General features: G+C 39.4%; 1 protein-coding gene across 3 annotated transcripts; it reads right to left on the reverse strand.

Moving 5' to 3' along the window:
* Positions 1–1,391: 1,391 nt before the first annotated feature.
* PPP2R2A (protein phosphatase 2 regulatory subunit Balpha) lies at positions 1,392–84,865 on the reverse strand. 3 transcript variants are annotated; one of them, XM_027598422.1, is made up of 11 exons: positions 84,551–84,865; positions 82,623–82,697; positions 49,418–49,556; positions 34,280–34,377; positions 18,261–18,426; positions 11,981–12,093; positions 11,113–11,290; positions 9,434–9,598; positions 8,330–8,499; positions 5,472–5,563; positions 1,392–2,390 (listed from the first exon to the last, which is right to left on the reverse strand). In XM_027598422.1, exons 3-11 carry the CDS (start codon positions 49,431–49,433, stop codon positions 2,111–2,113), a joined length of 1,278 nt encoding a protein of 425 aa, XP_027454223.1. In that variant the 5' UTR covers positions 49,434–49,556; positions 82,623–82,697; positions 84,551–84,865; the 3' UTR covers positions 1,392–2,110. The 3 variants fall into 3 exon arrangements, with proteins under 3 accessions (XP_027454223.1, XP_027454220.1, XP_027454224.1); XM_027598419.1 differs by lacking the exon at positions 49,418–49,556 and having other exon boundaries at positions 84,551–84,841; XM_027598423.1 differs by lacking the exons at positions 82,623–82,697; positions 84,551–84,865 and adding an exon at positions 56,552–56,569.
* Positions 84,866–144,179: the final 59,314 nt, after the last annotated feature.

Genomic DNA, 144,179 nt, shown 5'->3' on the forward strand with positions numbered 1-144,179 from the left:
TTTCTCTTTAACATAAAAAACTAACCCTTAGTGTCATGGGTGAGAATCATTACAGCTACTGCTGAATCAAAAGAATTTCCAAGAGCTGTTTGGCAGTATTATCTCAAGACCTACACCCAAACTTTAGGGAAACAATCTTCCAAAAAGATCTGGAACACTGCCTGATCAGAGACGAGTATCAGTGTTTGATACTGTGGCAGGAGGATATCCAAGTCAAGTGTGAAGAATAAATAACACAAATTAAGAATGCACCCAAGACCCCCAAAATAAGTTAGTAAAAGTGCCATTACTTTAAGAATTATCAGACATATGTGTTTAAATACAAATTCAAATTTGTTAAGTCCAAAAGATACAGTAATTTTATTACATAAAATTTCTCCTGTGTGCTAAAAACTTACAAGAACATAATATTTGTATACGTGTAGAGGGAATTACGGTTCAATTGTCTAATCATTTTTCATTGATGAGAATAGAACAGTAGGTAGTGGACATAGAAGAAGCACTCAAGAGTCCTCGAAACTTCAAGGTTGTCTATTACTGCTCAGCCAAAACACACTAACCATTCTCTAATAATATAAATGCCTACTCGATTTATATTTTTAAAAATAAAGTCCATTTGTTTCTCCATTAAAGCTTCTGCAAGACTGACAAAGGTACATTCTACCTATTAAAAATAGGAGTACTCTTCATCTTTGGATAGGGAAATGTAATCATATACAGATTACTAAAATTTTTATTTGAGGCAGCTATTGGGAGTCCACGAAGCACTTTTTGAACACTGTACCTTTAAAGTTTGTCTTTAATATTAATACTTTGGAAAACCAAAAATAGAGGAAAAACATCTATGGCAAAGTACATTTCATTCAGATTTGAAAGCAGTAAAATACAAAAAAAATAGTGCAGGGTCAATTTTCTCTCTGTAAATCACTTGAGGATAGTTTTATGTTTTATAACTGAATGACAAAAAAAGTTTTAACCTGTTAAAAAAGTTTAAGTATTTGACTTTTAGTAAGGCAAAAATGAAATTAAGCACTGTAAAAAGACTTTAAAAATGAAATTCTACAAATTTGGTTCCCATTTACAACAATTTCATTAACAGATGAGTTAAGTGTAGATACAATGTATCCAATACTCTTATAACCACAGTAAAAAAAAAAGAAAATCTCTAGCAATTTATAGATTGTGAAATCCTTAGTAATACCAGCATATATTCAAAACACGTTCATACAGAACCAAGACCTCTCCTTCTCCATGTAAAAGAACACTTGTTAAAGATAATTAACAAAAACACCAATTAAACAATGGAAACTCATTTCATTTCACTGCGCCCAAAAGTATGACACAAAATATTAGCTTGAAGAGGTAGATTAAAAAGAAAAAAGAAAACCAGATTCTCCATTCTTTGTCACTTTTATTCAGTAGTAGTATTTTTTTCCTTATTTTCGGTGCCAGACACGGCAAGGAGTGATTACAGCCAACTGTTATTAAAACATTTGTTCGCAACATATACCCCCTTTACCACTGACCCCAAACTGACTCATTTTGTGTGCTTTCGTTCGTTCTTTTTTTATATACCACCACCAAGACTGGGTGGAGGGGGCAAGGGTAAAAGAGATGAAGGGGAAGAGTCCAGGAGGCCAGAAGAGGAGGAATGCTACAAGCCACAGTAAGAATGAGCTGTATTTAATTTAAAAAAGGGGGAGGGGTGTACCCCACAAATGATACAGTAATGAGGATACACAATTAAATCCCATAAGCATGACTGAAGGCTTTCACTGTGTTTGACGTCATCACAATGGAAGGCATAAAAAGTGGAGTAAATCAATGTTGATACAGTCCAATCTAGTCCATTAGGCAAGATGGTGCAAGAAGTCATTTAAATTAAAAGTGCCCTACCCTTACCTACATGGCTAGCAGACATGGAGAACACCACAGTGATGAATCCACAGAGATTTCTCCATGTAGCTATAAAAAATGTGTTGTCGAATGGCACATTGTCAAACACTGGAAAGGGGCGCCACAATGGACCTCTCTCTTTTTTAGGTACGAATGCTAGATTCAACTATCTCAACTAAGCAGGAAGTGGGCTCTTCTGCTGGGAATGCCAACCCTAATTCACTTTGTCTTGAAATATATACAGATTGTTTGTAGTAGCTACAGCAATGATATTTTCCTTGGGGTGCCAGGCTGTATGAAGGATTTTCTTGTTGAAGTCTAGGCTGTCAACACTTATTTCATCTTTCTTTCGCTTGCCACTTGCACAGACTTTGCGTGGCTTCAGAACCGTGCGAGGTTTGTTGTTTTCCCGTGACGCTTCTAGGGTTATGTCTCGCTTTGTGTTCCTGTCAAACATTCTGAAGAAATTATTGTAAGATCCGGTCATGACAACACTGCAAAAGTAAACAGAGGACGCAGTCAAATAAGTGAACAAAAGTTAATTTCCAGCAAAACGATTCAGTGATGAAACCTAGCCTATTACCGCATGGGAAATAGCTACTTCAAGCTGATCTGGATTTAGGGAGAGGCTTGCTGACACCAACCCAGGGACCAATTATTCAAATAAACTAGTCTAGTCTGGTACTAGTTAGTGGTAGTTAACTTGGATTTCTAGTAACGAGGAGATTTCTAGTCTCCTTTTCATGACTACCAAAACTATCACCAAAGTTGAAAGTATTCTCAAGAATAGCTTCTTAGTAGTAGTACTAAAATAACCTCTGCTGATTATTATTTTTGCAACTACAGGCTTTGTGATTAACCAAATCTGTAGGTAGCTTCTTGAAATACCAACAAACTGTGGGATCACAGGTTCTAAGACCCTTCAAAATTCACGGTAAATAGCTGTTCAGAAGAAACCAATGCTTTACTTTGTGATTTAAATTATAAACTATAGAATTTGTTCCTAGGATGTTGTCTGGCTGGGATGCTATCTCATGAATGCCTATAAGAAATCTCCTTCTGGGACGCCTGGGTGGCTCAGTCGGTTAAGCGCAGTCGGTTAAGCGCCTGCCTTCGGCTCAGGTCATGATCCCAGGCTCCTGGGATCAAGCCCCACATCAGGCTCTCTGCTCAGCAGGGAGCCTGCTTCTCCCACTGCCTGCAGCTTCCCCTGCTTGTGTGTACTTTCTCTCTCTCTCCTCCTCTGACAAATAAATAAAATTTAAAAAAAAATCTCCTTCTGAGAATATTAAGAAAGTAGGATATAAATTTTTTCTTAACAGGAAATCATTCTACCTGTAACATTAAATACATTTTAAGCACTTTTTGGGGGTACAAATATTTTTAATAGTATCTGTTTAAAGGGTTGCCATTTTTAACCCTACCCAGGGTAGCTCTGTCAGTTCAACTTTCCATCCATCACTGCTCAACATTTGCTAAGTTTTAAGTACCCAATAAGCAAAACCTCACAAGTTTGAAACTGTTAATTTAGAAAGGGTCTGGTGCTACTATTACTTACCATGTTCTTCCCACGTGGTTTAAATAATTATTTTAAGTAAGATTATAGAATATCAAGGAACTGTTTAAAGTAATACTTGAAAATGAGTATTTACAAGTATCAAAGATATAGGTCATATATGAAATACAAATGATTACCATCTATTCAGTAATGTCAATTCCTCCAAAGGACACTTGACAACATTTTAATCAAACTCAAATTGGTGCATGTGCCTGAGGGTAATAAAACTGTATTTCTTTTAAAATGGTTTATGTAATTTGGATTGGCTCCCCGTATTATTTGAATTTTTGAGGTTTTAATAATTAAGACACCTAGGTCTATGGCTATTTGTAAGTTTTAAAAGGTTTTGGTAGGTCAGCATTTCTGTGGTGTACCTGCCCAAAATGTATAACCTGAATCAAATCGTGAGGAAACATTAGATAACACTCAAATTAAGAAACCTCCTATGAAATCATTGGCCTGTTTTTCAAAAATGCCAGTCGCAGAAGACAAGGAAAGCATGAACTACCTTTCCAGATTAGAGGAGAACAAGAGAGGACAACCTAATGTTACATATACTTTGGGACTGGATATCCGATTGGATTTTCTTCTTTGCTAGCAAGGACATGGCTGAGAGGGCTGGTGAAATTTTAACGGGCTCCAACGGGAACTGTTCTGCTTTAGATGACTGCCCTGTCATGTCTTTTAGGAAATGCTCATTAAAAAGTTTAAGGGCAATGGGGCACCATGTTTGGAGTTTACTCCCAATTTGTTAACAAATAAAGTATGTGTGTCTATTTGTGTCTTTATAAAGAGACAGATATAAAGGAAGAGACTGACACAGCAAACAGTAACAGGAGAACCTGAGTAAGGGCTTATTTAGACTGTCACTCTTACAAATTTTCCAAGTTTGAAATTATTTTAAAAGAAGTTTTCAAACGGTAAGGGAAATTTAAGAATTTCTTTTTGATAATGGAACATAACTTAAAACTGCCAACAATATGTTTCAACAATGTGAGGAAGAGCTGGTGTAGCAGTGCATCAGATCCTAGTGTATCAGTATCTTCTGTCTGCGAATTTCTCCTTTCTCTTCTTCCCTTTCCTTCTTCCTTCTTGATGCCTCAGTGTTAAGCAGTGGCATTCAAAAGCAAAGCTTGCTTGTTCTGAGTCTAGGCTTACTGTGACCAGCCTATTACTGGGTATCATGTTAGATTCAGAAAAAAGTTAATATTAAAAATCACACCAAAGATAAATGATCCGAGTTCTAGCATCCTCTATTAACACAGAACACCATGATACTTGAATGTTATTAAGCTTCACTGATTGAACTGTTAAATAAAAAGTACCTCTAATGACCGTGAAGGCAAGTTTAAGTAATTCCAACATTGTTTTCTTCTATTTTCTGTTCTATTGGAACACAATAAATGGTAAATAAATATTGATAAGGAAAAACTGAAAGATTAAGACTTACTTGTCCTTGGAAATAACGGTACACATTTTCACCATATAGTAAAAACGAATCATATACCATGGCAAAATTGTGGATTATAAAACCCTAATTACTCATGGTAATATGGTTAAGGTTAAATTACATATGGTAATTACCACTTCTATAAGATATTAATGTGGTATCTGGAAAAACTGGTGTTTGACATTCCAAATGAAATATCCACTGCCTAAATATTTCTCAAAAGTTTCATAGATGAACCACCGAACTGAAATTTCACCATTTTAATTGTTGGCATGTCAAAAATGTCATTGATCTGGTTCAAAAAAGGGAAATATTTAAAGATATTTAAACCATAACTTAAGATATCTAGATTTTTTTGGTGTATTTTCACAGTTACTAGTGAAACAATGTTTAATTTTTATCTGCTATTACTACTACAAGATTATTTAATTTATTTCAAGCGAACGGGGGCAGGGAATGAAGTGAGGATTTGTAACTTATGTCAATCATACTAGAAGTGAAATAGCACATTTCTTTCCTCTAATAAAAGGCACATTTGAATGAGAAGTTCAAATTAAAATCAATTACCTGTCAGATCCATTCCAACAACATTCAAATTTGTCAAATATGCAGTCATTTTCATACAGTGAACAAAGTTTACTTCTGAGGTATTCATGAACCTGGGTTTTAAATATAAATATATTATTATAATATACTTATTTACACCTAAGGATCTGCTAATTGATATTAGGAAAATATTTAAACAGTTCTTTTTTCAAAAAGGAATATACAGACACAATACTCTGTAATCTTATTAAAACTCAACTCTCTTAGCAACAAACAATAAAGGCATTTTATCCTTTTCACAAACAAATGAGGTCCCTTCTATGAACACACATTTTCCTACGAAGAAAAATACCCTTTGGGGCATGACACATGAGCTCTTTATAAGCTGGACTAAAATATTTAGACTAAAATACATTTGAAAACGGTAAAAATAGAGAATAATTAAAGACTATCATAGCAATAGTTGAATATGTTAACACTTGGTTTTTTCAGTCCATTAATTGCTGATAAAAAATACTCAATATTATGTTCTACTACCTTTTTAAATACCATTCTCTGAGCATAAATAATGGAAGCCTACATTATCATTTAAGTGCCTATGCTATGCACAGCATGGCTGTGCCCTGATTTGGAATTTTAACTTACCCTTGAGCAGCGAGGATCAGGGGTGCTAATCCCCCTGCAGATGCGCATATAGGGGCCCCTGGGTGGCAGAGTCAGTTAAACCATCCCACTCTTGGTTTTGGCTAAGTTTGTGATTTCAGGGTCACGAGATCAAGCCCCATTGTCAAGCTCCATGCTCAGAATGGAGTCTGCTTCAGATTCTCTCCCCCTTTCCCTCTGCCCCTCCAGCTCATGTTCTTGCCCTTTCTCTCTCAAATAAATATATCTCAAAAAAATAATCCACATATAACTTTTGACTCCCCAAAACTTAACTACTAATAGTCTACTGTTGTCTGGGGAAGCCTGACCGATAACATAAAGTTATCGTGTATTTTGTGTATGTAATATGTATTATATACTGTAGTCTATAATAAAGTAGGCTAGAGGAAAGAAAATGTTACTCAGAAAATCACAAGGAAAATACATTTACAGTACTCTATTCTTTTTATAGAACAAAATATCCATGTATAAAGTGGACCCACACTGTTCAAACTATGCTGTTCAAAAATCAATTGTATATAATCAACGTACGCATCACTGAAAAAATTGTATCACTTGATATTCCTCACAGAGTATCAAAATCTAATGAAAATGTCCCTGTTTTTTGAAGTAGAATTCACTAGTATTTCACAAGGGGATAAACCAAAAAATAAATAAATCTGGTATTTAAAAGGTATTCTAAGAAATAATGCATTTCAATATTAACACCGTTAAATTGCAAAGCAGGAAAGGTCCAAAACTTTCGTTGTGACGGGGGGGCGGGGGTTGTCTTGATCTACTAACCGTTGTTACTTAAAGAGAGCCTTAAAAAAGAATTAATGATAGAAAAGAGTAGGTACCTTCTAAATGCTTAGAATTCTCTATTCTTTATGAAACAACCTAAAGTCATTTTAAGTATCCATTTTAACTTTTAAGTATAATGGAATGATTCAGGCCACATCTATGTAACATTAACTACAAATTTGTTAACGCTGAGGAACTGTAACTCAGGTAGGGTCAGGATAGGAGGCAAAAAATTAATAAGATCAAAATACCCTTTAGTCACACACAGCTCAGCAAGATGTTTATATTAAATTCAACAGTTGAATCTGCATATATTGAATATAAAATGTGACTCTACTCTGAATCACTAATCTAATTCAGCATAAGCAGAAAAACTGCAAGTTAAGTAAATGATTAACAATTTGGCCAAGTTTTAGAATGCACATACAAGGGATTCTCACCAAACGATTTTAAGAGTATGAAGTTAGGATTCAAATCAATTATTCTCAATGGCAACCAGGGGTGGTGGTGGTGGTGACAAACACCAGGAGACAGATCACAATCTTGAAGTTACACAAATGTAATTTGAAAACAAAGCAGTGTATATCTCTTTACTTTTGTTTCAACACAGCATTTATTTTAAATTTTCAAATACCATTAAGGAAGAGTCTTAAGTAGTTTATGTTTGTCAAAGAGGATTAAAAGGTTTGAGAAACATCATTCTAATTTTATGGAATACACACAACATAAGGAAGGTACCATTTATAAATTCTGTATTCTTAAAAACAGTGTTTAAGTGTTTTCTACACTGTAGTCTAGGGCTTACCCCAGGTTTCTGCTTGCCCCCGACCATGTCCCCAGCTGTGCATGTCTTTATTCTCTTCTCCAGAAGAAAGGGATAGGGGATCAATGGTAGTGGCTGGCTGACAAAAAGAGAACCCAGAACTAACCTACAATAGACAGCCAAACACCTAAAGCCGTCCACTGGGCTTTCAAGCCCTTCTCCTTTAGCCTAAGACAACGGTTATCAGCCAAAAGGCAAAATGCCAGTCTATGGGCACGCCAAAGTTAAGCTCTAGTTCAACTACTCCTGCGCATACTCCAACCAGGACATCACTAGGACGGGCCATTCTTCCCAATCCTCTTCCCTACCTAGACCTTATTACAGTACTCTTCCCTCCTCACTTTAAATATAGACAGCGGTGCAGAAAAAAGTTGTCAATAATGAACCAAACTGGTAGCAAAATCACACTTTAACTGAATAGACAACACAACCTATAAAAGTACATACAAAATTAACATATGGAAAAGCAACATACTCATGGATCTCTGAAGGAAAAAGCCTAAGGGTCAACCATGCTGTATTGGGATTAACACATAGTACAAAATCCTTCTCTATAAAGACTTAGAAGTAAATAGGGTATATGCTAATTGAAAGAAAAAACTGCAAATACCTGGTATGTTTCCACAGGCCTGTTTTCCATATTTAAGTCCCAAATTTTGACTGACAAATAGTCTCTAGTCATCATATATCGACCACTATGGCTGAATTTTACATCAGAAATAGAGGAGATGATTTCAGAAAAAAAAGACCTGTTACTGGGATCTTCAGGTTCTTCAAACACTAAAAACAAGCAAAAAAAAAAAAAAAAAAAAGGGCAATTTGTGTAATATTCTGGCTTGGACAAAGCACTTGCTGAGACAACCATTCACAAACCTCCTAAGAGTAAGCTACAGATGACAGGCTAGTAGTGCAGAACCGAAAAAACATCTGACTATAAGAACATAACCTCCCCTGAAAGTTTCTTAAGGGGAATGACTTAACATTGACATTGAAGATACAAAAGTATATACTCCCAGGGTCCTAGAGCTGATTTAGCAGAACCAGGAACAGCCAGGACTTCGGACTTCAAAGTGCACCAGGTCTGTAGGTTCTGCAGATATGTCCATGACTTCGCCTGTACTGTCACCGCAAGGGAACACACCCTCCAAATTTATACCAGATTTTATTTTTTTTAGTGGCCAGATAAAACTGTTTTGGTAACAGGCATGTACCAATTTTCATGAGTTTTAAAAACACTCAACAACATGCAACCCCTTAATTTTTTAACCCAGTGCTTTTGAACTTTTTTTTAAACCAAGGAAATCTCTTCGCAGAAAAGTATTCCTAGAAAGCAACAAAGAGAGAGCAGGAGGAAAGGAGAAAAGGGAGGGAAGGAGGGTAGAAAAAAAAAAAAAACAAAAACAAAAACAACCACTCTACTTGAAAAAAAGAGCTGGAGAGCCCAGCCCCAAGTTCCCCCAAAATAACATTCCATTTAAAAATATATCCACTGGGACATCGACAGACATGCTCCCAAGAGAGCCTTTTACGTTCTTCCAGTAGAATAACCTACAATGCCTCATGTGGAGTCAGACAGCTTACCGGAGGGTACAGGAGGCCCTGGGCACACAGATTTTCAGACTTGTAAACCTATGCAAATGTAGTCACCACGTCTGATGCTGGTTTTCAGAAAAACAGAAAATGTTATCATTTGAAAAAAAGACCATACACTTACGTTTAGAATGCCTATCACAGAGGGCAGAGGCCCGCATGTCACATAACCGAATAGTTCCTTTACTGCTGCTGTATACAAACGTGTTGCAGCTGTTTGGATGGAATTCTGCTGCCGTAATCACCTCTGTTAGCTCTTCCATATTGGCAGGTTTGATATCCACAATATCTGGATAGCATTTTATTAAGGAATTTCCACTTAGAAAAGAGGGCAAATATAATTTTATATTTCTCAAATATAAAATTCATTCATAAACTTAAGCACAAGTATTAATTCCGAATTGCATTCTACTCCTTATAGGAGTACAAATTCCAGAGGGATCAAAACTGCTAATGATTGGAAAAAAAATCTTAGAAGAAACCATGTTAGACTGTAGATGGGCCTCTTTTTCTGAGTATGATACAAATCCCAGAATATTATTAGTGTACATTCTAAACAAAACAAAGGTAAAAAACTTCAAGGGGGCAAAAAGGGGAACCTATTTGCACCACAAAGCTGATTCACTTAATATAAAAAAAGGTGCCTTAAAAACAAACCAGTAAGAATATATATAAATCCAATGAAAAAACTAGAAAAGAACAAAAAGAAATATAAATGGTTGATAAATAGGACTTTTCACTAACTAGACTGGTAATGGTGGAGGGAAACAGGCTCTTTTATATGCTACGGGTAGAATATGAATTACGGTAGTGTTAATTTTTCTTTCTTTTTTTTTTTTAAAGATTTTATTTATTCATTTGCGAGAGAGACCGAGAGAGAACAAGCAGGGGGAGAGGCAGAGGGAGAGGGAGAAGCAGACTCCCTGCGGAGCAAGGAGCCCGATGCGGGACTCGATCCCAGGACCCTGGGATCATGACCTGAGCCGAAGGCAGACGCTTTACCATCTGAGCCACCCAGGCGCCCGGTAGTGTTAATTTTTCAAATGATGTCTATTTAAAAATACATACAACATTAACACTAGCAGCAATAACTGCAAACATTTATCAAAACCTTTAAAAAAAGATACTTAAAACAAATATATTTATAAACAATCTAGGATGTTTATACATACACGTTTTTATATATATACACACACACACACACACACACACATATACTATATATATATGGTATATTGTGTTTGTCATGTATGTGTATCACACACTTGCACATGTACAGAAAAATCTCAGAAGGATAATATAGACAATGAAAGTGTATCTGGAGAATATTTCTACTGACTTTATACCACCATGCACCATGACTTGTATGAATTTCTTTTGCCAACCTTACTATTTTTATAATTACATTTTTAATAAATACTACTCCACAAATTTGTTTTATAAAAAACTCAACCATTAAAAAATCTGTTTATAGGTACATACTGTACCTACACACTCATGGTATAGGTTGTACTTAATATACATAGTAGTAGTATAGCAAAGTATTTAGTACTAGGTACTAAACTTACTATAATAGTACTTAAAATTCCAAGAATCCTATTTTTAAATCAATACATTATGCTCTTTACCAAAGAACTTCCCCCACTGTTTAATCACTTAAACACAAAGAAAAAGTGGTATAAAGTAAGAAGATACTTTCAAAGAGAAGAAATAAAAATACACGAAGGAGAGATGGAAAATAAATCTGTATGGGCACAACATGCCTTCTTCACCAAACACCAAAAAAAGAAACCAAATGGATACTAAAACTCCTGTCTGTAATCTCCAGATGCCAAAGATTAATCCGTAAATCGTCTGCAGATAAATATGTTTCATAATCACTATTAATAGAAATTGAGTTGATGTGATATGTATGAGCATTGGCAAATATTCTTCGTGGACTGGCCTCAACCATTAGGTCCATGGGCCTAAAGACTGGCACCTGTCAATAAGACACAGGAAAAACGGTCATTACAAAATGCTCACTATTTACAACGGCACTTAAGGTTCAGTTCTTTATCTTAGTTTTTGAGGGAACACTATAATATTACACAGATTTAGCTTTATAAAGCAACTGATGTTGATCCTTAAAGTGTTTAAATGAGAAGAAAAATAAATTATTTGATTAATTTACCTTCTTTTATAAGATAGCAATACTATTAGAATTTGTTTTGCTTTCTAGTTCCAATCTTTTGCTGGAGACTCGCAAAGCTAAATGTTTCTGGTTTGAACTGGCTAAGAAGGAAATTAGCCCAGAGCATCTAATTCTTGGTATTTCTTAGCTGCAACTAGAATATCTGGTCCACTTCCACCTACTTTTTTTTTTATCTCCAAAGAAAATTAATCTTGATACTTATAAGAGCTGACATTCAAACCATGAGGGCAAAAGAGAGTGCGGCATTGTATAAAACAGTCTTGCGTTGGGTCCTGGGTCAGCCCCTGGCACAGAGAGAGAGACCTCTATGTGGGACATGGTTATTTAAAATGGGAGTTTTTAATGTCCTATCTGGTTATAAAATTGTTGGGAGGGGGCAGATTGTAGCTAATCCTAGTCAAAAGTTCTGCTCAGGATCTAGACTATCTAATATGAATACAGAACACTATCATAATTACGATCATTTTAAGTACTTACTCGTAATGTAGTGACTGTAGTAGGATCTCTATACCTTCCATCTTCCTCTTTCAAGTTATACCCTTCTGGTCTTTTGTCCCTTTCACTGATTTTCCATAATTTTATTGTTTTATCTGGAGAGAAAAATGAAAAGAGTCCTCAAAAAAAGAATAATACTAATAGAAGTTTAAGGCATATTCAAGCTATTTCGTATTTCACCTACAAGGGTCCCAAGAATAAAATCTCTTATGTGACTTAATAAAAAACAAATTTCCCATTACCTGAAGAATAAAAACACATATACATAGAAATCACAAATGTATACATTAATGGCACTCAAAGTACCATTTTTTAAAAAGATTTTAATTTATCTGACAGAGAGCGAGCGAGCGCAAGCAGGCAGAAGGAGAGGCAGAGAAACTGACATGGGGCTTGATCCCAGGACCCTGGGCAAAAGGGTCCCGAAGACAGATGAGCCACGTAGTCCTTTCTAGACAGGGGGAAAGGTAGGGGTGTGTGTGTGTGTGTGTGTGTGTGTGTGTGTGTGTGTGTGTGTGTGTGTGTGTGTGTGTGTGTGTGTGTGTGTGTGTGTGTGTGTGTGTGTGTGTGTGTGTGTGTGTGTGTGTGTGTGTGTGTGTGTGTGTGTGTGTGTGTGTGTGTGTGTGTGTGTGTGTGTGTGTGTACCTTTGTAAATACAAACACATACTTAATATTTTTAAAAAGAACAGTTATTAATATAACCTATTATTTAGAATAAAAATGATAAAGGATTATCTATCTCCCTTGCTCCCATACTTCCTAGCAGATCCTACCAAAGACTCCACAAATTCCTTCAAAGACTGGATGCCTCTGTTTAAATCTGTCTTTCCCTGTTGTATTAGGGATTCAAGTCAAGTTGGTCAGGGTCTGGACCAATTAAAAGCTATGTCCCCAAGTTCTTTAAGACAAAATTCCTAGGTTATCAAGAATATATTAAATAGTATTTTTAAAATGTTTTTAATAGAATTTTTAAATAAACGCTTATTTTGGAGTAAATTAATGTCAACATCTTATGCAACTGTGGAATATTTGTTAAAACTAAGAAATTAACATTGTACATTACTACTAACTAAACTCCAGACTTTACTGAGAATCCACCAGGTTTTCTACTAACATCCCTTTCTGTTCCAGGATCCAAACAACACTGTATTTAGTTGTCAAGTTTCCCTAGTCTTCTGACTTTAACAATTTCTCAGATTTTTCTTAGTTTTCGTCATCCTGACAGTTCTGAGAAGCAGCAGTGAGGTATTGTAGAATGTCTCGACTGGGTATGTCTGTTGTTTTCTCATGATCAGACTGGGATCACTGGGTTTTAGGAAGAATACTAGGTGAAGTGAAGGTATACATGGTATCAACATGACTTTTCCACTGGTGATGAGAGCTCTGTTCACTTGGTTAAGGCAGTTCTGCCAGGTTTCTCCATTGCAGTTTTTAATTTCCCCCTTGCCATACCCTAGTCTTTGAATCTCTAAAGTCCAGTCTACACTTAAAGGAAAAATTAAGTTACGGTCCCTATAAAGGAGAAGCATCCATCCATATATTTGAAATTCTGTAAGAAGCATCTCCACTCCCTGCTTATTTGTTTACTTAAATCATTAGAGACTCATGCATGTTTATTTAATACTTTTGTTATAATCTTCAAATTGCATTCATACAAAACTATCGCATTCTTAATGGTCCTTTCATAAGCCAATGGGTACGATTTTAAAAAGCAGTGCACAGAGGCACTTTCTAAAATGCTGTCAGCCTTTCTAGGGACTCCTCTAGCTCTGCCACCTCTCTCTGCCTGGTGGTGAAGGGGGTGCTGGCCAACCCTGTGGATACCCTTTGCAAGGATGAAGTGTAAGCAGAAAAAAATTGCTAACTTTACTAACTTGTAATCTATTACTTTATCTAAACCCTAGTTAATCTTGTTTAGAGTTATCTTACAGTTAAATCATGTTTTCTATGTGCTATGTCTAGGTAAAAAAGATTCATATATTTTAGGATATTCTACTTGTCCCCAAATGTAATGAGTCAAGCCTAACTCTTAATTTTGGGAGTAATTATCATCTAAAAATAAGGATGAAAAGCTTCCCCTACCCCAATCCCCATAACTGTCTTTATGGCCTGTCCAAATTCATCATCCTTACTGAAGATCCAGATAAAGAAATCACAATGTACTTATCAAAATTTTCAAATAAGATGTAATTAATTTATGGTTCCTAATAGTGTTTTAGGAAGAAAATTATTTTTTTATATCATGAAAAACTGGGTAAACAGATTTTTAAAACATATTACACTTTAAAACACACTAAGTGATAAAATTTGTCACTTAAGAGGTTAAAAAAATTTGGGCGCCTCGGTGGCTCAGTTGGTTAAGCATCTGCCTTTGGCTCAGGTCATGATCCCAGGGTCCTGGGACTGAGTCCCACATCAGGCTCCTTGCTCAGCGGGGAGCCTGCTTCTCCCTCTGCCCCTGCCCCCTGCCTGTGTGCTAAAAATTAATAAGATCTTTAAAAAAAAAAAAGAGGTTTAAAAAAATTTAACACATAAACACAGGATAGAAAAGTACTATACAATTTCTGTGCAATGCTTGGGAACAAGGCAGGTCAGAAATAAAATATTTTAATAAGAATAACAAACTTTTTAAAAAAATCAAAATTCTGGGCGCCTGGATGGCTCAGCTGGTTAAGCAACTGCCTTCGGCTCAGGTCATGATCCTGGAGTCCCGGGATCAAGTCCCACATCAGGCTCCCTGCTCAGCTGGGGGTCTGCTTCTCCCTCTGACCCTCTTCCTTCTCATGCTCTCTCTCAAATAAATAAAATCTTATAAAAAAAGAATCAAAATTCTTAAGCTCTGTAGTAGTGACTTTTTTAGCTGTAGATTTTAGCCTATTGGAGGTATGTGACAATAATCAAACTCCATAGAACTGCATGCAAAATTATGTAAATATACATATTTTCCTATGTATGGGGATTATTAGATTCTTCAAAGAAATGTGTCATTTCTAAAAGGTTAAGAACCACTGCTCTATGGTGTTTCCCTACACTGTCAATACTAACAAGTAAAGTGTGCCTGGATGGCTCAGTCGGTTAAGCATCTGCCTGTGAATCAGGTCATGATGCCAGGGTCCTGGGATCAGGCCCCGAGTCAGGCTCCCTGCTTGGCAGGGAGTCTGCTTCTCCCTCTCCTTCAGCCCCACCCCCCTGCTCATGCACGTTCGCTCGCTCTCTCAAATAAATAAAACCTTAAAAAAAAATACTAACAAGTAAAGAGGGTTTCAGAAGTCCAAAAGTCCCAGTGTTCCTTTCACCATAAAAAGAAGACTGGGACGGGGAAGAGCTTGCTACACCAAGTTTCCTTTGCGGGAATGCAGCTTTATTATTAAAGATTCTTATAAACAAGCTGTTAAAACACAAGGCATTTACTAGTGAACTTTGTACTACTCATATATTCAAGACCCACAGTCAACAAGGTTGGAGGTGGACATTTCTGCAATGTGGAAGAGTTGAGGAGAACTCAAAGAGGGCAAAAGGAGATGAACGAGAAAGAACAGTAACCAGAAGAAACATTAAATGAACTAAAGCTGTACGATGGGCACTATGAAGTTATTTAAGTAAAACCAATTTGGGAAACACTGGACAGTTTATGACGACCATGGAAAGCCGATACAAAGACAGAAGTAAGATTACTTTTGGTCAATCAAAGGTGGTATGTTTAGTCCTATTCACCATCAATCTCCTACAGGATTTGAGTGGAAAGGCCTGTTACATGTAGGGGAGAAGGTATTATTGTGCTCAATCTCACAGAGACAACTATACCAAATAATATAAAATTATTACTTAGTTTTAAAAGATGTTTACATTCTCCCATGATTATTTTCTCTCTTTTTAAACAATAAAGCTTTCCAGATATAGCTTCAGTTTTAGTCCTTCTGTCCTTTTCCCATTCCACCACATCCAGGCACAGCAGTCTGTAAAATTCCCATACGTGTTTTATCCTTCCGAAATGGGCTCTATTTTTTAGCACAAAAAAGTACCACAGCCCCAAATAATTGTATTTTATTTAGTATTCATTAACGGTAACAACAACAAAAGACAGAAGCCCTTTAAAATAATTTGTATTATTAATCAAGCACTTAATATTTACATGGTAAACCTACTTGGGTGACACGGTTGTTTCCGTCTACAGAAAAATACTACATAGAGTCACATACCCGAGACCCAACCACTGGAATTCCCAGTGGTCTCTCCCTCCACTAAGCCTTTGTAGAATTTACTATCTAGAAAGGCTCATCTGGTTAAACACTGCCTTCCTTGCTTATTTCAAACCACAGAGCGCATATGTAAACCTGCATGGAAGACACATGTGGGTATCAATGGAGAAGTGAAACGTAATTAAGATTTAATCCATAAATGAACTGAAACGGGATTTGTTTCCGAACAATACAGAGGAGGGGAAGCGGAAGTACCTAAAAAAACAACTGGCTATGAACTGAGAACTGCTGAAGCTGGGTGATAAGTACGTAGGGCTCCCTTATCCTAGTTCTGCCTTTATTTTAAACATTTCCCTTTATAAAAAGAAAAGTAACATCCCATATGAAGTGAACTGCCAAAATTATTAAGAACAAATATCCCAATACATGAATTATGTATGTCCCAACACACTTACTTGGGGCATTTATTTCCAAAAGTAGAAACCATATAAACGATAGAATTATGTTATGATTTGATGTGAAAGAGCAGTATATGAAGGGCTATTTGAAATAGCTCAGTTTACCATATAAATTAAAACTGAACCAAGATTAGAACCCAACATATGACATGAATAATCACAGTTCCTCCATCTATGATGCTCTAAGTCATAAGCTTTAAATCATTTATTTTTCTTTTAATAAGGAGAAGAGAGGTGAATGCAGTTGATGTGAGAAGAGGGGGGTAGAGGGTTTTGGTGGGCTGGTTGGGGAGAGCTTTGACAATCAGAAAAATGGGCACCTAAGAGGAAGCAAACATGTATGGTGTCAGCTAGTGACACTCTTTTATGAATGCACTTCTAAGAATGTGATAGAGTGGGTGATGAGGCCTAAATGGGATGAAAGGGGCACTTGGCATTTTCCACCATGTCACCCCAGGAGTCTCCTGAGTTTACAATCAACAAATGGTAAAGAATGGTAGGGTCTAGGTACTAAAATCTGATTTCATTAATAGTGCCTTATACCAGCCTCAAGAAAGTTTTAAATTTTTTTTACAGACTATGGCTAACCAGAACCTGGAAGTCCCCCTCAATCACTCTAATGGTTCTCTTCAGACCCAAGCCCGAGGATAAACCAAGCCACAACAACCCATATGAAAAAAAATTTAGAAGAACAAAAAAGAGGGTGCGTGCATGGCTCAGGTCATGATCCCAGGGTCTGGAACTGAGTCCCACATGAGGCTCCCTGCTCCATAGGGAGCCTGCTTCTTCCTCTGTCTCTCATGAATAAATGAATAAAATCTTAAAAAAAAAAAAAAAGAGAAAGAACGAACAAAAAGAAATGTCCTTAAACTTGTCATAAAGCACTTTAAATTCTGGTAGTCATTACACAATTCTCTTATTTGGTAAATTCTCCTGAGCAGACAAAACAGTGTAAGAAGAATCTTCTCCCACCCAAGAGGCTTGTTAGGAAGAAGGCAGAATGTCGACTCCAGTTTGTGTCCTTATTGAACAAAGGATCAAGTAGGAAGAGTGCTCCCCTAGAAAGTATCCTGGAATGGAGACCATCCTTTGATGGAGTATTTTGTATTTACAGTTTGAGATATTCTTTGGAGAGTTCAGGCACACTTTAACATTTATGAGAACTTACTACGCATACTAGGAGTTAATCACATTTACTACCCATAACAATATTATTACATAGGTATTACAACATCTCCAGTTTGCCGATGAGGAAAATTTGACTCAGTGTTATAAACTGCTCAAGACTACTAAGCCAAGAAGTGGGACAAGCAGTACCTGATCTAAATCCAATGGTAAGGTCCTTTTTTGGTTCACTACAGACTGTGTATGTACCAAAAGAAAATTGACACCTGAGGACCTTTTTTTGTGGAATTTAAAAACTAAAGGAGAATAAAAAGGGAACCCACAAAAAAAAAATTTACACATTCTCTATGGGGAAGACTTATTTCCAAGTGTCTATTTGTAGAAATCTCTGAACACCTATTCCTCTTTGTAAAGGGGTAAGTATCCTACAGGATATATGTAGATAGTGGGCATATAAAAGGAAAAGAATTTAACACTTACCATTGGTAGACAATAAAAACTGAGCAGCATTTTTCTGGGGTAACCACCTAATTTTGTTGATCTTTTCTTCTATTTCTAAACTTTTCAAGTAGTCAAACTCTGGTTCATGGCTCTGAAAGGTGCTGTAAACATTATATTCTCCTCTGCTATGAGACTGGATTTTGTTCTAAAATGGAAACAAAAATATTTGGACCATTGTTGAGAAATATTTCAAAAAACATGCAATCAATTCCAACAGACCTTGCAAAATTCTGGTTAATTACCTGCATCTTAAATATAATTATATTGTTTTTTATATTTAAGGCCTTCAAGGAATAAATAAAACAGCTCCCCCCAAGGAAGGGAAAATCTAAATAAAGCCCAATAACAATTAAGCCCAATTCAACAGGAAAAGTGACATTAAAATATGGATCAATTTGATTACTAATTTACCATTATATAATGGTAGAGGACTACTGGTAAAAAAAAAAAAATCTAAGCACCCTTAATGAGGGAGCTCATCTAAAAAGGCAAGATTAAATAAAATTAAGGGGCGCCTGGGTGGCTCAGTTGGTTAAGCGACTGCCTTCGGCTCAGGTCATGATCCTGGAGTCCCGGGATCGAGTCCCATATCGGGCTCCCTGCTCAGCGGGGAGTCTGCTTCTCCCTCTGACCCTCTTCCCTCTTGTGCTGTCTCTCATTCTCTCTCTCTCAAATAAATAAATAAAATCTTAAAAAAAAAAAAAAAAAAAAGTCTTTTAAAAAAAAAAAAATAAATAAATAAATAAATAAATAAAATTAAAAATAAAAAGGGAAGATTAAATAAGACAAGCTTGTCAGAAGCAGCTGGCCGCGGCACACTTTCTTTCTCTGCCCACTTTAGGGTCAATCTTCAATCAGTTATTTAATATGATGTACTGGGGTGCCTGGGTGGCTTAGTCGTTAAGCGTCTGCCTTTGGCTCAGGTCATGATCCCAGAGTTCTGGGACTGAACCCTGCACTGGGCTCCCTGCTCAGCGGGAAGCCTGCTTCTTCCTCTCCCACTCCCCCTGCTTATGTTCCCTCTCTCGCTGTCAAATAAATAAATAAAATATTAAAAAAATAATAATATATGTATTGTCCTCCTCCTCCTTTCTCATGCCTGTCTCTAGATCATTTCACTGCTGAAAAACTCTGACTTAAGAGCTCTCACCACCGTTATGGCATCCTCTGACCACAACTTCCCACCCCAAGACCACTGTTACAGAGCTCTGTTACTCTTTAAAGTCCACATTCAGCATTACCCAGCAAACCTCATCCCACAAACCCATCAACAATTGCCTCCCCTCAAGTTAGCCTTCTTATGAGCCTAGCAAAAACTGTTGATTTCTTTCAGTTAGTATCAGTGTGAGTAAATATAGTTTAAACTACTGGAACGAGACTACTTGTGAACTTCTTCAGTTAACAGTGATACCTTCGCAAAAGTGTGAATTACAACCATGAAAGAATTTCATCTTTTAAACCTATTATCACATAATTAAAAATCTTTCCATCAAAAACATTAAAAGTCTAGTTCAAAGAAGAACCTATGGGAAAATAGTTTATAAAGGAAAGATATTACTGATAGTCAACTATTCTAAAGTAACAGTGAATTTATCAAATGACATGTTTAAGATTACCTGATTTTAAGAATGGCTCATTAGTAATCGTTCTCCATATAGAAAGAAAACCTTATTGAATCATCAGCTTAAAAGCATGTTTTGGGTTGTTTTTTTCCAGTAGCTTGACTATCTGGATTGTCATTCATGATTCAGTTACATTTGAACCCTCTGAGAGCAATAGCAATTATTATTGAGTGAGTTTGCCAATATTAAGAATGCAGGGCATACCACAAAACATAATCCACACTGGGGATTAGAACCCTGGTCTCATTACCATACTTTCACACCAAATCAAATAGCCCTATCTTTAAATATGTATATGCTAATATTGCTTTAGAAAAAATTACATAAACCTTCTATGGAAAATTACTGTTTTAAAAGGTCTGTCATGCAGATGTTGTTGAGGATGCAGAGAAAGGGGAACCCGCCTACACTGTTGGCAGGAATGCAAGCTGGTGCAGCCACTCTGGAAAACAGTATGAGGTTCCTTAAAAAGTTGAAAATAGAGCTACCCTACGACCCAGCAATTGCACTACTGGGTATTTACCCAAAGATACAAATGTAGTGATTCGAAAAGGCACTTGCACCCCAATGTTTATAGCAGCAATGTCCACAACAGCCAAACTATGGAAGATGTTCATCGACAGATGAATGGATAAAGATGTGGGGTGTGTGTGTGCACGCATGCGCACGCACACACAGTGGAATATTATGCAGCAATCAAAAATTGAAGGTCTTGCCATTTGCAACGACATGGACGGAACTAGAGGGTATTCTGCTAAGCGACATAAGTTGATCAGAGAAAGACAACTATCTTATGATCTCACTGATACGTGGAATTTGAGAAACAAGGCAAAGGATCATAGCAGAAGAGAGGAAAAAATGAAACAAGACAAAACTGGAGAGGGAGACAAACCACAAGAGACTCTTAATCATAGGAAACAAACTGAGGATTGCTGGAGTGGTGGGGGGTGGGAGGGATGGGTGATGGACATTGGGGAGGGTATGTGCTATGGTGAGCACTATGAATTGTGTAAGACTGATGAATCACAGACCTGTACCCCTGAAACAAATAATACATTATATGTTAATAAATACTTTCTTAACTAATCTATTTATATAATGTACATACATTTAAATAAAATATTTATATATTTAAAAATAAAATAAATTTAGAAGTGCTTTATCCTCAACACATGTAATAGTGCCTGGCATGTAACAGGCATTCAATAAAAATTTTCTAAGTGACCAAAAAGAATAAAGGGTGGTGCTGGTATGGTAAAGGAGGTTGGAATTAACCTGATTAAAATTAGAGTATGGTGCAGAAATCAGAAGAAATGGGTTAGAGGTACACATAGTAAGACAAAAGGATCTTGAAAACAAACTCTTAGTTAAAAAAAGTAGGAAACAGAATGAGATGTGAGATACAGTATTTTTCCTGTACGCTGAAAACACAGTACACAAAAATGAAATTACACATTTCAACAAATTTCATAAATATATAAAGGATACTATATCATGACAAAGTAATGAAGCAAAGTAATGAAGACAGTGTGATAATGACATAGTATTGACAAATAAACCAATGGAATACAATAAAAGGCCCAGAAATAGCCCTGAATTACAACAAAGTAGCACTGCTGAACCAGGATGGTCTTATCATTGAATGGTTTTGGTCAATTTGCTATTATATGTAAGAAAATGAACTTTGACCCCTATTACCTCAAACCACGATTCCAGGTGAATCAAAAATACAAATGTGAATGTTCAATAATCAGGTTCTAGGACAACACTGCCCTAGACAGCTTTCTGTAATGGTGGGAATAGTCTGTATCTGTGCTGTCCAATATGATAGCCACTAACCACATGTCGTTACTGAGCACCTGAAATGTGGCTACTGTGACTAAGGAAATGAACTTGAAATTTTATTTAATTTTAATTAATCAAAATTTAAATAGTCGCATGGAGCAAGTGACTACCAATACTGGACAAGCACAAGTCTAAAAGATCTGGCATATATGTCTTCCTGGACCTTGGTGTACAGAAGTATATCTGATACAAGGCAGAAAAAGCAGTAAGCTCAAGGAAATCATTGATAAACTGTATTGTTATTCAATACAATAGTTATTCTATTAATAACCTCCGTTTGTCAAAATCCACCATTGAGGAAAGGGAAAAGGTAAAACACAGAGTGAAAAATTCTTCCAACAAATACACCTGACAAAGGACTCATATTTAAAAAGTGTAAAGAAAATCACAAATCAGGAAGAAAAACGACAGACAAACCAGCAGGAAACATATGCACTTCACAAAAGATAATATCCAAATGGCCGGTAAACACATAAAAAGATGCTAAACCTCAGTGTTAAAAAAGTATAAATTAAAATTACAATACAATACACTCAAAACCTCCAGAATATTTGAAATTATAAAAAGACTGACAGTAACAAAGCATTGGCAAAGATACGGAACAGCCAGAATTTTCATATATTGTTCATGAGAATAAAATTGGCAGAACCACTTTTTACTCTTCTGTCTACCCCATGCCATAATAATTTTACGCATGACTATGTGTAGCAAAAAATACAATCAAGAATATTCATAGCTGCAATAGCCACAAACCGAAACAACCAAAATGTATACATCTACAACATAATGGACAAATTGTGGTATAGTAATACAAAAGAACATTATATAGCAATGTATGTGAGCAAATTACTTCTATACAAATGTAATACTGAGCAAAAAGGTCAGATACAACACTTACTGTCTGATTCTATTTATTCAAAGTTCTAAAACTATAGATCAAATTAAGTGTTAGCAGACAGGCTTATCAATAGGCTTATAAGGGGAGGAAGGAGAAATTAGTGACTTGGAAATGAGAAGGGTTATGTGGAAGGGTAGGAAGTTCTATTTCTTTTTTTTATTTAAAGATTTATGTATTTCTTTTAGAGAGAGAGCGTGCACGTGTGAGTGGATGGAGGCGCAGAGGGAGAGAGAATCTCCAGCAGACTCCCCATGGAGCGCGGAGCCCCACTTGGGTCTCAATCTCATGACCCATGAGACCAAGACCTGAGCCAAAATGACAAGGTGGACACTTAATCAACTGAACCACCCAGGCAGCCCATCTATTTCTTGACCTAGATGTCTTCTGTGTGATAATCTACTAATGCTTTGTGTGCTTTTTTGAGTATATTTCAATAAAGTGTAAAAAAAAAATATATATATAGCACATAAAAGGTGCAGCCACTTTGAAAACAGTATTGGGGGGGGTTCCTTGAAATAAAACTATCCTGTGATCCAGCAATTCTACTCTGGGTATATATTTCAAAGAACTGAAAACAGGATCTCAAAGAGATTATTCACAGTAGCCATGTGGTGGAAGCAAACTAAATGTCCACTGACGGATAAATGAATAAAGAAAATATGACATACAAACACACATGAATATTATTCAGCTTTAAAAAAGGAACTTCTATCATATGCTACAACTTGGAGGAAGCATGAGGAAATAATGCTAAACCAAACAATCTAGTCAGAAAAAGACAAATACTTCATGATTCCACTTATATGAGGTATTTAAGTAGCCAACTTCATAGAAAGAGCAAATGAGAATGGTGGTTGCCAGGGCCTGGGAGGAGGAAGGGGGCAGGAAGTTGTTCAGTGGTTATAGAGTTTCAGTTATTCAAAGCTGGGGGAGGTGGTTTCTAGCGATCTGTATGGTTGGCGATACTGTATCATAAACTTGGAAACTCTTGAGAAGTTCCATGTTATATGATATTTTGCTATAGTTAAATAACAATACAGCACACAAAAACAAAATACATGTTACAAGAATACACTGAAATGATCATTCACGTAGGGAGAGGTGAACGGGAGCAGGTGATGTGCAATGTACGTGCGCCTGCATACCAGTGTGCACAGGTTCGTTTCCTTGAAGAGGGGATCTTGCTATGTTATGTCATGCACTCAAGTAGGCCCCTGAGGTTTAAGCAAACCAAAACAAAATAGAAAACAATAATAAAATCCAATGGTGTTAGAACCAACTAACCATTTGACAAGAGGATTGGAACTTCATTTCTTATACAAAAGTAAATTCCAGAAGGAACAAATAAATGCTTAAAAGTAAAAGCAGCAAAATAACAGTACAATGGTGAATTTCTATGTATTTTGACAGTGAAAAAGAACTTTTTAGTATTAAAAACAAGAGCAAAGAGCAGAGAAAGGCTGATATCTAACTTAAGAAGTAAAATATTTAAATGTTAAAGAAAGTATACCAGTAAGAAAATTGTATCTTAAGATAGCAGGTTACGGTCTTTCATATACATCCTTAAAAATCACTAGGAAAATGCATCCATTTGACCTGGAGCAGTTCCTGTATGCTGCTAAGGTTTCCATTACAGATGAAAGAAAAAAGTTTCCTTGTCCTTTCTAATTGTGGCAGCCATGATTGAACGGGGGAATACGGGGTCGGGGCGGTGGGGGAATCACGAGGAAAAAAATATTAATACCTTTCCTTGAAAGATGGCAAAGGTCAAAAGTTGGCAATTTATATAAAAAATGGTGAGTAAATATGTATAACTGCTCATTATCATTAGTAATCAAAATCAAGGAATAAGGTTTTGTCCTTAAACTGATGAATAAAAAAAAGTTTTAATGTTCCTCAAAATATGGACAAAGTCATACACTACTGGCAGAAGTATAAATGTATACAGCTTTTCTGCAGGATAATCTGTCAATACTTATTGAAAGCCTTAAAAAATATAAATACTCAACAATTCCACTTCAAAGTATAACCTAATGAAAAACAATGTATGCAAAGATGTATCAATAACTTAATAAACAACCTCAATGTCCATCAAGTGAAATATGAAATACTATAGAGCCAATTACATTCAACGGCAGATCAATGTTTCTCAACCATATTAATTTATGCACAATGCTTCCTGCTACCCATCCTCTGCAGTTCCCACAAGCTACATGCTTATTGAACTGTTGTCACTTAAGTTAGAAAAACAGACTGGATGTGTTCTTCCAACTATACAGGCACTCCTTTCCATTTAATAGTTGGAACAGTCTCATCACTTCCCTGAGAATGAGATTAACCTGAGTAAACATCAACAGATATAAAAACTAAAAGTTATAGAATGACATGTTCAACACGATTCTTTCCCATTCTGCAAAACAGTAACAAAAACACCGAGAACACACAGAGACAGATTGGTCCTTACTCATGAGATGGGATGATTTGGATTTTTATCTTTTTCTTTGTGAAAATAATACAGTTTTCATATTTTCCGTGATAAACATATTAAGAGTAATGAAGAACTAAAAACAATCTTGGAAAAAAAGTCACCTGCTATTCCATTAACAGCTAATTCTAAATATAAGTAACTGCACTTGTGCTTTTACTAACTTCCTTCTTTTTAAATGAAACCCTGAAAATGTAGATTTCCTTTGCTCCTCGAATACTTAAGTTTTAGAAAAAATTAAATGTATTTTAATCATCTCATATAAATGAGAATGGATATTTTTTAAGCTTCCAAACAAAACACTACTAAAACTTAGTTACTGTTTAGTAATGCTCCTTTAATCTTGTATTTGTAACAGGCAATCATCTGTTTTCTATTTCAAAGTATTTTAAAGTTTGAGAGACTTGTGAAAAGGACCATTCAGGGAAGTGAGAGAAATGGTACAAAATCACTTCATATCTGATAACAAACCACTATCAATGTAAACAAGGGGAACTCTCCAAAATAAAGCGAAACACAACACAATCAATGATGTAAAAAGAAAACAAAGAAATGTCAAACATTTTCTGATCACAATGACAGTGATGGAATACTTGAGATTTTGCAGGAACTTACTAAATTACATTCAGTAAGTTGTGTGTGCCCCCTCACTTAGTGCCTACCATATACTATACTAAGAAACATGCACTTTAGACAACTTATTAGACTGTTAAGGAGTTGGTTTCTCTAGGATACAAGATTCAGTAGACGGACCCCACTTGGTGTTATATTTACAAAAAAAAAAAGGAAGAAAAAAATTCTTTCTACTCATTTTGTCTGTTTTTACCTCACAGTCATTAAATACAATAATCCTCAGACCTCGATTTCTTCATGTGTTAAACAGAATTTGAGAATTAAATGAGTGGGTAATGCTTAAGTATTAGTTTTTCTTCCAGATAGGGACCAAGTCCGAGCAATCCACATTCTGCCTTTTAGAGACTACATGATACAGCTAAACATACAATGGCCTGGAATTCAAGGCGCCTAAAGTCAAGTTTCTCAAACTGGGAAACCTGCAACACACTTTATTTTGACCAAGTTATTTATTTTGAAAAGAGCATAAAGAGATACTTGAGAAAGAAACAACTTCAATAAATTTCAAAACCTGTCTATACAAGTCAATTACAATATGGGAAAAATGAGGGGCGCCTGGGTGGTTCAGTCAGTTAGGCATCTGCCTTCTGCTCAGGTTATGATCCCAGGGTCCTGGGATCGAGTCCAGCATTGCACTCCCTGCTCAGCAGAGAGCCTGCTTCTCCCTCTTCCTCTGCTGCTCCCCCTGCTTGTGCTCACTCTCTCTGTCGAATAAATAAAATCTTAAAAAAAAAATGTTCTGTTTGATAAAGATGCATTTAAAACAATCACTGTAGAAAGATTTTCAATAACTATGTTGGAATAACCTGCCTGTCAATTTGGGAGTGGGCAGGGAAAGTGGAGGAGGGGAAGATCTCTAAATCATATTAATTAGGGTAATAAAACTTCAACCAGATAATGAAATGAGAACAAATGAAATATGAGTAAATGTCTAAGTAATTTAGAGGCAGGACACCAACAACAAAAACAAACAAAAAAGTAAACAAAACTTAAAGGCAGCCAATCTACAAAACTGCAAAACACGGCCTCATGAAAAAGCTTATTCTCCTCACAACACATGGCCTATACGAATCAGTTTAACAAATTACACCATCAGAAAAACAGGGCATAGAGCAAACAATTTTAAGAATTGCAAGTATTAAGAGGTTAGGTAAAACTAAAACCCAGTAAAAAAATACCTTTTTAACTACCAATTTGTTAATTTTATTTCTTATCTCTATTGAGAAATTTTCGAAGTATAAATTGGTAAAATTTACTAGAAGAGATTTAGTAAATGTAAGACTAAAAATGTTCACAACCTTAGCTCTAGCTACTTAACTTCTATAAGGTTCTAAAGAAGTTTTAAGTACTTCAAAGATTCCACTACAAGAATGTTTTTATAGTGTCATTTATGACAGAAAATGAACAGAAAGCAAGAACTAAACACACTAGGTAGTATCTAACAATAGACTACATTAAATAAATTTCAGTACATGTCTGTAATGGAGTATCATATAATCATTAAAGATGATTTTAGAATCTTTTATGTGAGGAAAAAAAAAAAACATACCACCCTACATGTATTATAACCTCATTTTAGAAAGATAAAACTTTAGTAACACACCAAAAATGTTGTTTTTGTTTGGTGGTTATAGGTACTTTCTTTGCCCCTTGACCACATTTCCTAAACTATCTATGATGAGTATGATGACATTTTTTTAAGATTTTATTTATTTGAGAGAGCGAGAGCGAGCGAGAGAACACGAACAGCAGGGAGAGGGAGAAGCAGGCTCTCCACTGAGCAGGGAGCCCAACTTAGGGCTTGAATCCAGAATCCCAGGATCATAACACAAGCCAAAGGCAAACGTCCAACTGACTGAGCCACCCAGGCATCTCCACGACTTTTTAATTAGAGGGAAAAAATTACTTGTGAGAAAAATGCAATTAAGAATACATATTGTATGAGGCTGAGGAGAAGATGGCAGAGGGAAGAAAAAGTAAATTTTAAAATTACTGGGTATTATTAGTTTCATAGATCTCGATCTGTTTTTTGTTGTTGGGATTTTGGGAGGACAATATAAGAAATATGGTTAATTCAAATTTCTGGGCAATGGGTAAAGTGAAAAAGTAATTTTACTTTAATATGTCAAAACATCCTTTCAAGATCTAATCTAGTGTAGAAAAATAACACTTAAAGGAATTCTACTTTGTCTAACAGTTGTTTAGTGACATTCATATACGCTCAGCAATCAGCAAAGGTACTTTAAATGATAATCCACTTTTGAAAAATATAATATTATAAATGAGACAGAACCTCAAGTTAGTAGGTAGTTGATAAATGTGTGACAGCTGGTTGGAAAGAAATGTGGACAACAGACAGCTGAACAAGAGAGGTGGCTGGATGAATTCATGAACAAACAGAAATGAGGACTACAACTCCAGGTATTTAAACTCTCAATCCAAACTCTAAATTTTTCCCTCCTTAAGCCTACCACAGAGAAGACATCATTCATTAATGGCTACTATTAAAAAGTCAAGATCCACTACTTTCCTCAATACTATAAAGTGATGAAACTGATTTTCCTGTGTGATTTATACCACTTAGGCTCATTACTTAGAGAAGTCAGATTTTCTTCATCTGTTAAAAACAATATTCAACGTTGTGGGTATTCTTCCCATTTATACAGAATTAGCTTTTACCCACCTTTGCTAGATGTGTGATCTTAGAAAAATTAATTTTCTTCTCTAATCTCAATTTATAAATTGGTAATAAACTGAGAGACAGACAGGAAGTGTGCATACATCTTTACTATTTTGCTGTGAAGATTAAGTAAGATTTAGTGACCTTGGCAGAGGGCCTGGCACAAAAACTACTGTTGCTATACCCAAGTCAGAATGGGAAAAGCCATGGGCAGGGAAATAGGACATGCTGATTCTAGAATAAGGGTTCACCTTATTAACTGTATGGCTTTGGATGAGTAAACCTATCACCTGGGCCCCTCTCTTTATGGGTAAAAGGAGACTACATTACCAGAGATTGTTAAGTTGAGGCCCACATACTACCTATCCATGGACAGAACCCAGGGATTCCGTGAACTTAGATGTGGTGGAAGTTTACATATTTTCCCCACTAATGTCCAGCTGAAATTCAGCATTTCTTTCAATTATGGATAGAGGAGATAAACCATATTAGCAGTACCTGTGACTTTGTCACTTATATAGAGATGACATGTTTTAAAATCATACCCCAGCTGCTGTCCACAAAAAAACACGTATTACTCAGTGAGTGTTTTAACTCTGAAAAACATTTTTCTATATAGTTTCCTTCTAATCCTATGTATTTATACATTTAAAACATTCTGAGAAGTCCAAAGAATTGATCAGGCTGCTGAAGAAATCCATGACACCAAAGGTTGAGAACCCTTGAAAAACTCTATAAATTTTTGCACTTAATTTCTACGAATGCATCATAAACTAAGATTTCAATACAGGCAAAACAAATTCACAGTTAACTTTGGCAGAAGGTAGTAGTAGAAAGGACAGAGAAGGCTTCTAAAGTGCCTGTAATATCTCATTTCTTGATCCAAGGAAGAGTTACACAAGTGTGTTTATTTTGTGAAAATTCATAGAACTGTACACACTTGTGATTCTGTGCATTTTTCTCTATGTATCATATGATCTTGGGAAAACTGTTTAAATGTATTTTTAGATAATATAAACTTGAAGCTGTGTTTTGGAGGTTTTATCATTGTCCTGGTAGTGGAATGGAGACAATTTCAATTTTGCATTTTCTATCAGGTGAAGTCCCCAAAGGACTTAAAAAAAAAAAAGTAAAAGTGGAATCTCAGGCCTCCAGACATTCTGATTTAGTGGTTCTGAGACACAGTCTAGGAATCTGCATTGAATACATGTTCCCAGGTAATTCCAACATTTTGCACTCTGAAAAACACAAACTCAGATCAAAGAGTGAATGAAAAATGAAGACAGTGAAAGCCTGGTAGCTTAGAAAAGAAATCTCATTTTATAGATACGTTGATTTAGAAGTTACCACAGTGGTATTTTCTTGAACTCGTGTATTCTTTTTATAATATTCCTGACAGATGGGCATCCAGCTCTTATGCATTTATTTCCACGTACAAAAGAAACTAATCATTTCTTCTCACGCGAATCTCTAAATATCAAGACTCTACATCATCTCTTCTCCTGGCTATTACAGCCTCAGTCCCTTTGACCATTCCACACTGACACTGCTAGATTTGCTGTTCTGATTGGTGCTCACTAAATACCATATTAAGTGAATGCTGCCACATCACCCTAGAACAGTGAGTGGGTTCTATTCCTTCGTTTAAACATCAAACTAAACTCCTTTGTATAGATACTGAATTCCGTAAAACAACATCTTGTTGATTTTGAGCCCCATTCTAGTCTTTCCAAATAATTTAAAAAGAAAATCCAATATTAAACCCATACCCATCTTTTATGATAAGCACGCATTTCTAAGGTTTCTTCTGTATCCCGTTAAGGAGTTTTAGGAATACCACATAAGAACAAAAAGAGAGAGGGGACGCTGAGTAGCTCAGCTGTTAAGTGTCTGCCTCCGGCTCAGGTCATGATCCCGGGGTCCTGGGATCGAGCCCCACACTGGGCTCCCTGCTCAATGCAAAGCCTGCTTCTCCCTCTCCCACTACCCCTGCCTGTGTTCCCTCTCTCGCTGTCTCTCTCTCTGTCAAATAAATAAATAAAATCTTTGGGGGAAAAAAAAAAAGAACAAAGAGAGAGAAAGGGGAGAAAATTACTAGCACTCCTAGAAAACAAAAAACAAAGGCTGTATAATAATCTAGGAAGAACTGAAAAAAAAAAGTCTCCCTTTTCACCTTTCTCCTTTAATTGTCCCTTTAAAAAATCACCCCCACACACTTAAACTTACCATGTACATCAGAAAGCCTCAGAGAAAACTGAAGGTCTGAGCAGTCCAAAGTCAACAGGAACTGAGCTATTTCAACAACTGCTAACCACCTAATTTGAGCATCCATAAAACAAAGCTCCCCTAAAAAATATAGAACACCAACCACACCTAACAGTGGCTTGGAATCTCCCAAGAAAAACTTTATTAATATTTTCATTATCAAAAAATTATATCTCACCATCTACTTTGTTGCGAAAAGCTATTACATATAAGCTGTGACCTACTTCAAGACATGCTATAAACACTGGATTGGATATCAAAACACGATAGGTGGGATGCCTCATGGAAATCATCTTACCCTTGTGCCTCTATTTTCCTACATGACCTTATTCTATCAGGAGATTCTATCAAACAGAAAACTGTAAGAACATGTTAGTTATGTTACAGGATCACCAGGCTGAAATACATTTGAATTGAATGAAGACCCTACCCTCTAAATGAATACCCAGTTTCCTTGGGGAAAAGAGGGACAGGCAGCAAGAGGTACCCATGAGGATGACACGCAGGGGTCCTGACACATCTGAGGTGTAACAGAAGTGAGACAGAAAGGGGAGTTAAAAGGTGTCAGTATGATTTGCCAATTAAGTGAAGTTCTCACCCAAGACAGGTGAGAAGATAAAGCCACAATAATGCAAATGCCACTGTATTTTGCAAACAGAGCTAGCGTCATCATCAGAGACTAAGAAATGCTCCACAGAGAGGCACCAGTGTGCCCTGAAATGTATGCATAATAGCTGTGATTGTTAGAAGGTGGACTGAAATTTAGAAATAAAGTTCTAATTCCAGAGCTCTGCTATTAAACTAAGCAATGTAACTTGATACAACTTTTCCTGTGATTATATCTAAAAACTAGAAAGGACCACCTTTAAGTTATCTTCCACTTTTCAAACTATAACACTGTTTTACAGATACAATAGGTGTGAATTCATAAAAATCTAATCTAAATATATTAGGTACTGATACAAAGATGCCTCTAGATGTAAGCAGCACATACATTATCAGTGACGTAAGCTGTCCTAAAGACAGCTCTATACTAGAATCTCCAGTATAAGATATGGCTTAAAAATGTGGAAAATAAATTAGGTAATAGGTACCAAATTAATATTAACAAGATCAAGTTTCAGAGGAGGAAATCAATCATTACATCATCATTATTTAATCTATCACTTAAAAATACTGATACTCGGGGCGCCTGGGTGGCTCAGTTGGTTAAACGACTGCCTTCGGCTCAGGTCATGATCCTGGAGTCCCGGGATCGAGTCCCGCGTCGGGCTCCCTGCTCGGCGGGGAGTCTGCTTCTCCCTCTGACCCTCTTCCCTCTCGTGCTATCTCTCATTCTCTCTCTTAAATAAATAAAATCTTTAAAAAAAAAATACTGATACTCACACTAAGTAATTCTCAGAGGACACACTACTAATCTCAAGTTCCAGATAATGAATTGGTCTTTAACTTTTTTTTTAATTTTATTTCTATTATGTTATGTTAATCACCATACATTACATCATTAGTTTTTGATGTAGTGTTCCACGATTCATTGTTTGCGTATAACACCCAGTGCTCCATTCAATACGTGCCCTCTTTAATACCCATCACCAGGCTAACCCATCCCCCAACCCCCCCTCCCCTCTAGAACCCTCGGTTTGTTTCTCAGAGTCCACAGTCTCTCATGGTTCATCTCCCCCTCCGATTTACCCCCCTTCATTTGGGAAAAATGGTCTTGAATTCTCAAATGCAGTTAAGAATGATAGATAACAGTGGCCCTTCTCAAAAAGTCATTTTGCTAACTCCTCCTTATAAGGGCATATATTTTAAATATCAGTACTTTAGAATCTTTGATAGCATTTCACAAAAGAAATACTGCTTCAAATTTTTGGCCTTGTTTTCCAATACAAGTAAAATGTTCAAGCAGTTTCAGTAACTCTGTGTTAGACCTTTTATTCCAATTTAAGGTATTACTGACAGCCTTCAACTATTACTGAGTACATTTATCAAAACCCTACTACATTTATTGAAAGCTCCAAACACCTTTCTTTAAAACAAAAGCAAAGTGTAGACAAGTTATTAACTTCTAGGAAAAAAAAACACTCAAGGGCAGAAAATGCTTATGGGAAAGCCAGCTCAAATTCTGAGTAACAAAATTAACATTCATATTTTGGTTATTTAACATGAAAGGCATTGAAGAATACAGAAAAGATGACATGTCATAAGTTTTGGGTTCTAGTTGTTAGTCCTGCCACTAACCAAGTGATCTCTTAATATCTTGACTTTCTCATTTGTAAAGAAAGGGAAACTGTAATGATCTGTAAGGTTCCATTTCAACTCTTAAGTATTTCAAGATTCCTATGGTCAAGATTTTAGTTGCTTAAAAACAGGAAAAGAAAATTGATTTTGCCCCCCCTTCCCACAAGAACAGTCTCTGACAAGAAAAGCTTGAGTCTTTTCATATTGTCTTCCAACCAAAAAAATAATAAATAAAAGGAGACATATTTAGTGTTTGTGCATCTTCTAATCAGACACTATTAATCATTTTTTTTTTAAAATTAAATTACCTACCTCACTGGGGTGTTGTGAGGATTAATTCATTAGTGTTTGTAAAGCACTTTGAGATCCTCAGGTCAAAGGCGCTATAGAAGTGCAAAGTAGTAGTATTATTACTAGATTCTTTGCTTATTTAAGGAACTTCACAATCCTTTAAAACCTAACTCTGTTATGATTTAGACATCCATTTGTAAACCCTTGCAATTTATGCACATTAACTCTTTTTGGGGATATAGACAGGGACAGGATGTTTCAAAACGAATGATTTTAAAAAAGGTTTCAACTTTGATCTACAAATGGAGAGAAAGAGCAAGGGAAAATCTAGTGTGACAAATTTTGTTTAGCATAAAATTTTAGTGAGAAATCTTGTCAATTAGATTTAGAAGTGTGCCTAAGCTATACCCAAAACAAAACTCACTTTAATCTCAAGAGTCTGCAATGAGAAATTCCTTTCTTCAAAGAGAAAAGGAAACAATTGTCAAATCAACTCATTTTAAAAGGGGTACTGAGCTTGTAAATTATATTACATGGGTATATATGCAATTGTCATTTAAAACCGTTTAATTTAAACCACAGTAACAGTATTAGTATGAACTGATGTCAAAATAAGTGAGCAGCTTTTTCTTTAAACTAGCCTCCCACCCCCAATTACACAAAGCAAACTAGGCACTGAGAAGAGAACAAAAGCAATTTTGCTTTATGGAGTTTTTTAAGAGGAAAAAAAAGGGGGGGGCCAATGCTTCAAAACCAGTTAAAATCTTGGATTAATTCCACCACTTCCCACTCCTTTCTCTAACCAAATCTTCTAACAAAGCGCTGTGTTTTTAAATCAAAACCACACACACACACACACACACACAAAGCTAAGAGAGGCAGAGCTATCTATCCATTGGATATTTTGCTTGAATAAACAGGTACTTCTTTAAAAGAAAAAAAAAAAGCCAACATCCTCTGATGAAATACTTCAAGTGCAACAGAAGTTCTAGCCCCAAAAGCAACCTGAAATTTAGATATTAAACTTTAAACACCTACCTCCTGCTCCTGTTGAAAGATGACGACTCTACCACCTTTATCTCCTGTTGCTAGTAATTCTCCAGAATGATTAAATTCTACTGTAGAAATTATATCTGCTGTATAATTGAAACAAAAACAAAGAAAAGATGATGTTAGTTCTTCTTTCCCAACTTACCAGTTTCAGAACTTAGCATGTTTTTCCTAACACGTTGGAAGCCTACAGATCAACCTGTCAATCTAAGATTCTTTCATGCATGTTTTGGTTCTCCAAAAAAAATCCTCTCCACAATCAATCAATGAGACTATTTTAATAAGAACACAAGTAATAAATACTTAAATACTAGTGGTTTACTGGTATTTCACTAAAATGATGAATGTAATCCAATTTATGAAACATTTTGATAGCATCGTTTAACGATAATTATGCTAATTTTCTTTCTCATATACTTCTGATAAGCTTCTTTATGCAAACCCAAAGGCAGCCTAGAAAATTAAAGCAGATATAACTGAAATGGGGGGAAATTTTAAATGTAAAAATGATTTCAGATGTAATTTTAACAGTAAAATTATTAATTCAAATAATGGCCTCTTAAACAAAAGTCTGCAAACAGACACACACATAGCAGAAATGCTTTGTGCTATGCACCTTCCATATGCACAGCTCTTCTTGTGGCTCCCAAACACCACAAAGACTACTAGAATTGGTCATGTTACACCCAAAGTCAGTGCTAATTTCACAGTAAGATCAAATAAGTTACAGGGTTTTTCACTTGCTTTTTGACACCAGAGCCATTTTTCTAAAGAAAAAAAATCTAAGTTACAGAATTAGGCATTAAGATAAAGCAACTACACTATAAAAATTACCCCTGTTAACTAACAAGTTCTTCACTATATATATAAAGTAGTATGCCGAATTAGGAAAGACTCTGTCATATGCACTTGAAATAAGTAAACTTTTCCTACAAGAGAAGGGTCATTTTCTGGTATTAGCTCACTGTAAGAATTTAAGCATGTTGACTTGATATAATAAACAACACTGTATACCTTAAATCTTTAAATTACTGATGAATGTATCATTTTATAGTTTTTTTTTCAAGACCAGTTTGATTTTGGAAAGCTTTCTTCGCTTTTTCCATTGTCTAGGTTGTCTAGGTCCAAGACACTTGACCTTTTTGGAACACTCTGAGAATCTACTCAAAGTTACACATGCTGTGCCAGAAAACTGCGTTATGTTTTAAGTGTGTACAAAAATTTGCATACACCTTCAGATGGTATGGACAGCACCCTACTTCCAGGTTAAAAACCCAGAAGCCCCCCCATGGTCAGTGGTATCAGGAGGAAAGAGTTAAGTTTAGTGTTTGCATATGTAACATAAAGGTGTAAAATTGAATATATAAACATAATACTGAAAAGCCATTCTATTTTTTATTAAGTTTTTTATTTTACTTCCAGTATAGTTAACATACAGTGTTATATTAGTTTCAGGTGTACAATATAATGATTCAACAATTCTATATATTCAGCGCTCATCATGGTCAGTGTACTCTTAATCCCCTTCACCTGTCTGACCCATCCCCACCAACTTACCCTAACATGCTTTATTTTTTAATTTTATTGTTATGTTAGTCACCATACATTACATCATTAGTTTTTGATGTAGTGTTCCACGATTCATTGTTTGCGTATAACACCCAGTGCTCCATTCAGTACGTGCCCTCTTTAATACCCATCACTGGGTTAGCCCATCCCCCCACCGCCCTTCCCTCTAAAACCCTCAGTTTGTTTCTCAGAGTCCATAGTCTGTCACAGTTCATCTCCCCCTCCGATTCCCCCCCAATACTATCTTTTTTTTTTTTTAACATATATTGTTTCAGAGGTACAGGTCTGTTACACAATTCACAGCGCTCACCAAAACACATACCCTCCCCAGTGTCGATCACCCAGCCACCCCAACCCTCCCACCCCCCACCACTCCAACAACCCTGTTTCCTGAGATTAAGAACTCCTCGTATCAGTGAGATCATGTTACTTGTCTTTCTCTGATTGACTTATTTTGCTTAGCATAATACCCTCTAGGTCCATCCACCTCGTTGCAAATGGCAAGATTTCATGTTTTTTTTTGATGGCTGCGTAATATTCCATTGTGTGTGTGTGTGTGTGTGTGTGTGTGTACACAATGGAATTGGTGTACACACACACACACACACACCACATCTTCTTTATCCATCCATCTATTGATGGACATCTTGACTCTTTCCATAGTTTGGCTATTGTGGACACTGCTGCTATAAATACTGGGATGCATGTGCCCCTTCAGATCACTACATTTGTATCTTTGGGGTAAATACCCAGTAGTGCAATTTGCCATGCTTTATTTTAAACAAATACCCTCAGTAAAAATTGTATTTTTCTTTTTCAACAAGAAAGTTTTTTACTTGAAGCATACTTCAGAATACATGGTTCTAAAAATATATATATATAAAACATTCCATCCAAGAAAAACAGAATACACATTTTCTTCAAGTACACACAGAAGAATCCCCCAATTAAATCACATAAAAAGAGACCTAACAAATATTACAAATTTAAGAAGACTGAAATCATACCAAGTATATTTTCCAATCACAATGGTACAAAACTAAAGATCAACAATAAAACAATGTTGGAAAAGCTACACTGTAAATATTATTTAATATGTAAGTATTAAACAACACACTACTGCACAAGCAATGGGCCAAATAAGAAATCAAACATAAAAGCCATTCTACTGGGTGCTCTGTACTGTACTTACTTCTGTACTGAATATGTTAAAGGGTTAAAAACATACACAGTCCCTGCATTTAAAGTACATTAGAGTACAGTTTGAGACAGAAAATAAGTAGAAGCTAACAGTATCAGACAGAATATATGGACTCACTTATTTGAAGGTTAGGTTCTAAAATTGGGGAATAAGGTAAAAATCATACATAATAAAATTATCTTTAGATTCAAGCCCCTCAGACAAACATAAATTCTTTCTGCTATCAGTCCAACTCAGCCAATTTCCCCTACTGCAAGGCTGGTTTATGGTTTCTTTGGCTAATGCATCAAATGAACTACTTAATTTGAATATAAAGTCATGCTACACCAAAAATATCCATGAACTCTAGGACTCTTGACTTGGCAAAATGCTCACACCTAACACCAGATTCATCTTCCTGTTCATCCAATGACTAATAGGCAGGGTTGGCTCAGTATTTAAATTATCTCATCTTTTTCCCAGGTACAAACTGTTGCATTCACTTAAAGAAATCACAACTCCTTGTTAAGTAGATAAGCTGTCATGGCTATAACTTAAGAAGGGATAAGTCAATGATGATGGTATGAGTAGGCCTGACTAGCTTCCCTGCTGAGTAGTGAAAAGCAGGAGGGACAGGTATGCTCCAAGATGGGCTCGATTTCCAAAGGGGGAGAAGTCTTGATCTTCCTTAGGTGATCTGGACAGGAAAAAAATCTAGAGATGATTAAGTCAGAAAGGAGGTCATTATAGTAAAAGGGCTGAAGAGAGATGTGGGATGGGGATGGTGGTGATGGGGAGTCTACACCTATATAATTCTTAGAAGACAGAACAAGGATCAAGTAATAAAGCAGCCTTTATTACACTACCCTCCTCCCCTACCCAGGTACTAAAGACAGTACTGATTGACGAAGCAAGTTATTAATGCAGTCACTGAACATGTGATAGGGAGGGGAAGCAAAGAGACGCGTGTGGGTCTGTGTCTGTGCGCATGTAAGAGAGAGAAGGGGAAGAGGGAAGAGGAGGGAGAGAAGAAGAGAAAAAGACCAGTATTTTAGTGCAAGCTGCAACAAGAATAAGACATCTATTCTTACATATGTTAACTAACTAGAATTTAAATAAAAATTTGAAAAAAAAAAAGACATCTGTTCTCACAATGGTCACTCATCCCAGGAATGGTTATTTTACAACAACTAGAATTCCAGAGTAAAGTTTATAAATGCTTAATACTGAACCACCTTTGCAGCAAGGGTACAAAATTTTAACAGGTACACTGGAGAGGCTGAGGAATCCTAGAAACAACTAAGCAACTGGACTAAGTATCGAGAGAGGCTGAATGTTAGGGAAGGGCAAGAACAAGATACCATACACTACAGAAGTCAACCCACCTTAAATCCTTTTGGAAGGAAGAGAAATAATGGGCGAAAGGTATACAACTTTCTCAATTTACAGATATTCTTAAGATACTGTTGTTTTGTTATTACTCATCTTGCCAAAAGCCAACGAACAAAGAGAAAACTTTAGAAATAGTCAACAAAACCACTGCTTAGTTGAATAGTGTAAAGCAACTGTATTTGGTGGAGGGGTGGGTGGATAAGACTTGTGGCCTCCTTGCTGTGATTTTTATACTTCATGTATTTAATATAGCCATATTTCAGATAAGTAAATTATTTTCCTGGTTTATATGATGGAATTTAAATAGGCACTGTGTCAATGGCGTTCCTTCGTCCCCTCCCCCCAAAAGAAAAGAGCTACCATGATTTCTGGATGCTCAATCTTCTGCACAAGCGTAAGAACCATCAAACATACACAAGCACCTATTAAATTCCAAGTCTGTGGATGATGCTTTTTAAGTTTTTTTGACTTGTGAAATGCCAAGATCTCACAGGGTCTCACTGAGAATATGACATATGAAAGGGAGAAATAAAAGGAAGAAAATCAAATGCTGCTTACAGAATCACAAAACATCCAGGAATCACTTATGAAGAACACTATGAAACTGAGCTTTGAACTGCACGTGCCACAGCATACTGGCATGCCAGGAATGGGTTATGAGTTTGACTGGATACTGCAGAGCACCCAAATCTGTTACCCTCCTATCACGAACAATCTATTTACCTCAGTGTGCCATACTGAACATAACTGCTTTCTAGGGGCACCATGATCTGCAAAAGGTGAGGAAGAAGCATGGCGTGCTCCCATATCACACTATACCCCAGCAAGGTTGGCCAAATATAGGTATCAGTTTTTGGAAAATTGTAATAAATCCACTTCTAGAAAAAATGTATCCTTCTAATGTTTCATACCATTTTTAAAAAATAGAGGTGATGACTGTAGAAAATCCACAACAGTGCTGTTCAACAGAACTGTGTTAGAATGGAAGTGTCCTGTATCTGCACTGTTTAATACAGTCATCACAAGCCACACTTGGTTCCCACACTGAACAGACGAAGTCTAAAACATTACAGGGTGGACACTGACTTCTACTGCAAAGCCAAGAATGCTGGACCGAAGATAATTTTGAACCTTTGAACAATGAGCTATGGGTAAAATAAAACAACTATCTTACAACACATGGACTGCTGCCCCAAGGAGCAGCAGGATGAAAATATGTGTTTCATGAAAATTTAGATTCCTGGATACTAGTTTTAAAATGAACTATTAATGAAAACTCGAGAATGCTTTACTTTTGAGATTAAGGTAAGTATAACATACTTTTAAAAAGCAAAGACATTAACCTGTTATATGAGACATACTACTAAACTCAAGGGATGGCCCATCAACTGGGCCATATTCTCCCAAACCAATAGCAACAAACAACAAAAATCAAAGAACAAAAACTTCCTCTTTTAAAGAAAAAAATAAGGTATTTCCTACGGCCAATAAAAATGTTATTTCACAATGAAAAAACAGCCTGTGTTAATCTTATAAAAAGAACATTCTAATTTAGTTAATAAAAGGAAAGGACTCCCTTTCAACTGCCCTCCTGCCCACTAAGTCAACACAGAGCAATTTTAGGCAGAGACTGAATTCCAAGCAACATAAAGACAGCACTTAAAGGCACAATCAAGTTTTTAGTAAGAAAACTTAATGTTTTTGTTTTTGACCTTTATTGTTAAATCTTATATACTGTTAATAAAAACCAAGGATTTATAATGTATTATATAAAATGAAACTCATTTCTTCCAACATTTTCCTTTCCTTCTAAACCATCAGTAGCCAGGTTTCATTCGAAGGCAAAATAACTGCTTTCTTTTGGAGGCGGACTGGTAGTTTGGTGGTGGTAACCGTGACAATGGTTATTATTATTGGTCTGTTTTTATTTCACCAGACATAATGTTTCCTTCTTGTTACCTATCTTCCCTATTTCTTAAGTGGTATAATAAACAGGGTACAGAAATATAACATTCTCAGCATAAAGATCAGACAAGGGAAAATTTATGGTATATATACATAGTAGTAATGAACAATAACTGCCATATATTAGGTGAGCAAATAATTATTAGCTCTGACATGTGGGTGAAGGTGAGGATGAGGGTTAGGATTGGTCTTTTGCTTCTGGCCATGAGGGAAAACAAGACAATCTGGATGCATCCTCTTGCTGGGAAGGACTAGAAAATGGGAACAAAATACTTTTCAAAATACTGTTGAACCCTTTAGACAAGAGAATGGAATCGTGTATTTAACCCACTTTACTTTTGGACAGTGTAGTCAGACAGGAAGAATTCAAATACAGACCAGCACTCTCACTTAGTTGTGGAGACAGAAACGGGGGCGGGGGGGGGGGGTCAGAGAAAGCAGAATCAGCTGGAATTTGTGGCAGAGTATCAAAAGAAAGTTGGAGGGATTTACAGAGAGGACACTTAGGATCCTTAATTGAATACCCATCTGAGCATTCCATAAGGCCTAGGAAAGAACCACCAAAAAGCTTACGAGGGCTCAGAATTGTTAAGGATCCCTACCAGCTGAGGGGCGCCTGGGTGGCTCAGTCGTTAAGCATCTGCCTTCGGCTCAGGTCAGGATCCCAGGGTCCTGGGATGGAGCCCTGCTCTGCAGGAAGCCTACTTCTCCCTCTCCCACTCCTTCTGCTTGTGTTCCCTCTCTTGCTGTGTCTCAGTCAAATAAATAAATAAAATCTTTAAAAAAAAAAAAAAGGATCCCTACCAGCTGGAATAGAGAAACCTCATAATTGAGGCACCAGATAAAGTCTTCAGAAGAGCATCACCTTAGTAGTGACTAGATCAGAACTAAAGACTGAATTTGTCCTAACAAAGCTAAAAGTAAACTTTTCTAAAAGAATCAAATTTACTTCAAGTAACGATGTGCTAGAATAAAATCCAACACTCAACAATGTAAATTCACAATGTTTGGCAACCAATCCAAAATCACCAGAATGTAAAGAAGTAGGTTATGTGACTAATAACCAGAAGAAAAATAAACCAATGGAACCAGAAATGACAAAAATGATGGAATTAATAAGGTCCCAGCAGACAAGAACCTTGAAACAGCTGTTGTAAATATGCCCCAGAACATAGAATTATGAACATGTTGAGAAATATAAAAGACAAAGAAGGAACACCTAAAAATGAAAAATATACTGGATGACATTAACAGATGAGATACTGCAGTAGAAAAGATCAAGAACTTGAAGGGCTAGCAATAGGGGAGGGGAAAAAAAGGCAGGAGCAAAGCAGGAAAAAAGAACAAAGACCTGACTTGTAGGATACTAACGGGTATCTACCATATGGGTCACTGCAGTCCCAGAAAAAAAAGTGGGAAATATATATATATATATAAAAAGACCAGTATGTAAACTTTGAAAGTAGTATAGAAAGTAGTATAGAAAGTAGTATAGAAAGTATAGCATGATGACACTATATGTAGAATAGCCACAAGAGATCAGTTATAAATGCAGACTTATGCAGGTATATAATAGTGGTAACTCAAAAACCATCAATAGCCTGCACCGGTGATGTGACTTTGCAAAATCATGAAGAATCCTTTGTAAAATTCTAGTATTTCAGGGGTGCCTGGGTGGCGCAGTCAGTTGAGTGTACAACTCTTGGTTTTGGCTCAGGTCATGATCTCAGGGACCTGGGATTGAGCCCTGCGTAAGGCTCCATGCTTGGCACGGAGGCTGCTTGGGACTCTCTCTGCCCTTCCTCCCCGCTCACTCTTTCTAGAATAAATTTTTAAAAAATTCTAATATTTCAAAGCAGAATCTTCCCTTGATTTACACAGTAAACCTCAGTACGTACATTAAACCCATGCAAAAAAATACTTGATAAATAAAAGAGTTATATTTTAGGCTCAGAATAAGTTTTTTTCAGCATCATGAAAATTTGGCAGAATATTCTAAGTCATGCAGAGCAGGATGATTTTTTCTTGTTCAAGATTGTCCTGCAAACCACCAAACAGCTAACACACCTGGCCAATGCCTAGTAAATGCCAATAATGAATGCCTCCAATCATTGGTTAAATTAAGTAAAAAAGAATTCAATAGGACAAGAGTTTATAATGTGTATATTTCATAAAAAGTGTGGTAGAGATGTTAACAGTCATGAATCTTTACACCCAGAGATTTTTACTATATATAATTCAGGGTTATTAGAAATAGAGGAATTGACAAAAATTTTAACTACAGCGTAAGATTGACATATGCCTCTCCATGCCTGACAGATTTAAAAAAGGGGACAGGGAAGAAGGGGGGAGGAGGAGAAAGTATACACATTGAAAAGATATAATTGATACACACCTGCAGAGAGTTTTATACCATTATAAATAATTAGTATCTTCCAAAGAGCTATGCAACTTTTAAAAAACTCATCCACTGAGCCACAGACAGTCCCTTAAAGAATTCTAATTACAAATTTAAAGACCACATTCTCTAACCACAATAAAATTAGCTGAAGATTAAGAACCACTTGGTAATCTTACAATTCTAAGGCAAAAGATAAAAACCAGTACTGCAATAAAAATACTTAAAAAACATTTACAGAAAATTAAGTATATAAATATTTAAGACAGAATTGTTTTTGTAAAAAAACAATACAGTGATCACTTTAACCAACTTAAAAAAAACTGAAAGAATAAGAAAACATGAATCCCACCACTAAGAGATAACCACAGGTGACAGCTAAACAGTCTTTCAGCAAACTTGCACAAATTATAAAATATGTATACGATGTACTTATATACACTATGATTTCTGTAAAATCTGTAATGGAATTATAATAACTTTACTCTTTGTTTTAATCTCACAAACTGCTTTGTAAAAGAAGACAATCATCACTTTTGACCCCACTTCTGAGAGAACCACTATTATTATATTAGTATATATCCCTCCAAAGTTTGTCCATGTATACCTTACATTCTCAGTGCAAAAAAATAAAATCTATTTGTATTAAGAAAGAATGTCTACATTTTATCATTGAGTTTAAAAAAATTACAAAGCATATTTGATCCTACTTGTGCGGCATAAATAAAACAATCAGAGCATTATGGAATTAGTTTCCAGAGCTCAGACAGGGAGACCAGGTTAACACATCTATAGCCATTACCATAATGGTAACCTGAAAACTCTGACAAAAGATGCATCTCTAGAAGGTAAAATAAGTAATGAGATACCACTACATACCATCTGAATGACTCAAATTTAAAAGAGAAAAAAGATGACAATGCCTAGTGCTAATTATGAGCAAGAGGAACTCTAACATATAGCTGATGGGAATGGCACATCCACTCTGGGGGAAAAAAGTTTTGGCAGTTTCTTATAAAGTTAAAACACGACGTGACCTGATAATTGTAATACTAGATACCCAAGTGAAACAAAAACCAATGGTCACATAAAAATCTGGATGCAAATGTTCTTAGCAGCTTTATTTGTAATCATCAAAAACCAGACACAACCCAAAATTGGGGAATAAATAGAATACAATATAGCCACACAATGAAATACCACTCAGCAACAAAAAGGAACTACTGATAAAAGCAGTAACGTGGATTAAACTCAAAATGCACTGTGCTAAGCTAAAGAAACCAGATCAAAGGTTACATACTATATAATTCCATTTATCTGACATTCTGGAAAAGGCACGACTAGAAGGACAGAAAACAGATCAGTGTCTGCTTAGGAGTTGGGTAGAGGTTGACTACAAAGGGACGTGAAACTTTTTGGAATGATGGAACTGCTTTTCATCTTGGGAGTGATTATATGTCTGTATGGTTTTTTTTTTTTTTTTTTTTAAGATTTTTATTTATTTGAGAGAGCACGTGCACAAGGCAGAGGGGCAGAGGGAGTTAGACTCCGCATTGAGCCTGGAGCCCGACGTGGGGCTCAATCTTACCACCCTGAGATTTATGACCTGTGCTGAAACCAAGAGTCGGATTCTCAACCGACTGTGCCACCCAGGCACCCCATCTGTATTTTTTTTTTTAAAGCAAACCTGGAAGAACTGTATGCTAAAAAGGGTGATTTTCACTGTTTGCGAATTATATCATTAAGAAAACAATATGAACCTTTGCCCTAAATATACCATCTTCCTTTCTACATAGCACTGGCCAAATTCTCTAGAAAGGCTGATGTTTTACATACAGCTTCCACATTTATACTTACGCCCACTCTTATGCTTCCTTCTTTAGCTTGGGTGTGTTGTCTGCCTTGCTTGAAATATCACCTTTCCTATCCCCATTCCCTTAGCCCTTCTGTACATGGCCCACCAGGAAAAAAAAAATTTGTATTAGGTTTTGGAGGGGTAGAAATACACCAGAGGGATAACATATATAGACATAACAAAAGAAAAATGTGATTTTTACACAATAACTAAAGACAAGTGGACTAGGAAAAAATACTTGTATTTCCAAAAACAGCTAACACAACATAGTAAGACAATTCACAGAAGAGCAATACTGGTAAAATATAAGAAAATACCCACTCAAAATTCAACTAATTTTTAATTAAGACACCATTTTTTATCTATTAAACTAGAGGAAAAAATATAAATTGTTCTACTTACATTGTAGAGAGGAGTATATCTGGTTATTCTGGAAAACTATTTGATAATTTAAATCAACAGCCACAAAGCATTGATTCTCTTGGAATCAAGAGACTGGAATCAAAGTTCCAGAAGTCATCCTATCAAAATAATCCAAAAATTTTAAAAAATGTATAAAGATGCTCACTGATGCCTTCCAGTTATCTAAAGTGTTAGGGAATATAAGGGAAACATCTGATGTTCTTATTCTGCCAATATCCTTTCATATTTTGCTCTAATTTTTCTTGAAATCCTCTTCCCTTTCCACCCTTTTCCCTTGGCCCTTCATTAACCATTAGGCAAGAAGGCGGCGGCACCTGGAGATGTAGTCTCAGCTGTACTATTAAGATATAATTTGACCTTGAGTAAGTCAATTATGAACTTCAAAATTTGCAAAGAAACAATGACAGAGCATATATAACATGTATTCAGATACTTAACACATCTAGGGGAGGAAGAAAACAGAATAATGGCAGGAGAAAAATTATGTGCTTTTATCAGGCAACTTGGAATATGGAAAATTAAAGACCTGAAAGGACAACACATCTGCAAATGCTGCGTAACTCCACCCATGACCATGGATCTGAGTCCACTAGTCCAGACTGCACTCTGACAAAAATGGATCTCAGATTTCTTTCTTTGTAACCTGGAATTCATCAGCAACAGTGATTTAACACAAGTTACTTTCTGTAAGTTATATGCCAATCAATGGTGAAATCAGAACGGAACTGAGGCACTGAAGCATGATTCTGCTCTGCTCAACTCCCGCCACTGCTACAGCAGTAAACCATCGTACTAGAGATTCTATGTCACCGATCACTACTCACTCTCCTTTTATGAGATGGGGTCTTTCTCACTTTTAAAGTCACACACATAAAAGTCACAGGCTACTTAACCTCAAGTCATAATGCATGTAACACATAACAGAGAAGTTCCCCATTTTTCAAGACACCTGAGGATGATTTTTCAAACATCACTGAACAAAAGCTACACAGCACAAAAGTTAACTAAGCTGAACCTGTTTTCCATAATTAATTTTACCATAATTTTAGATTTACATTAAGAGTCACAAAGACAGTAATAGACAGTTCCCGTACACCTTCAACGCAGGTATTTCGTTATTTGTTAGCATCTTACATTTGCTATGGTTTATCCGTCACAACTGAAGAACCAACACTGGAATATTAACTAAACTCCACACTTCATTCAGCTTTCACTCATTTTTCTTCAGTGTCCTTTATCAGTTCCAGGATCCCATCCAGGATCCCACATTACATTTAGTCCTCTTGTCTCTAGCTTCCTCTGGTCTGTGACAATTTCTCAGACTTCTCTTGTTTTGGATGACCTTGACAGTTCTGAAGAGTACTGGCCAGGTACTTTACAGTATGTCCCTAAATTTGAGACTGTTTTTCTCATGGCCACACTTGCTATTATAGCTCACTGGCACGAAGATCACAGAGGTAAAATGTCATTCTTATCATGTCAGGCCAGGGTACATTTTAACAATATTACTTATTGATGTTTGCCAGGTTTCTCCACTATAAAGTCATCCCCTCCCCCCATGAGGTAGGAAGTCATTAAGTGCAGCCCACATTTAAGGATTGGGGGTGTTAAGCTCCACCCCTTTGAGGAGGAGTATCTACATAAATTACTTGAAATTCTTCTGTTGGGGACATGTGTCTCCCCTCCCCCACTTATTTATTCGGTTATTTATCTATATGAACTCTATTTATTTCATACTTTGGGTTATAATCTTACTATGTCATTTATTTTGTTGTGCAAATTATTCCAGATTTGGTCATTGAGAGCTCTTTCAGGTTGGCTCCTGCATCCCTCTGTGGGATGCTCCCATCCTTCTGGTTTTTTCTGAGCACTTCAGAAACTTTTAGAAAATGTGTAACTTTCATATATCCTTAATATTACCAAATTAAACATGACTTCTTTTTCATTCTATAGTTACATACTAACTATGTAGGAGTTCTGAAGAGAAGAATAAACCATACTGAGAACAAAAGGAGTAAATACTGTAAATGTCAGCAACGTAACTAAATTCTCATCCGTGGAGTATCCGACCAGGACTAAGATTTCTGTCCTGAAATAGATTTTTCATTTGATCAGCTGAGGTTCTAAAACTTAAATTGTATGTTAGCTTTCTTAGAAGTTTTAACATGCCTGCAATTTGGACTTCTGCATATTGATCTGTACTCATTGTTCTCTTTTCAGAAGCTGGGGAGGTGGGGGGTCAGAACACAGAGTGTATACTGATCACCTTTAGCTCTGCTGAAGTCAAAGGCCTGCTGTCAGAACGTTCTGATAGCACAGAAATTCATTCTCATTTTGATCTGGTTTGCTTCAACACTCAGAGCTCCCATTAAGAAGCATGCTATTTTGTTTGAACACAATCTATCTTCATGATCTTTTCCCCTTTATTAGTTCAACATACCCTAATACAGCAAACACTGAATTTAGGATTGACCCCACATAGCTAATTAGAGTATGATTAACCCAAATTTCTTCTCAAAGGTAACTAATTACTTCCCAAAGTAAGAAAATATTTTTCTGGATAATGCATCTATAAAACGCTAGTTTCTTGCTAGCTTCTTTCTTGTAGGCTAGCCTCAGGTTCAGTTATTTCCCATTATGATGCTCCTTTGTCACTGTTGACCTCTAGAGGGAGCTCAAAGTTTTTGTTACCTTTTCTCAAAGGTCAGTCTGCTCCTCCCAGAAATGTGGTATATTCAAGATTTAAGAACATTTTATTATGGCTTAAAAAGCAAGCTGAGTGTGTGCCATCCCTTTAGCAGTCTCTTGCTCCTGTTAAGTAAATAAGGTTTGACCCACTCACCGGCTCCTGGGGGAGTGGGCTCCAACCATTTCTTTCTGTTTCCCTTCCAGACTCTCCTCTCTTTCCCACTTGGCACTGTCTAGGGCATGTTACTATAGCCAGAGAGGCTGACTGGAGGATGGCTGTAAGAAGTGGGGGCAAATGCTTTCTTCTTGCTGACTCTTGTTACTTTCAGTGAAGCAGGCCAGCGTGTCTCTATCTTCCTCATGTCAGGGCATACACAGAATATAGTATTTGTATGGCACACTAGTATAAAAGATTAGGCTGTTCACGTCTGTTCAGTCAGAAACTCTAGTCAGCTAAGTAAGCCCTCTATCCAGCCCAGCAGGTATCCCCAGGAAAAAGGGATCATTATCTTAGCACACCTGTAAGAAACTTGTAGAGGAATGATGAGAAGTCAGACTGGACATTTCTTCACTTCACTTGCCTATATGAACCTGAGGAAGTAACTAAGGCTTTTAAAGACTCAGTTTCCTCATCTTTACCTATCTCACAGAGTTGCTTTGAGGGCTAACCAAGCAATAAATGTAAAGAAATGAGCATTGAATGTGGCACATAGTAGGCACATTGGTAAGCAGAAGATGTTAGCTGGGCTTTGCTGTACAAAGAAACAAGCATTTACCCTATCTGTTTCTAGGCTATTGAGACCAACCTGGCTTAGGTCAAGTTCTCCAAATGGTCCAACAAAGCTCCCTTGAGCCTGAGGCTATGAGGCTAACTCCCAAACTACTAACAAAGTGTTAAAGCGGCCCCGCTTTGCTGCTGCTTTGCACATACAGATACTTTTGACTTAAGATGGGGTTACAGCCCAATAAACCTATCGTAAATTGAAAATATCGTTAAGTTCAAATGCATTTAAATGCACCTAACCTACCAAACATCATAGCTCAGCCCCACCTACCTTAAATGTGCTCAGAACACTTACATTAGCCTACAGTTGGCAAAATTATCTAATACAAAGCCTGTTTGATAATGAAGTGTTGAATAGCTCATTTAAGTTATCGAATAACTATCCTGACAGTGAAAAATAAATGGTTGTATGGGTACAGATTCTTTTTTTTTTTTTTTTTTTTTACAGATTCATTGTTAAGTGTATTGGCTGTTTACCCTTGTGGTCACATGGCCAACTGGGAGTGAATATCATACTGTGTATCGCTAGCACAGGAAAAGATAAAAATTCAAAGTACAACGTCTACTGAATGCATACAGCTTTCGTACCACCATAAAGTTGAAAAATCTTAAGTCAAACCATCATTAAGTCAGCAACCGTCTGTACACTCACGAAGCCTCAGGCTGAAGCAGGACTGGTCGTGGGTAAGATTCTGTACTCCTAGGTCTCTGGACCAAAATATCACTTTGATTAAACCATGATTTCCAATAATAAAGTAACTGCTAAAAGGCTTTATAATAACCTTTTTCAACCTCTGACTCAGTGAACAGGAACATGTTATGTGATAGGCTCAACAAAGACCACTGGCTATTGATGCTCATACAGAACCTACATTGTAATGTTGCCATGAGAGTCAGGGTCCATAGGGTAATTTCCAGAGATGTGTTCTGGAACCAGTCTCCCTTCTTTTTAACTTGTTCCTGGATAATCTGATATCATGTTTGGATAAAATGGAATGGAACCATACCCTCCTGCAACAAAGAACAGAAAGATAAACAGTTGCTAATACATTTACTCTATAGGTGTGATCTTAACAAACAAGCCTTGGTGTATTAATGTTATATAATGTTAGAACGAAGAGCTCAAAATTGACCATTCCAAACCTAAAGTAACTGGCTCATAATTCATTCCACAAAGCAAATCACCTCATTAAGTTGCCTTATCAAAATATAATGCACATAGTTTCCATGGAGATTATACAAAGTAGTACTGCATAAAGCTTGTACATTTATGCATGCCTTAAGATATTTTTATAACCAGAATTGGCATCTGGTTATTAATATCTGCTTAAAATCTTTACAAACTAGGATTATTATGGCCATGCTTTAAGAACCAGAAAGCCCTCTGTTGTCCAACTGTCCGGGCAAAATCACAGCCAACTCTATTTTGTTTTGACAGGATTCCACTTGCTCACCTATGAACCGAACCGCTCACCTACAAATCCCGGTAGGAAAGAGCAGCCTGTCTACAGAAAGAAGTTAAGAGTTCATTAAGATATGTTACAGAAAGTTTTACAGACTTTACCCCAACAATAAAAGGGAGCCCACTGGGAAGTTTTAAATACCCCGAAGTGTTAAATACAAGTACTCCAATTAGATGTGCCTTTAGATTACTCAGGCTGAAGTGAAGAGAACTGGGAGAATGGCGAAAGTAGAGAGAAATCTAGAGACAAATTCTGGTAAGCAATGATAGTGATCTGAGCCAGTATCCTATAGTAACAATATTAGCATAAGTAGCAAACATTTAAAATGCACTTACGGTATGTTAGGTATTTAACCCTCACAACAAACCTATAAAATTGGTCTTATTAACTATTTTATTAACTAAACCACAGAGGCAAAAAGAGGGGACAGAAGTACAGAGATTTTAAAATACATCTATGAGGGGCGCCTGGGTGGCTCAGTCATTAAGCATCGCCTTCGGCTCAGGTCATGATGGGATGAGTCCCGCATCGGGCTCCCTGCTCAGCGGGAAACCTGCTTCTCCCTCTCCCACTCCCCTTGTGTTCCTGCTCTCGCTCTCTCTGTCAAATAAATAAAATCTTTAAAAAATAAATAAAAAAATAAAATACATCTATGAAGTATATAATGCAAGACTTGACCACTGATAAGGTGTGGAGAGCTAAAGATGAAAGCAAGAATAATAATGTCCAGTTTCTCATGGTGGTTGAATGTACTTAATACCATTAATAGATTGTTATTTGTCTTATAATAAGCATTAACAGCAACTAAATGGCAGACACAACTTTGCTTTAAAGAAAAAACTTAACCTCCATTGGCTAAATAATACAGAAGATTACGACATGAATGACAAGGTACCAAAATGCTCGACCAAAAGGAATACGTCACATTCTATGACAAAAAAGGAAATTTAGGTCAGAAAATTATTTTCACCCATCGTTTCCCTTTTATCCTTTTTCTCAGCTCTGGCAGGTTAGTTTGCTCAAGGTGATACTCCTGACCTTCTTTTCAACTGTTATTTACACTGCATTTCATTGTCTCCACCATACTTTTTAAATATTTGTAAGCATGCTTATCCACTGATTTGAAATTTTCACAATTCCGTTTTCAAACATGCAATTTCTTTCATGAATCTCATTAAAAGAGAATTAAACATTAAAGGTTTTCTCCACTTACTTGAACTAAACGTTTATTCCTCTAATTCTGGAAGCTGGTATTATTTTTTTTTAAATCTCATACACTTCTGTGGTTTTGCTCATTTTTAGGAAAGTCATCCCTTCAACAATATTTTAATGAGCATCTATTACATGCTAGATACTCTGGGTCATGCTAGCATTTCTAGCTGCTAGGGATACAGGAGTTAAATAAGACAGACAAAAAACTCCCTGCCTTCATGGAACATACATTCTAGTGTTGGGGGCATATTATAAACAAATATAAAACGTTTCAAGTAGTGTTAAGTACTATAAAAATAGGAAGACCAAAAAGAGAATATAAGTAATGGCGGTGGGGCATTATTTCAGGTAGTGAGAGAAAAGCCTCTCTGAGGATGTGACTTAAGCAGAGACAAAAATGAAGAGAGAATTAGTCATCCAAATTTGTAAAGGAAAATATTCCAAGCAGGCAGCCTAAGTAGAAATGAGTTTGCTAAATTTGATAACACTAATACAGAGTAAGGTGGTAGAGGAGATGGCTCATTTAGCAGAGAGGTCTGACCATATACAGCTTTGTAGGCCATGGTAGAAGGACTGTGGATTTGTTTGAAGAGTGGTAAGAAGCCATTGCAGGACTTCTACCTTGTTTTAAAGTGATTATCTGTTGTGTGAATACAGGCAAAACTGGAAATGGAAAAAAAGGAGACTAGTTCCTGAATTACTGCAGTAGCATAGGCAAAGATGATGATGGTCTGAACTCAGGGGCAGCCACAGAGAGATGGATAAACTCAGAATATGTTCTGAAAATAGCACTACCAGATTTAGGCTGGTGGATAGAGGTGTCAAAGGATATATCCAAGGTTTTAGAACCAAGCCCAATGGAGGAAAGGCAGTTCCATTTACTGAGGAAAAAGACACACCAGGAAGGAGCAGGTTTAGGGTAAGAAAGGAGCCAAGGGGCCCCTGGGTGGTGCAGTCGGCTGGGCAGACGTCTGACTCTTGGTTTCAGCTCAAGTCATCATGCTTTCAGGTCTTGCGATCAAGCCCCATATCAGGCTTTAGCTCATCAAGGAGTATGCTGGGGTTTCTCTCTCCTTCTCCCTCTGCCCCTCCCCACGCCTGCTCCTGTGCTCTCTCTAAATAAATAAATAAATCTTATTAAAAAAAAAAAAAAAGAGGAGCCAAGAATTTCATTTTCACATCTTTGGATATTGATTTCAACCACACATGTAAGTTGAAATGTCGTATAGGCAGCTAGATAGATTTGACAGTTTAGGGAAGGAAGAGGAGATATAAATTAAGGTTATCATTAGCTAACAGAAGGCATTTAACACTAAATGTGATTTCTTAGTGAGTGATTACAGAAAACAAGAGGTCTGGCCTGACGCCTGAGCCTTGAAGCTCTCCCACATTTAGCACTGAGGAGGAGGAGCCAGCTGGTAAAGGAGACTGCACAGGGAACTACCGGTAAGGTAGGAACAGTTTTTCTGGAAGCCAGGTGAAATGTTTCTAAAAGGAGACAGTGATGAACTGTGCCCCAAAAGTGCACAGAGATCAAACAAAATGAGGGCTGAGAAGTAAGCTTGGATTTGGTGGCACAAAGATATTCTGTGTGATTTCAACAAAAGTGGTTTCAGTGGATTAAGTGTCCTTAAAATACAACCTGTTTTCTGTGGCTTTATTTAACAACTGTCAGAGGGAGAAAGAGCTCTGGAGTTAAGCTGTTGTAGGTTGAAATCACTGCTCTGACAGCCTGAAATCTGGTATATGAAGGATATTCTCTTTAGATTTGCCATCAATGAAGATTTTCCCTTTTATAGATCTTAGGTGATTCTGAGAAACAGAGGGTTAAACAAACAGGACTCTGAAGCTGATGCATCATGCTTCTGAGTTGCTGACTTCCCAGTTGCCTGGATATACTGAGTAGGGTTTTTTCAAGAAAAGTACTTGAGTGACATACTTTCAGTCATCACAAGCCTGAAAACTGCCATACTGTTATCCAGCCTATGTGAAGGCTAGTTTCACCAATTTAAGATTCTTAGGTTATAATAGCTTTTTCCTCGGGGTTTTCTAAATGCCACTCCACTATCTTTTAGCATGGTGCTATCCCAACAAAACTTTCTACTGTAACAGAAATATTCTATTCTGCACCGTCCAACATGGCAGCCACTAGCCACACATAGTTATTCATTGAGCACTTAAACTGAGGAAATGAATTTACCATATTTTTAACTAACTTAAATTTAATAGCTACATTGTTAAAAATACAGTTCTAGCATACAGAAAACAAATGAAATGCCTATCTGATACACCTTCCTTTTCAGATAACCTGTTTCTTGTCTGGGTACTTGTACTAACTATTTCTATATCTTAAAATTTTAAAATCCACTGAGCTATTCCTAGGTATGGATCTCATTTATTTTGCTTGGTATGCACTTTAGTTATCCGTAGAAGAATAACATTAACAGACCCTACCACATATGGGAGTTGTAGAGAATTTCAAATGAGTTTCAAGGTGAACAATGCTTGGCACATAATAACTGTTCAATAAATGTTAGCTACGTATTCTCTGAGCCCTTGTGATCTGTTCTCTCTAGGTCAAGATAATTTTTACTGTTTCTCTGACTTTATCTTTTATATGTTTGCTCTGATCTCGCACTCTGAACCTTTATTATACAGTGGGTCTATTCTTTTTTGTTTCTTATACTTGGGCCTATAGTTTCCATCTCAGTTTTTCCTCTGAATTATGGGACTATTTCTAAAGCCCTCTGCTACCTCTCCAAAAAGCCAACAGTTAAGAATCACAAATTTCACTTAAGAACTCCTTCCTGTTCTCTGATTCTTTTTCTTCAAATGTTCATGAGTCTCTTTGAGAATACCAATTAGTTCTTTAAACCACACTTTCTCTCATTTCTTGCAATAAGTCTGTATCATAGCCTATCACTTGCTCATAATGGTCATCTTCTTTTAGACTACTGAATCTGTGTCTAGCTTTCTGTATATTCAATTTAAAGAGAAAGACCTATGTTTATATAACATCTGGGAATTGTGTTAGGTTCAATCAGAAAGCATTCACAACCAAGTTCAAAACTTGGGGGGGGGGGTATGTGTTCACATTGTTATTTCCTGTCTTAGTTCTCAATTGCTGCCTAACAAATTATCTCAAATTTAGCAGCTTAAAACAACAAACATGTATTTTTCTGTTTTTGTGGATAAGGAACCTGAGTGTGGCTTAGCTGGGGGCATCCAGCTCAGGGTCTTTCACAAGGCTGCAGTCCGTGTGTCAGCCAGGGTCTCTGTCATCTCAAAACTTAATGGTGGCAGGATCTGCTTGCAGTCCAAGCTCATACACATGACTGCTGGCAGGCATCAGGTCTTCACTGGCTGTTGGCCAGAAACACCAGGTCCTTGCCTCATGAGCTCCACAGAGAAATTCACAAAATGGGAGATTGTTTCTCTCAGAGCAAATGAGAGAGGACAGCCCACCATGAAAGCCAGCCAAAGCCTTTTTGTAACCTAACCTGAAAAGTTTTGCCGTTAACCCATTCACTTTTGTCACACTTGGAGAAGCAAGTCACCAGGTCCAGCCACACTCAAGGGGAGGGGAATCAGATACAAGACATGAATATCAGCAGGCAGGGATCACTGGGGGCTGTCTTAGAGGCTGCCTGCCACACTTCCTTGGTCACCAGAAGGACTCAACAATCTATAGTCGTCAAGTAGCGGCAGTGCAGACTGAAGGCAGCTTTCAGAGCAGGAACTTTCAACTTTGTGCTTCATGGTTAGTCTCTCTTCCTGCAACCATGGGTAGCTAGCTGCTCTTCACTGATCATATGCCCTTGGTAATAACCATTCTGAGTCATTTAGTTTCCAATCCTTGCTTCAAAGTACAAAATATCATACCAACCACCTACCCCATGGACAACCCTTAAATTCTAGCTCAAAATAGGTCTTTTTTTTTTTTTAAGATTTTATTTATTTACTTGACAGAGAGAGACACAGTGAGAGAGGGAACACAAGCAGGGGGAATGGGAGAGGGAGAAGCAGGCTTCCCGCCGAGCAGGGAGCCCGATGCGGGGCTCAATCCCAGGACCCTGGGATGGTGATCTGAGCCAAAGGCAGACGCTTAACGACTGAGCCACCCAGGAACCCCTCAAAATAGGTCTTTAGCCACACTCTTGGAGGGCTTCTCAACCACCAAGTTAACCAGAGAGAACTTCCCTCACTACATTTCTCATTTGTACCTTTTCCTGCCAAAATTCTTTTTAGTTTAGTTATGGCACCCTTCCAAGGTTTCCACGGAGACCGAACTCTCCCATTATCTTGTTGGTCATTTCAGTGTATGTTTGTCTATTTGTTTTAACATATGGGCTTAGATCATCATCTTCCACCGGAAGTCAACACAGCGATTTGTTTAAGTAAAGCACTTTACACATTCTTTAAAACACTCTGTTTTGATAAATATGACAGGAAATGCCTGTTGGTTTTCCTACCCATGAATTCATTTCTATTGTTGGGTAAAACAAAGATGTTTTAATCTACAACATCAATCCCCAGGATACATTCTACTACGGGAATTTAAGTAACTAAATTTTGATGATTTCCAAAAAACGCAATGTTACCAAACTTAGCATAGAAACACTTTAACAATATACTTATAATCCTAAAAGGAATCAGACACGCAGCTGTTCAGCAGCATGAACTAGTCACACATGGTTGTAAGGAAGCCCCTACAACGATGTGCCCAGCAGTAGGTACCTAGCACTGTGAAAAGAACCTAACATTTAATCAAAGACAAATCTTAAGTCAGAATACCAACAGCACTGTAACTCACAAACCAAAATATCCTTTTTGGAAAAAAAAACAAAATATCCGTTTTTGGTTTAACAGAGAAAAAAATTTTTCCTACACTGTATTACTTCTCTATCCCACCCTCATTCCCCTTAAGATAATTCATCTGCCCTATTTTCTTAGAATACTAATAAACAGGGCAGGAGGAGAATCAACAAAAACTATATCAGATGTCAACAGATTTTTCTCATGTGATGATATCTGGTACAGAGTGTATACTCTCTGGGATAAGCAGAATTCAGGTTTCTTGTCCTCCACTGATGAATATGTAGGAAACGGAATTAAGAAGGGACTTAACACAAACAACATTAAGCACAAATAACATACTGCTCCAAGGGACCTATCCTACAGAAGCAGCCAACCTGCACAGACATGTAAGGCAGAGTGCCTGAGGGATAAACCCTGTATCTGAGCTCTCATGAGATTTCTAGGTGATATGTTCTTAGTCAAAGAAAAGGGATTTTCAAACATTTTAGCACTTTACTTAAGGAATAAAATTACCTGTTATCTCAAATGAAGTTGGAAGACACAAAATCCACACACAAAAATCAGCGGTGCTTCTAAACATTAGCAATGAACAATACCAAAATGAAAATCATGTAAACAATTCATTTTACGAAACATCAAAAAGAATAAAATACTTAAGAATAAACTTAATCAAGGTGAAAGACACACTGAAAACTACAGAACATTGCGAAAAGAAATTTAAAAAATGGAAAGACATCCTTTGTTCATAAACTGGAAGATTTAATACTGTTAACATGTCAACACTACCCAAAGTGACCCACAGATTTAATGCAATCCCCATCAATATCCTGATATCCTGATGGCATTTTTTGCAGAAATAGAAAAATCTACCCTTTCATATGGAATCTGAAGTGACCTGAACAGCCAAAACAATTGGGGGGGGGGGGACATCAAAAAACAAAGTTGGACGTTTCACACTTCCCTATTTCAAATACTACAAAGCTACAATCATCAAAATGGTGTGATACTGACATAAACACAGACACACAGACCAATGGAAATAGCGACCAGAGAGATAAACACTACTCTATCCCGCCTGTGGTCTCATGTGACCACACATATGGTCAAATGCTTTTTGACGTCTTTTCAACACATGGTGCTAGGGAAACTGGATATCCACATGCAGAAGAATGAAGTTGCACCCTTACCTTACACTACCTACAAAAAGGGCGCCTGAGTGGCTCAGTTGGTTAAGCAACTGCCTTCGGCTCAGGTCATGATCCTGGAGTCCCGGGATGGAGTCCCGCATCCGACTCCCTGCTCAGCAGGGAGTCTGCTTCTCCCTCGGACCCTCCCCCGTCTCATGCTCTCTATCTCAATCTCTCGCTCAAATAAATAAATAAAATCTTAAAAAAAATTAAAAAAAAAAAACTTAAAATGGATCACAGACCTAAACATAAGGCCTAAAACTTTTATAAGAAAATAGGGAAGAGGGCTCATGCCATTAGATTTGGCAATGATTTCCTGGCTAGGATGCTAAGAAAAAGAGGCCAAAGAAAAAAATAGATAAATTGAACACCATCAAAATTAAAACCTCTTTGTGCATCAAAGGACAAAAGTAAAAAGACAACTCATGGAATGAGTTAAAATATGTGCAAATCATATATCTGATAAGGAATTATATCCAGACTATATAAAGAACTCCTACAACTCAACAATAAAAAAAAAAATCAAACCAATTTAAAAACAGGCAAAAGACTTGAAAATACATTTCTCTTAAGGAAGATACACAAAAATACGTAAGCTTTGTAACATAACCAGTCATCAAGGAAATATAAATCAAAACCACACTGAAACACCACTTCACAGCCATTAGCATGACTATTATCAAAAACAAAAACAGAAAATAATGTTGAGGATGTGAGGAAATTAAAACCCATGTACACTGCTGGTGAAAGGTAAAATAAAATGGAGCAGCTACTGTGGAACAATATGGTGGTTTCTCAGAAAGTTAAACATAGAATCATCTTATGATTCAGCAATTACAATTCTGGATATATACCCAAATGAATTCAAAGCAAGGACTTGAACAGATATTGGAACACCACGTTAATAGCAGCATTATTCATGACAGCCAAAAGGTGAAAACAATCCATGGATCAACAGATGAATGGATAAACAAAGTGGTATTAAATACAACGGAGGAAGGAAATGGACACATTCTGTAACATGGATAAGCTCTGAGCACTGTTATGGACTGAATGTTCTTTTTTCACCTTCCCCATTCTATATTTGTATCTTTTTTCTCTTACAGTGAGAACCTCAGTTCCCAAATCTGTAGCTAACTTTTGACAGAATATGAAGGTGAAAATAACTTGGATCTCTGATGAAATAAGCCCCAAATTCACGCTGAAATCCTAACCCTCAGTGTGATATGAGGATGTGGGGCCTCTGGGAGGCAATTAGGTCATGAGGGTAGAGCCCTCAGGAATGGGTTTAGTGCCATTCTAGAAAAGATCCCAAAGAGCTCTCTCACCTCTTCTGCCATGTGAGGATGCAGTGAGAAGCCAGCTCCGGTCAGATACACAATCTTCAGATACACATTCTGCCGGCGCCTTGAATGGGGGTTTTCCACAACTGTGAGAAATACTGTTACGGCAGCCTGAACAGACTCAGACAAGGACATTATGCTATGTAAAATAAGCCAGTCTACAAGAGGACAAATATATAACTGCACTTTTATGAGGTACCTAAAGCAGTCAAATTCAAAGAGACAGAAACTAGACTGGGAGTTGCCTGGAGCTGGGCAAGGGGAAAATGGGAAGTTACTGTTAAATGGGTATGAAGTTTCTGTTTGTAAGATAAAAAGTTTGGGGGGATGGATGGCAGCGGTGGTTTGCACAATGTGCACATACTTAATCCAATAAACTGTACACTGAAAGATGGTTACAACAGTAAATCTTATGTATATTTTATCACAATAAAAAATTATGTTATCTCCCATAAGAAATCCCAAGATAGGGCAATTAAATGCAGGGTTACTTAATGCAATGGCTTATTTCATCAAAGATCCAGGTTCTTTTCATCCTCATATTTGGACAAAAGATAGCTACAGATTTGGGAACCGAGGTTTCTACTCTAAGAGAAAAAAGATACAAATACAGAGTGGGGAAGGTAAAAAAATAACTCTGTGGTAGTGAATCGAAATTGGCAGATCAGTACAAACTAATATGTTACAAATTTCATCACAAATTATTTTAATTACATACGAAAGCAGGTAGAAGAGAAAACTCCCGGCCACTCTTGTTTCATCCATAAAACCATCCCGTATTATTTTGTGCATATCCCAGATACCTAATTATTTCACCCATAAAATTTTCAAAGGTATCTTTACAAGACAGTACCATTTTTAAAATAACCAAACACCATTACACCTGGGAAAACAAAACATAGTACTTCCTTAATATCAAATATCCAGTATACTGCATACATTCAAATTTCTAATTCTTATGTAAAAAAAAATTTTTAGCTGTCTGAATTACAATCCAATAAGATTTTCCATCTACAATTGACTGATATATTTTTTAAGTTTTTTTCTCACCTATAGGTTCCCCTTCTGTTTTTTCTTGCAACTTATCTTTTGAAGAAACAAAGTACTGTAGTTCATCCTGTATGAACTCATAAATTAAAAACAAAACGGCAAAATCCTTTTAATTTCATAGCTCTGTCTAGGAAAACAAAATGACATTCCAGTAGTTAGAAACACACTTTGCACACAAAATGGTTTCTAAACACCAATCCCTACTAAAAGAACCCAAGACTTCTTATGATTCCAAGTCTTGGGCAGAAAAATTACAATCTGAAACACCTCTTGTCAGAAAAATAGGGAGTGATCGAAGACTGACTGAGACATGTAAACGGGGCAAAGGAAGGACTTGATGGGTGTCTCTCACAGATCAAATTTAGGACAATCTGAGCAACAGAAGGAACAGTGGCATTTACAGACTGGGTGACATTAATAGATTAACACACAGAGTAACCTAGGAGTCCACAATGATACCATAAAGGAGAGGAAGAGTTGGAAGATTAGGAAATCACCATTCTGCATCCACCCATGCAATAACGAACTGCCTCAGGCAAGGACCATTAGTGAATTCTTATTAATTACAAAGATGAAAAAAGTTTCTTGAGAGATGTGGCACATAAGTGATCGAACTAAGACTCATCAATAATGGGACAAATTTACATAATTTGATGCACCAGGAAGTATGCATTATGTTTTGCTAAAAATGTTTAACCTGGATTTTATTATGAGGGAAACAGTTGGTGAAATCCAGAAAGTATGATATTTTAGATAACAAGCTTTGACTCTTCAAAATTAATAGAATGTTTTGACTGAATCCTGGATTGGAAAAAAAAAAACTTTAAGGGTAGTTTTTGAGCCACTTGGGGAAGTTTAAATATGAACTGTGCAACAGAGAACATTTCTGAATTAATGTGAAATTTCTCGGGTATGATAATGTTATTGTGTTTGTGTAAGAGAATACTTAAGAGATTAATGCTAAGTTATTTAGGGATAAAGCATATGCTGTTTCCAACATATTTTCAAAAGATTTGGGAACAGAAGTGCAGGTGTAAGTATAAGAGGAGAGAGAAAGCAAATGTGCCAAAATGTTTATAACTGGTGAATATAATTAAAGCACAGTTATGAGGCACCTGGGCGGCTCGGTTGGTAAGCGTTTGACTCTTAATTCTGGCTCAGGTCATGATCTCTGGGTGAGAGTAGCTCAACCATCAGCAGGGAGTTTGCTTGACTCTTTCTCCCTTTCCCTCCCCACCCGTGCACGTGATCTCTCTCTCTCTAAATTAAATAAATACATCTTTATTTTTTTAACAAGATTTTTAAAATTTATTTGAGAGAGTGCAATCACGACGCGGGGGGAGGAGTAGAGGGAGAAGCTGACTCCCCTCTGAGCAGGGAAGCTGATGCAGGACTCCATTCCAGGACCCTGGGATCATGACCTGAGCCAAAGGCAGATGCCCAACCTAACTGAGCCACCCAGGCGCCCCAATAAATACATCTTAAAAAAAAAAAAAAAAAAAAAGGCAGCTCTCTCTTCCTTGGGTTTCTTTTTAAAGCCTTTTCAAAGCCTGTCATGGAACCACCCCCCTCCCCTGGCTTCTCCCCCCAGCAAAGAGCTCTTTATTATTTCATTGTATAGATCTAGTATTATCTGTCTGACCTGATTTCATATTTAGCTTGGTCCTAAAACCATGAATACACCTACAATGAGAGAGGAAAAAAAAAATGTCAGACGACTTTTCCCACCTAACCAGCAGGAAAACCAAGATCTAAGCTGGCATGTTTCTCCCAAACCATCACTGAGAGAGAAAATCTCCCCTACTCTAACTAGGCTATATATAAGGGCACTGGTAATTGGGGAAAGATTCTTGCCTTTCAAAAAGGAGATGTAAGCCTATTCCATCCCCCATCAAACAAGACACAACCAAAGCAAAGTTGAAGACTTTAACTGTTATTATTCTGTTACTACTCTAGAACCTACCCCATTCTGTATTAACCAACATTTTATCTCACAATGAAAGTTGCAGTAATATTTTTATTTTTTAATTTCCTGAAGAAAATACCTTATGTTAGGTATAGATGAGGGAGGAAGGAAACAGCAATGCACTAAGGATCAAAGGCCTGAGTAAAAGTTCTAAAAATTACTAGCTATAGCAAAGACTAACTGTCCCTGCAAATGGCCATGTCTCCCTTTTCTCCTCTTAATAAAAAAAGGTACCCTGGTACCCCTTTCCTCCCCAGCAAAACCACAGTTTTAAAGGAAATTAGAGGTTACATTTCTTGGGCTCTCCTAAGGCCATGTGACCAAATTCTGAACAATGGGATATGAGTGTAAAATTTCCATGTCACATCCTTAATAAGAAGCTACTTGTCCTCCTTGCTTGTCTCCCTGCTGTGGGCTGAACATAGATGTCAGTCAGATCCGATCATGTAGACAAGAGCATAGTAAACACCAAGACAGAAGAAACCTGGGATGCTGGAAAATCTCTGGCTTATCCACTTTGGACTGCTCTCTACCACTGGAGAATTACATGAGTGAGAAATCAGCTAACTCTCAGAACCACTGTATGGGTCTTTTACAGCAGCTTGGCCCATAATAGCTTGTATGACTCTGGGTACTTCTTTGGGCCTCATTTTCCTGGTTTACCCAAAACTGGGAAGAATGATATCAGTACTATAACTTCTTCTTTAGTTTAATGTATTTTCTATTTTTTTTAAAAAAGGATGTATATTTAGTAAAATTAAAAATTGAAGTTTCAAATATTTTAAAATGGGATGACATGTGAAAACACCTTGTACAGTTTACCTACCCATTCAACAAATGACTACAAAATGCCCACTAAGTGCCAGATACTGTTATGTGCCTCAAACTATTCAAAATGCTAACAATAAAGTGGTAAAACAAAAGAAAGAAGCAGTTCATTCCTTCATAGGTGAAACTTAAAATGTGAGAGGAAGCCTACAATAAGCAAGCAAACAATAAGTTAACAAGATTATTCCAAATAATAGCAAGGTTATTTGAAAAAGAGGGAAAAAAGCAGATAGCACTGAGTTGTCTAGGGTTGGGAGGGTAATCAGTTTACACAGGGCTACACAAAAAATCTAGGTGATATTACAGGTTAAAAAGGGCAAGTTCGAGGCCTTCAGCAAGAACAAGATGGTGTTTGCTCACGGACCACCAGGAAAGCCCCAGTGGCTTGGTGCTACTAGTGAGCAAAGGGGAGAGAGAGAAGATCAAAAGCAGGGAGAGGCAGTATGGTATTAAGTGTACAGATATTATATTACTAATATCAGGGGATGAGTGCTCCTCATGAAAAAGCAGGGGAAAAACAATTACTCCCTTAATTCTACGTGTTTGTTTCAGGAACCCAATAGAAAATTATGACCTTAGCTGCCCTGCAATCAATAAGTGACTATAATCATACATTCTACTTATAAATGTCTTTACTTGGGGATAAATGTTTTAATTAATTAAAAGTGATTTTAGGAATAGAAATAAAACTTAAACTCATTTGAATCCAATAAAGCTAACACTTTCTCTGATTATTTTAAATATGTGAACAAATTTCACATATGCACTCAGTCAACAGGTATTTCAGGAGTACCTACTAGGTATGCCAGACACGGCCGCAAGCAATTTATTAACATAAAGACCCACTCCTTGTAGAGTTTAATAAATCAGAATATATTTCAAAGTTTAAAAATGGTAATAAATTTTTTAAAACCTCACTGCTTTTGGCTGATTCCTTAAAGGTGCCTAAAGTTTAGGTTTTAAAAATCCAGGTCACTATCTTTTAATTTTTGTCATTATTGCTATCCTTGAGGGAAAGAATTCCACAACTTTCCAAAGCTTAGTATATTAAAAACAATAGTACACAACCTTAGAATTTAGATCTAAGAAAGCAATCTTCTACTTTTATATAGAAAAACAGAAATATGAATTCTGTGAATTCTCCTGTTTTTTGGTAGACAAAGCAATTATCAAGTGTTTTGGAACACGAAGAAAATAGTACTAGAAACATTTTATTGATACACTTGTTAAACACAGAAATCCAAAACTCAGTTCTCTCTCCCCTCTCGATCCCACTAAAATGACAATAAATGAATAAAACAGTTTAAGACAATAAGAACAAAGGAGCATGCAGGGAAAGAGCAGAAGGAAGACAACAACGAATGTGCTGGAAAATAGAAACCAGGTAACTTACAAAATAAAAGCATATGGAAGGGGTTGCCAAGCAGAGGCAAGCAGACTCACCTGGCAGACCCTGTGAAGGTCAGGAAAGGACAACAGTGAGGAATGGGGCTCAAAACATGGCTACTGGTTAAAACCTCTGTATAAGATGCAGGGAAACCCCACTCTCAAGGAAGAACTACTTTACTTTCTTTTTTAAAGATTTTATTTATTTATTTGAGAGAGAGAGAATGAGAGATAGAAAGCACGAGAGGGAAGAGGGTCAGAGGGAGCAGCAGACTCCCTGCTGAGCAGGAAGCCCGATGTGGGACTCGATCCCGGGACTCCAGGATCATGACCTGAGCCGAAGGCAGTCGCTTAACCAACTGAGCCACCCAGGCGCCCAGAACTACTTTACTTTCTGAAGTAGCCGGACCAGAGAAAAAAAGAGTTTGAGCTATGGCTGATGGTGAAGTCCCAAACTGAAAACAAGATTAAGGGGGAGGACACATACTAAAAAATGAGCAGCTCAACGCTCTGACCGCACCACCCTGAGATCAAGACCTATTAGTTCCTCATTCTGAAATGCTATTGACAACCAAGGATCACCAGACACTGCAGTATGCTGACACAAAAAAGAAACTCAAAAGAAATGGAATGCCAAGACCAGAAAATTTTTTTAAAGCTAATCTTCTCAAAAAAGAAAGGTTGCTGAAAAACAAACAAAAGAGTTCTTAAAAACATAACTGGAAATGTAAAAATCGGTGAAAGAGTTGGAAACAAAACTGAAGAATTCTCCTAGAACATAGAACAAAATGTAGAGAAGAAAAAAAATTGGAGGATCTATGCAAAAAGCCCAAATACCATGTAATAGGAAATCTGGAAAGAACAAATAAAACAGAGAAGGAAAAAAACTGAAGGAAATGAATCCACAAGTTGAAAGAGCCGAATGAGGGCTAACTCAGCATCAAGGCACATCATCTAGAGTAAACAGAGTGGCATTAGGCTTCTCAAATGCAACAATGGACACCAGTAGACAAAAAAAATGACTTCCAAATTTTGAGGAAAAATTATTTCCAATTACCAACCAAACCTTGAAGTGGGGAAGTAGGATAAAGTCATCCTTTCTGGGGTGCCTGGGCGGCTCAGTCAGTTAAGCATCTGCCTTCGGCTCAGGTCATGATCCCAGGGTCCTGGGATCGAGCCCCACATCGGGCTCCCTGCTCAGTGGAGAGCCTGCTTCTCCTCTCTCTCTTGAATAAATAAAATCCTAAAAAAAAAAAAAAAAAAAAAAAAAAAAAAAAAAAAAGACCTCTTTTCCAGGCAGGCAAGACCTCAGAAACTGTACCCACCCATGAAATCTTTCTCACGAAATACTGATGCTGTGCACCACTAAAATGAGGGAGCAAACCAAAAGAGGAAAAGATACAGGATCCAGGAATAAAGAGATCCAACACAGAAGAAGCAGAAAGAATTCCCACGATGGTGAAGTAAAAATAAGAATGAAGGAAAATCCAAGGACAAAAGCTATGCAATAAACTTAGAAAAAAGCCAGGCCAGACTGAAGGATAGAGCTCAAGGCAAAAGTGAAACTGATAGAATATTTGATGTACTTCAATATACTCACAGGAGATTTAGTTACCTGTCTGAAAAATCTGATAATTTAGTGACAGAGTCACAGAAAACAAAGCAAATCACTTTAGACTGAAACATGATGGAGAATTCCAGAAAGTGGGGTGGGTGTGCGTTATCGGATTCTTTTGACCATGTAGAAAATTATATTGAAAGGTGCACAAAGAAAACAGTGATGACAGATTAAAAGACGATAACAACTGAAAAACAAGGTAATTATTAACTCCAGAGAAAATAATGTCATAGCAGAAAGGATACAATCATAATTCAATACCTAGCAGAGTGAACAATATACAGACATAAGATTTTATTTAAGATTTTCTATAGTTTCCTATGGCAACTGTACGAATTACCACAAATTTGTTGGTGGCTTAACAGTACACAGATTTATTCAAAGTTCTGGAAGCCAGAAGTCCAAAATCAGTTTCACTGGACTCAAGGTATCAGCTTGGCTAACTCCTTCCAGAGGCTCCAAGGAAGAACATGGTTACTGTCTTAACTTCGGGAGGCAACCTGCATTCCTCAGCTTATGACCCTTTCTCTGCATCACTCCAACCTCTTGGTTCTGGTATCACATCTACTACTTCCTCCTTAGATCTTTCCTCCCTCTTTTCCTTGTAAGGATCCTTGTAATTACATTTAGGGCCTAGGATAATCCAAAATAATCTCCCTATGTCAAAATCCTTAATTTAATCACATCTTTGCTCCCTTTCCATATAAGGCAAATTCACTTGTTCTGGGGATTAGGATGTGGATCTCTGAGGGGTAGTGGAGGACATTATTCAGTCTACCACAACCCTGAATGGTTTAAACAATAACAACAGTAGAGGCATCAACCTTCAGCTCAGGTCATGATCCCAGGGTCCTGAGACGGAGACCCACTTCACTTTCTCTGTTCAGCAGGGAGCCTGCTTCTCCCCCTCCCTCTGCCTGCCACTTGTGCTCTGTCAAATAAATAAATAAAATCTTAAAAAAAAAAAATCACAGTACAGCAATATTGAGAAAATAGAAGAGGGGCAGAACATAATTCAACTCTTAGCTACCATTTACATCTGAGGACATCTAAAATTGATTAACAGCTGTATGAACATACTGTTTAGAAATAGGAAAATAAACCAGAAGAAACCAGCTGGAAGTCTGGGGAAGGGGACTTAAGGGTGGTTACAGGTGAGGAAGACAGAAAACTGTCACTTTTCCTCATAAGCATTTTGAAATTACTGACTTGTACTATGTACATAAGCTACAGAGAAAAAATGAAAATCAACTTAAAAATAAAACTAAGATTAGGTGGTTGGGGAGGGAGAGAAATCCTGATTGGGAGACCGAAAAGGTACCTCCGAGGCTAACGAAGCCAAGAGAAAATCACAAATATGAAAATTAAAAAGTTAATGATTTATACTTACTAAAAATCTGTATTAGTATTAGAGATTATAGAACAACCAATTTAGGAGTGAAGACTTTATTTCCTAAATTCATCTTTTTCACAGCACTAAGACAATCTATTTAAAAAGATTTTTTTTACTAGCAAAAGCAAACCTTTAAGTATACTGAGATATTGGTCTGAACTAAATTTGAAATACAAACACAAATTTAATCTAACAATTAGGGGTGGCTAACAAGTAGCACACTATGATGCAAGCTGCTCTTTTAACAGCTAGTACAAAGCTCCCCAGGAGGTGTTTATTCATTTATTGAACAAATGTTAAATGATGTGAGAACAGCACAATGAATCTATTCAGTTTGTCAGAAATGCTGAGTAAAAGAATTAAGATACTACCCTACCTGTTCTCCCTTCCCCGAGAAAAGGCTATAAACTGCCTCTTCCCTCTAAGTGTAGACTGCAGACCAAGACAGCAGCAGTAGCAGCAACATGACCATCCCTGGAGCGAATTAGAAAAGCAAAATCATAGGTTCCGCCCCAGATCTACAAGCAGAATCATAATCTGCATTTTAACAAGATTTCAGGGAAATCCATAAGCACATAAAGCTTGAGAAGTATTGGTATCCAGCTAATACAATTCTTTTGACAAAATAAAACACAGTGCACTTCTGAATAAGGAATCAAAGAGAAAAATAAGGGTGTTCATCGGTACAATAAAATGTGCTTTCTCTTCAGACTCCTGTAAAATCTTTTATGGGCTCTACATATATTCATCAGCCTACTCAAGTCTGGTAAAGGACTCAGATCATCATAGAACATCACAGAAACAGAAAACAGTGCCACCGAGGGGAGGAAGAACAGGGCTTTTTTTTTTAAGAACCTCTGCAGTTTAGGGTCAATACTTCTAATGGAATTTTTCTGAGATCACACTTTCAGGTGCTCCCAATCTCCACTCCTACCAGCTAGGGGAAAATGAAACTCTTAGTATGAAGGATGCTTTGGCTCTAGCATATGTTGAAAGCCCCGCCACTGATGTGGAGTATCCAATCAAAGGAAAGAGCAAAACCATGGAGGGACTTGAGAACAGGAAAATGAAACAAAAAAAACTGAAGAACAAGCTTGAACTTTTACTGTAAATTAATCAAAGTGCCAGACCCCAGCCTAACTCAAATTCTGCTGAAACTAATCTTCCTACTTCTGTCTTTGGATTCTCCAAACTCCTAACTCAACTAAGCTAAAGCTATATTCATTAATGCAACATGTACTTATTGAAAGTGCCTATAACCTGCCCCAAATCTCAAAAACTAGATGATCTTGATTTGTGGACTCGAAAGGCATTTATTCTGTTAACTGTTAATCTATTATTTCTGTTAATCAAGCATTAAATAAGTAACTGCACCAACTAAATTTTCTGAGCACTAAGTGTATGCCAAAACTAAGCACTCATGTATATTTAATCCTTTAAATAACAATGCAAGTACTATTAATTATCCCCATTTGTAGATAAAACTAACAAATAATAGTTCTCAAATGTTTTTTTCTTACCCTCTGCCTGTCAAAAACAAAATCACTTCATTAAAAAGACTTTGCCATCTACTCTAGACCCAAATTATTTCTTTGAGCTTCCATATGACTTTCCTCAGCTATGATGATGGGAAGGGGGAGAGGTTTAGCCATTACAAATGAGTAAGAAAAGCACCCACAAAGAGCAACAAAGGACATGAACAGAATCTACATACTTAAACATGCTCAAACAAGTTAAGTGGAAAAGATTTTACTGAATGGCAATATTGTGCTAGACACAGTCAACAGGTCAGGAAATAGGTCCTCCTATTCATTGTTGGAGGAAGTGAAAACCCACACCAACTTTCTAAGGCAATTTAGTAATACATTCTTTAAGCCATAAAAAAAGGTCACATCTTTTGACCAATTACTCCACTTCTAGAAATATATCCTAAAGTAATAAGATTCTTTAGGATATGATGAACACAAGGATGTTCATCATAAATTTACAATAGCAAAAACTATAAAAATTAAAATGCCCAAATTAAGTACAAAAGCCATTTATCTTCTTAGATGTTAACTGGGGGGGAAAAAGCACATGTAATGCTAGTTTTTAAAATATACATTCACAGGGCACCTGGGTGGCTCAGCTGGTTAAGCGACTGCCTTGGGCTCAGGTCATGATCCTGGAGTCCCAGGATCGAGTCCCGCATTGGGCTCCCTCCCTGCTCGGCAGGCAGTCTGCTTCTCCCTCTGACCCTAACCCCTCTGATGTGCTCTCTCTCTCATTCTCTCTCTCAAATAAATGAATAAAATCTTTAAATAAAATAAAATAAAATATACATTCACAGCAGAAAAAGGACAGATCTAAGTCAAAATGTTAACAGATGTTACCTAAAAATGGTGAGATTATGTGTGACTTTATTTTTGTTGTTGTTTACTTATGGTAGTTTTTTTTTTTTTTTAAGATTTTATTTATTTATTTGACAGAGAGAGACACAGCAAGAGAGGGAACACAAGCAGGGGGAATGGGAGAGGGAGAAGCAGGCTTCCCGCTGATCAGGGAGCCCGATGTGGGGCTTGATCCCAGGACCCTGGGATCATGACCTGAGCGGAAGGCAGACACTTAACGACTGAGCCACCCAGGCACCCCTGCTTAATGGTAGTTCTAAAGTCAGAAGAACCAAGGCTCAGCCTCTGGCTCCCCCACTTACCGCTGTGTGACCCTGATCAAGTTACTTTAATTCTTGATTTCCTTATCTACGAAATGAAAATAATAATACCACCTATCCTCAGAGGCTGGCTGTGAAGATTAAATGATAACGCATGCAAAACACTAACACTGATTGGCAGTTAGCTAAGTTAATTGAGCACTTATTTTTTAAATGATTTTTTTTATTTTAGAGAGACAGAGGGAGTGTGCACATGCAAGCACAGGGGTGATGGGCAGAGGGAGAGGGAGTGAGAGTCTTAAAGCAGACTCCGCCCTGAACCCAACACAGGGCTTAATCCCACAATCCCAAGATCATGACATAAGCCGAAACCAAGAGTCTTGGATGCTTAACCAAGTGTACCACCCAGGAGCCCAGCACTTACTTTTAAAATATATGTTTATGTTTGTATTGAATTATTTTTCCTTAAATAATAAAAACCCTTAATATTAACAGATTATCACATAACAAAAATTTAATGAAGCTGTATTGTCATCAACTTGAGCAGTGTAAAAATCGTGACATTTTGGCATTTTACACAAGGTTAACAAAATTTCCAAGCAATCTGGTCGAGAATTAGAGATGGTGGACATATGAACAAAAGGAGCTACATTATTTACTGAATAACAAAGACTCAGAAGGAGAGAGGGAAAAAAAAAAAAGACACATTAGGTCTTTAGGATCTAGCCTACTTTATGATGTCTAGTTTAGTTCTAAATAATCACCGAAAAAAAGACCTAGTCACTTCAGACATCACATCAGGAGCAATTAAGATTCAAATGGAGAAAACTCAAGGTCTAGTTTAATGAAGGGATATGACAAAGACTTCGGGTATCAATGAACCCAAATTGTTATTTTTTTTTTAAAGATTTTATTTGACAGAAAGAGACACAGCAAGAGGTAACATAAGCAGGGGGAGTGGGAGAGGGAGAAGCAGGCTTCCTGCTGAGCAGAGAGCCCAATGTGGGGCTCGATCCCATGATCTGAGCCGAAGGCAGACACTTAACGACTGAGCCAGCCAGGCGCCCCCCAAATTGTTATTTTTAAAGATTTGGGTATCTTAGACATTATTACTTTATTATTAGACATTACTTCATAAATTTTGCTTAGCTTTAGAGTCTACTAATGGCACATCTAGATGCACATCCCAAACATGTACAACCTTCTCAGCAACTCTTTAGACTGAAGCTACAGAAATCACAGGACAGTTAAAAAGAAAATGGCAGCTACTAGGGCAATTCATTAGATCCTCTCTGAGACAAGCCTATATACCTTGCCTATCATGGATCTCTGGAATGTGTTTTCCTACTTTCAAATCTAAAATGATGAACACGCTCTGTTAAGTTAAAAACATGCAACTATGAAACATTTCTGAAACCTTGTGACAGTATCTCTAGGGACAGAGAACCTGGGAGAATGGGGTTAAGAGGGAGACATACTTTCATTCTATACCTCTTGGATTTACCATCTGTATGTGTAACCTAAAAAGTTTATTTACATTATTCATTTGTCAAATTCACTGTACAATTCACCACTCATTACTATATTCACAGAACTATGTAACCATCACTATCTAATTCCAGAATATTTTCATCACCCCCTTAGAGAAATGCAGTACCCAATGGCAGTCACATCCTTCACTGGTCCCATCAACCACAAATCTACTTTGTCTTGATAGATTTCCCTCTTCTGGATATTTCATATAAACAGAATCATACAATATGTGGTCTTTTGTGTCCAACTTCTTCAACTTAGCATGTTTTCCAAGTTCATCCATGTTGCAGCATGTAACATTTCATTCCTTTCTATGGCTGCACAATATTCCATTGTACAGATACACCACCTTTTCTTTATGCATCATCAATTAATAGACATTGGTCTGTTTCCACTTTTTGGGTATTATGAGCAATGTTGCTATAAACATTCATGTCTGATGGACACGTTTCAATTCTCTAAAGTATATACCTAGGAAAAGAATTGTTGGGTTGTAAGGTTAAATCTATATTTACCTTTTTAAGGAACTGCCAAACTGATCAAATGAAGGCATGAAACACACAGGATAGAGGGAAGAGAGAAAAAGGCTTACACACTACTGCATTTACCTGGAGAGATCTCCAGTAATACTCATTAGTATATTCAACTCACAAGCATTTAAAACCACTGAAAGACATAGTTATGACGTTAGAAAAACTTGAGATACATGTGATTCTTTCATTTATTTCCAAGAACAACCAAGTATTTGTACTACAGCACCATCTCAATACCAAAAAGCAAGTCAACTCAGAAAAGGGAAAATAATTTTATTCACATTCCAACATTACCTATTATTTTTTTACACAGGATTAGCCAAGGATCTCCCAGTAATGTGAATAGGTTAATACAAGCCTGAAAATGTTATAGAAAAGGCTTATTGTAAGAAAATTGACATTCTTAATATACCTAAATTGAAGGATATATACGCCTACGTCCCTCACATTCTCCACAGCACTCGGAACTCAACATGTTCTTGTTGACTTGTGGATGAGTAACTGGCACTCTACCCTTTCCCTATGAGAACCAGAGATTTAGATTTTTAATCAAATAGTATTTTTAAAGAACTGAACCACAGAGAAGCAATGTGGAAGCCTAAAAAGCAAACAGAAGAGTTTTCCTAACTCATAATCTTAGGTTAACAGTGCTCAACTTTGAGTTTCAGTGTCCTTGTGTACAAAATGATAATAATGTCTATCTCAAAGGTTACTGCAAGAAATACAACCGTGATCATTCCTTATTTACAATTTTATTACAAAGAAATATGATGCAGTTGCCAAATTTTCCTAGTATGCTGAATATTTTGCTTAATTAATGAAATAACATACTGGCTGTCCTACTGTTAATATAAGGAGGTTTACAATAATGAAATGTGATTTTCAAAATCCATGGGAATTTCTACTTTTAAACCAGAAACTGCAAAACAAATGAGGTAAAACTCTGGTCAAAAATTTAGATTTTTGCTTAATCCTATCCTGGAAGAGCCTACAAAATAAAGTAATCCAGTTCTAGTTTTCAAACTGCTAATCTGGGATAAAAAGATTTTTTGCACAGCAGTACCAACCTGTATTATTTAATATCTTCTGTCCAGGGCTCTCTCTGTCCACCTCCAATCATTTAAAGGAAGTACTTCTGCTTTTCCTTCCCATAGAACCCCAGCTATATATAAAAAGACTAGAAGCACACACTAGCTAAAAGGTGGAAGCAACCTAAATGTCCATCGATGTATGAATGAATAAACAAAATGCGGTATATACATACAATGGAATATCATTCAGCCTTAAAAGGGGAGGAAATCTTGTCACCTGCTACAACATGGATGAACCCTGAGGACATGAAGTAAGCCAGTCACAAAAAGGCAAATACCATTATGATTCCATTTGTAGGATATATCTAAGGTGGTCAAATTCACAGAAACAGAAAGCAAAATGGTGGATACCAGGGGCGGAGAGAAGAATGGGGAACTGTTAAACAGGTCCAGTTTCAGTTTTGCAATATGAAAAAAATCTAGAGATAAGTTTCACAACAAGGTGAAGTGTATGCTTACAAATGGACGGTACACTTTGTTACATGTTTTTAATAATAACAATGCATTAAAAGATTTTATTTTATAAGCTAAAAAATATTTTGCTTGAAGAATTGGTTCTGTTGCTAGAAAAAACTCTCCTTTTATATCAGGGGAGAAAAAAAGACTAGGAGCAATCCCTTCTTAACTACCAATTCCCATAAAAACCATTTTTGCATGCTGCATCCCTAGATAAAGAATCTGACAAGAATTATTTATTGCCTACAACAGCCGTTCTCTCTTGAAATAGAGCCTTCCCAATCTATTAGTTAATAAGAATGTATATTCCTCTTAGGCTATCTTAGAAACACATCTATTCCATACCCATAGGTCTCTTACCTTGTGATAGGGTGGAAAAGATGGAGACAGAGACAAAAAGGTTCTATTTCCACTTTGACACAAAGGAGACCTGACACTCTAGAATGTCAAGTTCTAAAAGTTAACATTTTTCCAGATCTTTAGAAAATTTAAAACATTTTCTCACCAATCCCTTTTATCTACTTTGGGTTCTCACTTAATACAGGCTAACTGAAGAAATTTATATTCTTTCTGAATGAAGTATAAAACAAGCAACTGGTTCAAAACCCAATATATTCCTCTAATAGTTTTACCCATGGTTAAAGAGACAAGTTTTTAATTAAAAAAAAAAAAAGATGGCAATATATTAAAGCTGGAAACACAGAGAAGATTCATCCCTCTAATATCATAGCAGAAAAAACAAGTACTAAAAGGATTCCTAAGAAAACAAATAACCCTCTTAACGGTCTAAAAGCTATTATTTCCATATAAAATATCCTCGACTCTTCCAAATTTCAGTAGGCATATAACCATAGGCAAAACTTTAGGTTAAAGCAGAGGTTCTTAAGTAGGGTCATTGGTCCATGAACCCCCTTGAACTGGATAAAAGAGATCATTCAAAGATTTCAGAAGAGAAAATCTCAGTTGATACTGGAACACTCAGAGAGAAAATCAACCAAAAGAAACTAAAAATTACAAAAGTACAACCTCTGGTAATAGTGGCTTATAGAACAGCAATCCATCATGATTTGCCAGATTCCACATATGACACAGCCAAAGACCTGGGTGACATTTTAATCAACTACTGCTAAAATTAACTAAACATATGTTATAAAAAATAATTTCTTTTTTAACAAACCCAACATTTAAACATGGATTGGCAAATTAGTGCAGTTAGTTTTAAAAGGCCTACGTACTTTGACAAACGTTTTCTAAAGGGCAGAAAACAGCCACAAAAATACTGACAATACTAAGCAATGAACGGTTGATACTGCATTCTTAGAATGGGAACTTCAGCAACTGTTTTAAAATAGAATTATGCTGTACTTTAAAATTTAGGGGTGCCTGGCTGGCTCGGTAGGAAGAGCCTGCGACTCTTGATCTTAGGGTTGTAAGTTTGAGCCCCCATTGCTCAAAAATAAACTTAAAAAAAGTACTAAAAAATAAACTTAAAAAAGTAAAGTAAAACTTAAAACACTGTTCTCTCTCCCTCTCCTCCCTATGGTAATTAGAAGTAGTTGGGAAGTAGAAAGTTACCATGTCAATCTTACGCCTTTCTTCAAAGAAAAATCAACACATCAAACTGCCACATGTTGGGCTCAAAATAAAACAATGCTAAGGTCACCAACCCATTTCTAATAACCCGGCAGCAACCCAGAAATGGCACCATACCAGGCTCTGAGGAACTCAGTAATCCTACATTAAGTATTAAGGTTAACTGGACCTGAGCAGATAGTGGGAAAAGCCCTAAAACACTTTTAAAGTATTCTGGCAAGTATGTACTGGTATGTAATCTCTGCAAGGGAGATAAGTTTAAAAATAGATATTTTAAAATCCTAAAGGTATCCTTCCTTCACCAAGATCACCAGATTAAAGAGCTTAAGGGAGATCTAATTTGGTATCTAAAGAACAGCGAGGGAGTAGGCTGAAACAATATCAAGTCACAGGAAAGCTTTTATAGGAAAGCTTTAGCCCTCATGCACAAAACCAGCATACTGCTCTGATCACTTATCTTGTGGTCTGAGACTCTTTTAAAGCATTAATACAGTGAAACCTATTAACAGACTAAACCAACGGCTGTCAAGTATTTCTGGGATGGCAGGATTTCTTTACACTTAAAATCTGAGGACCCCAAAGGCCTTTCAAATTTTAAAATATTTATCAATTTAAAAATATTAATGATAAAACCTACACATTAACAAAAAAAGATGAAAAATGACTTTATTTTCCCACAAAAAATTAGCAAAAAGAATCACACTGCTTTACATTGCTGAAAATCTCTTTAATGTGTGGCTTTATAGAAGACGCCTAGATTCTCTTGACTGCTTCTGCATTCAACACACTACACTGTGTTGTGGTGGTAAGATATGTGAAGAAAACACCCTGATTCAGGTATGTGCTTGAAAAGGGAGGAGTATTTTAGTAAGCCTTTCACGTAGTTACAGATATCCCTTTGACACTACACCAAAACTGGACAAGTGGTAGTTTCTTAAAGGTTTGTGGGATCTGAAACCGTATCAGTTGTCTGTTACATTAAAATCCAATGCTGTACCTTGTACTTTTATGCATTTTTTAATATCACAGGCATTGGACAGTTGTAAAACACTGACTCAGAGTCATCCAAAATTCAGAGCTTCCAAATGTTGACACATTTCATTACATTACATCAAAAAATTGCAATCATTAATATTACTGGTCTCATCTGAAAAATCTTTACGAATTGGGAAGTTATCCAACACAGGATGGCATATACATGTTTTCCAAAATTCTCACTTTTGCTTGAAAGCTCAAATTTTATCATGGGTAACAAGTATTGTCCACTGAGGCAACAAATTCACTGCTTATTTGAGAAAATGTCTGCCAAATATCCAAGTCTAAATAACCATCATTTATTCATCAGTTCTTTCTAACAAAATAATGATCCATGGAAGTAGCAGCTAACGAGATGAGCTTTAAACCCAAATAAGTGCACCAATGCTTTTCCTCCAGACAGCATGTTCTCTGGTCCGTAGCAGAAGCGCTTTGGTGTACCTCTCATTTTGTCACTCAGGATGTTTAACAGACGTGTATGCAAGATCAAGATTTATTTATTTTTAAATATTTTATTTCTTTATTTGAGAGAGAGAGAATGAGAGAGAAAGCACATGAGAGGGGGGAGGGTCAGAGGGAGAAGCAGACTCCCGCCGAGCAGGGAGCCCCACGCGGGACTCGATCCAGGGACTCCAGGATCACGACCCGAGCCGAAGGCAGTCGCCCAACCAACTAAGCCACCCAGGCGCCCTCAAGATCAAGATTTAATAAAATTAGTTTTTACTGTTTCATCGAAAACATTCCTATGTAAAATTGGCATTTCCAAACTGCTGGTACATGGGGAAGATTTCCATGACTACTGGGACCATTTGGTGCCAAGGCCTGGATTCACTCTAAGACACTAGCAGCTTTACCCATATTACTCTTGTACCATTGCTGCAAATGTCAACATTGTCAAAAAGGGAAATATATTATAATGCAAACAGTTTTGACTTCACAGACCTTTTGAAAGAGTTGAGGGGGTCACCATACCACACTCTAAAATAGCTCTTTTTGATAATGGTTATGGACACTCTCTGACCAAAAAAATGCACGTATGTACAAATATACACAATACATTTATTTTTTTTGAGAGAGCGTGCACGCACGTGCGTACACAGGAGTGAAGGGAGAAGCAGAATCCTCACTGTGCAGAGAGCCCAATGCAGGCAGACTCTGGGATCATGACCTAAGCCGCAGGCAGATGCCCAACTGACTGAGCCACCCAGGCGCCCCCAAACCATTAAATTTTGTGTGATATCCCAAAAATTGTTTTTCACAATTTTATTTAGGGAATATTTAGATTCCACTACTGAATTTTCCCCCCAAGAACCATAGGTCTGAATCCTACCAGAAATAAACAGAAAGCAAAGTTGACAGATGCCATGCATATGGATCCAAGTTTCATAAAAACAAGGCTTCATGTAATAAAATCATATCCTAAGATAATTTCCTATTAAAAAAACTAAGATTGTCAAATATGGAGAGAAGATATACTTGTATTAAAATATAAATCTAAAATTATTACTTAATAGTCGACAATATTAACAATTATCAAAATTTACAAAAAATAAATTATCTTTTTAACCAAAAATTACACACTTCAGATTATCCACATGTATTTGAATTTTTAATATTTAATATTTCCACACGTAAAATTTAAGCAAATAACAGATTACCAGGTATTGCTACTGCAAAAAAATCACTAGGAAAAATTCCTTACTGTTTCACTTTAAAATGATGACCTTGGTTTTCTAGTTTGTTAAATCCAGATTTTAAAAACAAAATCAGTAATTTTTCTACTACTAAATACAAAGGACTGGGAAGGGATCAAGTGATGTATAAATGGGTTACCCTGGCCGTGGGTTGATGATGTTGGGTGATGGGGGTTCAATATATACTATTCCATACACTTTCCGTAATGTTCAAAATCTCCCATAACAAAGTGTTTTTTAAAAAACGCAAATACAGGGCGCCTGGGTGGCTCAGTTGGTTGGGCGACTGCCTTTGGCTCAGGTCATGATCCTGGAGTCCTCGGATCAAGTCCCGCATCGGGCTCCCTACTCGGCGGTGAGTCTGCTTCTCTCTTGGACCCTCCCCCTTCTCATGCTCTCTCTAATAAATAAATAAAATCTTTCAAAAATAAAAAACGCAAATACAAAAAAAATAAAAATAAAAAAGCACAAATACAAAAAGAACCAGGCAAATTAAAAATTGGGCAATTACTAGCCTCAAGACAAATGAAGGGATGCACAAGAAACACTGCAGTCTTGGTTCAGCAGTGAACATCTGCATGGTCATAACAATGTAAGCACTAACTTCTAATTTAACCATACCATCTGTATGGTTAAATTGAGGTATGGGGGTGATAAGCTGGGGTATGGGGTGATAATATTAACAGCTTAATCTTCATCTACTAGAGAGGAAAGTCAATTGGAAATGTCCAAAATGGATGAGAAATAGAAGTTATCATTTTATTCACAAAAAATTAAGCAACAGGAAATACAGTTGGAAGAGTTCAATATAATTGCCTTTAGAAGGACAAGGGAGGATTAGGGAGTGGATGAAGGTAGGGATTGCCAGTTTTCACTCTAAACCCTTTTTAGTACAGTATCGAACATAAAGACACAGACACACACTTTTTTTGGGTGAAATTTAACAAATATAGAAAACCAAAAATCAAAAGAGAAATGTCCAGGATAATCAGTTAATCACTAAAACCACCACCCAGTCAAAACACTATCTCCATGAGCCACCCCCCACCCCGCCCTCCTCCTCAAGAACAACTCCCTTCCATCACTTAAAAGTAACCATCACATACTGGCTTTTATAGCAGTTATTTTGTAGCTATTCTTCAGCGTTTTACCAGTTTAGTATGTGTCTCTAAGGCTATGGTTTAGTTTTGAATGTTTTTTAAACTTTGTATTAATGGAATCAAAGAATATGTATAAAACATACATACCATCTCTTCACTTTGGCTGAGGAGAAATTCTTAATAAATTCCCCAGATTTCTCATCCTCCCAACTCTTCCTTACTTACCATAAACGTTCCAACAAAAACAGCTAAACCCTTAAAACACTCTATGTGCCAGGTTTCTGTTTTATGCATATTAACTCATTTAATCACCAAAACAACAGCGTAAGGAAGATTTTATTGTTATCTTCACTTTAGAGGAAAACAGGCACAAAGAAGTGAATTAATTTGCCCAGGATTACCCAGCTAGCAGAGGACTGAGTAGGATTCAAACTATGTAGCCTAGCACCAGTGTCTGTGCTACCTACCATCTCATGAGCAAGTTGTCAATAAAGGAAATTTTTCAAGTATAGAATATGATAAAATGTTATTACCATTACCATGAAGATTAAAAGGAAAACTGCAGGATATGAGACTGAGTGACAGAGATTTTAGTACCTCACCCTCATCTCAGACAAGTAGCTATACCAAAGATAAACCACTTAGAAGTGCCTGAAGAGACCTGTGCATAATAGAATAAGTATCCCAATAAAAGCCTACGTCGGCCAAAGATCAATCACAGTATTTGGTCAAACATCAAAATTCTTAGTTCTGCAATGCACTTAATAACAAATTCTGAGCCTTGATTAAGTCCAATAAAGACTTCTTTCTAAATTAAGGCCCTCAAAGAGCCCAGTATCTCACACAACTCAACTTACCAGTAGTATTAATGTTGGGCTGTTTCTCTTCTAAAACATCTTTGAGAAGTAACAAGATTAGAGTATAAGGAACAACAGAAATCATCTAATCCAGTCCCATCATCTTAAGGCTAAGCTTACTGGAACCCAGAGAAGCACTTATTCCAAGTGACATACACTCGTTTGTCACGAGGATAAAAACCCAAGGTCTCCTTGTTTCTATTACACAGCTGTAGAACATCAATCCAGTTATAAAGCCTGACAAATAAATACATCCATGATTTCCAGAGTATATCGCAATCATCTTTTCAACAGATCTCTTTCCCTTTCAAAACCTCATAACAGTAACATTCACATTCCTTCATTCAACAAATACTCAACACTTACTGTGTGCCAGGGGCATTGTTCTAAGCATAGTAGTTTGTATAGGATGTTCTGCATAGAGCACAAAGATGCATTAGACCTGCACAGTGTTAACAGCAGAGGTTTAGGGTAAATTACAAATAAAAAGTGCTATAAAGAAAGATTTTTAAAATATTTCCAAAAAAGGAAGATAAGTAAAAAGAGTTACAGACGTGACTTGAATTTTAAACTGTGGGAGGAGTGTAAGGCATTCTAAGGTGGGAACAGCAAAGAGTAAGACTGTAAGTAAGACAAAGACCCAAGAGTAAGACTGTACAAGACCTGTTTGAAGAACAGCATCCATTTAGCTGGATTATAAACCATATTAGCAGATGAACTTAGAGAATAAGGGGCATACTGGTGAAAGGTCTCACATTCAAGGCTGAAATATTTGGATGTAATTCATAATCCTAGGGAAGCAGTGACCAATGAAGATTTCTGAGGAACATAAAATTGGGACAGCATTTAAGATTAACTTAAAAAGCAAAACAGAGAAGCAGCAGCAGGGAATCATTTAGGAAGTTACTGCAACCTGGATGAAATATACTGAGATCCTGAACTAAGGTGAAATTGGGCATGGAAAGAAGACTAAAGCATTACAAAAGTAACAATGGTATGCCATGACAGCTAACTGCATGTAGGAGGGGAAAGAATTAATTTAGAGCCTTTGATGGGAAAGAACTTGCAATGCATCATTAACAGAAAACAGGCAAGCTAAACTAAAGATTTAGCTAGATGTAAACTGTTTAAAGAAAATGTATTAACCTTATTTGAGAAAAGCAAATCTTCCCTTAGAAACATAAACATAATAGACTATGACATGCAAACTACAGTATGCAAAAAAAAACCCCAAATTAAAGGAGTATAATTTGAAAATTAGGTGCTTTTTATACTTACTACACTAGCATAAACATAGATACTATATTTAAAGTCATGTTTTTATTAAAATATACATACCAAGCCTCAGCATGTTAAGATGCTAGGAATGCGCTGCATGTTAAGGTATGATCTAACAACCTCAAAAGAAAGTTATTTAATGAATCAGTAGCAAAATGTAGCTACTAAGTATTAGCAGAAGAGAACTACACTGATCCCATCATACATATCACCAACTATCATTTGATTCAGTTAGGTAAGTCTAGAACCATCAATTTCTTCTAATTAAATAAAGCCCATGTGGTCTCTCTGCCTACTGTTTAACAAGTACACTATGAGCTCCTCCAGGGCAGGGTTTATGTTCCAGATACCTTGCAGCCCCAGTGCTCAACATTTATGAAGCCCCTCAACAGATCTTTGATATAAAAAATAAATGGACTGCCTTCGGCTCAGGTCAGGATCCTGGAGTCCCAGGATCGAGTCCCGCATCCGGCTCCCTGCTCAGCAGGGAGTCTGCTTCTCCCTCTGACCCTCTTCCCTCTCGTGCTCTCTATCTCTCATTCTCTCCCTCTCTCTCAAATAAATAAATAAAATCTTTAAAAAAAAAAAAAAACGGAAATCAATCCAGGAATAGTTTTCAAGTATACAGCACTCTCATCACGAATAATCCAGTATTTGAGTGGCTACTATTCAGCAGGTAATGGAATTACAAAATGAGTAATATATGAGTCCTCCCTTGAACTTAGAAGATTTCACTCAAGTCAACCACCACAAGCTTCACCAGAAAACCCTGATTTGCACTATTTGTGTGACCATCAGTGAGTCTCTTAACTAAGACTTCTGGTTTCTCATCTGAAAAACATGAGGATTCAATAAAAAAGAAATGTGATAGTGCTCTAAAAAGTATCACAGGTACAATGTATGCCAGTTGGCTCCCCAAAGAACACACCAAACTGATCAGACACTTCACTAAGAATGACACTGACATAGGCAAATCCAAGCAATTCACTGGCTCAACACAAGTCTATCATCCTACCATCACCTGAAGAAATCCTCAAAACAAACAGTACTGCAGACAGTAGGTCAGAAATAGGATCTTAATATGAGGACAATACAATCTAGAGAAGGATGATTTATAAACTTTAGACAAATTTTTTTAAATTAAAAGTACAATTCATTTGAATTTTGCTGGAAAATTCCTACTATAATTCAAGACAATCCCATTAAAATTCAAACTAAATAATATTTCTGAACAATGAAATGATACAACTACTTTATGGGAAATAATGCCTCCACCACCTAAGACCATCTCAAATGAGTGCAAAATTAATGTTTCAAAACTTAGTTTTTGAAATACATTAATAACTTTGGGAGAAGAATTAAGACTTAAGTACTTCAACTGATCAAACTCAGCTTCTAACTGCGTGAGAATAAGCTCCCCAGAAGCCATGCTATATATCCACAGCATTGTTGTTTTCTTATCCACCTAAGTTAATCCTTGTAAGGACAATAAAATTTATCATTTGAGCCAGCATTTCTTCACAGAATGTCAATCAACACCACACTCTGAGAGGAGGCAAATTAAACACTAAAAATCTTATGTAAAAAATGAAAGATAGTCATTCAAAAATGTTTCTGAGGTAAATGTTGATGCCTATTTTAACACAATTATCTAAAAATGAATGAACATGAAAATGCATCACCATTTATTTGTACATGAAATTTAGTCAGGAAACCTTTACGATATGAACCTTAGATTTTTCTTGTGACAGTTTTATATACATCATCATCTAATGCTCCTTTCACTTAATAGATAAAAAATGATATAAGGTATTAATAAAAGACTTAAGACTATTTTCCAGAAAAGTGACTTTTAAAACTGTTCCTCCATTGCTCAGACAATAAACTCAGTATGTTCTTAAACTGTAACAGACCTAGCTGCAAGGAAATCCTTCAGTAATCAAGACTGTGAAGATTCCATATTCAGATTTTGCATTATTAAATGCTTTCTTACCTTCTGCTACATCATCATCTACTGCTCCTTTCACCTGAGAAAAACACCACTGAATATCATTCCCTCCTCCAGCTCCTGGAAAAAGAAAACATACCAATTAAAACTGAGTTCTGTTCATGTTTACTCTCGTAAACACAGAGATGGTATCCATGGTTGGCATGATACTAACAGCCTAGTACTGCCCACACATACAACCACCAGCCCAGAGCACTAATTTGGAAGGTTAGTCTCCAATAGTTGGTACTGCATTTAAAAAAAGAGAGAGATTCCAGTTATTAAATATTTAAAGGCTATGGTACTATCATTAACATTGCACATGTGTTCAAAACTTCCATTTTCCCTTCCCCTAAAATACAGTAAAAGCCTCACAGTTACGCAAGACCTACCAGAGAGAAGTAAATACCAAAAGTTAGACAGTTTTCCTTTAAGTTTACAAAAGCCTGCAGAAGGGTTAATAAGGATAAACTACCATAAAACATGGAACGAAGAGAAAACTTCAGGAACATTACTGCCCGGGTGAGGAGTAATGATTCATATGAACCCAATCACCAAAGCGCACACACAGCAAACACAACACTCACCACCCATTTCTTTGCCTTTCATTACCAACAAATCACTGGCTCCAGACAGGAAAAGAAACTGAAGTAAATGCTGGTGAAGAGACAGTCAGAGGAAGCTTGTTTTGCCTCCCTTCACCTTATCCCTCAGAATCCAAAGGACCTTGCAAACAATTTCACTAGTTTGTCATCATCTTGTACAAAACAATTTTAATTTCACCTAATTATTCAATAAGGCCAAAGAGCAACTTGTTTACAGCAAAACATAAGTCAATCCAACACGTTAACTTTTTTAAAGGTTTAATTACTTAAAGGTTATTATCTAAATATTGGAAAAAGCATGGAAAATTGGTTTAGTTCCTGAATGTTTCTATTTCACTTCCAAGCACTGTGGAGGAAATGTCCTGCATCTATGGAGGAAGAAACTGAATCAAGATCTAGAATTGGTTCTACTAGTAGTAGAACGAAGGCATTCAGGAACATCAAAATGTATAAAAATCATCCTCAAAGCAATTACCTTTCTCTTCCTTCACCTTCATTCTTGCTAAATATTCCAAGCTGGTTTTCTCTGTGCATCCTTCGCCCCCCCTCCCAAGCTTTTACCTAAATCTCTCTCTCCTTGGCTATTTATATCACTGAACTCCACAACTATTTTAACTAACTATGAAACCCTTTTGGGAAAAGGACGTCTGCACAAAAACTAACATACAAAACACAAAGTTTAAATTACATTTTTCATGCAACTTGGTGTATTAAAGGCCTTGCACTCTTTGGACTCGAAGGGTTAAGAAACGAAAGGGAACTAGTTCAAGACGAAAAATTCAGGGGTACGGTCTCAAAAACGTACGTACCCACAGTGGGGGGAAAAATACACATAGGTCCCCATTGTATTTTAACTTGTAAAGCACTCTTCCTTCTCAGTACAAAATACATTAATATAAACACCCAAAAAGCTTGCAGCAAGGGAAAAAATAGGAATTATATGAAGGAAAAACCTTAAAAAAAGCCCCGGGGGCGGGGGAGAAAGCGGGGGGAGCGGAGGTTACACCGGGCTCCTAAGCACTAGGGACAAATCTGCACTCGCCCCCACCCCGCCCCACCCACGCCTTACCCCTCGGCTCGCCAGCCCATACCCCACCCCCACCCATGCCAAGGTTCCAGCCCTCATTTTAAAAGCCATTTCGGTATCACAGCGACCCCTCGCCTCACCAAAACCCTCCCCACCCCCACCCCACCCCCCTTGACCAATTCCCTGAAATCGAAGGGGCGCCCCGTGGCTCTACGAGAGGCACAGGCGGTCGCTAGGGGGTGATGGAGGGAGAAGGAAGGAAGCGGTGCCTTGTCAGTGGACGAGGGTGATTTCTCCTTTACCTGCCATGTTGCGCTGCAAATGGTGACCCTGCTGGGTTCCTCGGGGTCTCTGCTTCCTGAACTCACCCCCCTCACCTGGGGATGGGGGGGTAGAGAGGGCGGATGGCGGCGGATGGCACCTGTGGGGGGGAGAGGGCGGGGGTCGGGGGAGAAGGAAGGAGGGGCGGGCAGATCAGCCAGCAGGATGGTGGATTTCACTCTGGGGCTTCCCCGCTCTCGCTCTTTTTCCAGCAGCGGCGGCGGCAGCTACGACACCGACGGCGGCGGCAGCGGCAGGGGCAGGCGACTCCACTTTCAAAATGGCGCCGGCTGGCCTGGCCAGTGACGTCACTCGGGGGCGGAGCGGCCGGGCTGGGGCGGAGGGGCGGGGCGGGGCGGGGCGGGGCGGGGCGAGGGCCGGGGCGGAGACCAGAGGGGGAGGGGCGGGGAGCGGCCGGCCCGGCTCCTGGCCCTCGCCCCCTTCTCCGCCAGCCCCGCGCGCGCGTCCTCGCCGGTCTGGCCCGCTCCTGGTCTGAGGTCTTTCCGTGCACCCTGTGCCTTCCGTCTCCGGCCCAGTCCGCGGTCCTGTGCACATCACAGTGTCCCAAACCCTCGCGCCTGTGCCTGGACTCCGGGGCGGGCTCAGCCGTGCAGTTACCGTGCTCGCTCGCGGGGATTCGAGGGATCCTGTGTCTTGGAGCATACCGTGTTTCTACTTAAAACAGTGACTCTGTGGCCAATGAAATAAAGGACGGAGGGTGCAGACTTGGCGGCTCGGCCAAGGGGAAAGTTCGCGGGCCTGAGAAGGACGCAGCTGGCCTGGTTCCATGTGGGTGAATTAAATACCTTCTCATGGGCTCCGGGAACTGAGACGAGAGTCCTTGGCGACTGAAAGCAGTTGAGGGTTTTCTGAACAGAAAACTGAGTTTGCTCGTAGCAGACATGGCCGAAAAAAGTGGCCCAGGTCGGTCCAGCTGAGAGTGGAAGCGGTGGTTAAGGAAAGAGCTGGGCTCTGAAGCCAGGCTGACAAATGCTGACGCCATGCATGGGATGAGGGTAACAATTCTACCTCACAGGATTGTTTCAAAGATTAAATGACTTAACTGGTGTACATGATAAATGTTTGCTGCCGTTATTATTAGATTGGTGTTGAAAACATCTTCAACAGAGTTAAGAGGTGTAAGGGAAGAAAAAAAAAAACAGGAAACACCAATCATCATCCAAGAGGGTTAGTGTATGTGCTTCATTGAAAGACGCATCAATGAGGCAGTCGCTATGTACTACTGGACACTTTACATATCTCAATCCCCACAACACTCCTAGGAGACAGATATCCACATTTTGCATATGACAAATACCTGTAAAAATATCCAGAATTTGACCTTAAGCCTGAAAGGAGTGATCAGACATTTAGAGACTAAGGGGAAGTTTACAATTATTTACATCTCCTCTCCGTATCTCCACTTTCTACCTTGTTCTTGATTTCTAGAACAGTTCAATTGTAAAACAAGTTTCAAAATGTCTCCACACAGAAAAACTGCACCATTGGATTATTATTCCTCCATTTCTATCTTAGTATTTCTCACTTAACCAATGAAAAAACCAAAACTAAAAATCCACCCTATATCTGTCATCTTTCAGCTACCAGTACAAAACATTAATGCACTGTGTGCTGTATTTACTTCTATTTTGGTTGATTTCATAAATGTGTTTCTGTGCCTATGCCTTTACTACTCGTTTAACTTTTGATTTTCTGTGCCATTATTTAGTAATTCAATCCTGGACTCTAGTGAACCTTAATCAGTACTGAGAGAGAGAGTAAGCCATTAAACTAGAGGACTGGCACCCCTATACATAAGTCATTTTCCTGTTTTATGCTTCAGTTTTTGCTAGGTGTAAGATCTGTATCTTCACGCTTACTGAAAAATGATTTGGTCTACATAAATGATTCGTTCTTCTTAGAAGCCAATAAAGCTTGCCTAGAAACTGGGATAATTATAATAGAAGTTCATATAGCACTATGTGCTAGGTGCTGTTCTAAAGAACATTGTACGAACTCTTGAGGGTACTACGTGCCTATGGGACAAGCTGAGATGGCTCTAATAATCAAGGACCGGTGACCCTAAGCAGTTATTTCAGCAGGCCACAAACTGCCTCCCTTTCTTCTGAATGGCCCTTAAGGAGAGAAGCCAGAATACCTAGTAGCCCAAAGACAAGGATTACTCTTGTTGGTCTCTCCTTCCTTATCTTACATTCTCTCTCCATCTTCTGTACTAGGGCCCTGTCCCTACCATTTCATGGAAACGTATTCTGTCAAGGTCATTAACGATCTCCATGTAACCAAATCCAATGGTCACTTCTTTGGTTTTCTCTTTCTCGACTTCCCAAAAGTATTTGAAACCACTCACCACCCCATGCTTTTTGAGACCCTTTTTTGCTTGTTATATGGTTGGTTTACCCCCAATCTTTCTAGACACCCCTTTTAGTTTCCTTTGCTGGCTCCTCCTCCCAGACCACCCTTTAAATATTAGGGAGATATGTCTCCCTGGCCTCCACCCTGCACGTGCTTCTCTATCCCCGGCAACCTCATTTAGTATTTACAGATGTAAATACCATGTATATACCAGTCACTGCCAAATCTAGATCTCCAGCCGTCCTCACCCTGGAACTGCAGACACATATCTCTACCTACCTGCTTGACATTTCTACAGATGTCCAGTAAGCATATCAAACAAGCACTACCAGAACATAAGTCTTGATTCCATGTCTGCTCCATACCTTGGCTGATGCTGGTTTTTCCCTGGAATGTCACCATCCCCTCAAACCACTCCTGCCTCAACAGTCCCACATGCCCATCTCTCTCTCCTTCCTCAGCTAGTAAAACTCTTCCTGGTTCTTTAAAAACCAATTTGGATGTAACTGCCTTCAGAAAACTTTCTCTGATATTTTCCCTCATTCCCTATCTCCCTTAAGCTGGCTTGGGTGCACTTCTGAAATATTCTCATAAAATCTAATGTACTTCACTCTTATTAATCATGTTAAAATTATCTAAATCTGTGTCTGTTACTAGACGGAGTTCTTTGAGGAAGGAAGTATGTCTTATTCATCTCCATATCACCAGCCACATAATTTGCTGGATTAAAGGAAGAATGAAAAAATCTCTCTAGCTTGGGGAGAAAACCACTGAAGTACTGTCTCCTTAGAGCTTACCGTATCATAAATGTTTTCACTTACCCTTCTTAACCCTGGAAAAAAGGATCATTTTACAAATTATCTTGGTCATTCTGATCTACATCTATTAGGCATAGTTAGTTAAATATGTAAGTTGCTTAGAGATAGATTCATCCCAATTATTGCCAACTGCTCCTTTGTCTCAGAATACATATTATCCAAGAGAATGCCATAGGACATCATTCCTCATCCACATGATCCATATGCCTTCATGCAAACATTTTTGTCATTAAGCCCCTAGCCAGAACTTCAACACTTGACCATGTGTAAGATGCATAAAATAATAGTTCCCCGCAGAACTGAGTTCAGCCTAGACACACCAAGAGGAAAACTTGAGGTTTTCCTGATGAGCTCCTGGAGAATCTACAAGTCCTGGAGTTGTTTTGCTTCCAGTTTAAGCTAAGAGGTACTAAGGGCACCTACAATCTCACCAGCAGAATGGAGCTAATGGGACTCAACAGTGGGGTTTTGCAAGCCTACTTTTTAAAGCATTTCATATAAGGAGGGGAGAATCCCTTGAAAGTTGTTTGTTTCCTTGGAGTGAAGATGAATACAAACCCTCCTCCACACTAACTGAGAAGTGGTACTGTCTAGATGCTTCTCTCCTCTAGGCAGTTAGAATTAGGGTTATTTAAAAAAGACCATGAACTCAAGGGTAAAAGGAGAGGTTCTTGATTAGAAAATGATACAATTTAAAATTTTGGCAAACTCACTACAGCCATGCTTTCTAACATGGAACAAGTTCAAGGGCTTCATAGGGAAAACTATAAGCAGATGTCAGCTTCTTACATCCTTTCTTAATATCTACAAATTTAGCCTACAAAGCAGTTTTCCAAAACCCCTCAGAGTCTAGACTATATTGACGATTCATGCCACAGTGTTCAAGGTATAGAACACACTAGCAAATCACTAAAATATCCTACACTAGCAGGTGTTTAAAAAAAACAATAGTGAATCTACCAAGAGGATTATTATGTAGTCAAATGTTTGTAAAAACAGAGGAAATTGCTTATGCTTTAGGAACAGGATACAAAATACAAATACAATATGATCATAAGTATGTACAACAAACATACACAAAATACACGGAGCTGAAAAAGACAGGAAGGAAACGTACCAAGGTGTTCACAGAAATGTCTCTAGGTAGTGGCACAATGGTAATTTTTTCTTCTTTGACATTTGTGTTTCTCCCAATTGTCTATAATCAATGAACATTAAGGGAAAGAATAAACTTGGAAGTTCTTTAAAAGTCCATTCTAATGCTGGTATTAGAGCCTGATGATAAAATTTATGTTATAGATATTCCATATTAAAGTAAAAGTTGTAGTTCATTATAACTGTATTCACAGATGTGATTTAATCCATGGTTTTACCATAAAACAGAAAAATATTTTCTTTTGTTCTTTTAATAGTGTGCATGTTTAAAGATGAAGAAAAGATCAGTAAATTCTTGCCATTACCTTGAGTTTGTAAATTGTAACCAAAAATCTTATTTTATGCCTTCATTGGAGATACAGTCTATAGGTATATAAGCTGAATATCTTTTCTTTTTTATTTAAAGATTTTATTTATTTATTTGACAGAGAGACACAGCAAGAGAGGGAACACAAGCAGAGGGAGTGGGAGAGGGAGAAGCAGGCTTCTCCCTGAGCAGGGAGCCCGATGCTGGGCTCGATCCCAGGACCCTGGGATCATGATCTGAGCGGAAGGCAGACGCTTAACAACTGAGCCACCCAGGTGCCCCTGAATATCTTTTCGATATAAAATGCAAACGTTATTTCTGAAATTTATTTTGAGTATTTTTCTCAGTATTGCTTATTAAATCATTATAAATACTCCGCAATGTGGACAAACTATTATCCAAACAGCTTATTTGTATACAACTATATACAAATGTATACATGTATACGTCTACTCCCATGCTGTAGATTTTTTAGGAGGCATTTGAGTTTAGCTATGACACTGGCATTTGTTTTACGCCTAAGTAACAGAAACATATAGGCTCAAGGTTGGAAGGAACTTTAGGGACTAACTAGCTCAACTCTCATGATGGATGAACTCCCTATTCAACACTCCTTCCAGTGTTCATTTAGCCTTTGCTTAAAAACTTCCAACTAATCAAGAACTAAGATCTCTTCTGATTTTAGACAGCTATAATCACTAAATAATTCTTCCCTATATTTTATAGAAATGCACTTCATTGCAACTTCATTCTACAGATCCTGGCTCTCCCATCTGGGACATCTTTAACATGAATATGAAGGTCATTGGAATATTAGACTATAACCACATCTCCCAAATTTCCTTTTCTCCATAATCATCACCTCAGCTTCCTTAAAGCTTCCTTCCTTGATCCAGCTTTGATCTATGTATCAATGCATTATCTCAGTCAATAACCTCTGCATATAGTCCAGTTGTTCCAAATGCCTCATACAATCATGCCCAGGGCTAAATACAACAATTCAGGCTCAACAATTACACATCTGTTACCTGCTCTCATCTGAAAACCATGTTTCTGTTAATGTAGTCAAGAGTCCCTTGGATTTGACAATCATGGATTGTGATCTGGACCCTTTTCCATGCTTAGCTGTCAACACACAGCTCCCTAATCTTCTTCCCTAATGGCTCATTTTTCAGATTGATACATAATCTCTGGACCATAGTAGGAACTTGATAAATATTTGAATAAACAAATACAAGGTCTTATTCTCTGTTATTGTTTCCTTCGTAATTGAAATTTTATTGATTATAACTCGATGAACAGTTCATAGAAATTATGAAAAATGTATAGAGAAAATCTAAAAAGCCTCTCAATTCTTTCTAGAGAATTATTCCAGTGACTTTTTAGCTTAAAATTTGGTATCAAAATGTTTTTTTATTTATTTATTTTAAACTACTGTGTTTTTTTTAACTCTATTTATTTTGACAGAGAGAGAGAGACAGTGAGAGAGTGAACACAAGCAGCGGGAGAGGGAGAAGCAGGCTTCCCGCTGAGCAGGGAGTCTGATGTGGGGCTCGATCCCAGGACCCTGGGACTATGACCTGAGCCAAAGGCAGATGCTTAACGACTGAGCCACCGAGGCGCCCCTCAAAATGTTTTTTAAAAGAGAATTGCAAATATATTGAGGCATCGGTAAGTTCTTACATCTAAAGTCCCCTGAGTTCACAATTGTCAGTTACACTACATGCTCAAGAATTTATACATTACACATTAGCAGATTTTTTTAAAGATTTTATTTATTTATTTATTTGAGAGAGAGTGAGAGTGAGAGAGCAAAGCAGGGGGAGCAGCAGAGGGAGAGGGAGAAGCAGGCTTCCCACTGAGCAGGGACCCCAATTGTGGAATTCGATCACAGGACCCTGGGATCATGACCTGAGCCGAAGGCAGACGCTTAACCAACTGAGTTATCCAGGCGCCCCCACATTAGCATATTATTAAGAAAAAGTAGTCTACAACCAAAGACATTACAGGTAGTTCACATGTCTGACAGAAGATTTTAGGTCCCAACTCCAAAGATTCTGATTTAGTAGGTCCTTCAAGAAAGAAGCTTCCAACCATATGATCCAGCTATCCCATTTCTGGATATATATATCCAAAGGAAATGAAATTAATACCTCAAAGAGGTATCTGTGTTCCCATGTTTCCTGCAGCATTACTCACAATATCCAAGATATAGAAACAACCCGAGTGTCTGTCAGTGGAAGAGTTGATAAAGAAAATGTGACAGGGCGCCTGGGTGGCTCAGATGGTTAAGCATCTGCCTTTGGCTCAGGTCATGATCCCAGGGTCCTGGGATCGAGTCCCACATCGGGCTCCCTGCTCCTTGGGAGCCTGCTTCTCCCTCTGCTTCTCTCTCTCTCTCTCTGTCTCTGTCTCTCATGAATAAATCAATAAAATCTTAAAAGAAAAGAAAAGAAAATGTGATATATGTATGTCGGAGTATTATTTAACCTGAAAAAAAGAAGGAGATCCTGCCATTTGCAGCAATACAGATGAACCTGGAGGACATGCTAAGTGAAATAAGCCTGACACAGAAAGACAATACTGCATGATTTCACTCATATATAAGGCTAAAGTCGAACTCATAGAGGCAGGGAGTAGAATGGTCGTTGCCAGGGGCAAAGTGGAGGGAGAAATGGGGAGATATTGGTCAAAGGGTACAAAGTTGCAGTTATGTAGGATGAATAAGTTCTAGAGATCTATGTACAGCATAATAACTGTGGTTAGCAATAGTGTATTATATACTGGAAATTTGCTAAGACAGATTTCAGGTGCTCTCACCATGCACACAAACACACACGCACACACACAAAGCAGTAACTGTGTGAGGAGATGGATATGCTAATTAGCTTGACTAGTAATCATTTTATATATGTATATTAAAACATCATGTTTTAGGGACACCTGGTAAGCTCAGTCAGTAAAGCATGTGACTCTGGATCTCAGGGTCATGAGTTCAAACCCCACATTGGGCGTGGAGCCTGCTTAATAAAATAAAACATCACGTTTTACATTTTAAATAAATTAGCAAGCAAGCTTCTACGTGAATCTGATATACAGTCAAATTTGAGAACCACTGATTTAGCATATCCACGCATTTGACTGACATGCTATAAAGTGTCTGATTGAAGTCATTAATAACAAATATTGAGGGATGGGATACTTACTGCATACTCAGAGAGCAGAGTGTTTTTCAATCTGTTGTCCACAAAATATTAAGTACTCTGTGGAGGAAAAAAGGATTCTACAGTCAAAAAGGTTGGGGAACATTAGGTATAAAAAGGTTCTTTACTATGTAATTTTTTAAAAGATTTTATTTATTTATTTTAGAGAGAGAGAGAGAGATTGGGTGTATGTGGAGGGAGGGGCAGAGGGAGAGGAAAAAGCAGATGCCCCGCTGAGTGCGTGGTCTGCTGAGGGACTCCATCCCAGGACCCTGAGATCTTGACCTGAGCTGAAGTCAGATGCTTAACCGACTGAGCCACCCAGGCGCTCCATTACTATGTAATTTTTAAGTGTACATCATGAATATGCTGCAAATGAGATCTAACATGGAGCATTCCCCCAAACTTATGGGACAGAAAACATTGAGCCATAAGCCAGCATTATTTGAGCATAATCACTCTCTAGTTAAGTATTAACTTGAATGGTGAATAAGCCCACATTTCTCTGTATTTTTTTCATAAATAAAAAAAAATTCACTGCTATTCCTTTCTCTTTTTATCTTTCCCTAAAGATGCTCTGATGTTCTTTCACTCATAGGCAACGGTGTGCTGGAGCCACCTCATATTGTCTCTCAAGAGCTGGTTGTTAAATTTGTAAGCATTTTGCAAGCTGGTTGTTAAAAAAACAGACATTATTAAAAATTATATACTAACAATCAAATTATTTATATTATAAACAAAGCTAATACACACTCAGATCTCATTACTTCCTAATTATTTTACCATTTTACTATTTTCTATGCTTTTGGGGTTATTTACATCTATTGCATCTGTACGATAGAAGTTGGTCATGACGGGAATATTTATACCTCAGAAAACAGCAAATGCTAGAAATTAGCCCACCCCCCGACACCCCTTTACCCCCTTCCTGCCCCCACCAGAAAGCTGGTGGTTCGACATTTATTAGCACATCACCACCCATAGATTCAGTGACTTCCACATAAGTCACAAGGAAATCTTTTTTTTTTATTGAGATGGTGAAACAGCGATGTTAGAATATGTGTAGTCATGATTGATGACCAGCCAACCAACATCAAAAGAAATCTCTACTTACAAATAAAGGCTGTTTTTGAGCTGCAATAAAGATCAATTTGGACATGCTAGAAGCTGTTCTTTATTGGTCTCTAACTATATTGTCAGTTAGTATCGCTCCCGTATTCCTTCCCAGAAGTTGGTGCACAACTCCGCCCCAATATGTGATAATGCACTTTCGGGCTTAAGCTGTTGTTTCTGGGCTTTAACCTCGTTTTGGACATCCATTATATTAGGTTTATTGTATCCTGCCATTGCCCACTCCCTACTCATTTCTAGCGCAGGGCATCCTGTAGCAGGTCATGAGAAACCCTTTAGTGATAATAGTTCTTCCAAGCCTCCTGGCTGGACATCCTGCACCGTCCTTCATTATTCCTCTGGACTCACTGACAACAGTGATGAAACAGTACTTCCGTGAGTCCTCATGGCACACATTTCCTTCCTTACATACATTCTTAGCCATGGAACACTCGACCCCAAATACCAAATCCTTTGACTTGTTTCCACCAGACCTTCTATTCATCAGTTTTGCACTAACTATTCAGATAAGCTTTTGGGTCTGAATACATTCAAGAACCTAGGGGGCCTCTAATATTGACTACAGGATCTTGTTCTATCATATCCAAGACCAGTCCACGTTGCTTCTAGGCCCCTCAGAGCAACAAAGAATACAATTGTCACTTAACCACTCAAAAAATAGCCTTTGATATCGACACACACTTCACAATGTCTTACCTCCACAATAACACTTCTGAATTTGAAGCCTGGCCCAACACTGAGTCTGCCTGGAACCCTGGAAAGTCTGCCTGGAACATGTGAGAAAGTGTATGCAGATCTTCTTGGGTTCACCTTCCAAATTTTTGAGTGATCCACAGGTCTGCTCATTTCAGTTTTTACCATAATTCAGGTTTCACTTCTCATGTTATTATGCATGACAACAAGATCAAGGATAGTTTTCTGTATTGGGACAATACATTAGCTTTATTTGTCATGCCTGTTATCTCACAGAGACCTTTATTGAGAGAAATGAGAATGCTGGGGTTCCAAAAGATTAAGGCATTCGTTATTAAATGCTGGTAGCTTGCTTGAGGTCACCCAGCTAGTCTGTGGACTGCCTGGGAGCTAGGAGCCAGTTTTTGGCTCTCAAACCATTTGATCTAATGCTCTTTCCATTATCTCACCAAACTACTGTTTATCTCATTCATGTCCCTTGGCCCAGAGCACTTATAGAAGATAGGTTCTCAAACACATTTTGAAAACAACCAAACCATAACTGGCTGAGTAAAAATTCCCTTGGGGGTAAAACATATAAACCAATCTATGAAGCCCCCAAATGTGGCCTGGTATGACTGTACCCCTCATCCTTGGACAGACTCCTACCCCCCAAGAAAGGTTATGTGTGCTTCCACAAACACTTGAAGACGGCTTTGGAGAAAATTGAAAGCTTAATGAATCAAATCCGGCTTATACTTAATAGACTTGCAAAAACCTCTCTGACATGGTATGTTGGTAGCTTTGCAATAAAAATTTAAATTTAATAACTTCTTAATTTGGAAGGCAATAAAGCTACAACAGAAGTTAAACTTCAAAATTGCTTTCAGCGAGGGAAATTAGATAAGACACCACTCTGCAAATGCTATTTGAGGCACCCACCTCCACGATTTAACCTCCTCCACCACAGTGAAGTTCGCCATCCCCACCAAGTTGCAGAAGGGAAAAGGTGTGGTTCTTTGGAAGGTCACATGAGAATGCTATTGAGTGTCCTGCCTATGTTCCCTGCCAAAGTCGTTCCCAACCTAAGAAGACTTCCCTCCAGCACAGGTACCCACCTCCACAATTGAGCCTCTCTTATCACTGTAGGCTTCACGGCCCCAAGTAAATCATCCAAGGGAAAGTACAGCTGTGTCTGAAAGAGGTTAATAAAAATCAAGACAACATGATCAGCATGATCAGATAGTGACAGTTCCATTGAAGTTGGAAGATAGTCCTCAGCCAAAATCCTGACCTATCCAGGAATAAATGGGCTTAAGCTACTTCCGTATAGCAAAAGTCTATGTAACAGCAAACTGAGGGTTGCCAGTGGTTGGTAAGCCACTAAGAATTAAGACAATTGAGGGCACCTGGGTGGCTCAGTTGGTGAAGCGACTGCCTTTGGCACAGGTCATGATCCTGGAGTCCCGGGATCGAGTCCCGCATCGGGCTCCCTGCTCGGCGGGGAGTCTGCTCCCTCTGACCCTCTTCCCCTCTCATGCTCTCTCTTTATCTCAGTCTCTCTCTCAAATAAATAAATAAACTCTTTAAAAAAAAAGAATTAAGACAATTGAATTAACCAGCCGCTATGTTAAGAAATCTGAAAATGAGACCACCACCGCTGGATGGACATTGGCATATTGATGATTGACATCTATGTATTTAATAAGGATTATATAAATTTGACTGAGTCCCACTCCTGATTGGTCCCAAGGTTGATCAGAAATGGAGTCCCAAAAAGCTATGTTAGGTTCTATAACAGGAATTCACTCTATACCTGTACAGAATGATTACAAAGGGGTTTACCAAGTATCTCAGAGTCTGATAACTACCTTGGACCCTTTTAGAAAAAAAAGACAGATGGTGCAGCAGACATATATAATGAGCCATTTGGAAACAACATTACTCTCACATAAGGAAATGCACTCTGTTCTTGGAAGGTCCCCAAAGAGTAAATTTTTAAGAAGCTAACATAAGAGCAGCACCTACAGAAAACTGACTAGAGGCGCCATTACCATCACTGACCCATACATCATGGCAGATATTTAAACCCAGCCCTAGGGGCACCTGGGTGGCTCAGCTGGTTAAGCATCTGACTCTTGGTTTCTGCTCAGGTCATGATCTCATGGGTCATGATCTCAGAGTTGTGAGATCGAGCCCCATGTGGGGCTCTGTGCTAGGCATGGAGCCTGCCTAAGATTCTCTCTCTCTCTCCTTCTGCCCCTCTCCTGCTCACATGTGCACACACCCTCTCTCAAAACAAAAACAAACAAACAAAAACCCAGCAAACTTTTCTTTTGACTGACAGCTCAGTGTTCTCAACTGGAAGAGCTGGGAGATGAGTTGGAGGTCATTGAAAAGCTGATAAAACCACTTTCCAATAGGATTACTGATGGCACAATTATCAATAAGATGACAGATAATGCAAAATAAGATAGATGACAAATGAGTTTTAGAAAGAAAAGAAACCTAGGTTTGCCTGTTGTCCCCTTTTACTCTCAAAAAAGTGTCTGGGTTTAGGGGTGCACGGGTGGTTCAGCCGGTTAAGTATCCAACTCTGGATTTCAGTTCAAGTCATGATCTCAGGGTGGTGCAACTGAGCCCCAAGTTGGGCTCTGCGCTCAGTGGGGAATCTGCTTGAGATTCTCTCTCTCCCTCTTCATCTGCCCCTCCCTCCCTGCTTGCATGCATGCTCTCTTTCTCTAAAATAAATAAATAAAATCTTTTTTAAAAATAAAGTCTAGGTGTGATCACCTTCCCGGCCATGGAAGATGAGAGAATTCTTTGTATTCAGGAGGCCTGGGCCCATGCCTGACCCACCCACTAACAGCTGAGACTTCAGGCAGGGACATCACCAACCTGGGTTGCTTTCTCAACTATAAAATGAAAGAAATAGCACTCGAGTATCTCAGTGGTCCCTTCTAGCTCTAAAATTATGACTTTGTAGGAACTTTTTTTTCTCTGCCTACTTAATCCCACCTACTCAGTCTTCACCTTACTCTTCACCTCTTCTGATGAAAGGAGGATCACTTCTTAGATGTTTCTGCCTTGTCTCTGGACTTCTTCACTCATGCAGATTTAACTGAGTCATCTACCTCTTCAAAATCAGCTTCAAGAATTTTTTTTTTTTGGCCACCACCTCCTCTTTGTCTTCTGTTCTTTCGGTAAAGCATATCCATGAGATTGGATGGAGTTTAATAATCCAGGGTAGCTTTTGTTTTCTTCTGCTTCTTGTTCTCCCCATCATAACCTCTGAGTCAAATGAAATCTTTCTTAAGTGATAGCTGAACAATTCATTTCTCAGTGACATCCTAAATAATGAGGTGAAAGACAATTATTAGCTTAGAGAGGAAATTGTTATAGCCCACACAGAAAAGACACTGAAAGTGTCACAGAAAGACACAGACGACAGAGGAGTTTGCAGGGGCTGGAATGCCCATACTAACAGAATTATTCTCTTAAATATGGAGAGGCAGAAAAACAGGGTTTCTCAACCTCAGTTTAGCATCCAAATAATCTGGGAGCTTGAAATACTATTGATCCCTTGCTCGTACCCTCCAGAAATTCGGATTTCATTGATCTCGGGTATGGCTTTGGGCACACATTAGGATTTTTAAATATTCTTCATATGATTCTAGCATATGGCCAAGGCAGAGAACCATTGCAGGAAGAGAGGTTAAAAATAAAGGCAAAAATAACTGGATCTCAAGTTTCACCTTTTGAAGGTATGGCCCTAGAACTTGGAATATTAAACAGTCACCATGGAGATGGGCCTCAGAGAATTTTGGAAAGAAGATCCATTCCAGAACTTTCTTTTTCTATTTCTCCTATGTCTCTAGCAGGGGAATTCCAACTTGGGGTGAATGAATCCCATGAAAAATATTCCATGCATATATGCATGTGCTCTGTTCTAAGCAGAGGGTCCACAATTTTTGTCAGATTTTTAAAGGGGCCCATGGCCCAAAATATTAAGAACCACTGATTTGTTGGTGGGGGAAAGGTCATATGGGATGATTCATACTAAATAGTAAAAGTCCTTATGTTGGTAGAATACAGGCCCTTTACGATTATTCCTGTGCTCTTGGTTAAACAAGTATCACTCACAATCAAGTGTTGTCTTTTTATGAGACCCTACAGCCTGATGAAATGGGGTGAATACCACCTGTTCTGTCCAACAACTAGCAGCGAATGCTTTGGAAAAATGTCACTGGTGCAAAGCAAGTGCGGCTTTTCATTCTCCTTCCCATTCTTACTGAGCTAGAAATGCAAGGTCGCAATAATACAATGCGTATGAGGGTGACGATACTACAGCTGAGGGAACGGGAGTATGATGCAATAAAATGTGATCTCTTTCCATTTATTTACAGAGAGTTTCCACTCACTTAAAAGTTGCTGCTGAGAATGTGACATTTCTCCCAACTGCTCACCGGAGACATGTTTTTGAAGAAAACAGAATGGTGACTCCAAACCTTGCAGATGACATGCAGGCTACTTTGGTTTTACATGGAAGAGTCAACCCCAGTCTTCTTCATCCCTCTGCAGAAAGTCTGAGAGTACAGTCATGAAATACATGCCATCGTATACCAGCCCCGTCAGCTGACACTCATTAAATGATTCCATGCTCAGTACAAGTCCTACTGGTTACCAGAGGAGCTACTTCCTCCAGGTCATGCTTGGAGATGTGCTTTACAGCTTTGGATCTCAAAGGAAGAAGAACTTGGATGCCCTTCAATGTGAGCTTCTGGCCCTTCTGGAGAAATCAACTCTAAGGCCAAATCCAAGATGTTGATGACCTCCATTTTGTCACTCCAGCTCCTAAAAATTAATGGAAAGTGCTATGGTATTTGTGCATGTTTCTTTCATTTTTTTTTTTTTTTTTTTTAGTCAGCCAAAACTTTGCAGTTTGGAATTTCCCTGTTAAATCCTGAACTTTCTTGTGCAACTCAATAGCATGCACTTGCTGGGCCAGTGACTCACCAATTCTGGCCAAGCAGACCTCTCCCCAGTATCTCTGTGGACAGCAGTGTTGAGGGATATGCTCTCCCCTGTCACCACACAGAATATTCCTGGGGGACTGTGCAACCATATTACTGGCCTTGTTTGCCTGTGTGACCAGAAGTCACATAGTGACAGAAACAAAGCACAGGGGATCAGGAAGGCAGACATGTGACACCCTTACCATCCTGGAAGTTCTGAACATGTTTCTGTGTCAGAAACATGATAGAACTGTTAAAAGTTGACTGAACGGCCTATATGTTGTGAAATGTCACAGGGGTTTTTTTTGTTTGTTTTTCAGTGATAATGTCATTGCAAAATTTTTCATCAAAATAGAAAAAAGAAAAAAGAATACCTATAAACACACTGGTGTAATTCAACAGATGACCACAGCACCTTCATTGTCCCATCCTCACTTGGCTGTTAAGAGATGCAGAATCTCTAGAAGTTTCCCTTAGACTCTTCTCCCATTTACTTGGCTTCTTAGCAAATGCTGGGCTACTGAATGGGAGGGAACTTGATGCAGTTAAAATAGCCTGCTTCCCTCCTCCACCTCAGGCTCTTCATCCCCCACCTGTACCCTTATATAACCGTTGACGTCCAAATCTTTGACTTGGGAGAGAGAGAAAAAATATTTATGGGGGTGTAGAAGTGACCTTTTGTCATTTGATTAGCATGCTTCAAATGCGAAGAGGACTAAGGGGCCAGCTGGCCAGCATCAATCTAAAAGTCAGCATCAATGTAAAATCTTTATATTACTTAAGTAAAGTTGAACAATCCCGGCCAAGAGAGAATACCTAATCCGGTGAAATGTAGATTGGGCCTGCCATCACCAAAGTAGAGTGTGTCCTTGAAGAAATACAAAACCCTGGGCTGCCTGGGTGGCTCAGTTGGTTAAGCATCTGACTCTTGATTTCGGCTCAGGTCATGATCTCAGGGTTGTGGGATCAAGCCCCATGTCAGGCTCCGTGCTCAGCGCTATGTCTGCTTGTCCCTCTCCCTTCCCCTGGCCCTTCTCCCTGCTTGTGTGCGCAGGCAAGCGCCTGCTCTCTCTCTCTCTCTCTTCGCAATAAATAAATAAATAAATAAATAAATAAATAAAATCTTATTTAAAAAAATACAAAACCCTTCCTGGTTTTTGTACCCTTAGTAACTTTAGCATTTTATGACATATGCACTTAAGGCCCAGGTTAAATAAAATAGTACTTTATTCAGAGCCTGCCCCAATCCTTGAAAGCAACCAGCTGATGGTTGCCTGAGTAATGGATAACATTGTGTTGTTTACCTGAAACAACTTGTTTTAAGTTTGAAACTGTGCTGTCTGCCTCTTAAGAAGTTGTCTGGTTCAGAAAAAAAATACACGTCAAAAAAATCTCTTATTTTGAACAGAAAGAGGTAGGCAATATATATTTATTTATTTAAAAAATGTGTTCCTCTCTAAATTCTCTAAACACATGATAAAAAAACATATCAGTTTAAAGGGTGCATGATTACTATTCATCTGAGGCACACTTTGTTTAAATCAAGCTCTATATATTCACCTTATATCAGCCCTGTAAACTCCTCTGATGATCTGCAGGCTTTTGAAACAGTTGAAGTGATATACCAAATCATACTACGTGAGAATTGTTAGAAATATCTAATAGCGAGGCTTACATTTTGTCCTGCACCAGAATCATCTGGAAAGATTTCTTTCTTTTCTTTTTTCTTTTTTTTTTTAAGCTACAAAGCTAGCTCAGAACTTTTGAATCATTCAGGAGTGGAGCCCAGGAAAGGAATCTGTATCTTTTTTAAAATCCCAGTGCAATTCTGCTGTGGGCCATTGGAGAACCAGGATTTGAGAACGGCTAATTTAGTCCACTGACCCCAGTGAACCAACCTCATACCGATGAAGAATGTGCAGCCCAGGAAGGTCCCAAGGCAATCACTCAACACATGTCTATGGAGTGCCTGCAATGTGCCAGACACTCACTATTCCAGCTGCAGAGGCTATATTAGCAAACAGAATAGGCAAAAATCCACTAGTTCAATGGCTAGTTCAAAGCAACTGATGAAACAGTTATTATGTACCAATGATGTACTTTGTTAAGCTAAGTTCTGGAAATACAAAGATAAAAGCAGCATTGTCCCTGCCTTCAAGGAGCTTATAGACTAGTGAGAGATGAATATGGAACCAGGTAATTACGACCTAATAAGAAAAATCCTCCGTAGTAGAGATACACAGCAGGCAAGACAAAAACAATAGTGGGAGCAGGGAGGTCTAGAGGCCATTTCTTTTGCCTGCGCTGCATTTAACTTCACTCTCTATTTTTATGTAGTTTTATTATTCTGTTAGTACAGCATTTAGTTAGTCATTTGGGAGCTACTAATAAGATGTTCGCCTGGAATGCTGATTTATGTTTTTGGCGTGACTGAGGGAATGAGGCCTATATGATTCAACTACAGTATAACTGCATACAATTAAATGCTAAGCTGGAAAGGTACTGATAAAAAGTGCCATTAAGGGGTAGGCAAATAGTAGTGTGGGTTGGACTGGTTGGGGGGGGTGTCTAAGATGGGCGGGGTAGGGAAATGAGCTTTTTTACATATTTACAACCTTCTAAGCACTTCACACCTGCTACCTTGTTAAATCCTCATTGGAGCCTTCAAGGCAGTTATTATTGCGCACCCACCCCCTCCTGTTATAGAGGAAGATAGGGTATTTCAGAGAGGCTTTGTAACTTGCCCAAGGTCGCACAGCGCAAATTCAGTCCTCAAGGAGTACCTACTTTAGGATTTTCCTACTTCACCGCCCAGGGGCCCTGCACTGCATTCACAAGGTGCAGGGGCAGGACTGAGACCCCTTTTCTGGTGGAACAAAACTGTAAGTGCTACCCTGGCCGCGTGATTATTCACTGGATGGTGCACTAGAAAGGAACGTGAAACACGCAGGGTTACCCTGAACCTCTAAGCGCGGAACCCGCCCGGGCGTTCTAGTCCTCACCCGGGGTTCCTTGGGCCAGAGGAAAGCATTGTTTGAGGAACCAGGCGCCCGCGATGGATGGTCGGGGTGAGATAAGATTGCTGACGACTGCTGAGAAGCTGCTGCAGGGGCCTGCTCCATTCAAGCAGGAAAATGTGTCACTTCCTCCTGGCTCCTAGATCATTTCTCCGCGGGGGAGGGACCCGCGCCTCGAAAGAATTTAGAATGGGTCCGGGTGGGGTGAGCGGAAGGCCAGTCCGAGTGGCAGGGTAGGCTTTAACCGGCTCTGGCTACACCCTTTTTAAAAGCCCCAGCATATTTTTACTTCTTGGCTCATTCTCAGCCTACCCTCCTGTGTCCTCATTCTTTTTTTAATTCAGTGCTGGAATCTCAGCACATTTACTCCTCCCCCACCTCCCTCTCCTGTGCAAAATCTCGCTCCTCAATCTTTGCTGCATCTATTTTTCTGCAAAACTGAAGCATTCAGAGCGGGCTGAATGCTTTTTCCCCTCGACACAGCCCCACCCAATAGAAATGTACACACACACACACACACACACACACACGCACGCACACGCACACACGGCACCGAGTGCCTGCTTCCCACAGAATAGTTATTTGGAAGAGTCCTGGCTTCGCTCTCGGCCACGCTCAGTTATTTCTCTCTTATTGTCTCATTGGAAAAGTCATGGAAGGAAAGGGAAAAGTGGGGTTAATGCTAAACCAGTCTGAGTTTGTAATGGAGCTACAGTACAGACGGTCCCCGGCTTACCAGGGGTTCGACTTAACATTTTTCCACCGTATGATGCTGTGAAAGCGATGCGTATTCAGTAGAAACCATACTTTGAATTTTGAATTTGGATCTTTTCCCGGGCTAGCAACGTGCCCCACGATCGTGTCTTGCGATGCGGCGCGGTGGCAGCGAGCCGTAGCTCCCAGTCCGTCACGCCATGGAGAGGGTGAACGACTGACAGACTTCCAACCGCTCTGTACCCATAGAGCCCCTCAGTTTTTCATTTTCAGTACAGTGTTCAATTACATGAGATCGTCAACACTCTATTATCAAACAGACTTTGCCTGAGATGATTTTGCCCAACTCTAGGCTCATGTCAGTCAGCGTTCTGAGCACGTTTAAGGTCAACTAGGCTGAACCCTGATGGTCAGTCGGTTAGGAGCATCAAAGGCATTTCGACCTCACGGTATTTTCAGTGTATGTTGGGTTTACCCGGACATACGCCATCGTCAGTGGAAGAAGACCTGCATTTTAGAAATGGAAGAGCTTACTGTGTTTTTCTTTCTGCAGATGAGAAAACTGGGCCTCACAGAGATGGGATGACTTACTCCAAGCCTCACAGCTGGTCAGGAGCAGAACCCAGCCCCGGTTTGAGTGCCCTCTGGGGTTTTGCGGAATGGGCCAGAGGTGGCTTCCTCCTGAGCTGTTTCCAGCGCCCACAGCTCTTCTTCATTCTGTAATTCACTATGGGTGCATAATTGCACAACTAGGGCTTGTGTGGGCATTTAAGGACCTTCTTTAACCCCACCTTCAATCACTTCTCTCCTCAAACATCCCTGAAAGCCGGTCTTGCCGCTTTCACCAGCAGTGACTCCACTTACCTCTCCCGCTCTGAAGCCACCTAGATTTTGGCAACCACCAGTTTCCCTATTTGCCTTGTTCCTTATTTGGAAGCAGCTGAGCTTTCCCCAAAACATGTTGGGACAGTTCTAATTGGCAAGGTGTGTGTCAACACTTCCAAACTCACCAGCCAACTTACATTGTTCACCTCTCAGAGTGGTTCCAGGGGAGAAGCTGGTTCCCTTCCCGGCTCTTGCTCGATGCCACACACACCCAACCCACGGGATCAGAAGGGCTTGTGCAGGGAGAATTTCCTGTTCTGCTGACTCATCTCCTGCAATGAGATGGAAGGCAAGCTTATATTTTCTTTTCCAGCTTTTAAAGGCAAATGGGAGTCTTCTGAGTTCAGACCTCTTTGAGATGAGATCAAGTACAGGCAACGCCTGGCACATAACACTAGATAAATGAGCATCGAGTGCATCTGTGATGGCCCAAATAGCCGACTCAGAGTGGCAGGCACTGTGGTGGGGCAAGGCACCAGGCTGGCTCTGTCTGGGTGCAGGGGGTTGTGAGCTTTCAGTTTGGAGGGAGCCTGTTGGCCAGGAGGACGGTTTGAAGGGGGCATGCCTGGATTTCACTTGCCACGGGGTAACAATGCAGCAATCAGACTTAATGTCCCATATGCTTTCTGACGGAGAACAAAGGCATTCCACTTCTGGCCGAACCTAAATCGAGGGAAGGATGATTCAACTCAGTGTAGGGAACAGCAGGAAATCCGTCAATAGCATTTACATTTGGGAGGCAATCAAGCCAGATTTTTGCCAAACAAGATTGGAATTAAGAGAAAAAAGGGATTTGGATAAGATTTGTTCATTTCAATGTATGTACATTTTATCTTAAAACATATATAGAGATATAGATATATAAAATAATGGAGTAGGAGGTGGGAGTGATAGTACATGGGAGTCCATTATAATATTCTATTTATTTTCTAAATGCTTGAATTTTTCATAATAAAAACATTTTAAGCACTTGGATCCTATTTTTGGCTCTAATTTACAATGTTTCCTTTATGATCTTTATTTCTTTTTTTTAAAGATTTTATTCATTTATTTGAGAGAGAGAATGAGAGATAGAGAGCACGAGAGGGAAGAGGGTCAGAGGGAGAAGCAGACTCCCTGCCGAGCAGGGAGCCCAATGCGGGACTCGATGCGGGGACTCCAGGATCATGACCTGAGCCGAAGGCAGTCGCTTAACCACCTGAGCCACCCAGGCGCCCTGTGATCTTTATTTCTGTACTTCAAAATCTTCATCTGTGGTATAGGGATACCTGAATGTATCACTTCTTGGTTCACGGATGTTTGGAGTATTTGTGAAATCATGTTTTGGGACATACTTTGTAAATTATAATGTTCTATTGAAATGTGGTGATTACTTTATCATAATAAAGATAATATACACACATAATAAAAAAAATTCAAGCCATAGAAAAGGTATGACACGAGAGTTTCCCTCTCCCAGCACTCTCCTCCAGAAGCAATTACTCTTATAGAAATTCTATAGATATGAAATTTCATATGTTCATGTAACTTGAAACTTCTAGGACAAGAAGTCTCAGACTTTAGGAAAGATTGGCTAAGGTGCAGCCCAGAACTCCACCTTTCCAATCAGCCATTTAAGGACATAGGAATCCCCTGAAGATCTTGTTGAAATGCAGATTCTAGTCAGTATGTCAGGGGTGGGACCTGAGACTCTGCATTCTAACACCACACTTGGACTATCAGGGCTCTGTAAATTTCTACTCTGCCTGGAAAACTCCTTAGGTTTATTTCAAACACTTGCAGTGCAGCTAAGAAGGAATATTGAGAAATGCCCTGAAATAGACAAACACCCCTTGTAAAACCAATCAGACCTGCATGGCTCCCGCCCTGAGCACCAGTGAACAGCCCCTTGAGGAGGGCATGTTCTTATAGTATCATTTCTTCTCGGCTGTAGAATAAAATAAAGCAAAATAAATAGATAGAATAAAATAGAGCAAAAATAAAATCCTCTGTGCTACCCACAGCTGGTGCCTCCCAGGTGTCAAATCACATTTTTGTATTGACGTATACCCCCCCCAATTTTATCACTTCACTGCCTTTTGCAGATGACAACTGATCTCAAAAGATCTTTTGAGCTTTTAGTCTCAGCTTTTTGTGGACTAAAGTTGAACTAACAGGTAAGGTTTTTGCAAATTTGTATTGGGCCCTTTGCAAGGAGGGAAGAGGGTCATTTGGCATACATATTAACTGAAGTTTTGGGAAATATTACAAACAGCACCTTTTTTTAATATTTGGAAGAACACTTATGAAGTAGTCCAAATTACACCACAGTGGCATAAAAATTTTTTTGAGTTGAAGACATTTGAGAATCAACATATGCAGAAAGAAGCCTTGTCTGACTGCTCCCGCCCCACCCCAGACACACACTTATCTGACTAAAAGCAGAAACTCCTCGGAATGAGACGGTCATAATTCCCCTCTTCTGGGCAGTTTCACTCCCAGGAAAGATACCTAGGATGAAATGATCATAAATCCCCTCTCCAGGGAAGTTTCATGCCCCAAAGAAGATAAAGAAGACCACTCACACTTGCATAAACAAACATTATCACAAACTATCTTTTCTCCCCCCCTTTTTTTTCTGCTAAAAGCCCATTTGTTTTTCCTGAAGAAACCATTTGTTCTTCCCATAGGAGCTTTTTCCTACCCCTTCCTTTTCCCCTGTTAAGTTAGGTGTGTAAATCCTTAGTTTTAGATGTTGAGCTGAATCGCTTTCTTTGTGAGCTCCCAAATACCTATGTAAATAAACAATATCTTTTCTCTCTCGCCCATCTGGCTTTTGGCAATTTAATTCACAGGCCCCAAGTACCAAACCCAAGAGGGTAGAGGAAAGGTTTTTCCTCTGTGACCCCTATATGATTCATATATGATGGAAAACTCTTGATGGAGAACATGTATTACTTCATTTCTATTTAAAATTTTTTCTTAAATTACGATGAAATGCGTATAACATAAAATGTACCATCATTATGAATTTTACAAGCATAAATCAGTATTCTTAAGTGTATTCACATCAGGGTGCAACCAATCTCCAGAACATTTTCATCTTGCAGAACTGAAACTCTGTATCCATTAAGTAACCACTTCCCATTCTCCCCTCCCCCCAGCCTCTGGCTACCACCATTCTACTTTCTGTGTCTGTTGACTACTCTAGATACCGCTTTTTGCCTTTTTGCGACTGGCTTATTTCACTTAGCATCATGTTTTCAAGGTTTATCCATCTATATGAATTTTTTAAACAAAATGAATATTCATTCATAGAGATATTCCAGAGTCACTGTTCCATGAAGCTTCTTATTGTCAGATTTTATTTTCGTGGGGATAAGTCTTAGCTTCCGTGTGTGTGCGCGTGCACATGGCCTGTGCATATGTGCATTTGCACACGTGCACACTTTGTGCCTGTCTGTCTGGCTTGTTCTATTTTTCTAGTCAAGGCTGGTGGTGCCTCACCATCTGAAAGACTTTAAGTGATTCGTGTCATTTTACCTCACACTATTCCTGTTAAGTCATGAAGCCAAAATAAATAGACATTTCAGGAAGAGTAAGTCGTTGGTCGAAAGTCAGATTCCAGGGCTGTTTTGTTTATGGTTCAGTATCTTCCCTAGCACTGTTCTAGGGGAGATAAGTCTCGGTTGTAAGCCCTGACTGGGTCAGCTTTCTGGTGGTATGTGTCCTAGGGTGACAGCACCCATCTAGCACCCACCACCCTCTTGATTCACAAAGGGGGTGCATAACCACAGGAGGGCTACCTATAAAATTAGTCAAGGCTGTGTCCTATGGGCTTTGGGATAGTGGCATCATCTCTACAAATAAGGACACATTCATGTCCCTGGCTTCCCCCCAAATATCCTTCAATTCCTGCCAGAAGGGGCTGAGAAAAATGAGGCTCCGTCTTCCTGGAAATGGTTTTATTTTTATTACTCTGAAAGCTAATCCTCTGAGCCGGCAAGGCCAGAGGTCCCCCAGAGGGGACTGTAGTGGAGGGTGGTGAGAGAGGAGGGAATCTGAATCCCAGCCCTGGCACTGCCACTCATGTCCCTGATAGAAACCCACGGGGACATGCTGGACACATGGTAGACGCTCAACGATGACCTACTATGAGTGAATTTTCCCACGTGACCTTGGACAAACCAGTTAACCTCCCCAGTCTTCCATTTTCTTTCTGTCAGATCAGATCAAATAATGGGGTAGAATGAGCTCTGTTTTTCCTCTCAGCTTGAGTATTCTTTGATTTGAGAAAGAACTTTCTAAATTTAACTGTTATCACTTCTATGTCAGCATGTTCAGGGTAGGGATAAATTCCAAGAGAACAGTTTTAAGAATTTATCTTCCCTGAGAAATAAAATTGTTTTTCTCCTTAAGGTAACACTTTGGTGTTGAGGGTTGGGTGGGGAAGAGGAGCAGAATTTTGGAGATTAATTATTAGCCTAGCATAAGAGTCTAGAGATGATTGCTTGTCACTGCCTTAGGTCATCATTTGGGATATCAGGAATATCTTGTTAAGAAAGACAGATAGACGTTCTTTTTTTTTTTTTGAAAGATGTTCTCTTTTGGGATGCCTGGGTGGCTCAGTCAGTTGGGCATCTGCCTTCAGCTCAGGTTGTGATCCCAGAGTCCTGGGATCAAGTCCCATGTCATGCTCCTTGCTCAGTGGGAAGCCTGCTTCTCCCTCTGCCACTCCCCCAGCTTGTGCTCTCTCTCTCCCTCCCCAGCTCCGACAAATAAATAAATAAAATCTTTAAAAAAAAAATTTGTTTTAAAAGAAAGATGTTCTATTCTAAAACTCTCCAAAAGAGAGGAATCAATAATCAAACTATCCAAATTACCCAACAAGGATAATATATGATTACATGCATCTGGAAAGACCACCATGACTTTTACAGCTTATTTTTTTTTAAAGATTTTATTTATTTATTTGCCAGAGAGACAGAGAGAGAGAGAGAGCACAAGTAGGCAGAGCGGCAGGCAGAGGGAGAGGGAGAAGCAGGCTCTCCGCTGAGCAGGGAGCCCGATGCGGGGCTCGATCCCAGGAAACTGAGATCGTGACCTGAGCCGAAGGCAGACACAACAACTAAGCCACCCAGGCGCCCACTTTTATAGCTTATTAAATATATCAGTTATACAGGATTTTGATCAATTTGTGCTTAAAGCAATTTGATTTTGAAGCAAAAAAAAAGCAGAGCAAAGCAAACATGAGGAAATCTGTGATAGGCGAAGTTTTCTAGTTCTTTCTGTGAAGTACTGGGTAATTTCCCACTCTTGCTGACATCTAACAGGACAAGGAGACAGCCTGCTGTGGTCGTATTTTACAGGACTATTTTCAATATAGGCAGGTTCGGTATAAAATGAAAGTATAATAGTAGTTTTGCTCAAAGTAATGTTATTTCACCCCTGGAAGAGAGTGTGTACTTGTTACCAAACCCTAAGGAAGATACAATGAAGCTGGGAGTAAAGCCACTTGGGAGCCCTGATTTGAGCACTATCGTTTTCTGCTTAATTATCAAGTGATTTCATTATTTAAAAGCTACCGAAGGAGGCACGGAATCTTGTTGGACAGCCACTTGGCTCAGAGCACACATCTGGGGGAGGGAGTCGGTGACTGGGAGACTGGAGTTGGGGTTGAGAAATAGAATATACTTTTTATACTTGAATTTTCAAACCCGTGTGCATATAGCACATTTTCCATTTTCACAAAGAGCTGTACATCATTACTCAAGCTGTCAGGATAAACTTTGGCCTAAACACATGGACCAAACTGTCAACAGGCTAACATGTTATAAAGCATAATAAAGTTGTATAGAATAAAAGTTGAAAAAGGCATCATGGCATGGTGAAAACAATATTAGAACAGCAGTCAAGAGGGACGCTACTCCTGTCTAGTTTGCTCATCTCGACAGGTGATTTCTCTTTTTTGGTTCCTAAATGCCCCATGGGATAAGAGGGGGTTCATCATCTAGGTCAGTGGTGCTCAATCCTGGCTCTAGTAGAAAGACAGCTTTAAAAAATTGTGTTGTTTGGATCCCACTCCTTCTTCATAGATTCTGACTTAATTGATCTAAAGACTCTGGCCTGTCAGTGATTTTCAACTTTTTGTTTTCATTATTTCTCCCCTGAGATCCTTTTTAAAGATATATTTTCCTAATTGCCCTCTCCCATAAAAACTGACCACCACCAGATAATACCGTAGATCTGTTCATGTGCCGTATGTACGTCTGTACTTTATGCATACAAAGAGTCAGGTGCTTTTTTGCTCCTGTTGCAAATTCATGATCTAGATGAACTTTGAGGTCCCTTATAAGTTTAAGAATTATATAACTTTCTAAATTTAACTTATCTGAAATGATGGAAGCAAGAAACGAGAGAGAGGATATGCCACTCTGCATATTCCAACATCATCTCTGATATCCAGGTGTACAACAACTGAATGCTGTCCATGCCCTGTTGGGTTAGACCAGCCTGGGTCATTCAAGACATTACACTCAGTGAAGGGAGCAGACAGAGGGGCAATTTCAAACAAATATCGAGAAGATCCGTCCCTCCTGTGGGAAGGTTCCTGATTACTAGAGCTGGGCGCGGTAGGTGGGACTGCCACACAGGAGTGATCTGCCAGCTCCGGGAGTGGTCGAACACAAGCCAGATGCAAAAACAAATCCCAGAATTTGCTTGGAGTTTGAACTAAATTACCTTGAAGGGCCCTTTTAAACACAGTTCTATGCCAATGCAAGCGCGAGTCATTGGAATGAATGATAAAGCAATCTCCCCACCCCAGGACTTCCATGGCAGGTGGATGTGTGTGAGGTGGTACTAGTCTCGTCCCCTTGTACTTAGGGTCATTTATAAACATGTGTATGGTCCCCTCACTAATAAAAGGGGCTTAAGAAATGTGCAGCGGACGCCCATTTAAGAAGCAAGACAAAAATCAGCAATAGTACTCAAAGAATGTGGAATGACTTCCAGTAAAATGTTTTAAATTAAGTCCTTTCATTCTGAAAGAATCTATTACATGCAGGCTGGACCCCCCAGCCCCCCACCCCGCAATAGCGTTTGTTCGCTTTCACAAAAACACAAGACTCAGAAAAGCCTAAAAGTTCTAGATGTGGATTTGTAGATATACAGAGTCCTAATTTGAAAAATCAGGCTTGATGTGAGGTGCTTACGATGCCATCATTTGTGGACATTGATCCTGAATGCTGGGGCTTCCTTCCCCTCTGGCTAGAGAGTAGCTCTACGTTCCTTACCTCACTTTCATGTGAATGTACCGGTGAACAAATTTTTGCTCTAAAGTTGAAGATTCAGGGTCAAAGGAGAGAGTGAGAAGTAGAAGAGAGATGTCAACCTAAAAAATAAAAAGTAGCAAACAAACAACGATAATAATACATTTGGAAACCCAGGGTGGCTTATGTGCCCTCAAGGGTCTTACAATGCAGTTGGTAAATCAGATCATTTTTATGAAAAGCTAAGTGGTAATATAAGGTATTATTAAATAGGAAGTACAGCTAATGAGGAATTTAGAGGTGGGAGTGCTCCCTGAGATCTGGTGTCAGAGACATTGAGGAATGATGGGGGTGGAAATATCTGCATATATATAAGGCAGGAAAAAAAGCTAGCTGGAGATTGAAAGGGAACAAAGTAAATTAATTGGGTTGAACTATTCAAGAGAAGTTTAGAAGTTTCTTCTCTTAAGTCTGGTCCTTCAAGCTCCTGCTTCTGGAGCTGTGCCTCTGCCTAATAGTACAAGTCCAGAAGAAGATGATGTGGTGTCTGAACAAAGGTACCTGGGCACCTTTGATGGCCTCCAGATGCAGATGGAAAGAACTCCAATGCTCAAAATGAGAGTCATTAGCAACTTGGTGGTGGGCAAAATCCAGGACATGTAGGTGGTCTTGGGGCTAAATGTGAGTGGGCAATTGGATGCATCTCTTCTAGCAATGATGTATGCACTTCACTATGAAGGGTCCATTGTTCACTTGGCCAGCACAATGATGGGGAAGCCAGGAGGGACAAAACATCATGTGTCACCTATGGAATCAAGAATTACACCCCTGACACAGTGTGGAAGGGTACTGAATATACCATCCAGAAGGCTTTCAAGTATGGAGTGATGTGACCCCCTGAAATTCAGACAGATGAGACAGGGTGAGGCTGACATCATGATATATTTCACACAGTGAGTTCACAGGGACTCCAATCCTTTTGATGGCATCACCCATGGTTCTGGACCCTGAGCTGGTATTGGAGGAGACTTGCATTTTGATGAGGCTGAAATCTAGATTAAATACACCAAAGGCATAAACTTGTTTCTCCTTGTTGTTCAGGAGCCTAGCCATTCCAAAGATCCAAAGGCTATCATATTCTCCCTCTACACTTATGTTGACTTCAACAGATTTTGCCTCTCTAACAATGATATCTGTGATGTTCAGTCTTTCTGAGGAGAGTCGTAAAAGCACCAATCTATGTCACATCCTTACACTATGGAACCAGCCACCTGTGGCCCCAGTTTGAATGTTGATACTATCACCACAACTGGAGGAAAAATCTCTTTCTTTAAAGGTGGTGTTTTTGGTGGAAGCTTCCCAAGCTATCAAGCCCCTTATGAAATTGGAACCAGGAGTCAAGTTTTTCTTTATAAAGATGACAAGTACTGGTTAATCAGTGATTTCAGACCACAGCCAAACTGTCCCAAGAGCACACATTGTCTGGGCTTCCCTGACTCTGGAAAAGATTGCTGCTGCTGTTTTTAATCCACTAATCTACAAGCCCTTTCTCTTTGTGCATAAAAAATATGGGAGGTGAGATGAGAGGAGACAATCTGTGGACCTTGGTTATTCCATCTTGATTACTGAGAGATTTCCAGGAATTGGACCTACTGCAAAGGATACAACTGTTTCTTCCAAGGATGTAATCAACGTGAATCTGACAAGCCATCCAACCACATCACCAAAGGCTGGGAAGCAATAGTGGGTTTTGTTGTTGGGAATGGTGTAACGAACGCTGTGCATCAATTTACTTCATCTTATTACATTTTTTACTGCATGTGGGCTTTGTGCCCAGTGTGCCTTTATGTAGTGGTATCTTCAAATAATAAGGTAATATCTATATAGAGACCATAAATTAATAATTATGAAAAATATGAAATTTTCATAACATTTTTCGATTTTGAAAACCCCTCCGGGATATAGTCTCTTCATTTGCAATTTTTCCTGTCAAGTTTGAAAATAGAGACCATCAAAGGCCAAGAGGATACCTTTTGGAGAATACTAAGTAAGTTAGTTCTTAAGAGCCTTTGGACAGAGAAATTATTATTATCCCTCTCTGACTTGTCAAAAATTAAGGAGTGATGTTTCAATGACCATTACATTTTTCAACAAGGGCATCATTTTAATTAAGATTAATTACAGAGAAGCGACTGGCTGGCTCATTCAGAAGGGCATGTGACTCTTCATCTCGGGGGTGTGAGTTTGGGCCCCAAATTGGGTGTAGAGATTAGTTAAATAATAATAGTAATAATAATAATAGTAAATACAGAACACATCTTGGAACTGAAGAAAAGTGGCAATTGTGTAAACTGTTTAATATAATTTTATCTTTTTTCAGGACTGTCTCTCTTAATGTTACATATGAAGTATACATAAATTAAAACTTTGAAAGAAAAAACACCCCACTGGATCAGTGTTCTGTTTGGATCCCCTGATCTTGTCAACATCCCCCCGGCTTTGACCTCTTTGGATTCCCAGTTCGCCTCTTGTAGCCTCAGCCCCCCGATGGCCAGCTTTGGCCTTCGCTGGCAGCAGACAGCTTCCAGTGAGGTTCTCCCAGGACACACCTCCACGATCGTCTCCCCTGTGAGGCAGTGGCAGGAAGCAACTGGATTTTGGCCTTGTGGGTAGGTTAAGACTTAAGCAGGTGTGGTGATCACAGTAGGGCATTTCATGCAGGGGCCATGATCTAAAGAAGATGCAGAATGGAAAATGCGAAAGGCGTTTGGGGGGCTCTCTGTTGGTCAGCTCACCTGGTACAGATGGTTTGCAGCAAGGAACACTGAAGTAAGGCTGGAGCTCAGAGTTCTACCAATGGAAACTTCTAGATGCCAAGCTGAGGACTGAACTCAAGGCCCTTAAGACGCACAGGTACAACAGAATTGATTCTCAACCTCTAGGTACTGTAAAGAAATAAAACTCTGGGGGAAGGAAAGGAGGGTGAACTGTTGACATCCAGGTCCCCTTCCTACTTGCTGAGTCTTTTCGCCCAGTTTTGTAGTCAGACCCTTTGGGAAGGAAAGGAGCATAAATCTGGTATGTTTAGTCAGTTCTCCTAAGGTGGGAGGCAAAACCCACATGTCACCAAGTTTATATAATCATAGACTCTTAGAGAAAGGGCCTTAAAGTCTTTATATGCCACACCTCATCCATTGTTTAAAATCCTGCAACATCAACAGCAGGGCGTGGGGCCTAGACTCCAACCAGTGCTGGCTAGCTCCTGACTTCTCAGGGCAAACTTTACCTTCATCCATCTCAGCTAGTTCAGCCTACCCTGGGTCACACAGAGCACCGCTGATCCCTTTCCCACACAGCTACCTCCCCATGGTTCTCTTCCCTTCCCCCTTGCCTTCCTAACTTGAGCAACCCCAGGTTGGGGGTTGTTGCAATTTCTTTCTTTATAAAGAATAATGTTTTATGGGTAAGGACTAAAGAAAACATTTATATAGTGTTTTTTTTTTTTTTAAGTTTTGTGAGCTGTAATATACTACCATAAAATCCACCCCTGGTCATTTCAAATATTCCCTTGTGCCAATGTGCACAATTTGCACAATTAATCCCCATTCCCACCCCCAGCTCTAGGCAACCTCTGATCTGCTTTCCATCTCTGTAATTTTTGGGGTTTTTAAGCGTTGCTTTTTTTTTTTTTTAAGATTTTATTTATTTGAGAGAGAGAATGAGATAGAGAGAGAGCATGAGAGGGGAGAGGGTCAGAGGGAGAAGCAGACTGCCTGCTGAGCAGGGAGCCCGATGTGGGACTCGATCCCGGGGCCTCCAGGATCATGACCTGGGCCGAAGGCAGTCGCTTAACCAACTGAGCCACCCAGGCGCCCTAAGGGTTGCTTTTTATATAAAAATTTTTTTTTCTATCAGCCATCTGAGAGCCCATGAAACAGTTATGTATTATAGAGCATTCCTTTAAGATAGCCTTTAAAAACTTTTTTTGCCTATAAATGCAGATAGAGTTAATAACAATTCATGAATGATTGTTCCAGGATGGGTTATTATATAATTTATCTTCCTAATCACTAAAGAGTCATCCAAATAGTATAACCAGAGGCTCTTCCAAAGTAACCCCTGGAGCTATGGTCCAAATATAGAGTACTGAATGGCCTATTGAACCACCCAGCATGGCACTTCATAAGGTTTTGATGCCTTGCCTGGGGTCATGGGATGAGGTGGCGATGGAGCACCATGAGCCCTGGCTCTGCTCTCCATGTTCGTCTTGCAGACCTTCCAAGCTCCGGCCTGCCATTGTTTGCACCCTCCAGCCTGTAAGCAACACCTTGCCTCCTCTTCTCTGACCAGAATCCAACCCACTCTTTGAGATCCAGCCCAGGTCTCTGATGCCTTCACTGACCACACGCTCCAAGACCTTGCTGTGCTCCAATACCACATATTTCAGCTGCTCATGACACCGTTTATGACCATAAATGGCTTGGGAGTCTGACCTCGTCATTAAACCTCCCTCACAGTTCCCACAGTGTTAGACAAATGGGCTGTCCTGACACCTGGCCCCCGCCCCCTGGCCCCTGATTTCTCCCTCCTTTGAGCCCCTCTAGGTCTTTGAACTTCTGCCTTATTTCATCGTCTTTTGAGGGCTTCATTATGTTGCCAGTGTCCTGTGGGCAGTCGCTTACTCATCTTCAAGTTCTCCTTCGGGACCTGACAGAGTGCCTTGTACATAATAATAACAGTAAAATAACAACCACCCACATTTGCATATTGCTTTGCAGTTTCGGAAGTGCTTTTATATCTCTCTGCGATTTGACCCCATGCAATCCCGTGATAAAGCTGGATTATTATACTCCTTTTACAGACAAGAAGTCTGTGCCCAGGGTCCTGGCTTCTAAGATATTCTGACGCAAAGTGCCAGCACTCTGCTACACCACCCAACAGCTCAATAAATTTTTGTTGAATTGATTTGATGCTACTCGGTTGGCCGCGTCGATATGGATGAGGTACAAGAAGTAAGGAGCAGTGTTGGGTTGGTCTTGCAGCTTTTGTTGCTGTGCATGTATTCATTATATATTAATCCATTTATTCATTCAACAGACAAGTATAGAGGGCCAACTACGGTCCAGTGCCAGGCACTGGTTAAGCACTGGGAACGCACATGAACTTGCCCTGAGGTTGCTTGCTGTGTTATGAGGGAGACACACAAGTAAACCCAAAATGGAAATATAAAAATACATCGTGTTAGGACTGTGGGAACCTAGATGGGGACTTGAAGTCAGCTTGGGGATGTCAGTGAGGGTTTCTCAGCAAAGTATCTCCTGAACTGAGTCTTGAAAAGCAGGCAGGAGTTAGCCAGGGTTTTTGAGGGAGAGCAAAGAACGTCCCAGCTCGATGAATGGCAAGCCTGCATAGAGTGGGAAGGCGGGGTGGGCGGTGGGGGTCTGATTTGCTCCAGGTCAAATACAAGTTTTAGCAGAGTAGGACGTAGTGTAGGCCGGTGGCTAAAAGCTTCAATGTCGGATGCACCTCAATTTTATTTATTTTTATTTTATTTAAAAAAACTTTTAATTATTTTTTTAAGATTGTATTTTTAAGTAATCTCTACACGCAGCATGGGGTTCAAACTCACAGTCTTGAGATCAACAGTTGCACGCTCTTCTGACCGAGTCAGCCAGGTGCCCCAGATGCACCTCAGTTTTAATCCCACCTCTGTCATTGATTAGCTGGGTGACTATGAACAAGCCACCTAAGTTCTTGCTTAGAATCTCAGTCCCCTTATCTATGACATAGATAAAAGTCCTCTCTCACAGACTGTTGTGAGGAATGTGAGCGAGACCAAACGTGAGGCACTTAGCACAGTTGCTAGCACACTGGGAGCCTCCAACAAATGAGAGAAGACAAGATTTCTCAGAAGATCGGCGTTGTCCTTTGTGGCATCATTAAGAGATGGAATCAGCAGGAGAGGCTGGGTGTGCCAGCCACTACTTCCCTCCTGCTTCCTCGGAGAAATATTGCTCCCCCACCTCACAGGGCAGAAGCACCGTGCCCACCTCTGCCTGGAAGAGCCCACGGTAGCAGAGAGAGGGGGAGGGCAGGGGAGAGAGAGAACCAAAGCTCAAGACTCACAGGTCGACGCACCGAACTAAGATCCAAAGCATAACACTGAGAGTAAGGACACAAGAAGTGGGCGATTTTAGGGGGAGAAAATACATCTATCAAATTCAAAAGCAAAATGTTCCTCTTCCACTGAGTTTTGGGAAAGTTTTCATTAAGTCTCTCCTTCGACAAGAACATTGGCGCCACAGTTCCAGAGTTTGGGACCTCAGCTCCCCTCGTGTGTTTTCTCCCGGATGGTTTATTATTCCCAGTTTGCAAAACACTGTCACATATAGTGCCTCATTTAAATCTCACAACAAGCCATGACGTTAGGCTGTCATGACAACGAGGCTGCTTCATTTCACAGGTGTAGAAACAGAAAGCCAACTGCTCTGAGTTGAAGTGGACAGAGATCATCCCGATGTAGAGCTTCCTATAAAAATATCCCCCAGCTATGCACACCAAACAGAGCACATAGGCTAGGTTCCTACACAGAGAAAATTCTTTGAATCAGAACAAGGAAGGCCAGAAGCAAGCAAGAATGTTCCTAGCTATCACTGCTGAGTTTATGGCCTTTTTTTTTTTTTTTTTTTTTTTTTGCTTTCTTGAGTTTATGGCTCTTGAAACACATCTGCTACCAAAGGCTGCAGGAGGGTAAACACATTATGTCCAGGAAGTACGAGGAGATCACTGGGGCCGGCACTCCACCACAAGTATGTGAGCTTGAAAAGCCTGTCTCAGTCAGAAAGACTGAAAGGTAGATCCACTTGGGCTGGTCTTCAGTGTGCTTTCTTCACTTTAGTGTATATCCGTTAAAATGTTTTTTTTTTTCCGGATTTATTGAGATGCAGTCGACATGTAACATTGTGTAAGTTTAAGGTGCAGGATGGGATGGCTTGATATACATACACACTGCAAAATGTTTACCTCAGTAAGGTTAATACCTGACATAATTACCATTTTGTTGTTACGGTAGGAACAGTAAAGATCTACACTTAACAGCAAATTTCAAATATACAATACAAAATATTTTTAAAAGGATAATTTATGGCTTAAGCAGTTTAGGAGATGCCTTATGATATGGTCCTAGAGACACCCTATAGAACAATCTGCCACCCGCAGGTAAAATGGGAGCTTCATAGATATCCATCCACAGTGTTTCTATTTCTGTGGCCCTCACTCGGTGTGATAGTCAGTGCCTTCTGCAGCACCTGACATGTTTGTCTCATATAATCCTCACCCTAAACTTAGGAGGTGAGAATTTTTATCTCCATTTCCAGGTAATGAAACTGAGGCCCAGAGAGCCCGTGACTTCTCCCATGTCACAGAACGGATGTGTGGCAGCGACAGGATTCAAAACCAGGTCCGTTTTTCAAAGCTAGGACCCGTGTTCTTTCTCCTCCATTCATTCTCTCTCTCGGGAATTTAGCTCTTGATTAGAAACTTTGTGTTACTCTTTTATTGTTCTTTGATTTTCCTGCCTTGCATTCCACCTGGGCTGCCCCATGGAGCATAATGATTAATTTTCCAAAAATAGGACCAACTTTTATTGAGGAGGCAGTACTTGGCAACCACTGTGCTAGGTACTTTCTATGTGGTAATTTAGGAGATGGCTATTGTTTGTATCCTTTATCTGTTCGCCTCGGTCATTGTAAGCAATCCCGAATGAAACAGAAGTACATCAAGAACAAGTAGAAGCCAATCATTTCCACTTTCCTCCCCCAAAGTAACCATTTTTAATAGATTTGTGGGTATTCTCTCAGATGCATTCCTTAGCACTTAAAAATATGTGTTGAGGACAGGTACAATTGTACCAGGGTATTCCCATTTACAGATGAGGACAGAGGTTCAAAGAGGTTGAGCAACTGCCCAAGATGGAACTGTAGGCAAGTGACAGAGCCGGGATCACAAGCCAGGTCTTCAAATGCCTGGCCCAAGGCTCAACCCATCACCTCTCCCACGAACCTGAAGTCTCAGCCCAAGAGCCACATGGAACGTCCCTCCGGGGCCAATAGCTGGCTTAACTCGAGCACACAGTACATGCTATCAGATCAACTGCTTAGGATTCCTTGTGGACTTTGGTTTGTCTATTTGAGAAAAGAAGGTAAACATGCCTTCACCCTACTTCAACCGCAGGGGTGCTGAGACAATGGAGTAAATAATGTCTGCAGCACACGCCCGAGCTCCTAGGAAGGAGGCTCTACTTGGAGGCAGAGGGGATGGGGTGGGAACACACCGTGCTCTCATGCAGACATGCCTCTGCAGCTTCCTTTGGAGAGGTGCAGCCCTTGTTCTAGGGTTTCTTTCCAGCTGACTCATCCTGTGACCTTGAGAAAGTTCTCGGTCTCTCTGCACCTTTGTTTCACACTCTGCTGTAAACCGGGGCTAATAATACTTCCTACCTTGTTCATAAGATAGGAAATGAACACACAACTCCGTATAGCGTGTTCCTACTTCCCTGGGACCCAAGTGCAGGCACCAGGCGGGTGAGGTGACTGGGTGACCATCTGTCTCATTTTAGACAAAGGGACCTGTGGAAAAAGAGAACACATTTCCGCAGAAATGCGTTTCTTCAAGGAAACTGACTGTTTCTTAGAACCTCGCCTTCGTGAAATTTTTACCTCATGCCTTTGTTAAAAAGCTTTGCTTCTCCTGAAATGTCCTCCCCCATCTCTTCTTGTGAAATTGTACCTGTCATTCAGTGCCCTGCCGAAATGCCACATTTCCATGATGCTTGCCTCTGTTCTTTCAACTAAACACTGTATCTCTTCCCTCCAGATCCCCTGAACAGTGTTTGTCTTCTCTTAATCTCAGATTTTGCCAGGAATTTCAGGGATTTTTTTAAATACAAATCTCATTCTCCTAGTAGATTATAAGTATATGAAAGGTAGGGATAATACCGTATTTCTCTAACTTCTTAAACTACTAACACAGCTTCTTGCCCATAGTAGTTGCCTAATAATCAATAAGCAGTAATTAATTGCTGAATGAATAAATGAAATGATGGAATTTTTGTAGAGGAAAAGTTGGAAGTTGTGGTGAAGTTCTGGTGAAGACAGACACCATGGAATACCAAAGAATTTTTGCTGATCATCATTGACCTGTTAAATTCATGCCCGTCGATGGACCCATCAGTCCATCGATCCTTTGAACACATGCTACCTGAGCATCTCCTAGTGCAGGATGCTGTGAGAGATTCTTCAGTAAAGAACTCTGCAGGTCCTGCATACTTGTGGGCCCTTGCAGGTCTCACATTAGCTCTAGTTTCTGGGCAGAGTTAAGGAGCTGTGTTTGTGTCAAGGCACCTGGGTTTTAATCTTGCTTCTGATCCTTGTTAGCTGTGTAACCTTGAGCAAGTCATCTCATAAATCTCAGTTTTGACTTATGTATAAAGTTAAATTGATAAAGAGGGGATAATACCATAGTGCTTGTTTTGTCTGACTCCCAAAAGTATTGGAGGCAAGTTGCAATCGTAGGGTGAAAATATTTTGCCTTCCTTAAGAGCACTATGAAAGACATACACACATGTATTATATATATATATATATATGTATACAATGTATGTATGTAATACGTTAAGTACATATAGATTTTAATTAATTTATTTTTTTAAAGATTGTATTTATTTATTTGACAGAGAGGGAGACACAGTGAAAGAGGGGGCACAAGCAGGGGGAGAGGGAGAGGGAGAAGCAGTCTTCCCGCCGAGCAGCGAGCCTGATGTGGGGCTCGATCCCAGGACCCTGAGATCATGACCCGAGCCGAAGGCAGATGTTTAACGACTGAGCCACCCAGGCACCCCAGTACATATAGATTTTTAAATTAAGGGATGCAATGCATCATATATATCCAACAAATTTAATTTACTTTAAATTTTTAAAGATTATTTATTTATTTGACAGAGAGAGGGGGGGAGAGAAAGAGAGAGAGAACACAAGCAGGGGTTGTGGGAGAAGGAGAAGCAGGCTCCCTGCCCGATGTGGGGCTCAATCCCGGGACCCTAGGATCATGACCTGAGCTGAAGGCAGTCGCTTAACGACTGAGCCACCCAGGTGTCCCAATCCAACAAATTTTAAATGGTGCCATGAGATACCTTAGAAAAACTCAGTAGGTTCAGTTTGTGATACACACTTTTGGAACAATACATGGCAATCATTTGTTTTAGATTTTTATAGCAAAAGCTAAAAAACACTGAAAAAGCAAAATTCTAAATTTCACTAGAAAACACCCATGATACGGTTCTATGACATGACCTCTGTTGTTGTTGTCATTATACACACACCATGTTGCATTCTTGCAATCGATGCATATATTATAGTTGGTGTTCCAGTTATATTTTTAAGATTATTGCCAACAGACCTGTCCATATTTACAATTTTAATGGCGGTATTATTTATCTACTATCAGAATCAATTTAATTATTTCCTAATTGTTGCTCATTTGAGTAATTTTCAGTTTTTCATTATTACACACGGCCTATTTTTAATCACATACAGATTCCTACCCGCCACCTAACACATTCTTGGCTTGGCTCCCTCTACAGTCAGTTGATATATACCCAAGAAATGCCAACTCATTTTATTATTAGCCCAAGCAAAACAGAATTAGGAAGGAACCACCAATGTTTTATTTTAAAAATTAGATTGTGCATTTCCAAGATGATTTGTGAACCATTTCCTTTGGGCAAAGGGAGATCTGGACCATTTGCACCACAGCTTCCATTCATGAGGGAAGAGGAGTGATGACCTTCTATATGCCAGGGGATTTATACATTTATCAAATATTTATTGGGAATCTCTGAGATATCAGGAACTGTTTTCAGCTGAGGAGAAAAGGTCTAATCCTTACCTTCAGGGAGTAAAGGACCAAGGCCAGCAAACAGGCAATGATAAGGTAACGTGACAAACGCTGCTGGAGTAGTAAATTCAGGGTCCACACAAGGGAACAGAAGATTAATGCCAGTTCGGTGGGGTGCTCTGGGGATAAGTGTCACAGAAACTGAGGCCTGAGGATCAGTGGGCATTAACCTGGAGAGGAGGCGTCTAAGCATGGGAAACAATGTTTACCGAAGCCAAATGAGACAGAAGTTTGTTTGTTTGTTTGTTTTAGGGAGTAATCAAAGTAGACAGTTTGAGTTGGGGTATAGATGGAGATAAGGATGGAAAGGTAGGCTGTAACCAGATTAGGAAGGGCCTTGTAAACCCCATTAAACAACTTGGATTTAAAAACATCTGGGGTTAGTACAGCTACTTTAGGAAACAGCTTGGCAGTTTCTTAAAAAGTTAAATATAAAAAAGTTAAATATGACCCAGCAATTTCACTCATGTCTGGCCAAGAGAAACAAAAATGTATATCCATGGAAAGACTTGTATGTGAATGTTCATAGCAGCATTATTCATAATAGCCCAAAGGTGGAAACAACCTAAATGCCCATCAGCTGATGAACAGATAGATAAAGGTGGATGAGGCATACAGTGGAATATTACTCAGCCATAAAAAAGGAACCAAGTGCTGATGCTTGTGCAGCATGGATGAGCCTGGAAAACATGATGCTAAGTGAAAGGAGTCAGTCATAAAAGACCACGTATTGTGTAATTTCCATTTATATAAAATGTCAGACTAGGCAAATTTATAGAGACAGAAAGTCGATCATTGATTGCCAGGGACTGGAGGGAGTTGGGGAGAAATAGGGAGTGACTGCTAATGGGCATGGGGTTTCCTTTTAGGTGATGAAGATATTCAAAAATTGATTGTGTTGATGGTTGCACAGTTCTGTTAATATACTAAAACCAAGGAACTATATAGACTTTAAGTGGGTAAATTGTATGATATGTGAATTTTATCTCAATGAAGCTGTTAAAAAAATCTGGGGGCTTATGGCGATAGATACTAAAACATATATTATATACAAGATTGGCTTTCAGCCTCCTTCCAGCAAACTCAAACATGAAATATAGCAATATTTCTTGAGTCAAGGGCCCAAGGTCAGTTTCTCCCATTGGCTTGTTATATAGCCAGTATTTGAATAACTTCAAGGACCATATTTTTTTTAAGCTTAAATTAGGACCTGTCTTCTGTCAAGGGTTGGATATGATGCAATGAAAGGAAATATTTTAATGCCAGACTAGCTTAAAATGTAGCCTATATAGCCAGAACGGGTATCCCTCTCGATAGCACACACCAGGAAGCGGTCTGGTTCAGCGGACAGACAGACAGGCAGACAGACAGGGCAGCACTCGCCACTTACTTGCTGTGTGCTCTTAGCAAGTTCTCGGATTCTCAGATTTCTCTTCTGAAAAATGAGAATAACTGAATAACTACATGTTCCATGTGGTAGATTACAGATAAAACCCGTGTAAAACGCCTGGCCGGGCGCAGGGTAGGATCTCAATAAATAGTAGTTGTCATTATTAATATGACGATCTTATGTTTTTAAAAAGAGATTTTATACAGTGCCAGAAAGCAAATGTTCTGATTCTCTGTTTTTTTGTACTCTCTTCTAGTTCCTAGATCTGTTCTAGCTACATAAATCAATCCTGCCTCTTGGTAAATGTTATTTTAGACTAGGTATATTTTAAGTTTGTTCCCTTAATGAATTGCATGATTTTAAACTGACAGCTCTTCGATCTAATTTGCTGGCAGATTATGCAAGAAATAAATATTTTATTGAAATGCAAAAGCTAGTCAGTTTTTGCACCCCTTTCCTCCCCACCCCTGTGTGTGGGGAGTGAGGAGGGGTAGTAGGCACAGAAGTGGGTGCGGTTGGGTTTCTGACTCAGATCCAGATGGCATGGATCTGAAAGACCTCATGTGGCCTGAGCTTGGCCCCCATGCTCCCCTCCACCTGTTTCTGCACTGTCAGCAACTTCTCTTCCCCGTAGTGAATCTTGACCTTCTCTATCCTCTTCTCCTCCGAGGTGTCCATCACCCTCTGGGGTTTCCAAACGGCCCACGAGGGCGAGCTGGGATCCAGGCAGACGATGTAAGGGCAGAGGGGAGTACTTAGGGTTTCCTCCAGCCTGGGGCAGGGAGGCAGGCAGGTGGGGGAGGGTCTGACACTCCCGCTGAGGGCCCCAGGGGGACTTGGCTGGCTTGGGGGCATTCTTTTTGTCTTTTCTCCAAAAGATGCTCCTGGGAGCCAACCAGAAAGCTTTCTCTGTTCATTTTGTATCCGGGGAGCAAACACACAGCTTTGGCAAGGAAACATCAGACCTATAATAATAATTCAGATCTCTGACATTAAAGTGCAAAAAACATTTTCCATGACAGCTTATAATTAATCACCACCACTTGCTGCGAGAGATCCCTCTCCTTTATGCAGTGCCAGCTTTGGGACAACTGTTCAGGCAGCCGCAGGGCTTCCAGCGAAAGAGGGTGAAGTCTGCACAGACAATCGGCAAGCGCATTTTCTCCCTTCTCTTTTGTCCTGGGGAGGATGTGTTTTCCGCTAAGAGGGTAAGACGGGGCTGGTAATTGATCACAGAGAACAAGCCACAATTGACTCTTCTGGGTGGGATTATAAATGCGTCTGGAGCTCTTAGTGACACTGATAAACCTCCAGAGACGCCCGCTTTGCAGCCGAATGTTCCGGAAATTGTTCCTATGGTCTTTGAACTCATGTCAAGGGAAAAGAAAGGCGTCTATGCATATCACTTCCTTTATCTTGCTGATGAAGATTAATAATCAAACAAGTTGTACCCTGACAAGGTCAAAGTAGAATTTGTTCAACGGATACTTATTTGTTTACTATTTTAAAAAAATGTTTTAATTCATTCCTGCTGATGGTAAAAAGTTGAAAGTTTTTGGAGGGTAAACAGTGAGCATGAAAATTGGTTCTCTTTCTCCTAATTCCTTAGTCCCATTCTGTAGAGGTTACCACTCTAAAGTTTCCTGTATATCCTTCAGGAAACTTGTTCTTGCGCATACAAGCCTGTGTGTGTATGTGTGTATATATTTGCACTACACAGGGTTTTTTTTCACTTAACAATATATATTGGACACCTTTTCTCACCGGTGCCTAGAGAGCTACTTCATAGTTTTTTAATGTTACATAGTGTTCCTTGGTGTGCGAGTGAATTATTTCTTTAACTGGCCCTCTGATTCCGGACGTTTGAGGTGTTTTTTGTTTCTTTGTTTGTTTTCTTGGTTTGTTACTATGAACAATACCACAAACCTCATTTTTGGAGATTAATCTGTTTACATTTGTGCAAGTTTGTTTGTTAAATAAATTCCTAGAAGTGGAATATTTAGGTCAAAAGCTACGTGCAATTTAATTGGTGAAAGATTGTGAGGTTGCTCTCCAACCAGCCTAGAGACGTAGACGGAAAGCTCTCTCTGTGCTCAGCATTGTGCTGGGTGCTAGGGATAAAAGGTCACAGTCCTTTTCCTTCACAAGCTCACAAGAGACACATAGCCAATAAATTATTATAATGTAATGTGGTAAGCACCATACTCAGGGTTTTATGACACTCATCATTTTCCTGTGTTAGCCACTCATTTTATTCCCTCCCTGTGAATTCTAAAAGAGATTTTTTGAAGTGTTTTTCATTCCAAAGTAAATTTTTGGACTGTGATACATTTCCCAGGTTAAAAAAAGAAAAAACAAAAATAAGAAGTCAAGGTGGGATTGACAGGGACTTCACCGATGAGGTCCAATCAATATTTTAAGAGGCTCCCAGGCCCAAACACTCCTGTGCCAGTTACAGCATTTGATCTTTGAGATGTTATGATTATTCCAATTTTACTGAAGAGGAAGCTGTGGCCAGAAGTAGGGAAGGAATTTGCTCAAAGCCGTACTATGAATGAATGGTGTAGTTTGGTTTGGAATCTGGGTTCCTTTGATGGCGAACCCAGGGCCCTTTCTACAGAGCAGCTTGGCTACGCCACCAGTGAGTCATGCTGTGCCTGAGGATTTATACCATGGCCTTCACAACAACCTTGAGTTTACCGAGCAGAGGCAGAGTGCCAAGCATAGAGAAAAACAAGTAGGAGGAAGACCCACTACTTGCTCTTGGAAAGCAGACTGCTTAATGGGGAAACAGGTCTCCAACTAAATATATATGAACCATATGCCAGTCATCCTGACTGACGTCATTCCAGACCAAGGCCGTGGCCCCAAGGCTGATTCTCTGGAGTTAAGAAGATGGCTTGTTTGAAGGAGCAGAGGGTGATTTGGGAGGAGAGGGGGAGCATGGAGCTGACAGAACAACATGGGCAAGGCATGGGGAAGGCCAGTGTGGTTAGGTGGCTGGAGTTTGAAGGGCATGGGACTTATGTAGGAGATAGGCAGGGAGGCTAGGCTGTGGGCATATTGCAGAGATGTTCAAGGCCACATCCCTACGTCTGAACTTTCTTTGTCAAGTATGAAAGTGTTTTTGAACAGGAAAATGAATCTGTGTTGCAGAAGAGTGAACGTCAACAGTAAGCAGGGAAAATTGGACCAGGGCACGCTTGGAGACAGGGAAATCAGTTAGGGGGCCACTGTGGGAGTCTGCACAGAAGTCCGCCTGGCTAAGGGAGATGGCCACAGAGAATGCATGGACCAGGAAGGGTTTGAGCTGTGGTGGAGCTGGACCCTGCATGATTTGATCAAGTCATAAGGTTTGTTGAGGGGAGGAGGGAAAAAAGGAGAGATTTCTAGCCCAGACGGAGGGGTTAGGCTATTAATGGAGATGGGGGCTCTTGACGGGTGAGGATTAGGAGTTCAGCTTTGGTGTGTGGGGCTTGAAACCAGGTGGGACAAGCATGTGGGAGGTCTAGAAGGCAGTTGGAAAATACAGTCTGGAGTTTGGGAGAATACCAGAGCCAGAGATGCAGATTTAAATCATCTCTAGAAATTATAGTTAACGCTAAGGGAGATTGTTTGGAAGAAGAGGACCGAGAAGCAGATCAATGGAGAAGGCCTAAATTTAAGCAATAATTAGGAAAAGAAACTAGGGAAAACACCTGAGAAATAAGAGGGGTAGGTGAGGATGCAGGTAGTATGGAAACCAAGGGAAAGAATTTTAAGAAACAGTGGTCACAAGTTGGTGTATTAAAGAAAATTTGACAAGACATGAGTTGAATGTCACTAATTAATACGTTGAGTGTCATACTTAGAAATTTTGAGATAATGAGTCTACTGGAGTAGAAAGTGAAGTACGTTGGAAGCAAATTTGCAAGTGGGTGGAAGAAGGAGGGAGAGGTGACTTAGGCTAACTCTTTCCTAAGGGACAAAGGGAGTAGAGCTGAGGTTCTCTAAACTACTTCTTCCGCTTCATTATGACTGGCTCAGAAATTAGGGCAGGAATAGAATATATATCTGAGGATTTAGCTCCAAGGACCTAAGTCCAAGGTACAGAGCCCAAAGCCTATGGACATGCTTCTGCTTTACTCCAACAGTGTTTCAAAGCATTTCTAACAGGAGGCAACTGAGTCAGAATCTAGCAAGCCAAGTACAACTTGAGGGGAGAGTCCGGGGCAGCTGGTTCTCAGAGTCCAACTGGGAGGTCATGATCATCCTGGACCAACAGGCCTTTCTGTAAGAGAGTGGACCCACCATCATGCTGGAGTTATCAGTGAACATTCAAGGCTCTGGAGAAAAGAACCATCAAGAGTAAGATAGAGAGAAGGGACAAAACAGAAGCCCCCTTTGCAGGAACTGGGCCAGGGATGTGGGAGAGATGAGGATAGTGGAGAGCTTGACTGTGGATCCAGTTGGCAGCAAAAGAGCCCCTAGGGACACACAAGAACATCTTGACCTGGGCAAAGGGTGTGGGCTGACAATCTATAACCACAGAGGAAGATTTTCTGTCAAGCCAATGAATCTGAAGCCTTGGGCCCCTCTCACTTGCTTAGTCCCCTTCCAAGACCCTGTTGGGGGGCTTGGGAATGTGTTGACAGGGAATTACACGTTAATAAAACTTTCAAAATTAAAACATTTTAGCCCCAATTCACTAGGGCTGCTGTCTGTGGCCTTGGTCTTGCTCTCTGTCACATTTCCCCTTATGATGGTGGTGTTGGGATAGCCATGGGCATTTTGGAGACCCAGTTAAGGGGAAATTGATTTGTGAGTTTAATCTGGGCTCAATGGAGTAAATTTATGTGGTTCACAGTCACTTCCACTTCTACTCAGTTACTGCTGGCCATCAGGTGTGGGGACCTGAAGGCGCGGGGTTAGAAGACTTATCAGGGTACAGATGTGTCCCACCATACCCAGCCCCAGAAGCAGGAGGAGAGTGGAAGAGAAACAAGCCTTGAAATGTAGAGTCAAAAGTAAGTATGTGGAAAATTCTTCCAAATTCTACAGCTCATACGAAAGGAATCTGATAAAGATTAAATTTAATGACAGCTCTAGAAATTGGAACTATCAATAATAAAAAAACAAATTTCGAAGAACCATGTTAGAAAAAAAGAGGGCTTTATCTTTCTATTCTCTCTATAAATTATATCACAAAATCACTTTCAGATCAAGAAATGATCAAAGATGATGCAGTAAAAAATACAGGAAAAATGTATTATAGAGGGATATTAGGCAGCAAATTGACAGAAACATTCTATTACTCTCTCTGGATTTTTTTGGCCAGCTTTTCTAGATGTATCAGCTTTTAGAAATTGCTATTTGTTGTGATGTATTTTCTCATTTTGACTGAATTTTTACTTTCATATCTAATTTTAATTTTAAACTTTTTCAGTGAAAGTAGGCCCTCTAAGTTGCACAAGCTTAAGACTTTATAAAACCTGGATCTGCTCTGCTTTGATCTTGCTTATTTATGGTACCAGAAGTATTATTGGATGTGAAAGGATCTTTGTGTGTCTAAATAAAGAAGAAAATCTGGATATTCAAATATTGGTCTCTACTCTACCGTAACCTCCTTACTTGATACCACAGAGAGGCAGATCCATGAGTCATCCTGCATAGTAATGAAGCAGACTGAGAATGAATTCTAAACACTTTAATAGGCAAATTTTTTGGAGGAAAGGTGTACTTAGCACAAGTGCATGATAAATATTTGCTGATTTGAGGAAAGATGGTATGTAAATAGTCTCTCCTGTAAAAAGATAGGAATTTTTTTTTTTTAAATCTAAGGGAAGCTAGTAGCTGGCAAATATAATCATCATAGTTCTAGTGACCTTCACCTTCCTTCTCATCATCTAGCCCCTTCTCCTCTAATTAGCCAGTATCCTCTAGGGTAAAATGTGGAACCAGACAATGGGGCAGAAGAGATTACAACCTGCATTCATTCATCAAACTTTTATTGAATATCTACTGAAGCTAGTGTGGTCTGGTCAGCAGCTTGGATGTGCAAATATGATCACCTTTCTTCTATTTTCCCAATTAATCATGCAAGATCCCATGCCCAACTTCACAGGAAGTACATCTTCTCCCTCTTGAGGCGTCTCTGATTTGTCCGAGAGCATCAGATCAGTCCAAAATGCTAGGCTAGTCCTGGTCCTGCCAGGATTTAACAGTAGTTAAATCAGTGTACTGCTAACATTGCTTATGTTACAGCCTCACTATTGCTGTTAAAACTGGTCCCACTCATAACTATGGATGCTCATCCATTATGCTGACGATGCATTACTTGTCCAGACCCCCCATCAGTGGTAGTGGTGCCTCAACTTTGGACTCCAAGTTTAGAACTCTTTTAATTAACACTGACATACTTAGGCATTACTCTAAAGCAGGACCCTGTTGCCAAGGAGGTTCACTTCATAGCATTAACTACCCTTTTAGGAAGCGCTCCCCCAGCTCCGATTCCCCTCCCTGTGGTAGTCCACCTCTGAGAGTTTCCCTGCCAGCATCAACTTCATTAGACAGTTTCTAATAATGTTGAACTCCGGTAAGAAAAGATTTGGGGTCTCAGTCCATTTGCTTGCCCCCAAAAGAACCCTTAGATGCTTTGTGGATTCATTCATTTCATCTCCTCTTACCCCTCTCCAAACAAGAGCAACCACCAAACAGCTTTGCAGACTGAGGGGCATTCAGTGGAGTTGAGTCCTCCACTCAGCCCACTGATTGACTGGCAGCCTGTCACACATAGAAAAATGCTAGGTTCTGAATCCCGGGTGCCCCATTACATACTACGGCTCAGGCTTTAGAGTTCAAAATAAAAGACACAATTTGGCCTTCAGGGAGCACACAGACTCTAAATAAATAGTTTTGATGAAGTGTAATACTTGAATATTCCTAGTGGAAAAGCAACAATCTGAGCGACAGACAGCCACCGTCTGTTCTGAGCTCCCAATTGTCCCTCCTCTCCAAGGCTAGCCCATTATCTTTGAACAAATACATGGACCCCTCTGCTCATTTCCTGGATGCTTTCTAGTGGTAGAGGGGTCTCCCCAGGGCTGGGACTAAGATGAAGCAAATTTTAAGGGCTTACCAAAAGCCTCAGTAATTGAAATTTTATAGATTTTTAAAATAATGATAAATTATGGCCTATAGGCCACCTGCTTGGTTTTAAAAATAGAGTTTTAGGGCGCCTGGGTGGCTGTGTCGGTTAAGCGACTGCCTTCAGCTCAGGTCATGATCCCGGAGTCCCAGGATCGAGTCCTGCATTGGGCTCCCCGCTTGGCGGGGAGTCTGCTTCTCCCTCTGACCCTCCCCCCTCTCATGCTCTCTCTCTCTCTCTCTCTATCTCATTCTCTCTCTCAAATAAATAAATAAAATCTTAAAAAAAATAAAAATAGAGTTTTATTGGAACCAACATCAAGATTAGGGTAGCATGAGTGAGACAGGATCATGAAAGTACAGGCTTGGATCTTGTTTTCATTTAAAATTGTGGTATTTTGTCCATCATGGATTTTTACATTGATTTTGACTTTTTAACATCTTAGGACATTATTTATCTTGATTTCTGAGGTTTTGGTGCTCCTATAAATTATGTGCCCTGATGGAGGGGGGTGGGTGAGGGATGGGCTAGATAGCTGATGGGTATTACGGAGCACACTTGTTGTGATGAGTACTAGGTGTTATATGAAAGCGACGAATCACTAAATTCTACTCCTGAAACCAGTATTACGCTACATGTTAACTAACTACAATTTATGTAAAAATATGAAAGAAAAAAAACAAAACCACATGAACTAAATGCCCTTCAGGGAGTGAATGGATAAACACCCTCTGGTCCTTCCATACAATGGAATAGTATTTAGAAATAAAAAGGACAAACTATTGATATGCAAAAAAATTACGTGCCCAAGGCAAATGCCTCACTTGCCTCATTCACCCTGTTCTTGGCCCTGAGCCCATTCCCACCAGCCTTTCAGAGGGATTTCGTCACGTCGGCACCATCAGTTAAACATGGCTGAGACGGCTGTTGTAGCTATAGAATTAGAAGGTATCGCAGGTTCTACAAATGAAAAGAACAGCTTCCTAGGAGAGAAAATATTAGGTGACTTCTATCTATTTGACAGTTTGGGAAGACCTCTCTGAAGAAATGGCATTTAAAATAATTTCAAATTTTAAGAAAAATTATAACAATGGTGCAAAACTCTAGTATACCCTTTACCCAGATTTGACAACTTCTTTTGTGTGTATTTTTTAATAAAATATTTATTTTAATGGTTGGTTTGTCAACTTTGAGGAATGTTCTTTTTTTGCTTATTTTTTTTAGTAATCTCTATGCTCAATGTGGGGCTTGAACTTATGACCCTGAGATCAAGAGTCACATGCTCTTCTGACTGAGCCAGCCAGGTGACCCAAGGAATGTGTTTTGACTCCCCATTATTACAGATGTAAAAATCACTAACTTTATTCTACCTCTCACCTACTTTCTCTTTTCCTTTACCAATTTTTGTTAATTACATAGTTTGTGTATCAACAGGGCGCATAATTTTACATCCTTTCCAATTATTCTAATGTGTAGAATTATTTTATTTTATTTTATTTATTGATTTTTTTAATATAGTTTTTAAGATTTTATTTATTTATTTGAGAGAGAGCACGAGCAGGGGGAAGGGCACAGGGGGAAGGGCAGAGGGAGAAGCAGACTCCCCGTGGAGCAGGGAGCCCGACCTGGGGCTCAGTCCCAGGACTCAGGGATCATGACCTGAGCTGAAAGCAGATGCTCAACCTACTGAGCCACCCAGGTGCCCCATGACTTGACCATTTTGTTTTGACATATTCACCAACTTTTAACATACTGCCACATGTGCTTTCTCTCTTTCTATTCTTCCCTTCCTCCCTGGAAGATTAAGGAAAAAGAGGTGATAAACAATGGTTTGGAGTCTCTGAAAAAATGAGAGAAGATGGGATTAAAGACCCACTTGGAGGAACTGGGTTCTGGGAGAAGGGACTCTTCTTTGCAAGAAGAGAGAAAAAAAAAAAAAAACCGATGTAGTAGCAGGTAGGAATGTGGATTTAGTGGTGGGAAAATGGGGAAAGTTTTGCCTGGTGACTTACATGCTCTAAATTAGGGGTAGGGCAAGGCTAGTGCTATAAACTGATTGTGTCCCCCTGTCCAGATTCCTAAATTTGAAGCTTAATCACCACTGTGACAATATTTGGAGGTGGAGCCTTTGGGAGATAATTAGGTCATGAGGGCGGAGCCCTCCTAATGGGATTGGTGTCCTTAGAGGAAGAGACTTGAAAGCTTGCTTCCTCTCTCTTTCTCCAAGATGTGAGGACACAGCCAGGAGGCGGTGGTCTACAAACCAGAAAAAGGGCTCTGCCCTGACACAGAATCTGCCAGTGCCTTGACCTTAGACCTCCAGCCTCCAGAACCGTGAGAAATAAATGTTTGTTGTTTAAGTCAACCAGACTATGGTATTTTTGCTACCGCAGGCTGAATGAAGATAATTACTAGCTGAGGGTGAAGGAAGATGTGGAGAAGATATGAAAGCGTTTCTGTGATGAGGAGGGTAAAACTCACATCCGAAAAACATCGTAACCTGACTGAGTGGATCCTGAACGCCCATTCGATGTCAGTGATCAAGAATTTAAAGGATCACCGTTGTGCCAAGTTGGATGACTTTTCTCCCACCCCCTAAGGCACCAGTGTAAGTTGAAACAAAGCAAATTGCTGGACTTGGCCCGCGCTGGAGTGTGACGGGAGAAGGCCAGTGCTGGGGAAGTGAGACGATTTGAGAGAGTGAATGTCATGCCCAACGGGACATGGCATCTGAACGGGACATTTCCTCCACCCCCACTAGCTTTCTTCTGCCGGACCACCTGATATTCTGAACCAGTGATTAGAGGCCAGATTAATCACAGTCTGGAGCAAGAACTCCTTTTGTAAATTTATGGTCTGGAGGAGGAGTACTCTGAGAGAAAAAGGCTTCCCTGACAACAGAAGTATTTAATAGGGATTTCTCTCCCTTTTGAGCTTTTTGAGGATGTTTATATTCAGATTTGGAATAAAAATAAGATGATTCCATTTCTCATAAGCATATAATTGTTTATGTCTTCTTTTAAAAAAGCTTGGAATAGTTCCCAAAGATGATATTGTTCATCTTTATCTACTAGTGAGTGAAGAATGTGAGTTGTTAATTTTAAAGTGGGGAAATTGAGCACTGAGATAACTTGCCTGATGTTACCAAGCAAAGCAGTTACAGAGATGGAAAAAGAACACGGACGTTCGGCTCTCTAGTTTCTATTTACCAGCTCATGTTTCCATGGAGAAAAATTCGGAGAACTCCAGTCAAACAGACACTGAGCCCACGTTCTATTCCTAAAGATACATGTGGACCAGGTTCATCCAGGCTTGCAAAGCTTCTGGAGAGCTCGGAATGATTTTGGTGGGGGCATGAAAGACAAGATAATTTTAGTTCAATTTTGGGAAGCATCCCATCCCACCTTGTGAGAAACTGAATTGGGTGTCAGTTTGGTGCTCACTCAATGCAGGTTTTCCTAACACCATGTCAGCCCAACGGCCATGCCCTGCCCCTGCAATCACCCCTTCTTACTCACTCTGCCCTCTCTTTCTTCTCTATTGTGCAAACTTGACCTAACTCCTCCCTTAAGAGGCCCTCTTCCAAAGAGCTGTTCCCTGAAACTTTGCCATAGTGATCCCTCCCTGAAAGTGTTGTACTGAATTCACCCCATGTTTATGCTTCTTATTAAGGGGCACACATCTGTTTTTCTCCGAGGCCTTAGGGTCCACTTACTGGGATGCTAAGAAATGCTTAAGAGTCAGCTCTTAATTTTTTTTTTTTAATAAAAAGCCCTGATTTGTAAGGTTTGCCAGTTTCCATGGTGTAAATACTCCTATCATGACTGATTGCAAGCTACAGACATGACAACACTGAACACTGAGTTGGGAAGGAATGCACATGATCGGTTCGAGTGAGCCAGCACAGGTTGGCTTCGGCATATCAGTGGCATATTAGAGACACACTATGTATTCTTCAGATTTTCTTGGACTCCTTCATCTCTTGGATCCACAATTGCTCTCTCCACCTTAGCTGCCGCCACCGTCTCAACGTGGGCTCTGCGGGCTTATCGACTGAAGTGGACAAGATGCCTATCCTGAGCACCCTCTTTAAAACTGATAATCTTAGGGCGCCTGGGTGGCTCAGTCGTTAAGCGTCTGCCTTCGGCTCGGGTCATGATCCCAGGGTCCTGGGATCGAGCCCCGCATCGGGCTCCCTGCTCCGCGGGAAGCCTGCTTCTCCCTCTCCCACTCCCCCTGCTCGTGTTCCTGCTCTCGCTGTGTCTCTCTCTGTCAAATAAATAAATAAAATCTTTAAAAAAAAAAAAAAACAAAAAACTGATAATCTTAGTTCACTTTACATTCCCTTTCCCCGTGCCCCCTTCTAGTTTTTCCATAGCATCCCCTTATATATTGTGTAATTTATTCATTAGATTTATTGGTTTTTATCTGCTTCTTCCAAATAGAATGTTCTCAGGAGGGCAGGGTTTTTTTTTTTTTTTTTTTAAATGATGTGCTCCAAATCCTTCGAACAGAGGTGGCATTGAATGAGAGGCTATGGATTCTGTTCTCTCACTTCCCACCAAGCCCCTAGGATGGTCCAGATCACTTGGACTAAATAAATCCCTGTGGCTTGACTGACTTCTGAGAAATTGAAGAGCGAGTCCTTGACAGCGAAAGTGGAAACAGACAGTTCTTATCAGACCCTGAAACTGCTCGCACCGAGCAAGCACACAATTCTTCAGCAGGGGAAATCAAGTGCCTTCTTGGAATCGGAGAGCTTGGCAAACAGTTCTTACTCACAGTGTGAGGAAAGCATTATCTGAACCCTCCCCCTCCCCCAGGAACAGGAGAAAGAATTCATTAAGGTCTCATCAATTTAAATTTGTTTTCAGGAAGCAAAAATCAATCTGTCATCCTTAAAACTCACTTGGGCTTGCACACTGAATGGTTCAATCCTGCAGAACTCACCTGCTGCTAAACGGGTTAGATCCCATCACGTGGAATGCTGACTTGGGTTCACACAGTCCCAGCAGAATATCCGAGGGCAGGCCTGGCTGGAAACAGGAGGGCCAAGCGTCCTGTGGCTGAGAGGCATGGAAGCTGACGGATACCCTCAGAACGGAGAAATGATTTTTCTTTTTAGGTTGTGATATTTGTTCTGATGCAACATTTATTGGTGATCTCCCACTTGCTTAGTGGCTCAACATGCCTGTAGGGAAAAAAAGGACGATGATCCCAGTTTTACAGATGAGGAAACTAAAACTCAAATTGAAGCTCTATAGTGCTTAAATCTACATAATAACCGCATTGTAAGTTAGAGTTGCTGGCCACTGTCTCAGCTTTGGGCCACACTGAAAGACCCTTCGTCTTCCTTTTCCCTCTCTTCCCCCATCTTCTCTCTACGGGCTACCAGCTTGCTTCTTAGCCTCTCCATCGCTAGTTCTAAGAATAACGGAGTTACGGGGAGTAGCTATTGCGGCAGAGAGCTTGTGATCTGTTCTCAGGCTTCCAACTTCTTGGTGTGAGTTCGCTATAGCCCTTAGTCAACCAACAGTTTAAGTAGGTTATGTCTATAGTGTATTCAAATTATGTAGGATTGGGACGGGTTTAGGACATGCAATGGAAGGAGGGAAAAGCAGTTCTGAATTGCTGGTAAGGAGAAATTTAAGAGCAAATGAACTAAACACTTTTTCTATTGTAGAAAGCTCAGGATAGAAGTACGAACTAGATTTGAATTCACAATTTACCTACTGCATATTCTTGGGAAAGTTACTTCACTTCTCTGAAACATAGTTTCCCCATCTATAAGAAGAGGGAAATAATAGGTACCTCCACAGTTGTTGTAAAGAGAAAATGAAATAAAAATATGGAAAGCTCCTGGCATCTATTAAAAGTTTAAAAGCACTTAGTTTCTTTTACCTCAAACTGTTGTATTTGCTTTAATATAAATCCCCCAATTCCTAACTTTTCCATCATAAATGCTCCATAAATTATTGGAGAAGAACTTAATTCAGAGAAGGAAAAGGTTCTGTAGAGATCTCTGAATGATAATGATGTAGTATGTTTATAATTGGGAAGCAATGTGCCACTCTAGGGATTCTATGTGCAATTCTTCCAGCATCTAAAGGGTGGGGGACACTGAGGCTTCCAGTGAGAAGTGATGAGACAATGCTATTCAAGGAGTCTAAGGAGCTCCAACTCTGGGTCTTAATTGACCAGTTCTATGCTCTTCCATTCTTGCCCTCAATGGTTGGTAATTCCCTGATCCTGGGTATTCTGAGAACCACTGTCAGCAAGTTTTGGGTGCCTCTAGCAGGAATGAGAAGAAGAAGAGGGGAAAAAAGAGAGAGAGTGAGCCTGAGGGAGGAACGAGAGCAAACCAGTAACTCCGAAAAGGAAAGAGTCGGAATTGGTACCATGTGGCGATTTGAGTTTACACAACACTTTCATATACATTATTTGAGCTTCCCAGCAATCCTGGAGAAAGGTATTATTGTCCCCATTTTTTAGATGCATAAGTGGCTTTACCAAGATCTCATAGCTAGTAAATGGCAGATGGGAATTAAACTCAGCTCTCCAATTTCCCACGTGGACCCTCCATTGTACCTATGTTGTTATGGAGAGGTTGGAAAGCGCCACCCATACTGGTGTGAGAGTCATCAACAGTGTCATAGGCCATTCAGGATAAAGGACAGCTCTTTATTTGTTGACCATATATGCATTCAACCGTTATGTGGTGATCTTTATGATATAAGTTGGGGAGAAAATAAACAGCTAGTTACAACAGTATAATTGTAATTTTGGAGAGTCTACATGGTTCTAGGAGAGTGAATTGGGAGCTATACCTAATCTAGTTTGGGGACAGTCAGCTAAACTTCCTGGAGGAGATGTCATCCAAGTTAAGAGCTAAAGGACCAGCACGAGATGGTCGGCAAGGTGAAGAGGTTTTGGAAGAATATGCTAGAGGCTAGAGAAAGCAGAGAAGCTGAAACTAGTGTGAGCTTGAGAGTTCACTCTAGAAAGGAAAGCAAAATTCATACAATAACTAGCTTTGTAATCCAGTTAAGAGCATTGGACTTTAGCCTGAGGGCAATGCAAAGACCTCAGGGAAATTACAAGATTCGGTGCACATCTTGGACCGATTGCTCTGGCTGCAGTGTGAAGGATGGGTCAGCCAGGGGCAGGACTGGAGGCAGAGAGACCAGGTGGGAGGCTTTGTGGTAATCCAGGGAAGAGACATTGTGGCATGCCACTGGGAATGGAAGAAGTGGATTGATTAGAAAGGGAGTAATAAACTAGAAGAGCCAGAACTTGGTGATGGCTTGGCTATGGGGAGCAGGGGCGGGGGAGGTAAAGGCCCCATTTGCTGAGTGACGGAATGCTGGAGGAGGAGCAGACTTGTCTGAGGGAGACAGAGAGGCCCAGGGAGATCCACTCAGGTTGAGATGGAATCATACCAGATAATGCTTAGTCCACACTTACCATGGGCCATGGGTCGTACATGTATTGTCTTATTTAATCCTCATAGCATTCACATTTCTGAGCCATATTATTACCACATACGAGGCACCATGCGAAGAACTTTGCATGAATTGACTTATTCACAGTTACCTTATGAGTTGAGCTATTATTATCCTCTATTTTACAGTTGAGGAGACTGAGGTTCAGAGGGACTGAATGATTTATTGCAAGCCTCACACCCACAAAGTGCCGTAGTTAACACCAGAACCAGTTTACAGCAGAGCCCTTGCTTGTAACCATGTATTATCCTGCTTCCCCGTGGAGTGTTCAAGACCTATGAGGTGTCCCAGAGAATCCGTCTCGTGGGTAGTTGGAGTCCCAGAATTGAAGCTTAGATAAGAAATATGAGTTGGGAATACAGACTTGTGGTTTATCAGCCTATAGATGGTATTTAAAGCCATGGAAGTGAATAGCTGTGCAGGTTAAAAAGAGAAAAAGGCTATGGGAAAAACTCTGAGGAACCCCAGTGTTCATAGGCCCATGGAAATGGAGCCTGCCTGCAGTGGCTGGAAAGTGGGAAGTCATGGAAACTTAAGGAGGGGAACCTTTTTAGGGCAGTATGGCCGCATGTGTCAATGCTGTGACAACCTTGAAGAAGATGAGGAGGTGAGCAAATGGCGTCAGCACCATGGAGGTGACCTTAGCGAGAGCCACTTTAGTGGATGGCTGAGTGTGTTCCAGAAGTGAGAAGAAGTAAGGAATGGAGAAGGTGAGCATAAATCACTCTGTCCCCCTTTGAAAAACTTAATTTTAAGTATGAAGAGTAACAACAGGTTAACCTGAAGAGGGTTGGGCTAGAAGGGGAAACTTTTTCTGTAAGATGGGGAGATTTGAGCATGTGTAAATGCTGGTGGGATGGAGGCCAGACGGGGAAGCTGAAGACACAGGGAAGACAGAAGATTAGAGGAGCCATGAGGTTTCTGACCCAGAGTTCAGGTCCTTCTTTTTTAAAAGACATATCCCTTGAGTGTCTACTCCATAGAGGGTTGGGTCTCAGAGGTACCTCTTCATCGCTCCCACTGTGACTTAGGGGGGCTGTGTGGGAAGATTTCTGAGTGGGGGGGGGGGATGAGGAAGAGCACTACCGGGCCTGGGGAGGAGGGAAGATGATGACTCTGATTCATGGAGTTGAGGGAGGTTTGAGGGCAATGGGGAAAGAAGGAAATAGCCACTCTGGTGACTGCGGGCACAGAAGAGCTGTGTTGTGTTGTGGGCCTGCTGACTGCAGGATGCCATGGAATGGCACCCGTTTGCTCCGGTACGGTGATAACTTCCAGTGGCACCCAACTGTCTTGGGATGGCATCAGGTGGACGCTTGGTTTGAACCATGCTTTCATCCCTCTTCCTTTAGCTGGAAGCAATAAAAGGATAATAGGACAAAAGCATGAGGATATTGGGAAGAAACTAGGTGAACTGATGGACCAAATGGGATCTAGAATATATGTGGAAGGAAGTGAAAATCGAATGGGCCTGAGAAATTAGAATCTACAAACTGGCACTCCCTTCAAAAGGCAGAACCTAATTCCCCTCTCCTTGAGCATGGGCTGAACCTAATGCTTCCCATCTAACATTTGGCAAAAAGCAGAAGGTGCTAGGTTATAAACGACAAATGTGGGGTGCCTGGGTGGCTCAGTCGGTTGTGTCTGCCTGCGGCTCAGGTCCCGAGATCGAGCCCCCTGTTGGGCTCCCTGCTCAGTGGGAAGTCTGCTTGTCCCTCTCCCACTGCCCCTCCCTTCCCCCACTCGTGTGCGTGCTCTCTCTCAAATAAATAAATAAAATCTTAAAAAAAAAAAAGTTGGATGCCTGGGTGGCTCAGTCGGTTAAGCATCTGCCTTCAGCTCAGGTCATGATCCCAGGGTCCTGGGATCGAGCCCCGTATCGGGCTCCCTGCTCTGCGGGAAGCCTGCTTCTCCCTCTGACTGCTGCTCCCCCTGCTTGTGCTCTTGCTCTCTCTCTCTTTCTGACAAATAAATAAAATATTTAACAAAAAAAAAGAAAGAAAAAGAAAGTCACTGTGGCTTCCTGCTTGCTCTCTCTTGGATGGCTTGCTCTGGGGAACTTAGTTGGCATGTCTTGAGTCCCAGTGGTGAGGAACTGAGGCAGACCCCTGGCAACAACCAATGTGAACTTGCCAGGTGTGTGAGTGAACGACCTCGGAAGGAAGCACATGCCTCCAGCTCTGTCAGATGTCTGGGCCACAACCTCCCAAGAGACCTTGAGCCAGAGCCCTCCAGCTAAGCTGCTCCTGGATTCCAGACTCTCAGAAACTGTGTAAATCAATAAGGTTTTATTGTTTTAAGCAACTAAGTTTGGCGGTAATTGGTTTTGCCACGGTAGATAACAATAAAGGCCCTGAAAAATACGAGAATGGGAAAGGATGGTAGAATATTGGAATTCCAGATTTCAGAGGTTGAATGGTGGTGGGTTCATGGCAATAGCCATCTGAAGTTGGGCTAGGAGTGATGGACACTGACTGAGAATTCCAAGAAACTGAGATGTTGGCCAGGTTACATCAATAGCAGCAGTGAAATTATCCAAATCAAGGCAGAAGTTGGTTTAAAGAAAAAGCCTATGAGCTGCGGGCTAGGTCTTGAACGAACACGGATAATTAGGATGTGGGCACATGAAGTCCATGAGTGGGGGCAGATGGCACACACAGGAATTTTACACAGGAGTGAAGGAATAAGGATTTGAGAGTAACACAAGCTAGAGAGACGGACCGCGTCTGTCTCTGGATTACAGGTCCCCGTGGTGTGGCGAGATGAGCAGTCGCACTTCGGACTAATTTGGAGACGGCTAGGTTTTACTTAAAGCCCAAAGCTAGGAATCCACTCAGGCAAGAGGCCAAGAGTATAAATGTAGGTAAATACGTTAATGGTGATGTGGGGATGCTGGCTGGCACAATGAGTGGTTTGGAAAGAAAGGGAGCTGAGTGTGTGTGTGTGTGTGTGTGTGTGTGTGTGTGTGTGTGTGTGTGTGTGTGTGTGTGTGTGTAGGACTGGGGGAGGAAGTGTGGTAGTAAATTAAAGCTGAAGCACATCAAAGAAGATCCAGGCGAGGTTAATTGACTTGCTCGTTGAGTTTTCCAGGATACCCCTCCAGTTCCTTGCAGAAGCGCTAATTCAATTTATCAGTAGTGCATGCCTATAATATGCGCATTACTGGAGTCTCACAAACACAGAGGCCTTGCGTGCTGGACACAGCATTTGGGTCACACTCGTTTGGAGACACTAAGATTATTTTCTCGGCTAAGATTAAACTAGAAGTTAATTATGCTCATAGAAAATAACGGCTCTTGGAAAAGTACGATTTATCCTTCACGTTGTTTGAAAGAATATAGCTAGAAAAAGACCTCTAAAGGCAATGTTTTTTTTTTTCAATTCTAGACAGGTAGGTAATGGGTATTGGTTGCTACTTGGTTGGTGTCTTTTCTGTTGTGGTGGTTGGTTGAAGAGGTTATTTGTTTTAATTTCTTTTTGCAAAAAATGAAAAAAAACCCACACCCATATTTTCTATTCCTGAGGGTATCCTGTAGAAAATAATTCAGTGTTTGGGATTTACTCAGGTTTTGTAGAACAAGTAAATGTTGCTTCAGTATACAAACAGATAGTTATATAACAGGAATATTCTGGGTTGGAGTTACAAAGATGGTGACTTGAAGTCCTGTAAAGAATGGAGATGCTTATATGCACATACAATACAAGAAAATATATATTATTTGAAGGCCAGAAAGAAATATAAACTCACAGAAGTTTCCCTAGCTATCAAGTGACAGTTCTGTAAATGGGTAAAAAGATAGGCGATGAGGAGGGGAGGTTACTTAGTGTTCACTTAACATGTAGAAACAGCTAGAACTGAAGAATCCATTGAGTGTTTTCTGCAACAGAACAATGTAGCATTCTAGACGCTGTGACATCATTTTTTAAAAATAGCTGCTTTCACCAACAGATAGCAGCTTATAATGAAAACGTTTTTCATTTCTTTTGGGAAGAGGGAGAGGAGAGTCGGGGGGAAAGGGGGACGAGTGACGAAGTGAGATAAATGTGCTAATTGTCCCTGGTCTCCATGTAAATAGCAATGTAACTGGCACCGAGCGGCAAAGTCACGTGCACGGTCTCTCATGAAAATATGAAGCCAATAGTTCATTTGATTGTTTGGTGTTATGACTAGTAAGTCGTTAACATAATGCATTGTATTATTAGCCTACTTTTAACAGATTAGAAGCCATCCACAGGAACAAGACAAGAATCACCCATGGATACCGCCATGATGACTCTGATGGGAACGCTGAAGGTGTGACCCCCAGAGATGTGACTGGGGCCAGGGCTGTGGTGTGTGGGGGCACAGAGGGCTGGCAACCCCCCCTCCCCAGGGTTGGCCTCAGCCTAGGCAGATGGTGACTCTGCTTTTGGGGTCCCTCTGTGCCTCACACACTCTTGTGTTGCTTGGTATGTCAGATTTCATTGCTTTTGGAGTCACAGAGAAACCTGGTTGCCAGGGCTGTGCTGGGAACGTTGGCTCTTGAGAAAGGTTTGGCGGTGTGAATGCTCATCCACCATGGCCAGTGTCAAGCTTCCCAACTTGGAATGAGGACAGTTGGCTCTGGGGAGCCAGGGTGAGCAGGTTCCTGCTACACCCACTGCACCCCCAGACAGCACCTTCCCACCACATGCAGTTACTAGTCCACCATCAGTAAGGTGGGACTCCCTTCAAGACAGAAATCTCTCTGGAAAGCCCGGGGTGTGGGAATTCCTCTTCCTCCCTTCTAGGTTCTTCCTTCCCCCTCTGTCTCCTCCTCCGCCTTCTACTTCTCTTTACTTCCCCTCCTCCAACCCTCTGCCTCTTCCTCTTCCCTTTCAGAACTTACCGATGGCAACTCCATGTTGGACATCGTGCCAGACACTGGGTTGCAAAGACTGGTCAGGATTCGCCTCTGACGGTAGGAACTTAGGGTCTAGCTGGTGGAGACCCACGTAGGAAGGCAACGGACGTTTCCATATTCGGTGCCAAAGGACTGCAGGGCGCACAAGTGGCCTCAGAGGAGAGGGGTTAATTCTGTGCGATGCAGGAGTGAGTATGTAAGGAAGGGTTTCAGGAAGGTGCTGGTGCTTAAGCTGAATCATCAGAAGTGTTCCTCTTTGAACTTGTGTTTAAGATTGAATTCATGTCCAGTAAAAGCCCAACGGTGAGAATAAAAACAGTAGCAGCAAGGTTTACTGAGCACATCCTATGTGCTAGGCACTCTTCCGAGCCCATGTATTATCTCATGTACCCTGACAGCAACTTTATGAAGATTATACTTTCAGTGTCCCTATTTTATTTTTTACTTTTTTAAGAGACATTGAGAGAGAGAGAAAGAGCGAGAGAGAGTGGGGTGGGAGGAGAGGTAGGGGGGAGGGAGAAGGAGAGAGAGAATCTTAAGCAGGTGCCATGCTCAGTATGGAGCCCAATATGCCTGATACGGGGCATGATCCCACAACCCTGAGATCATGACCTGAGCGGAGTTCAAGAGTCCGATGCTCTGGCGCCTGGGTGGTTCAGTCAGATAAGCGTGTGCTTTAGGCTCAGGTCATGATCCCAGGGTCTTAGGATTGAGTCCCTGCGTCCTGCTCAGCAGGGAGTCTGCTTCTCCCTCTGCCCTCCCCCCCAACGCCCACCCCCACCCATGAGCTTGTGCGCACTCTCTCTCAAAAATAAATACAATCTTTAAAAAAATTAAAACAAAAAGAGTCAGATAGTCAACCAACTGGACCACCCAGGCACCCACCCGTTAGTGCCCCTATTTTAGACGAGATGACTGAGGCACAGAGGGAGGTTAATATCTTGCCGAAGACCACGGAGCTAGTAAAATATGGAGCCAAGAATGAACGCAGGCACTTTGACTCTGGAGCTGCAGTCTCAACCATTTAGGATAGACTGCTTCAAATAACGTCACAGTATATAATATAACCATAAGTTTTTCAGGAATTCAAATAGAATAAATAGGAACGGTGTAAACCACCACACATGCCCTCAAAAGCCCTGGGCCAGGACATCAGTCCTGTATTGGCGGGGCAATCAGACGTTCTGTGTGGAGCCGATCACTGAGCACGCCAGCT

Source organism: Zalophus californianus, chromosome 2 (genome assembly GCF_009762305.2).
Source record: "Zalophus californianus isolate mZalCal1 chromosome 2, mZalCal1.pri.v2, whole genome shotgun sequence".
Lineage (NCBI taxonomy): Eukaryota > Metazoa > Chordata > Mammalia > Carnivora > Otariidae > Zalophus > Zalophus californianus.

Bases quoted from the DNA above. Each gene is read 5' to 3' on its own strand.
- PPP2R2A (XM_027598419.1), bottom strand. The intron at 34,378-82,622 runs GTAAGAAAGCAT...TCAATTATACAG, and splicing joins AGATGATGATGTAGCAGAAG to CAGATATAATTTCTACAGTA. The intron at 2,391-5,471 runs GTAATTGATTTT...TTACTTTTGCAG, and splicing joins TGTTGGAATGGATCTGACAG to TGTTGTCATGACCGGATCTT.